Source organism: Ranitomeya variabilis, chromosome 3, assembly GCF_051348905.1.
Source record: "Ranitomeya variabilis isolate aRanVar5 chromosome 3, aRanVar5.hap1, whole genome shotgun sequence".
Lineage (NCBI taxonomy): Eukaryota > Metazoa > Chordata > Amphibia > Anura > Dendrobatidae > Ranitomeya > Ranitomeya variabilis.
The window spans coordinates 6,818,794-6,962,972 of record NC_135234.1 but is presented as its reverse complement, the minus strand read 5'-3'; the positions used below and the strand labels follow the sequence as shown (position 1 = coordinate 6,962,972).

The window sequence follows — 144,179 nt, the reverse complement described above, 5'->3', positions numbered from 1 at the left end:
ACGCTGAGGAGCCGGGGCGCGGCGCCGGGGGGGTAGGAATGACGGTTGTGCTGCGTCATATTACGAAGGAAAGTCCCACCTCCGGGACGGTTTCACGGTTTCAGGGGACACATTTTATAAGTGTTTAGTTCTGCGTGTGCAAGGAGCATGATGAAAAGAGCCACCTTTTCCTTTTGCATCTTTTGTGCTGCACAAGCTGGCTCTTTCAGCTACAAACGCCTTGGGGGGGGTTAAAGGTTCCCTTTCGACTTTCTCAGGCTTCGGCCTACATTGTGTTCCTCTGCTTTTCCACCTGTCCCTGGGCTCCAACACCGCCAGTTGCCGTCCAGAAGTGCTGTACGCACAGTCAACAGTCCCTCCTCTGTTATTGGGGTTCAGTAACGTCAGCTGTTCCCCTGCTGTGTGTGTGGCAATCCCTCCTACCTCCTCCAACCTCCTCCTCCTCCTCCACCTGTCCCTGGGCTCCAACACCGCCAGTTGCCGTCCAGAAGTGCTGTACACACAGTCAACAGTCCCTCCTCTGTTATTGGGGTTCAGTAACGTCAGCTGTTCCCCTGCTGTGTGTGTGGCAATCCCTCCTACCTCCTCCAACCTCCTCCTCCTCCACCTGCCCCTGGGCTCCAACACCGCCAGTTGCCGTCCAGAAGTGCTGTACGCACAGTCAACAGTCCCTCCTCTGTTATTGGGGTTCAGTAACGTCAGCTGTTCCCCTGCTGTGTGTGTGGCAATCCCTCCTACCTCCTCCAACCTCCTCCTCCTCCACCTGCCCCTGGGCTTCAACACCGCCAGTTGCCGTCCAGAAGTGCTGTACGCACAGTCAACAGTCCCTCCTCTGTTATTGGGGTTCAGTAACGTCAGCTGTTCCCCTGCTGTGTGTGTGGCAATCCCTCCTACCTCCTCCAACCTCCTCCTCCTCCTCCACCTGTCCCTGGGCTCCAACACCGCCAGTTGCCGTCCAGAAGTGCTGTACGCACAGTCAACAGTCCCTCCTCTGTTATTGGGGTTCAGTAACGTCAGCTGTTCCCCTGCTGTGTGTGTGGCAATCCCTCCTACCTCCTCCAACCTCCTCCTCCTCCACCTGTCCCTGGGCTCCAACAACGCCAGTTGCCGTCCAGAAGTGCTGTACGCACAGTCAACAGTCCCTCCCCTGTTATTGGGGTTCAGTAACGTCAGCTGTTCCCCTGCTGTGTGTGTGGCAATCCCTCCTACCTCCTCCAACCTCCTCCTCCTCCACCTGCCCCTGGGCTCCAACACCGCCAGTTGCCGTCCAGAAGTGCTGTACGCACAGTCAACAGTCCCTCCTCTGTTATTGGGGTTCAGTAACGTCAGCTGTTCCCCTGCTGTGTGTGTGGCAATCCCTCCTACCTCCTCCAACCTCCTCCTCCTCCTCCACCTGTCCCTGGGCTCCAACACCGCCAGTTGCCGTCCAGAAGTGCTGTACGCACAGTCAACAGTCCCTCCTCTGTTATTGGGGTTCAGTAACGTCAGCTGTTCCCCTGCTGTGTGTGTGGCAATCCCTCCTACCTCCTCCAACCTCCTCCTCCTCCTCCACCTGTCCCTGGGCTCCAACACCGCCAGTTGCCGTCCAGAAGTGCTGTACGCACAGTCAACAGTCCCTCCTCTGTTATTGGGGTTCAGTAACGTCAGCTGTTCCCCTGCTGTGTGTGTGGCAATCCCTCCTACCTCCTCCAACCTCCTCCTCCTCCTCCACCTGTCCCTGGGCTCCAACACCGCCAGTTGCCGTCCAAAAGTGCTGTACGCACAGTAAACAGTCCCTCCTCTGTTATTGGGGTTCAGTAACGTCAGCTGTTCCCCTGCTGTGTGTGTGGCAATCCCTCCTACCTCCTCCAACCTCCTCCTCCTCCTCCACCTGTCCCTGGGCTCCAACACCGCCAGTTGCCGTCCAGAAGTGCTGTACGCACAGTCAACAGTCCCTCCTCTGTTATTGGGGTTCAGTAACGTCAGCTGTTCCCCTGCTGTGTGTGTGGCAATCCCTCCTACCTCCTCCAACCTCCTCCTCCTCCACCTGCCCCTGGGCTCCAACACCGCCAGTTGCCGTCCAGAAGTGCTGTACGCACAGTCAACAGTCCCTCCTCTGTTATTGGGGTTCAGTAACGTCAGCTGTTCCCCTGCTGTGTGTGTGGCAATCCCTCCTACCTCCTCCAACCTCCTCCTCCTCCACCTGCCCCTGGGCTTCAACACCGCCAGTTGCCGTCCAGAAGTGCTGTACGCACAGTCAACAGTCCCTCCTCTGTTATTGGGGTTCAGTAACGTCAGCTGTTCCCCTGCTGTGTGTGTGGCAATCCCTCCTACCTCCTCCAACCTCCTCCTCCTCCTCCACCTGTCCCTGGGCTCCAACACCGCCAGTTGCCGTCCAGAAGTGCTGTACGCACAGTCAACAGTCCCTCCTCTGTTATTGGGGTTCAGTAACGTCAGCTGTTCCCCTGCTGTGTGTGTGGCAATCCCTCCTACCTCCTCCAACCTCCTCCTCCTCCACCTGTCCCTGGGCTCCAACAACGCCAGTTGCCGTCCAGAAGTGCTGTACGCACAGTCAACAGTCCCTCCCCTGTTATTGGGGTTCAGTAACGTCAGCTGTTCCCCTGCTGTGTGTGTGGCAATCCCTCCTACCTCCTCCAACCTCCTCCTCCTCCACCTGCCCCTGGGCTCCAACACCGCCAGTTGCCGTCCAGAAGTGCTGTACGCACAGTCAACAGTCCCTCCTCTGTTATTGGGGTTCAGTAACGTCAGCTGTTCCCCTGCTGTGTGTGTGGCAATCCCTCCTACCTCCTCCAACCTCCTCCTCCTCCTCCACCTGTCCCTGGGCTCCAACACCGCCAGTTGCCGTCCAGAAGTGCTGTACGCACAGTCAACAGTCCCTCCTCTGTTATTGGGGTTCAGTAACGTCAGCTGTTCCCCTGCTGTGTGTGTGGCAATCCCTCCTACCTCCTCCAACCTCCTCCTCCTCCTCCACCTGTCCCTGGGCTCCAACACCGCCAGTTGCCGTCCAGAAGTGCTGTACGCACAGTCAACAGTCCCTCCTCTGTTATTGGGGTTCAGTAACGTCAGCTGTTCCCCTGCTGTGTGTGTGGCAATCCCTCCTACCTCCTCCAACCTCCTCCTCCTCCTCCACCTGTCCCTGGGCTCCAACACCGCCAGTTGCCGTCCAGAAGTGCTGTACGCACAGTCAACAGTCCCTCCTCTGTTATTGGGGTTCAGTAACGTCAGCTGTTCCCCTGCTGTGTGTGTGGCAATCCCTCCTACCTCCTCCAACCTCCTCCTCCTCCTCCACCTGTCCCTGGGCTCCAACACCGCCAGTTGCCGTCCAGAAGTGCTGTACGCACAGTCAACAGTCCCTCCTCTGTTATTGGGGTTCAGTAACGTCAGCTGTTCCCCTGCTGTGTGTGTGGCAATCCCTCCTACCTCCTCCAACCTCCTCCAACCTCCTCCTCCTCCACCTGTCCCTGGGCTCCAACACCGCCAGTTGCCGTCCAGAAGTGCTGTACGCACAGAGCCAAACACCTCGCCAATGTGTTAGTGGGGTTCAGCACCGCCAGCTGTTCCCCTGCTGTGTATACGGCAACGTGTACTGCGACCGCCACGCAGTCACAACAAGTTTACTTTAAGGGAACCTGTCCCCCCCCCCCCCAGGCGTTTGTTACTGAAGGAGCCACCTTGTGCAGCAGTAATGATGCAAAGGGAAAAAGTGCCTCTTTTCGTGGTGCTCCTTGCACATGCGGAACCTAACAGTTATGAAATGTGTCCCATCACAGCGTTAAACCGTCCGGTAGGTGGAACTTTCCTTTGTCGTGTGACGCAGCACAGCCATCATTTTTACCCCCTTGGCGCCGTGCGCCGCCTCCTCAGCGTTGTTTGAATCAGTCCCGGAGCCTGCGCTGTTAGGTTAGCCCTTGGCCATGCACACATTTTGCGCTGCCCGTCTTCTGACATCATTTGGTGTCAGGCTGGCTGCGCCTGTGCGGGTGCGCTGGCCGAGATCCCGCCTCGCAGTGTCGTCTAATGTAATCCCACCGCGGGCCTGTGATCCGTGCCCGTGCGCAGTGCATATCCTCGCCTCTCACTCCCCTCCCTACGGCTTCTTCAGACTGTGCGATGTCAGCTGGTCCCTAATAGCATGCCACGGCCGTGACACCGCACAGTCTGAAAAAGCCGTAGGGAGGGGAGTGAGAGGCGAGGATATGCACTGCGCACGGGCACGGATCACAGGCCCGCGGTGGGATTACATTAGACGACACTGCGAGGCGGGATCTGGCCAGCGCACCCGCACAGGCGCAGCCAGCCTGACACCAAATGATGTCAGAAGACGGGCAGCGCAAAATGTGTGCATGGCCAAGGGCTAACCTAACAGCGCAGGCTCCGGGACAGATTCAAACAACGCTGAGGAGGCGGCGCACGGCGCCAAGGGGGTAAAAATGATGGCTGTGCTGCGTCACACGACAAAGGAAAGTTCCACCTACCGGACGGTTTAACGCTGTGAGGGGACACATTTCATAACTGTTAGGTTCCGCATGTGCAAGGACCATAATTAAAAGAGCTAAGTTTACCTTTTCCAGCATTAGTGCTGTACACAATGGCTCTTTCAGCTACAAACGCCTGGGGGGGGGGGGGTTAAAGGTTTCCTTTCAACTTGCTCCGGTGCAGGCTTCGGCCTACACTCCGCTCCCCCTGCTCCTCCTGCTGACCCTGGGCTCTAACACCGCCAGTTGGGGCCCGGTACTGCTAGCTGCACAGAGAAAAACACCAGCCAATGTGTCAGTGGGGTTCAGCACCGGCAGCTGTTCCCCTGCTGTGCAGCCGGCATCGTGTCCTGCGACCGCCACGCAGACACAACAGACCCAAAGCTGCCGCCAGTGCAGGCTTCGGCCTACACTCCCCTCCCCCTGCTCCTGCTCCTCCTCCTCCTGCTGACCCTGGGCTCTAACAAACCGCCAGTTGGGGCCCAGATGTGCTAGCTGCACAGAGAAAAACACCAGCCAATGTGTCAGTGGGGTCCAGCACCGCCAGCTGTTCCCCTGCTGTGCAGCCGGCAACGTGTCCTGCAAAAGCCACGCAGACACAAGAACTGAAATTGAAGGGAACCTGTCCCCCCTCCCCCAGGCGTTTTTACGTTATCCAGCCACCTTGTACAGCGGTAATGCTGCATGTGTGCAAGGTGGCTCAGAAACGTATTCTCCTCGCACATGTGGAACTGAAAACACGTCTGCAATGTGTCCTCTGTGTGACCATTTAACCGTCCCGGTGGTGTGACTTTCCTTTGTAATGACACGCTGCAACCCCCTTGGTAGCGCTGCCCGTCTTCTGGCATCATTGTTTGGCTGGCTGCGCCTCTGCGGCCGCCCTGACCCACACAACGCCCCTCGGTGTCTTATTTATTGGGACTGCGAGGGTGTGATTGATGGGCAGGATCAGTGCATCAGTTCGCCTGTCCCTCCTCTCCTTCCGCCTTCTTCGGACTGTGCGGCTTCATGGCCGTGGCATGCGATAAGGGATCAGATGACGCCGCACAGTCTGAAGCGGGTGTAAGGACCCGAGTGTGAGAGGCCAACATATGTGCTGCGCCAGGCCCTGAATCCCAGCCCCGCAGTGTTTTGACAATGTTAAGACACTGCGGGGCTGGGATTCATGGTCATCGCGAAACGCACCGGCCGACATTAAATGATGTCAGAAGATGGGCAGCGCTAACAGTGCTAGGCCAGGGGATAACACGACAGCGCAGACTCCTGTACAGCAAATAACAACGCTCAGGAGGCTGCACCCAGCACCAAGGTGGGATTCTTGACATCTGTGCTGCGTCTCATTACAAAGGGAACTCGCACCTCCAACACAGTTTGACTGTATAAAGGGCTAAATGTTATACGTGTTTCATTCAGCGTGTGCAAGGAGCGAAATTAAAAGAGCAACCTTTGACTTGTGCAGCACTACTGCTGCATAAGCTGTGGCTCTTCTACTTTGTAACCCCTGAGGGGGGGTTAAAGGTTACCTTTGAAATTGGTTCAAGTAGGCTTCGGCCTACACTCTGCTCCCCCTGCAGAGCCCGGGCTCCAACACCGCTAGTTGCTGTCCGGAAGTGCTGGCTGCACAGAGCCAAACACCTCGCCAATGTGTCAGTGGGGTCCAGCACCGCCAGCTGTTCCCCTGCTGTGCAGCCGGCAACGTGTCCTGCAAAAGCCACGCAGACACTTGCTCTTGGACCTTCTGCTCCCCATCCTGGTTCCAGTACCGTCAGCTGGTTCCGGGCAGAGCCTTTGGCTTAGGTGCCTCCCTTTGGTATCCGAGTTCCACCAACGTCAGGTGGTCCTTGGTAGTGCTTTCAGGCACGGGTACCTCCTGCTTAGTAACCGGGTTCCAGTAACGTCAGCTGGTCCTCGGTCGTTCCATTGGCTCTTGGACCTTCGGGTAGCCATCCGAGTTCCAGTTCCATCAGCTGGTTCTCGGCATTTTCTCAGCCTTCTTGTACCTTCTGCTACATTTCCAAGTTCAAGAGACTAAACACGATGACCCGGAAGACCACCCCTAAGATGACGACGACACCAGAGACGACAACCACCGTGATGACGACGACCCTGGAGACGATGACCCTGAAGACCACCCCGATGACGACGACCCCGGAGACCACCCCGATGACGACGACCCCGGAGACGACGACCCTGGAGACGACGACGACCTGGAAGACCGAGAAGCAGAAGAACAAGAGGCTGCAGAACAAAGAGCAGAAGGACATTAAGCATAACACAAAATATCAGAGCAAAAAATATTATGTAAATTATAAGCAGAAGAAGACTAAGCAGTGTATGGGGGTGAGTCCGTTCCTCCTCGTGGTGCCCCTGGATAAAGCCTGATGCTGCAGGCCAAACTGAACGCGGACAAATGTAACTGTTTTGTGACAGGCAGAACGGAAGGTGTAATCTTCAAACTTTTATAGATAACAACTACGGGAATGCCTGTCACAAATAAGAATATGATGAAGAAGTAGAATATGATGAAGATAATAGTAAACTAAAAACAATATGAACAATGTAACCAAAAAATAATAGGTAGAAGATGAAGAAGAAGATGAATAAGGTGAAGAAGTTGATGTCAAAGAAGCTGATGATGAGGATAATTAAGAAGAAAGCGTGGGAGAAGTAAAAAAAAAGGTGAAGGGCGTGGAAGTAGTGAAACATCAATATCTGACATAAAAAAAAAAATTAACATAGTCAAATTCTTTCTAACGCCGAACGTCATAAAAAAAAACGCAAAATCCTGCTATTCTATTACATTGGGCTAAACCTCTGTGCCTTTAATATCTCCGCCACGTCCCCCAATACATCCTACATTATTCTTAGTTGTTTTCCTTCATGTAGAATGAACCTACAAGTGTATAAAGGGTTTATTTTAATTCCGATATTTTCGTCCCATTGACTTGCATTGGGATCGGGTATCGGTATCGGATTAGATCCGATACTTTGACGGTATCGGCCGATACTTTCCGATACCGATACTTTCCGATATCGGAAGGTATCGCTCAACACTATTCATAATATAAATAATAAAGATATTGTTATACGTACTCAATAATATAATGATATGTAAATTCATGTTATGGTAAGCCGTGATTAATATTCATATAATATAATATATAACTATACTTTCCTATATCTACTTGAAGCATCTCAAGTCTGATGTCATCTGATGTCATCTGGTCTTCATCTTGATGTCTTCTTCTTGGTTCTTTTTAAACAATCTTTATTATAATTCTTATGAAATAGATGATAGCATGTAGATATTGTAGAGACTGTGTGTCATGTGTCAATCAAAGTCCATAAATTCAAATGTTGATAAGAAAACAAAGTTCATAGATGAGATGTAGCTGTAATATCTGTGCAGTGTCACCTTTAGAGACCTGGACTTACATTGGCTCGCCTTGGAAATCATCTGGAATCTTCCCATATCATCCGCATTGGTCTTGGAACAGGTGTGACATCTTTGGTCGGCACAGCAAGGGTTACATTGACTCTTCCCTGCTAAACATAGCAGCATAACCAGTCTTTAGTGCACAGGACACATGTCAGGGTTGTAGCGTCCTGACAATTACCTGATTGTTCACCAGCTTTCATGGAAGTCTTACAGGTGATAGGAAACCACTAGAACATGATAAAACGTAATAACACAGTTCATCTTAGCATCATAGGATCATCGTCCCAATTGTGATTGTCAGTTTAGATACTGTACTCATACTTGTCAGTGATGGATGCTGCAGTTGTGAGTGGTGACATGAATTGTATTTGACACAGTCTATTATTTCTCAGAAATCATAGCATTGTTAACTTGTGGAACTTCTGGATAGCGACTTTTTCTTCTTGCAACTTTTAAGAATGAATTGAATTTAGAAATATGAAAAGTCTTTACTAACGTAATTTCAATATCTTGATTGAAGTCTTCATTCCCTATTCTATACCAAATCTGGTAATTTTCCTAACCTATAATATCAAAGCTTACCATAGCAATTAATAATATCCATATAATTATTAAATTATATTAATATGGAATTCATATTTGGAAAAAATAAAATAATAATAATAAATGATAATATATTATTAACCATATTCTTCATGTGATAGGACATTTTTATGTCATGGGTGTAATTTCTTTTTGAACCCATAGATGTCAGTGTCTTAATATTCCCATCTTTATTACTAAAACTTTATTAATAAATTATATGTAAGAATGTGTAGCCATGAACCAAAATAAGAATATATATATATGAATAAATGAATGAATGAATGAGTGAAAGAATTGTTGTATTTAACTCAGAATTGAAACATTTCTTATATAATGAAACCATATGATCACTATATTTGATAAAGCAATATTCTTGTTTTAGACATTACTTTATTAAATATTGATTTTTTTCTTGGAGTAAAAAAATTAAAATTAAGAATAAAAATTGAAGAAAAAATGAAAAAAATAAAAAATAAAAATGAGAATAAAAATAAAAATAAATGAAAAATGGAAAATAAAAATGAGAATAAAAATAAAAATAAGAATAAAAACAAGAATAAAAATAAGGCCTTATATGTTGATGATAAATAGAGAGGTTATGTCTAGTGTTGAGCATTCCGATACCGCAAGTATCGGGTATCGGCCGATACTTGCGGTATCGGAATTCCGATACCGGGATTCCGATACTTGCCGCGTATCGGATACCGGAATCGGAAGTTCCCAGATTCAAAATTCCGAAATTCAGCCAATGAGAATGATTCCAAGTGTGGGCACATCCTGTTTAGCATGGAGGGCATGAAACTACTGGCAAGGCTGTGATTGGCTGCTGAAATGATGTCATGATGCAGTTTAAAAGTCGCTGGCGCCATTTTGCGATCACTCTGCTGTGAATTCAGTTAGTGACAGGACGCTGTTTGCTGACTGAGGGACAGTTTAGAGATAGCGATTTGCTTCTTTGTGCTTTCCAAAGGCTAATTTAGCAACCGCTGTGTTCACCTACTATTCACCTTGCTTTTGCCTTGTAGCGCTGTTTTCACAGCGATCTGCAAGGTCTGTGTGTGTGTGTGTGTGAGTGCAGCCCACTCTCTAGTCTGAGTGCAGCCACATAGGCCATCCATAGCTGGTTGTATTCAGTTCAGGGAGGGTGGTTCATTGCCTCATACTGTTCTTTTTTTTTTTTTTTTTTCAAGTAGTGTAGTCTGCTGCTAATTTATTCAAAAAAATCCTATTAGTGTCTTTCCACCCGTCTCCAGCTAATTTGTGGAAAAACACTACATAGGATAACGTAGAGGAGGGTTTTTGGGCCTTGCAGCGCCGTTTACGGCTGTCTGCATGGTCTCCGTGTGACTGCAGCTCGCCCTGTAGTCTGTGAGCAGCCGTAGCCTGGTTGTCTCCAGCTCAGGGTTGTTCACTGCGTCATACCGCCAAATCAATTTTAATTTTTTTTCAAGTAGTGTAGTCTGCTGCTAATTAATTTTAAAAAATCCTATTAGTGTCTTTCCACCCGTCTCCAGCTAATTTGTGGAAAAACACTACATAGGATAAAGTAGAGGAGGGTTTTTGGGCCTTGCAGCGCCGTTTACGGCTGTCTGCACGGTCTCCGTGTGACTGCAGCTCTATCTGTTGTCAGTTCAGCCCCCAAAAAAGAAATAAATAATAAAGTTCACCAAACACACCAGTTACACCACTTTACATTTCTGTAGGCCACATTAGCTCATATTAAAGTCTAGTCCACACTTTAGAAAATTAGTGTTTCTTATACCTGTTAGGAGGAGTTGCTCAGGAATAAGCACACAAATCCGTTAGTACTTTTCTGCTTATCTTTATCAGTCAACCAAGATGAAGAAGGCAGTGAGTAAGGCACGTGGGCGTGGGCGTGGGCGCGGAGCAGGGAGGGGACGTGGGGATTCTGTGCCTGCTGCGGGCACCGGTGAGTCATCAGCACCCACTTTCACCAGGGAACAGTCATTCATGCGCAGCTTTGTGTCAGAGCGCCGTACACCGCTGCTGCGTGAAGACCAAATTGAAGCTGTTGTCGGATGGATGGCAGCTAATGCATCAACTTCCATTAGTGCCACATCCTCTCAGACACAGAGCACTGGAGAGCAGCCATCTGTCTCTTCACCACCTGCCAAATTGCCCAGGCAGACAGAGAGCCCAGGACAGGAGCCGTCTCTACTTCTGTTCTCTGAATCTCTTGGCTTGGAAACAGGGGGCCAGCCAAGCAGCATTGGAGAAATGGAAGAAGAGGCAGGGTGCAGTGATGCCCAACAGCTTTTTCTGTCTTCCTCTGAAGAGGCGGGTGGGCCAGTGGCTCCGGTCACCACATCGCAGGCCGCATCAGCTGATGATGACACTCAGGTGCCACTTACTGGTGCGTGCTCTGCTGCTGAGACTACCCAGGAGGAGCAGTTGGGGGCAGAGGGTAGTGTAGATGATGAGGTCCTCGACCCATCTTGGCGTGAGGGACAGGAAGGTGGTGGGAGCAGCTCTGAGGAAGAGATTCCCCGTACGGCCCAAAGAGGGAGAGGGAGGGGGAAGACTGCGGATCCTGCAGCCTCCGCTTTGGCACCCGTTAGGAGCATGTCTCTTCCAAAAGCCAAAAAGGGCGCTCCCAAGACTTGCAGTGCCTGGTCCTTTTTTGACACAGTTGCAGATGACATTTGCTATGTCAGATGCAACGTGTGTCATCAAAAAGTCAAAAGAGGTCGAAATGTCAGCAACCTCAATACCTCCAACATGTGGAAACATGTGCGCAACAGGCACCCGGCGGAGTTAGAAAAACACACTGAAGAGGTAGGCCAACCAACAGCGGCAGCTACCACCTCTTCAGCTCGTGTTGCCTCTTCCTCTAGCTCACACGCAGCTGGTTCGGCTTCCTCCCAGGATCGCCGTGGAAGAACCTCTGGCCCTGTTGTCCAGAGACCCGCTGTAATTCCACCCGCAGCGCCACTTTCCCAGTCATCCACACACTCCCAGCCCAGTCTACAGCCATCGGTAGTACAGGCATGGGAGAAAAGGCGGCCTTTCTCGTCAAACCACCCACGAGCACAGGCTCTGACTGCAGGCATTGCCAAACTTCTGTCACTGGAAATGCTGTCATTCAGGCTGGTGGAGACTGACAGCTTCCGTGACTTGATGTCATTGGCAGTCCCACAGTACAATGTGCCCAGCCGCTTTTACTTCAGCAGGCAAGCCGTCCCTGCCCTGCACAAGCATGTGGAGGGACACATAAAACACGCGCTACTGAACGCCGTCAGTAGCAAGGTCCACCTCACCACCGATGCGTGGACCAGTCAACATGGACAGGGGCGATACCTTTCCCTCACTGCCCATTGGGTTAATGTTGTTGAGCCAGGTACAGACCGTGCGAGTGGCGCAGGACGTGTCCTGCCCACTCCAAGGATTGCAGGAATCCATTCTGTACGCATTGACTCCTCCTCTTACACCAGTTCCTCAGAATCATCGCTGCAGGAGCCGTCACAGTCCACCTCCACATGGACCCGTGATGAACGTGTACCTGTTACGACCGACATGAGCACAGCCGTGGCCAAACGTCAACAGGCCGTCTTGAAATTAATTTTTTTGGGGAATCGTAGCCACACAGCGCAGGAGCTCTGGAATGCCATCAAGCAGGAGAGCGATGTGTGGTTTGTGCCAGCGAATCTCCAGCCAGGCATGGTAGTGTGTGATAATGGCCGAAATCTGGTGGCAGCTCTGGGCCTCGGCAACCTCACTCACATCCCATGTCTGGCACATGTGCTCAATTTGGTCGTGCAGAGCTTTTTGAGGGACTATCCGGATCTTGATGCACTGCTGCACAAGGTCCGCCTAGAGTGTGCTCACTTGCGGCGTTCCAGCACGGCAAAAGCGCGCATTGCGGCTCTGCAGCGCCGACACCGCCTGCCGGAACATCGCATCATATGTGACCTACCTACCAGGTGGAATTCCACGTTACATATGTTGGAGCGGTTGTGTGAGCAGCAGCAAGCTGTAATGGAGTACCAGCTGCTTCAGGCGCAAAAAAGTCGCAGTCAGCGCCGTACAGACTTCACAACCGCAGAGTGGGCCACTATGAATGACGTCTGCCAGGTTTTGCGTCCCTTTGATTATTCCACGCGGATGGCGAGTGCAGATGATGCACTAGTCAGCATGACTGTCCCCCTTATCTGCCTGCTTGAAAAATCACTGCAAGCGCTAAGGGATGATGTTGTGGAAGAGGTGGAGGATGAGGATTCACCATTTCCATCATCTTCTGGACAGTCAGCGCCACGTGGTTCCTCACAAACGCGTAGGCAGGGGACAGTTTGTGAGGAGGATGAGGAGGAGTCAATGGAGGAGGAAGACATCCGTCCAGAGGAGGGAGTTACACAATTGTCCAGTACTCAGTGTGTACAGCGAGGGTGGGGTGATGACGAGCGGGCAGAGATCACGCCTCCAGCTGGGGACAGCGTTTCTTGGGCAGTTGGCAGTCTGCAGCACATGGTGGATTACATGCTGCAGTGCCTGAGAAACGACCGCCGCATCGCCCACATTCTCAACATGTCTGATTATTGGGTGTTCACCCTCCTCGATCCTCGCTACCGGGACAACGTAGAAAGCCTCATCACACCGTTGAACCGGGAGCGAAAAATGCGGGAGTACCAAGACACACTGGTCAATTCCATCATCTTCTCCATTCCAACTGAGAGAAGTGCTGCTAGTGCATTCCAAAGCAGCTCAGTGCGTCCAGGCAGTGGTGGAGGCTCTGCACAAAGAGGGAGCAGAAGCAGTGCCTCTGCCCAAGGCAAGACCAGTATGGCCCAACTGTGGCACAGTTTTCTGTGCCCCCCACAAAAGTCTACACCATCACAGACGGCTCCAGTCAGCAGGAGGCAACGGTTCCGTCAGATGGTGACAGACTACATGTCTTGCCCTCTTGCTGTACTCCCAGACGGCTCTTCCCCTTTCAAGTTTTGGGTCTCAAAGCTGGATACATGGCCAGAGCTAAGCCAGTATGCATTGGAGGTGCTGTCTTGCCCTGCGGCCAGTGTATTATCGGAACGTGTCTTTAGTGCTGCAGGTGGTGTACTAACTGACCGTCGCATGCGACTATCCTCCGATAACGTTGACCGGCTTACTTTCCTGAAAATGAACAAGGCCTGGATCTCGCAGGAATTTGCCACTCCTCCTCCTGATTAAATAATTAGGTCACTGTATACGTTATCCAGGTCTCCTGTTGTGTTCATCTTTCTACCACCTGAACTTAAATTCCTGGGCTCCAACACCGCCAGTTGAGGCTCAGAAGTGCCGTCTGCACAGTCAAAACATACGACCCAGTGTTATTGGGTTTCAGTAACGTCAGCTGATCCCCAGCTGTGTAGCCGGCAATGTGTCATGCGACCGCCACGCTGACACAACAACTGAAATGTAAGGGAATCTGTCCCCCCCCCCCCAAGGCGTTTGTTACTGAAAGAGCCACCTTGTGCAGCAGTAATGCTGCACAAGGAAAAGGTAGCTATTTTTGTTTAGCTCCTTGCACACGCAGAACTTAACACTTATAAAATGTGTCCACTGATACCGTAAAACCGTCCCGGAGGTGGGACTTTCCTTCGTAATGTGACGCAGCACAGCCGTCATTCCTACCCCCCCGGCGCCGCGCACCGGCTCCTCAGCGTTGTTTTATTCCGTCCCGGAGCCTGCGCTGTTATGTTATCCCGTGGCCAGGCACACTTAGGGCTGCCCGTCTTCTGGCATCATTTGGTGTCAGGATGGCTGCGCCTGTGCGGCCGTGCTGGCAGAGAGCCCGCCTCGCAGTGTCTTCTGATTTAATCCCACTGGGGGCCTGGGATCCATGGACATGCGCAGTGCATATCTGAACCTCCACCTCTCACTCATTTCCCTATGGCTTCTTCAGACTGTTCGGTGTCAGCTGGTCCCTAATAGCATGCCACGGCCGTGACACCGCACAGTCTTAAGAAGCCGTAGGGAGGGGAGTGAGAGGCGAGGATATGCACTGCGCATGTCCATGGATCCCAGGCCCCCAGTGGGATTAAATCAGAAGACACTGCGAGGCGGGCTCTCTGCCAGCGCGGCCGCACAGGCGCAGCCATCCTGACACCAAATGATGCCAGAAGACGGGCAGCGCTAAGTGTGCCTGGCCACGGGATAACATAACAGCGCAGGCTCCGGGACGGAATAAAACAACGCTGAGGAGCCGGTGCGCGGCGCCGGGGGGGTAGGAATGACGGCTGTGCTGCGTCACATTACGAAGGAAAGTCCCACCTCCGGGACGGTTTTACGGTTGCAGGGGACACATTTTATAAGTGTTTAGTTCTGTGTTTGCAAGGAGCATGATGAAAAGAGCCACCTTTTCCTTTTGCATCTTTTGTGCTGCACAAGCTGGCTCTTTCAGCTACAAACGCCTTGGGGGGGGGTTAAAAGTTCCCTTTCGACTTTCTCAGGCTTCGGCCTACATTGTGTTCCTCTGCTTTTCCACCTGTCCCTGGGCTCCAACACCGCCAGTTGCCGTCCAGAAGTGCTGTACGCACAGTCAACAGTCCCTCCTCTGTTATTGGGGTTCAGTAACGTCAGCTGTTCCCCTGCTGTGTGTGTGGCAATCCCTCCTACCTCCTCCAACCTCCTCCACCTCCACCTGCCCCTGGGCTCCAACACCGCCAGTTGCCGTCCAGAAGTGCTGTACGCACAGTCAACAGTCCCTCCTCTGTTATTGGGGTTCAGTAACGTCAGCTGTTCCCCTGCTGTGTGTGTGGCAATCCCTCCTACCTCCTCCAACCTCCTCCACCTCCACCTGCCCCTGGGCTCCAACACCGCCAGTTGCCGTCCAGAAGTGCTGTACGCACAGTCAACAGTCCCTCCTCTGTTATTGGGGTTCAGTAACGTCAGCTGTTCCCCTGCTGTGTGTGTGGCAATCCCTCCTACCTCCTCCAACCTCCTCCACCTCCACCTGCCCCTGGGCTCCAACACCGCCAGTTGCCGTCCAGAAGTGCTGTACGCACAGTCAACAGTCCCTCCTCTGTTATTGGGGTTCAGTAACGTCAGCTGTTCCCCTGCTGTGTGTGTGGCAATCCCTCCTACCTCCTCCAACCTCCTCCACCTCCACCTGCCCCTGGGCTCCAACACCGCCAGTTGCCGTCCAGAAGTGCTGTACGCACAGTCAACAGTCCCTCCTCTGTTATTGGGGTTCAGTAACGTCAGCTGTTCCCCTGCTGTGTGTGTGGCAATCCCTCCTACCTCCTCCACCTCCTCCTCCTCCACCTGTCCCTGGGCTCCAACACCGCTAGTTGTTGCCTGGTAGTGCTGTACGCACAGTCAACAGTCCCTCCTCTGTTATTGGGGTTCAGTAACGTCAGCTGTTCCCCTGCTGTGTGTGTGGCAATCCCTCCTACCTCCTCCAACCTCCTCCACCTCCACCTGCCCCTGGGCTCCAACACCGCCAGTTGCCGTCCAGAAGTGCTGTACGCACAGTCAACAGTCCCTCCTCTGTTATTGGGGTTCAGTAACGTCAGCTGTTCCCCTGCTGTGTGTGTGGCAATCCCTCCTACCTCCTCCAACCTCCTCCACCTCCACCTGCCCCTGGGCTCCAACACCGCCAGTTGCCGTCCAGAAGTGCTGCACGCACAGTCAACAGTCCCTCCTCTGTTATTGGGGTTCAGTAACGTCAGCTGTTCCCCTGCTGTGTGTGTGGCAATCCCTCCTACCTCCTCCAACCTCCTCCACCTCCACCTGCCCCTGGGCTCCAACACCGCCAGTTGCCGTCCAGAAGTGCTGTACGCACAGTCAACAGTCCCTCCTCTGTTATTGGGGTTCAGTAACGTCAGCTGTTCCCCTGCTGTGTGTGTGGCAATCCCTCCTACCTCCTCCTCCTCCACCTGCCCCTGGGCTCCAACACCGCCAGTTGCCGTCCAGAAGTGCTGTACGCACAGTCAACAGTCCCTCCTCTGTTATTGGGGTTCAGTAACGTCAGCTGTTCCCCTGCTGTGTGTGTGGCAATCCCTCCTACCTCCTCCAACCTCCTCCTCCTCCACCTGTCCCTGGGCTCCAACACCGCTAGTTGTTGCCTGGTAGTGCTGTACGCACAGTCAACAGTCCCTCCTCTGTTATTGGGGTTCAGTAACGTCAGCTGTTCCCCTGCTGTGTGTGTGGCAATCCCTCCTACCTCCTCCACCTCCTCCTCCTCCACCTGTCCCTGGGCTCCAACACCGCTAGTTGTTGCCTGGTAGTGCTGTACGCACAGTCAACAGTCCCTCCTCTGTTATTGGGGTTCAGTAACGTCAGCTGTTCCCCTGCTGTGTGTGTGGCAATCCCTCCTACCTCCTCCAACCTCCTCCACCTCCACCTGCCCCTGGGCTCCAACACCGCCAGTTGCCGTCCAGAAGTGCTGTACGCACAGTCAACAGTCCCTCCTCTGTTATTGGGGTTCAGTAACGTCAGCTGTTCCCCTGCTGTGTGTGTGGCAATCCCTCCTACCTCCTCCTACCTCCTCCTCCACCTGTCCCTGGGCTCCAACACCGCCAGTTGCCGTCCAGAAGTGCTGTACGCACAGTCAACAGTCCCTCCTCTGTTATTGGGGTTCAGTAACGTCAGCTGTTCCCCTGCTGTGTGTGTGGCAATCCCTCCTACCTCCTCCAACCTCCTCCTCCTCCACCTGTCCCTGGGCTCCAACACCGCCAGTTGCCGTCCAGAAGTGCTGTACGCACAGTCAACAGTCCCTCCTCTGTTATTGGGGTTCAGTAACGTCAGCTGTTCCCCTGCTGTGTGTGTGGCAATCCCTCCTACCTCCTCCTACCTCCTCCTCCTCCACCTGTCCCTGGGCTCCAACACCGCCAGTTGCCGTCCAGAAGTGCTGTACGCACAGTCAACAGTCGCTCCTCTGTTATTGGGGTTCAGTAACGTCAGCTGTTCCCCTGCTGTGTGTGTGGCAATCCCTCCTACCTCCTCCAACCTCCTCCTCCTCCACCTGTCCCTGGGCTCCAACACCGCTAGTTGTTGCCTGGTAGTGCTGTACGCACAGTCAACAGTCCCTCCTCTGTTATTGGGGTTCAGTAACGTCAGCTGTTCCCCTGCTGTGTGTGTGGCAATCCCTCCTACCTCCTCCACCTCCTCCTCCTCCACCTGTCCCTGGGCTCCAACACCGCTAGTTGTTGCCTGGTAGTGCTGTACGCACAGTCAACAGTCCCTCCTCTGTTATTGGGGTTCAGTAACGTCAGCTGTTCCCCTGCTGTGTGTGTGGCAATCCCTCCTACCTCCTCCAACCTCCTCCACCTCCACCTGCCCCTGGGCTCCAACACCGCCAGTTGCCGTCCAGAAGTGCTGTACGCACAGTCAACAGTCCCTCCTCTGTTATTGGGGTTCAGTAACGTCAGCTGTTCCCCTGCTGTGTGTGTGGCAATCCCTCCTACCTCCTCCAACCTCCTCCTCCTCCACCTGTCCCTGGGCTCCAACACCACTAGTTGCCGTCCAGAAGTGCTGTACTCACAGAGCCAAACACCTCGCCAATGTGTTAGTGGGGTTCAGCACCGCCAGCTGTTCCCCTGCTGTGTATACGGCAACGTGTACTGCGACCGCCACGCAGGCACAACAAGTTAAATTTAAGGGAACCTGTCCCCCCCCCCCCCAGGCGTTTGTTACTGAAGGAGCCACCTTGTGCAGCAGTAATGATGCAAAGGGAAAAAGTGCCTCTTTTCGTGGTGCTCCTTGCAGATGCTGAACCTAACACTTATGAAATGTGTCCCCTCACAGCGTTCAACCGTCCGGTAGGTGGAACTTTCCTTTGTCATGTGACGCAGCACAGCCGTCATTTTTACCCCCTTGTCGCCGTGCGCCGCCTCCTCAGCGTTGTTTGAATCTGTCCCGGAGCCTGCGCTGTTAGGTTACCCCTTGGCCATGCACACATTTTGCGCTGCCCGTCTTCTGACATCATTTGCTGTCAGGCTGGCTGCGCCTGTGCGGGTGCGCTGTCCGAGATTCAGCCTCGCGGTGTCGTCTAATGTAATCCCACCGCGGGCCTGGGATCCGTGTCCATGCGCAGTGCATATCCTCGCCTCTCACTCCCCTCCCTACGGCTTCTAAAGACTGTTCGGTGTCAGCTGATCCCTAATAGCATGCCACGGCCGTGACACCGCACAGTCTTAAGAAGCCGTAGGGAGGGGAGTGAGAGGCGAGGATATGCACTGCGCATGGACACGGATCCCAGGCCCGCGGTGGGATTACATTAGACGACACCGCGAGGCTGAATCTCGGACAGCGCACCCGCACAGGCGCAGCCAGCCTGACAGCAAATGATGTCAGAAGACGGGCAGCGCAAAATGTGTGCATGGCCAAGGGGTAACCTAACAGCGCAGGCTCCGGGACAGATTCAAACAACGCTGAGGAGGCGGCGCACGGCGACAAGGGGGTAAAAATGACGGCTGTGCTGCGTCACATGACAAAGGAAAGTTCCACCTACCGGACGGTTGAACGCTGTGAGGGGACACATTTCATAAGTGTTAGGTTCAGCATCTGCAAGGACCATAATTAAAAGAGCTAAGTTTACCTTTTCCAGCATTAGTGCTGTACACGATGGCTCTTCCAGCTACAAACGCCTGGGGGGGGGGGTTAAAGGTTTCCTTTCAACTTGCTCCAGTGCAGGCTTCGGCCTACACTCCGCTCCCCCTGCTCCTCCTGCTGACCCTGGGCTCTAACACCGCCAGTTGGGGCCCAGATGTGCTAGCTGCACAGAGAAAAACACCTCGCCAATGTGTCAGTGGGGTTCAGCACCGCCAGCTGTTCCCCTGCTGTGCAGCCGGCAACGTGTCCTGCAACAGCCACGCAGGCACAACAGACCCAAAGCTGCCGCCAGTGCAGGCTTCGGCCTACACTCTGCTCCCTCTCCTCCTCCTGCTGACCCCGGGCTCCAACACCGCCAGTTGGGGCCCGGTACTGCTAGCTGCACAGAGAAAAACACCAGCCAATGTGTCAGTGGGGTTCAGCACCGCCAGCTGTTCCCCTGCTGTGCAGCCGGCATCGTGTCCTGCAAAAGCCACGCAGACACCAGAACTGAAATTGAAGGGAACCTGTCCCCCCTCCCCCAGGCGTTTGTACGTTTTTAAGGCCACCTTGTACAGCGGTAATGCTGCATGTGTGCAAGGTGGCTCATAAACGTATTCTCCTCGCACATGTGGAACGGAAAACACGTCTAAAATGTGTCCTCTGTGTGACCATTTAACCGTCCCGGGGGTGTGACTTTCCTTTGTAATGACACGCTGCAACCCCCTTGGTAGCGCTGCCCGTCTTCTGGCATCATTGTTTGGCTGCCTGCGCCTCTGCGGCCGCCCTGACCCACACAACGCCCCTCGGTGTCTTATTTCTTGGGAGTGCGAGGGTGTGTTTGATGGGCATGAGCAGTGCATCAGTTCGCCTGTCCCTCATCTCCTTCCGCCTTCTTCAGACTGTGCGGCTTCATGGCCGTGGCATGCGATAAGGGATCAGCTGACGCCACATAGTCTGAAGCAGGTGTAAGAACCCAAGCGAGAGGCGAACATATGTACTGCGCCAGGCCATGAATCCCAGCCCCGCAGTGTTTTAACTATGTCAATACACTGCGGGGCTGTGATTCATTGGCATCGCGAACCGCACCGGCCGACATTAAATGATGCCAGAACATGGGCAGCGCTAACAGCGCTAGGCCAGGGGATAACACGACAGCGCAGACTCCTGTACAGCAAATAACAACGCTCAGGAGGCTGCACCCAGCACCAAGGTGGGATTCTTGACATCTGTGCTGCGTCTCATTACAAAGGGAACTCGCGCCTCCAACACAGTTTGACTGTATAAAGGGCTAAATGTTATACGTGTTTCACTCAGCGTGTGCAAGGAGCGAAATTAAAAGAGCAACCTTTGACTTGTGCAGCACTACTGCTGCATAAGCTGTGGCTCTTCTACTTTGTAACCCCTGAGGGGGGGTTAAAGGTTACCTTTGAAATTGGTTCGATTAGGCTTCGGCCTACACTCTGCTCCCCCTGCAGAGCCCTGGGCTCCAACACCGCCAGTTGGGGCCCGGTACTGCTAGCTGCACAGAGAAAAACACCAGCCAATGTGTCAGTGGGGTTCAGCACCGCCAGCTGTTCCCCTGCTGTGCAGCCGGCAACGTGTCCTGCAACTGCCACGCAGGCACAACAGACCCAAAAGCTGCCGCCAGTGCAGGCTTCGGCCTACACTCTGCTCCCTCTCCTCCTCCTGCTGACCCCGGGCTCCAACACCGCCAGTTGGGGCCTGGTACTGCTAGCTGCACAGAGAAAAACACCAGCCAATGTGTCAGTGGGGTTCAGCACCGCCAGCTGTTCCCCTGCTGTGCAGCCGGCATCGTGTCCTGCAAAAGCCACGCAGACACAAGAACTGAAATTGAAGGGAACCTGTCCCCCCTCCCCCAGGCGTTTGTACGTTTTAAAGGCCACCTTGTACAGCGGTAATGCTGCATGTGTGCAAGGTGGCTCATAAACGTATTCTCCTCGCACATGTGGAACTGAAAACACGTCTAAAATGTGTCCTCTGTGTGACCATTTAACCGTCCCGGTGGTGTGACTTTCCTTTGTAATGACACGCTGCAACCCCCTTGGTAGCGCTGCCCGTCTTCTGGCATCATGGTTTGGCTGCCTGCGCCTCTGCGGCCGCCCTGACCCACACAACGCCCCTCGTTGTCTTAGTTATTGGGACTGCGAGGGTGTGATTGATGGGCATGATCAGTGCATCAGTTCGCCTGTCCCTCATCTCCTTCCGCCTTCTGCGGACTGTGCGGCTTCATGGCCGTGGCATGCGATAAGGGATCAGATGACGCCGCACAGTCTGAAGCGGGTGTAAGGACCCGAGTGTGAGAGGCGAACATATGTACTGCGCCAGGCCCTGAATCCCAGCCCCGCAGTGTTTTAACAATGTTAAGACACTGCGGGGCTGGGATTCATGGTCATCGCGAAACGCACCGGCCGACATTAAATGATGCCAGAACATGGGCAGCGCTAACAGCGCTAGGCCAGGGGATAACACGACAGCGCAGACTCCTGTACAGCAAATAACAACGCTCAGGAGGCTGCACCCAGCACCAAGGTGGGATTCTTGACATCTGTGCTGCGTCTCATTACAAAGGGCACTCGCGCCTCCAACACAGTTTGACTGTATAAAGGGCTAAATGTTATACGTGTTTCACTCAGCGTGTGCAAGGAGCGAAATTAAAAGAGCAACCTTTGACTTGTGCAGCACTACTGCTGCATAAGCTGTGGCTCTTCTACTTTGTAACCCCTGAGGGGGGGTTAAAGGTTACCTTTGAAATTGGTTCGATTAGGCTTCGGCCTACACTCTGCTCCCCCTGCAGAGCCCTGGGCTCCAACACCGCCAGTTGGGGCCCAGTACTGCTAGCTGCACAGAGAAAAACACCAGCCAATGTGTCAGTGGGGTTCAGCACCGCCAGCTGTTCCCCTGCTGTGCAGCCGGCAACGTGTCCTGCAACTGCCACGCAGGCACAACAGACCCAAAAGCTGCCGCCAGTGCAGGCTTCGGCCTACACTCTGCTCCCTCTCCTCCTCCTGCTGACCCCGGGCTCCAACACCGCCAGTTGGGGCCCGGTACTGCTAGCTGCACAGAGAAAAACACCAGCCAATGTGTCAGTGGGGTTCAGCACCGCCAGCTGTTCCCCTGCTGTGCAGCCGGCATCGTGTCCTGCAAAAGCCACGCAGACACAAGAACTGAAATTGAAGGGAACCTGTCCCCCCTCCCCCAGGCGTTTGTACGTTTTAAAGGCCACCTTGTACAGCGGTAATGCTGCATGTGTGCAAGGTGGCTCATAAACGTATTCTCCTCGCACATGTGGAACTGAAAACACGTCTAAAATGTGTCCTCTGTGTGACCATTTAACCGTCCCGGTGGTGTGACTTTCCTTTGTAATGACACGCTGCAACCCCCTTGGTAGCGCTGCCCGTCTTCTGGCATCATGGTTTGGCTGCCTGCGCCTCTGCGGCCGCCCTGACCCACACAACGCCCCTCGTTGTCTTAGTTATTGGGACTGCGAGGGTGTGATTGATGGGCATGATCAGTGCATCAGTTCGCCTGTCCCTCATCTCCTTCCGCCTTCTGCGGACTGTGCGGCTTCATGGCCGTGGCATGCGATAAGGGATCAGATGACGCCGCACAGTCTGAAGCGGGTGTAAGGACCCGAGTGTGAGAGGCGAACATATGTGCTGCGCCAGGCCCTGAATCCCAGCCCCGCAGTGTTTTAACAATGTTAAGACACTGCGGGGCTGGGATTCATGGTCATCGCGAAACGCACCGGCCGACATTAAATGATGCCAGAACATGGGCAGCGCTAACAGCGCTAGGCCAGGGGATAACACGACAGCGCAGACTCCTGTACAGCAAATAACAACGCTCAGGAGGCTGCACCCAGCACCAAGGTGGGATTCTTGACATCTGTGCTGCGTCTCATTACAAAGGGAACTCGCGCCTCCAACACAGTTTGACTGTATAAAGGGCTAAATGTTATACGTGTTTCACTCAGCGTGTGCAAGGAGCGAAATTAAAAGAGCAACCTTTGACTTGTGCAGCACTACTGCTGCATAAGCTGTGGCTCTTCTACTTTGTAACCCCTGAGGGGGGGTTAAAGGTTACCTTTGAAATTGGTTCGATTAGGCTTCGGCCTACACTCTGCTCCCCCTGCAGAGCCCTGGGCTCCAACACCACCAGTTGGGGCCCGGTACTGCTAGCTGCACAGAGAAAAACACCAGCCAATGTGTCAGTGGGGTTCAGCACCGCCAGCTGTTCCCCTGCTGTGCAGCCGGCAACGTGTCCTGCAACTGCCACGCAGGCACAACAGACCCAAAAGCTGCCGCCAGTGCAGGCTTCAGCCTACACTCTGCTCCCTCTCCTCCTCCTGCTGACCCCGGGCTCCAACACCGCCAGTTGGGGCCCGGTACTGCTAGCTGCACAGAGAAAAACACCAGCCAATGTGTCAGTGGGGTTCAGCACCGCCAGCTGTTCCCCTGCTGTGCAGCCGGCATCGTGTCCTGCAAAAGCCACGCAGACACTTGCTCTTGTACCTTCTGCTCCCCATCCTGGTTCCAGTACCGTCAGCTGGTTCCGGGCAGAGCCTTTGGCTTAGGTGCCTCCCTCTGGGTATCCGAGTTCCACCAACGTCAGGTGGTCCTTGGTAGTGCTTTCAGGCACGGGTACCTCCTGCTTAGTAACCGGGTTCCAGTAACGTCAGCTGGTCCTCGGTAGTTCCATTGGCTCTTGGACCTTCGGCTACCCATCCGGGTTCCAGCACCGTCAGCTGGTTCTCGGCACTGTCTTTTGCTCTTGTACCTTCTGCTCCCCATCCTGGTTCCAGTACCGTCAGCTGGTTCCGGGCAGAGCCTTTGGCTTAGGTGCCTCCCTCTGGGTATCCGAGTTCCACCAACGTCAGGTGGTCCTTGGTAGTGCTTTCAGGCATGGGTACCTCCTGCTTAGTAACCGGGTTCCAGTAACGTCAGCTGGTCCTCGGTAGTTCCATTGGCTCTTGGACCTTCGGGTAGCCATCCGAGTTCCAGTTCCATCAGCTGGTTCTCGGCATTTTCTCAGCCTTCTTGTACCTTCTGCTACATTTCCAAGTTCAAGAGACTAAACACGATGACCCGGAAGAACACCCCTAAGATGACGACGACACCAGAGACGACAACCACCGTGATGACGACGACCCTGGAGACGATGACCCTGAAGACCACCGTGATGACGACGACCCCGGAGACGACGACCCTGAAGACCACCCCGATGACGACGACCCTGGAGACGATGACGACCTGGAAGACCGAGAAGCAGAAGAACAAGAGGCTGCAGAACAAAGAGCAGAAGAACATTAAGCATAACACTAAATATCAGAGCAAAAAATATTATCTAAATTATAAGCAGAAGAAGACTAAGCAGTGTATGGGGGTGAGTCCGTTCCTCCTCGTGGTGCCCCTGGATAAAGCCTGATGCTGCAGGCCAAACTGAACGCGGACAAATGTAACTGTTTTGTGACAGGCAGAACGGAAGGTGTAATCTTCAAACTTTTATAGATAACAACTACAGGAATGTCTGTCACAAATAAGAATATGATGAAGAAGTAGAATATGATGAAGATAATAGTAAAATAAAAAGAATATGAACAATGTAACCCAAAAAATAATAGGTAGAAGATGAAGAAGAAGATGAATAAGGTGAAGAAGTTGATGTCAAAGAAGCTGATGATGAGGATAATGAAGAAGAAAGCGTGGGAGAAGAAAAAAAGAAGGTGAAGGGCGTTGAAGTAGTGAAACATCAATATGTGGCATAAAAAAAAAAAAAAAATTAACATAGTCAAATTCTTTCTAACGCCGAACGTCATCCAAAAAAAAAAAAATCCTGCTATTCTATTACATTGGGCTAAACCTCTGTCCCTTTAATGTCTCCGCCACGTCCCCCAATACATCCTACATTATTCTTAGTTGTTTTCCTTCATGTAGAATGAACCTACAAGTGTATAAAGGGTTTATTTTAATTCCGATATTTTCGTCCCATTGACTTGCATTGGGATCGGGTATCGGTATCAGATTGGATCCGATATTTTGACGGTATCGGACGATACTTTCCGATACCGATACTTTCCGATATCGGAAAGTATCGCTCAACACTAGTTATGTCTCAATAACACATTCCTTAATATATCCATCATTTAAATGTTGTCATAATCTTGGATTACCAAAATATTGAAATTATGCAACTTTGCATATAATATCCTTCATTAGAGAAAAAAATGACTTTTATAACACTTAATGTTATTATACCCAATAATACCTTATTAATATTTCTTCTTTATTAAAATGTGTGAAAAAGAGATATTGATGAAATGTGATGATGTAATTTGTATCAAAAACACATTTCCCCCTTAATACCAAAAAATAATATTTTATGAAAAAAAATAATTTGTAAAAATCTAAATTAAAAATAATTAATTTATAATTGTCATATCAACTTGTGCCATATATTTGTTTGAAGATGTGTGCCCATAAATGTAACCATTAAAAAAACACTGACTATCATAAAATTATCATTTGGAAAAATTATTCTAAATGTAGATTTTCAAGATAAACCATATTGATGTGTGATTGCACTTATTCATTATTAACTAAATCATGTAATAATAATTTCTAAAGAAATATAGAAATATATGTTGAGTAAATAATATTTAAATATATCTTAATATTGAAATAATTTAACTGAATCTTATTTGCCATAAACACAAGGTTTGTTTTTTTTCAACATACCATAAATCATGAGGCTGAAAGAGGCCTGTCTCATACCGTACATTCCACACTATAGTCACTTACATTAACTCTTAGCAGCTGCTCATACGCTCATCTGTCATCTGTCACTCAGACTGTGACACACATAGAAGTTCACAATACATATTTCACATACAAAGAATAAGAATACATGTATATTAACCCAAAATATTGTATCCTAATTATCAATGCGCATTGTATACTATTACATTTAATATTCTAATATTTTTTTGAATATTCCCCAAATACATATTATCTACAGTAACGCTAGGTTCTAACCTATAGATAAGACTCATCCACTTGAATGTAAAGGCTTTCTAAATTCTTCTTACACTAAAACAAGGGTATATGATATTTTTATTTTATTTTATTTTTTTTTAACTCACAGCTGTCACGTCATGCACCATGCAATGGAGGAAAATAACAAGTTTTAGGTTATGTTAGAGAACAAAAATTACAATACACAAATTTTAGATTGTTAGTTATATATTATTTATTTTTAAATATTAAATATATACAATCATGCAGTTATAACTTGCTGTGTGAATAAAGACATAAATTCATGTCAAAGTTTATTTTTTTTTTCAATTCCTGCTTTGAAATGAAAAGCTCTAAGGAAAAATAAAAGATAAGGTTACTTTCATATTTATTTAAAAACAAAATTATTTAAATATCTTATATATGTGTATATTTTTAATAAATATAATTAATGTAATTCTAAGTATTATTACTGGAGTAAATTTTAATTATTTCACTATATATATATATAAATACAGTTAATATAGTCTCTACTTATACAAATATGCTACAGTATTTACAGTATACTATATTAATATATATATAACTGCAGAAATATATTGTATAACATAATTACATATTAATAAATAATACATTGTATAACTCATCTACACATCATATAATATGATTACATTTTTAGCCAATTCCTAAACCAAAATTTACCTCTCTGTCGATAATCTGTTGAAAAGCTCTATTTAATAAGGTCATTTTAACCCTATGGACTCTTTGAAGAGCTGTGATAATGGAGTGTTCAGCTGAGCACCCCCTATACTCACCTGTTTCCGTCTATCAATTTCCGCCATCTTTACAGAGAGATCTGAACCTTCAGCTTTTAACCCTTTCAGAGGAACTTCTTTAATGGACTCATAGGGTTTGTAGCAAATATGTAATTTTCTTCGTACTTCATAGATTTGATTTTGGGTCAATTTTGGAGATTTTGATTTTGGCTTCTGATAAGATATAATTCTGCCTGGTTTAAAAAACTTAGTATGATTTGTTTTCCTTTCAAGATTCTCATGTTTTCTAGAAAAATCAAGGGATTGCGCACATTCAAATAAAGAATCTTTTTGTGACGCAATAACACGAGACACAGGATTTAAGAATCTAAATTTGTTTACAAAACAATTTATCATTGATTTTTTATTGGAATTAGTACTGACCAATTTGTACACCCTTTCAAAAATGGACATGAATGTAAAAGTACATTCTTTCCGGCCAATCCTCAATTTTAGAAGAATATCAAGATCTGGATAATTTTCTTTTAATCCACAAAATATCAAAATTTTTAATCTTTCTACATCAGTCATTTCTTCACAGAACTCATCATTCTGCATTTTTAATGATAACTGCCTGGAAAAATTTACTGGAAGCCAAATTTTAAACAATTGATTTTTCTCCTCATTAGTCAAATCAAACTTATCAGCAAAACTCTCAAATATCTCTGAATTTCTGCACACATGGATTTTGTCATCATATGCAGGAATGATTTTGCATAATTTTTAGATTTTCCTAGATTTAGTTTGGGGTTGGGCCTCCAAGTCGTCTTCTATTTTTAGTGACCCTTCTACATCATCTTTGTCAGTTGTCATGTCTCCTACGTGTCCTCCATCTTGTTTTTCATCATGAGACACAAAGTCACCTTGGGTGGTCACTACAGACACGTGCTTCACTTCTTGTTCACTCTCCACATCACAGTCAATCTTGGGAACATCATTAATTTCCATTTCCTTAGAAATTCTTTCCACACAATCTTTTTTGGACTTATCTGTAACAAACTCATGAAATACATAAACCATATGTAATATATTTTTCAGTTGCTCTTTTTCTTTTTTCCTAGACATTAGCTTAGAATCTAACTTTAGATTTGCTATCTTGCATTCTGCAAATAAACTAAGCCGAAATATTTCTAAGCTACATTTATACAAACTTACAAATTCTATCTGACTTGATTTAGCATATGAATTAATTAAATCCATTTCTTACCTTGAGTTCCTTTGAAATATCTCAGCTTGTCTTTACAACGCTGAACTCTGGACTTCAGCACGGCTATTTTCAGCACATCCAATGCTAGTGCTTGTCAATCCATCTGACACCTGTTAGAGTCTCCGTAATTCGTAGGTTCTTGTATGAGATCTTTGTGACTTGAAGTTTTGAAGTGGAATTCCTGAAAACTTGCACAACATCTAGCGAACTCTTCCGTCTTCCCCCGTGTGCAAGAATGAAGGAAATTCACACAAAAATAGCACAAAAAAATCAAAAATGGCTGGCTTGGCCAATGTTAAATATGCTTATTTTTCGCACATTTCTTTAATCAAGACTATTCACCAGGTGCATTACTCTTAAAGAAAAATGTCATGATATTCTCATGAAAAAGGTAGTGGTTTATTGAATTGTCCACAGAAAAAACCACATTGCAATAAAACATAAAAATAGATGAAATAGTTACGAACAGATTGTCCATATGTAGATATCAGCACTTGATACTCATCTTTCCCAAAGTTTGGATGGTAAAAGCTGTCTGTCTGTGTGTCTGAAGGTCATCATGGCTACCAGCTATCAGCTGTTACTTTCTTCTTGTCTGATGTCCATGGAGAGTGATGGTGTAGGCAGGAGGTGGCAGTCCCACGTGACCAAAAAGCCCCCACCCTCCTAAGAGCTGTGTTTATATATGTGTCCTCAGATCACGTGTTCCCCTTTATATGGAGTTGACTTATACTCTGAGATACATACACAGAAATAGCTCTTTGTAATGTCAGCAAGAAGCATTGTGCTCAATGTGTACAAGATTGAGAATAAGAATAATTCAATTAATTCATATTTAACAGAAGTACAAGAGGCCAGGAAGCGTATATATATGGGGAGGGGTCAGGTTGCATATATATATATATATGGGGGAGCCAGTACAAGGGACCAGGAAGGATATATGGGGGTCCAGAAGAGATATTTGGTGAGGCAGAGCAAGGGACATATGAGGGCCAGTATGTATAGCTGGGGAAATGGTATGGCTATCTGGGGACCAGGCTGGACAAGGGACATAGGGGGCCAGGCTGGGGCATATTATAAAATAAAGGGGGCCAGGCTGGGTGAGATTATTAAATAAAGGGGGCCAAGATGAGGGACTTAATTACTGTTTGTTTATGGTAACAAATAGGGAACATAATTTCTTTAGGGTCCCATTAGGGACATTATTACTACTGTCATATAATTTACTTTTTAGGAAACGGTTTTCCAAGGAGAGAACAATAGAGAGGTCCTGTTACTGTGCAGGGCGGTGCTATGTTGCTTTTCTTCTTCATCTGACGTAGTGTAGAAGTCAGGGAAAAAGTGGAGAAAGTGCTCTGGAAGCGATCAGCTATTGATGACTGTGTTTTTTTTTGCAGAGATGAGTCCTGGCTCGAAGAAGTGATGGCGGTCTGTGCTGGTTGAAGAAGAAAAGCGAAGATGAAGGACTTCAATTACGGACGTCACTGGTGAGTTAGTGCATTACATATAGAAGCACACTATATACTGTGCACAGAGCTTGCATGTATAATGTCACTTGTGATCACTGTATTACCTGCACACTGACACTATATACAGAACTCTAGTGTATAAGATCACTAGTGATCACTTTTTTTTTCTGTACACTGACAATATAAACAGAGCTGTGCATAATGTCACTGGTGATCACTGTATTACCTGTACACTATATACAGAGCTGTGTATAATGTCACTAGTGATCACTGTATTACATGTACACTGACAATATATACAGAGCTCCTGTGTATAATGTCACTAGTGATTACTGTATTACCTGTACACTGACACTATATACAGAGCTCCTGTGTATAATGTCAACGATGATCACTGTATTACCTATACACTATATACAGATCTCTTGTGTATAAGGTCACTGGGGATCACTGTATTACCTGTACACTGACACTGCATACAGAGCTCCTGTGTATAATGTCACCGGTGATCACTGTATTACCTGTACACTATACACTATATACAGATCTCTTGTGTATAAAGTCACTGGGGATCATTGTATTACCTGTACACTATATACAGAGTTGCGTATAATGTCACTGGTGATCCCTGTATTACCTGTACACTGACAATATATACAGAGCTCCTGTGTATAATGTCACTAGTGATCACTGTATTACCTGTACACTGACACTATATACAGAGCTCCTGTGTATAATGTCAACGGTGATCACTGTATTACCTATACACTGACACTATATACAGATCTCCTGTGTATAAAATCACTGGTGATTCCTGTGTTACCTGTACACTGACACTATATACAGAGCTCCTGTGTATAATGTCACTAGTGATCACTGTATTACCTGTACACTGATACTATATAAAGAGCTCCTGTGTGTAATGTCACAGGTGGTAATAACAGTGTTGTTAGTATTGTGGTTTGTATTCATAATTAGTATTGTAGTATTCGGTGACTATGTGGTGGTAATATTTGGTCTGGTCACAGTGTGGCAGTATTTCTCCTTGCATGTGGTACTATTTCATCCCTTTATGCTGGTAATATGTTATATTATTCGGTCACTATGTAGTGGTAATATGTGGTCTGGTCATGGTGTGGTGGTATTTGTCCCTTGTATGTATTATTTGGTCACTATGTGGTTTGGTCATGGTGTGGTGGTATTTCTTCCTGTATGTGGTGGTATTGGTCTTGTTATAGGGGATTGTGTTGTGCATGGTGATCATTTGTTCTCTCTGATATTAATCAGGAGAATATTATTTATTTCCATTAGAGATTAGATACTTGGCACACTGAGGCAGAGATGCACTTACAGGGGGTTTCCTGTGGAAAAAAGTAATCACCTCTCCACAGGATAAGTGATAACGTATTGATTGGTGGGGGCTGACTGGACCCATTCAGCAAAATGTGGAACTTTTTATCCCCATTAGACTGGAGTGGTATGTCCGACTTGACCACTGATCCATTCATCCCCTCAGTGTCTCCACTTGTTTTTTTCTAGAAGCCCCAAAGAGAATGAATGGAGCTGCAGTCAGACATCCTATGGTGCAGTTTCTAATGGTCGGATCTTAGTGATCACCAATCCTGTGGAGCCCATGGATCGGTGATCACTTGTTTTAACCAAAGAACCCCATTAGTGTAAACTACCGTAATTATACATCCCAGTTATGGGGGCGCACAGTAGATGTGCAGGAGCCGCCGGTGTTTTACAGCCGATGCTCCACTATAATGGGGATAACGACTGACAGATATTTGCATACAGCTGTAGGGTGGGCCCCAGAGTCCATTCCCCTGGTGGGCAGCAGACACCCCAGTCCGACCCTGTGCACAATCTATGCGGCTTGTCAATCATGCCAAGTGGGTGAAGCCAGAGATTATATCACTTGGCAGTCCACAGCCGGACTCCTAAAGTACTCAGAAGGCATTCTGGTCTAGACTTGCAAAGTAAGTACCCCAGGCTCATCCGGGCCAGGGCCAGGCTCTCCATTCCGTGATGTATACAGCTTGCAGTGTTGGATCTGGTGACAGATAATTAATATCAGCCTCCTATCATGGTGGTGGGGCCCCTTCAGGCTCCGGGCCCCGGGCGCCGCCTCGGTATGTGCAGCACAGATCTGAGGATAAATAGTATAACGGATGTTTAATAGTACAATATTGCGCACGGTATAATATACAGCGGGAATATACAGAGCCCCCGTAATAACTGTAGCACACACGTTACTGCAGCCCATCAGTGCCACCAGTATGAAGCAGAGTTGTGCGGTAAGATCCAAAGCCGAGATGTAGATCCCACTAGATGGAGATGAAGGCAGTATGGGAAATGTGGGGTCTGACCCCGAGAGAGCTCTCGTGGCAGCCATGGTGGACATCCTCCTACTTTCTGACACACCTGACATGGAGCAGATGCAATGTTTTAGATGGATGGGGGCAGCGTCCTAGGGTGGGGGCCGACGTGCTGGTCTCAGTGAGGTGGGCATCCTCTCTTCTGGAATCCCTAAAGGCGGCTCTTGCGGCTTTGCCGCGGTGGCTTGGACTTGGTGCGAGGCTGCAGTCTGGGGGCTTGCTCCCTGGGATGATTTCCCGGTAGGGCGGGTCTGCTCTGTGCAGGGGCTGGTGTGTCGCATGTTGTCGCAGTCTTTCCTGGGGCTGGTGGTGGTGGCAGCCGATGGCTCCTGGTCCGCTTCCCTTTCCTGCCCCCAGGGGTCGGCTCCCCCGGTCTGTGCGGGGTCGGTGGCTTCTGAACGAGGCCATGGTCTGTGCCGTCACCCTGGATGCACAACGGTCCGGTCTGGCCCGCAGGGGGCAGTAGTTGGCGCTGCACCGCGTTGGCTTGGCGTCTATTTGTTTCCACGTCTTCCTCTGTAAAGAATAAAACTGCAGTCACGAGATCGGAAGAGCAGAAAGACCCCCCGTTATTACATCCCGCACACAGGCGCAGCGGCCACCAGAGGGCGCACTGCCTGCATGTCAGCAGCATTACTTTGTGACTGCTGTAAAATAATCGCTGTACATGTAAAAGGGAAGAGTGGAACATATATAGTGAGATATGATGTGTGCAAAAGTCTCAGGCAGGGGGGGAATAAAGACCGCAGTCAGAAGCTTAGAAATACACCAGATACTGATGATGGAGGGGACGGGCTGTCACCAGATACTGAGGACGGAGGGGACGGGCTGTCACCAGATACTGAGGACGGAGGGGACGGGCCGTCACAGATACTGAGGACGGAGGGGACGGGCGGTCACCAGATACTGATGATGGAGGTGACGGGCGGTCAGCAGATACTGATGATGGAGAAGACGGGCGGTCACCAGATACTGATGATGGAGGTGACGGGCGGTCACCAGATACTGATGATGGAGGGGACGGGCAGTCACCAGTTACTGATGATGGAGGTGACGGGCGGTCACCAGATACTGATGATGGAGGTGACGGGCGGTCACCAGATACTGATGATGGAGGTGGCGGGCGGTCACCAGATACTAATGATGGAGGTGACGGGCGGTCACCAGATACTGATGATGGAGGGGACGGGCAGTCACCAGTTACTGATGATGGAGGTGATGGGCGGTCACCAGATACTGATGATGGAGGTGACGGGCGGTCACCAGATACTGATGATGGAGGTGACGGGCGGTCAGCAGATACTGATGATGGAGGTGACGGGCGGTCACCAGATACTGATGATGGAGTTGAAGGGCGGTCACCAGATACTGATGATGGAGGTGACGGGCGGTCACCAGATACTGATGATGGAGGTGACGGGCGGTCACCAGATACTGATGATGGAGGTGACGGGCGGTCACCAGATACTGATGGGATTTACAGTTCTCTTTTTTTTTTTTCACTTTGTATCTTGTTAATTGATACAAAAAAAATAATTAACCCTTCTACGTTGTACACTTGTGACTGCAGCATTTATTCCTCGCCTGTCTAAGACTTTTAGACCGTGCTGTATATGATGTGACGTGTGTATTGTGTGCTGTATACAGCTCTGGCATAAATGAAGAGACCGCTGCACAATGTTCAGTTTCTCTGATTTTTCTCTTTATATTTTTGAGTAAAATGTAAATTGTTCTTTTATTCTATAAACTACTGACAACATGTCTCCAAAGTTCCAAGCAATACATTTTGTACTTTTTTTCTGAAAAGGAGAAAAGGTCACAATTTATAAAAAACCCCAGTGCTTTCAGACCTCAAATAATGCAAAGAAAACAAGCTCATAATCATTTAGAAACAACAATACTAATGTTTTACCCCAGGAAGAGTTCAGAAATCAATATGTTGTGGAATAACCATGATTACTAATCCCAGCTTTCCTGCTTCTTGGCAGCTTTCCTCCAGTCTCTCACTCTGCTCCTGGGTGACCTTATACCGCTCCTGGTACAATAATGTCAGCAGTTCTTCTTTGTTTGATGGCTTGTGACTATCTATCTTCCTCTTGATTATATTCCAGAGGTTTTCAGTGGGGTTCAGGTCTGGAGATTGGGCGGCCATGACAGGGATTTGATGTGGTTCTCCATCCACACCTTGATTGACCTAGCTGTGTGGCATGGCACATTGTCCTGCTGGAAAAGCCAGTCCTCAGAGTTGGGGAACATTGCCTGAGCAGAAGGAATCAGCTGTTTTTCCAGGATAACCTTGTATTCGGCTGATTCATACGTCCTTCGCAAAGATGAACCTGCCCAATTCCAGCCTTGCTGACGCATCCCCAGATCATCCCTGATCCTCCACCAGATTTCACAGTGGGTGCAGATACTGTGACTTGTATACCTCTCCAGATCTCCGTCTAACCATTAGACGACCAGATGTTGGGCAAAGCTGAAAATTAGACTCATCAGAGAAGATTACCTTACTCCAGTCCTCTATGGTTCAATCCTTGTGGTCTTTGGCAATCTTCAGCCTGGTTCTCCTTTGCTTCTCATTGATGAAAGGCTTTTTTCAAGCTTTACATGACTTGAGTCCTGACTCTAGGAGCCTGTTACAAACTGTTCTTGCGGTGCACTTCACCCCAGCTGCCATTTGTCATTCCTTTTGTAGGTCACTTGATGTCATCTTGCATTTGCTGAGTGACTTTCGAATAAGATGACGGTCATCCCGGCCAGTGGAGAGTCGTTTTCCCCCTCTGCCTGTCTGAAGCTTTGTTGTCCACAATGTCTGCTGCTTGACCTTGTTGTAATGGACTGCCGTCTTACAAATTTTAAGGATGGAGGCAACATGATGCTCACTGTGCCCCTCTACTAGTAAAGCCAGAATGGAGCCCTTCTTTTCCTCACTTAAGACTTTTCTCTTCTACTCCTTTGGCATGGTTAAAAGTTATTTTTTCATTCCTATTACTCTTGGGATATTCCTAGCACTTGTTTTGCCATCCAGCTTGTCCTATTGCAGGAGGATTGTGAACACCACAGCATGGATTTTATACTTTCCTTCATTAGGACAGCACGGTGGCTCAGTGGTTAGCACAGCAGCCTTGCAGCCCTTGGGTCCTAGGTTCAAATTCCACCTTGGACAACATCTGCAAGGAGTTTGCATGTTCTCCCCGTGTTTGCGTGGGTTTCCTCCGGGTTCTCCTGTTTCCTCCCACATTCCAAAGACATACTGATAGGGAATGTAGAGTGTGAGCCCCATCGGGGACAGCGATGATAATGTGTGCAACCTGTAAAGCGCTGCAGAATATGTTAGTGCTATGTAAAGATTATTTATTATTAACTAAGATTTGGTTCAGGTGATCACCTAATCACAAGCACATTAGTAGAATGAGGTGTCCTCTGGTTGGAATTCACCTGACACTGGAATGGAATGGCTCAGACATGGCGAGAAGTGGATTTTTATACAACTGTGCAGTGGGCTCTTCATTTTTGCCAGAGCTGTATATGATGTGATGTGTATACGATGTGATGTTGCTCTCACCGGTTTGGCTGCGACTTCTCCAAGGCTTATACTTTACAGAGTAAACAACCAGAGCGATGAAGATGATGAGAGCTGCACCTCCGCCTGCGACACTCACAATCAGATAAAGGTCCCACACTGGAGAGAGAAGGATCAGGCAGAGCAGATCAGGCAGAGCGGCTGAGATGGGACTAGGTGCAGGGCTCAGATCTCAGCCGGGCCATACACATTACATATACAAACTGCTCCAGCTGCGACCAGTGTACAAGGAGGGCAGTCAGGGGTCCTCAGACACATCAGATGGTTGACTCTTCCCTCAAAGTTCAGGAGGTCCTTAAAGGGGGTTTCCACTACTTGGACAATTCCCTTTATTAAATGAAATGGATCAAGTGAAAATAAAATCAGCTAATGCTCACCTCCTGGACATTAATGCCTCCATGGGTGGACCAGTTCACAGCGCTGGGTGGAGCAAGGCACCATTTTACTGTAGCCCAGGGCTGTACTCTGAGCTGCAATTTCCCTCTGAAGAGGCTAATTACAGGAGTGACAAGATTCCCGACTCTCAGGGCATCAGCAGTGACAACATGTCTCACACTGTACTATTAATGATGGCACATCGACCAGCTGTCACCAATGATAGAGCAGAGGGTGGTGGCTGTATAAATCTGTATGTAGTGAGCTCCCCCTAGTGGTGGCTGTATAAATCTGTATGTAGTGAGCTCCCCCCTAGTGGTGTCTGTATAAATCTATATGTAGTGAGCTCCCTCTAGTGGTGACTGTATAAATCTGTATGTAGTGAGCTCCCCCTAGTGGTGGCTGTATAAATCTGTATGTAGTGAGCTCCCCCTAGTGGTGACTGTATAAATCTGTATGTAGTGAGCTCCCTCTAGTGGTGACAGTATAAATCTGTATGTAGTGAGCTTCCTCTAGTGGTGACTGTATAAATCTGTATGTAGTGAGCTCCCTCTAGTGGTGACTGTATAAATCTGTATGTAGTGACCTCCCTCTAGTGGTGACAGTATAAATCTGTATGTAGTGACCTCCCTCTAGTGGTGACTGTATAAATCTGTATGTAGTGAGCTCCCCCCTAGTGGTGGCTGTATAAATCTGTATGTAGTGAGCTCCCCCTAGTGGTGACTGTATAAATCTGTATGTAGTGAGCTCCCTCTAGTGGTGACAGTATAAATCTGTATGTAGTGAGCTTCCTCTAGTGGTGACTGTATAAATCTGTATGTAGTGAGCTCCCTCTAGTGGTGACAGTATAAATCTGTATGTAGTGACCTCCCTCTAGTGGTGACAGTATAAATCTGTATGTAGTGAGCTCCCTCTAGTGGTGACTGTATAAATCTGTATGTAGTGACCTCCCTTTAGTGGTGACTGTATAAATCTGTATGTAGTGAGCTCCCCCTAGTGGTGGCTGTATAAATCTGTATGTAGTGAGCTCCCCCTAGTGGTGACTGTATAAATCTGTATGTAGTGAGCTCCCTCTAGTGGTGACTGTATAAATCTGTATGTAGTGAGCTCCCTCTAGTGGTGACTGTATAAATCTGTATGTAGTGAGCTCCCTCTAGTGGTGACTGTATAAATCTGTATGTAGTGAGCTCCCTCTAGTGGTGACTGTATAAATCTGTATGTAGTGAGCTCCCTCTAGTGGTGACTGTATAAATCTGTATGTAGTGAGCTCCCTCTAGTGGTGACTGTATAAATCTGTATGTAGTGAGCTCCCTCTAGTGGTGACTGTATAAATCTGTATGTAGTGACCTCCCTCTAGTGGTGACTGTATAAATCTGTATGTAGTGACATCCCTCTAGTGGTGACAGTATAAATCTGTATGTAGTGAGCTCCCTCTAGTGATGACTGTATAAATCTGTATGTAGTGAGCTCCCCCTAGTGGTGACTGTATAAATCTGTATGTAGTGAGCTCCCTCTAGTGGTGACTGTATAAATCTGTATGTAGTGAGCTCCCTCTAGTGATGACTGTATAAATCTGTAGTGAGCTCCCTCTAGTGGTAGCTGTATAAATCTGTATGTAGTGAGCTCTCTCTAGTGGTGTCTGTATAAATCTGTATGTAGTGAGCTCCCCCTAGTGGTGACTGTATATATCTGTATACAGTGAGCTCCCTCTAGTGGTGACTGTATAAATCTGTATTTAGTGAGCTCCCCCTAGTGGTGACTGTATAAATCTGTATGTAGTGAGCTCCCTCTAGTGGTGACTGTATAAATCTATATGTAGTGAGCTCCTCTGAGTGGTGACTGTATAAATCTGTCACGATCCCTTAGCCGCTGCCACCAATTGATCACGAGATCCACAGGGATTCCTGACCACTGTCACCAATATGTCACGGATTGGGGTGACTTTAGACCAACAGACGGCTATCACATGTGCAGGGGGGCTTATCTTAGTTATCCCTCCACTGCCACAATGTGATGAAAAAAAGAAACACACACAAGGCTAGGGACCTCTTAGTTTACAGCAGGGGCTTATTTTAGGTATCCCACTGCTCTTCAATATACCACGAACTGCAGGGATTTTTGTGTATCCCGCTTACAGTTCCACTTAAACCTTGCAGCTCTCTGGTGCCCCCCTTTCTGTCAGGTCAGATTAGGTAATGCACCTAGGGTAATTAGTCGCCAGAAAGGCTGCCTGCTATGTACTGGCTATTGGGCACGCTGCAGCGACGCGATAAACTACTCCCACTCAGGCAGAAACAATTATCAATGCCGCAGTCGCTGCAATGTCACCCAAAGGCCTGCACACGGTAGTGCCGCCACCAGCTTCGATTAAACGGGTCCGAAGCTATCCCAAAACAGTAGCGTAAATTCCCTTCAGAAGGCTTAGGGTACGTTTTAGAACAGGAAGAATGAACTAGTATTAAATATTATACTCATAAAGTTTATGCAGTGTTTATACAAAGTTCTATAAAGATGTTACAACATGAGACAATTGCAAATATGTACAAAGTAATTATATAAAAAAAACAAGGATTACATGAGAAATAACACTTACATGTGTTCAAAGCATTGCAGGCAACCAGGCTAGTGGAGTTCCCATACGTCAAAATGCATCAGTAGGTCTGGATAGACAGCAGACAGACAGCTCAGGTAAAAACTGAAAAAAACTCCCTCTCTTGGATGCCTGCCAGCACTTAAAACCTACAGCCGGTGACCTCACAGAAAGGGCTGGCTTTCCCAAACCCTCCTACCTCTTTAGTTCTCCTAACTGTGCATTAAATATATCTGATGCCCGTAACTTCGCTACAGAACATGTCATAATCCTACCACATCCAGCATTCATCTCGAATTAATGTGGGCATTCTAATGAGATCAAATATGTCCTATCTGTCATGCATATTGACAGAGAAATCCCTACTTCTTTACCGGATGGAGTTAGAAGCTCATGTTTAGAGTGCTGGATAGATGCTCCGATGGAGATTAAGAATATATATTTTCGTGTTCCTATCTTAAATGGTTGGCCTAATATCTTACAAAAACAGAACAAAGGACTTCATGATTCTGGAAGTTTCTAATCCAGTTAAAGCTGGTCACTTTCCACTACAGGAAATGCCGGTTGTAAATACCTTGGCGAGGGGGATGAGGGCTTGTGAGCTGAAAGTCAGGAATTTGCAGCTACAAACTGTTGCAGAATCACTCCAAGAAGGGGGGCTTAGCCCACAGCATGCTAGCAAGAGAACTAAACTTATATGATATTTCATACCATATCGTGATACCTCCCCCTTTTGGCGTGCGCTACGGAGGTAGAATCCCACGGTATCCCTCCATGCGCACCTCAGTAGGTTCACCCTGGCGGGACAGTCCATCTGCATTCCCATGCTCCCTGCCCGCTTTGTGTTCAATGGTGAAGTCAAATTGCTGAAGGGCAAGGCTCCAGCGTAGCAACCTGCCGTTGGTTCCACACATTGCGTTTAGCCAGCGCAGAGGGTCGTGGTCGGTCACCACAGTGAAGGTGCGACCGTACAAGTAGGGCAGCAAGCACTGCAGGGCCCAGACTATGGCCAGGCACTCCTTCTCAATGGTGGAGTAGGCCACTTCCCTCGGCAAAAGTTTCTGGCTCAGGTACAACACCGGGTGCTCTTGGTCCTCCGAGTCAACCTGGCTGAGCACAGCACCGAGGCCAAACTCACTGGCGTCAGTACCAAGAACGGTCGACTGCTGTCGACTGCTTTCAACACAGGGGCGTTGCACAGTGCAGTTTTCAACGCCTGGAAGGCCCCCTCACAGCCATCTGTCCAGTTGACGATGTGGGGTAGCTTCTTCCTGGTGAGGTCCATCAAAGGTTTTGCCAGGCTACTATAGTGCTGTACGATGCACCTATAGTACCCTGCAGTGCCCAGGAAGGACATCACCTGTTTCTTGGTCCCAGGAGTGGGCCAGTTCACGATCGCACCCACTTTCTCAGGCTCTGGCTTTAGGGTGCCTCCGCCTACCCAGTGCCCCAGGTAGTGGACCTCCCTCATGCCCATCTGGCACTTCCCCGGCTTGATAGTCAGTCCTGCTCGGTGAATTTGCCTGAGCACCTCCTCGAGATGCTGCAGTTGTTCTTCCCAGGAGGGACTGAAGATGGCAATGTCATCCAAGTACGCCACTGCGTACTTCTCCAGTCCCTGAAGCAGGAGATTGACCATCCGCTGGAAAGTGGCAGGGGCATTCTTCATGCCGAAGGGCCTGACCGTGGACTCGTACACTCCAAAGGGTGTGATAAAGGCGGATTTCTCCTGCGCCTCGGGGCTCAGGGGAATCTGCCAGTATCCTCGACTCAGATCCATTATTGTCAGGTACTTTGCGCCAGCTGTTGTGAACTCTGTTTTTGGGCTCCCTCTTGTGGTCACAAGTGGTACTGTGTGAGTGCTGTCTTTGGGCTCCCTCTGGTGGCTCTTTGTGTCATTCTGCAGGTCTGAGGCAGGATCAGCTGTCTCGTTATCTGTTAGCTGGTTTCCTATTTAGCTCACCTGGACTTTCAGTGTTTGCCTGCTGTCGATGTATTCAGTGCTATTTTGATCTCTCCTGAATTCCTTCGCTATCAGTCTCTTCAAGAGAAGCTAAGTTTTCTGTTTGGTTATTTTTTGCTCATCAGTGTTCAATATGTTTCTTGGTTATTTACTTGTCCTTGTCCAGCTTGCTAATATGTGATTTCCTTGCTTGCTGGTAGCTCTGGGGGGCTGAGTTTCTCCCCTCACACCGTTAGTTGGTGTGGGGGTTCTTGAATTCTCGGCGTGGATATTTTGTATAGGGTTTTTTACTGACCGCACAGTTCCCTGCCTGTCTTCTGCTATCTAGTATTAGTGGGCCTCATTTGCTGAATCTGTTTTCATTTCTACGTTTTGTATTTTCCCCTTACCTCACCGTTAATATTTGTTGGGGGCTTCCTATATCTTTGGGGTCATTTCTCTGAGGCAAGTGAGGTCTTACTTTCTCTATAGGGGTAGCAAGTTTCTCAGGCTGCATCGAGACGTCGAGGAATTTAGGCACGTTCACCGGCTACCTTCAGTGTGTTTGGTTAGGATCGGGTTTTGCGGTCAGTCCAGTTACCACCTCCTTAGAGCTCGTTCTATGTTCAGTTACTTAGCTAGTTCATTCTGTGATACTCAGCCACTAAGGATCATAACAGTACAGCAGGCCAAAAAGTGTTTAATGCATCGCAGAAGTGGGATAAGAGAAGTCCTGAGTACAATTTTTTTTTTTTCTCCTCTCCCTTTGCTGCAGTCTGTCCAGCTTCTCTCATCCCCTTAATCTCTGGGTGGCTTTGAGTTCAGCTGCAGACATGGATATTCAGAGTCTGACTTCTAGTGTGGATCATCTTGCTGCAAGGGTGCAAAGCATTCAGGATTTTGTTGTTCACAGTCCTATGTCTGAGCCAAAAGTACCTATTCCTGAGTTGTTTTCTGGAGATAGATCTAGGTTTCTGAATTTTAAGAATAATTGTAAATTATTTCTTTCTTTGAGACCTCGTTCCTCTGGTGATTCCGCTCAGCAAGTTAGAATTGTTATCTCCCTGTTACGTGGCGACCCTCAAGATTGGGCCTTCTCCCTGGCGCCAGGAGATCCTGCATTGCTGAATGTGGATGCGTTTTTTCTGGCGCTTGGACTGCTTTATGAGGAACCTAATCTTGAGAACCAGGCAGAAAAGGCCTTGCTGGCTCTCTCTCAGGGCCAGGATGAAGCTGAGGTGTATTGTCAAAAATTTCGGAAATGGTCGGTGCTTACTCAATGGAATGAGTGTGCTCTGGCTGCAAATTTCAGAGAATGTCTTTCTGAAGCCATTAAGAATGTTATGGTGGGGTTCCCCACGCCTGCAAGTCTGAATGACTCAATGGCTTTGGCCATTCAGATTGATCGGCGTTTGCGGGAGCGCAAATCTGCGCACCATCTGGCGGTGTTTTCTGAACAGAGACCTGAGTCTATGCAATGTGACCGAATTCTGACCAGAATTGAGCGGCAAAATCATAGACGTCAAAATGGGTTGTGCTTTTACTGTGGTGATTCAACTCATGTTATCTCAGCATGCTCTAAGTGAGTAAAAAAAATCGCTAAATCTGTCACCGTTGGTACTATACAGCCTAAATTCATTTTGTCTGTTACTTTAATTTGTTCTTTGTCATCCTACTCGGTTATGGCTTTTGTGGATTCAGGTGCTGCCCTGAACCTGATGGATTTGTCGTTTGCCAGGCGCTGTGGTTTTGTTCTGGAGCCTTTAGAATTCCCTATTCCACTGAGGGGAATTGATGCTACACCATTGGCTGAGAATAAGCCTCAGTATTGGACTCAAGTGACCATGTGCATGACTCCTGTACATCAGGAGGTGATTCGCTTTCTTGTGTTGCATAATTTGCATGATGTTGTCGTTTTGGGTCTGCCATGGCTGCAGGCCCATAATCCAGTTCTGGATTGGAAAGCTATGTCTGTTTCAAGTTGGGGTTGCCAGGGGATTCATGGCGATGCTCCTTTGGTGTCAATTGCTTCTTCCACTCCTTCTGAGGTCCCTGAGTTTTTGTCGGACTACCAGGATGTATTTGATGAGCCCAGATCCGGTGCCCTGCCTCCTCACAGGGATTGTGATTGTGCTATAAATTTGATTCCTGGTAGTAAGTTCCCTAAGGGACGACTTTTTAATTTGTCTGTACCAGAACATGCCACGATGCGGAGTTATATAAAGGAGTCTTTAGAGAAGGGACATATTCGCCCGTCCTCCTCCCCTCTTGGTGCAGGATTCTTTTTTGTGGCCAAAAAGGATGTTTCTCTGAGACCTTGTATAGATTATCGTCTTCTAAATAAAATCACGGTCAAATTTCAGTATCCTTTGCCATTATTATCTGATCTGTTTGCTCAGATTAAGGGGTCCAGTTGGTTCACCAAGATAGATCTTCGTGGTGCGTATAACCTTGTGCGTATTAAGCAGGGGGATGAATGGAAAACAGCATTTAATACGCCCGAAGGCCATTTTGAGTACTTGGTGATGCCTTTTGGACTCTCTAATGCTCCTTCTGTGTTCCAGTCCTTCATGCATGAGATCTTCTGAGAATATCTGGATAAATTTATGATTGTGTATCTGGATGACATTTTGGTCTTTTCTGAGGACTGGGAGTCCCATGTGAAGCAGGTCAGGATGGTATTTCAGGTCCTGCGTGCTAATGCCTTATTTGTGAAGGGCTCAAAATGTCTCTTCGGAGTACAGAAGGTTTCCTTTTTGGGTTTTATTTTATCTCCTTCTACTATTGAGATGGACCCAGTCAAGGTCCAGGCTATTCATGACTGGACTCAGCCTACATCTGTTAAGAGTCTTCAGAAGTTCTTGGGCTTTGCTAATTTTTAACGTCGCTTCATTGCTAATTTTTCTGGCGTGGTTAAACCCTTGACGGATTTGACCAAGAAGGGTTCTGATGTGACTAATTGTTCTCCTGCGGCCGTGGAAGCCTTTCGGGAGCTGAAGCGCCGGTTTTCTTCGGCTCCAGTTTTGTGTCAGCCTGATGTCTCTCTTCCTTTTCAGGTCGAGGTTGATGCTTCTGAGATTGGAGCAGGGGCTGTTTTGTCGCAGAGAAGCTCTGATTGCTCGGTGATGAAACCTTGTGCTTTCTTTTCAAGAAAGTTTTCGCCTGCCGAGCGGAATTATGATGTTGGTAATCGGGAGTTGTTGGCTATGAAATGGGCATTTGAGGAGTGGCGACATTGGCTCGAGGGAGCTAAGCATCATGTGGTGGTCTTGACTGATCACAAAAATCTGATTTATCTCGAGTCTGCCAAGCGGCTGAATCCTAGACAGGCTCATTGGTCGTTGTTTTTCTCCCGTTTCGATTTCGTGGTCTCGTACCTGCCTGGTTCGAAGAACGTGAAGGCTGATGCTCTTTCTAGGAGTTTTGTGCCTGACTCTCCGGGAGTTTCAGAGCCGGCTGGTATCCTCAGAGAGGGAGTGATTTTGTCTGCCATTTCCCCAGATTTGCGACGAATGCTGCAGAAATTTCAGGCGGATAGACCTGACCGTTGCCCACCAGAGAGACTGTTTGTCCCAGATAGATGGACCAGCAGAGTTATTTCCGAGGTTCATTCTTCGGTGTTGGCAGGCCATCCTGGGATTTTTGGTACCAGAGATTTGGTGGCTAGGTCCTTTTGGTGGCCTTCCTTGTTGCGGGATGTGCGTTCCTTTGTGCAGTCCTGTGGGATTTGTGCTCGGGCTAAGCCTTGCTGTTCTCGTGCCAGCGGTTTGCTTTTGCCTTTGCCTGTCCCGAAGAGGCCTTGGACGCACATTTCCATGGATTTTATTTAGGATCTTCCAGTCTCTCAGAGAATGTCTGTCATCTGGGTGGTGTGTGATCGTTTTTCCAAAATGGTCCATTTGGTGCCCTTGCCTAAGTTGCCTTCCTCCTCCGATTTGGTTCCTCTATTTTTTCAGAATGTGGTTCACTTGCACGGCATCCCTGAAAATATTGTGTCTGACAGAGGATCCCAGTTTGTGTCCAGATTTTGGCGGATCTTTTGTGCTAAGATGGGCATTGATTTGTCTTTTTGGTCGGCCTTCCATCCTCAGACGAATGGCCAAACCGAGCGAACTAATCAGACCTTGGAAATTTATTTAAGATGTTTTGTTTCTGCTGATCAGGATGATTGGGTGACTTTTTTGCCATTGGCCGAGTTTGCCCTTAATAATCGGGCTAGTTCTGCTACTTTGGTTTCGCCTTTTTTCTGCAATTCTGGTTTTCATCCTCGTTTTTCCTCTGGTCAGGTTGAGCCTTCTGACTGTCCTGGGGTGGATTCTGTGGTGGATAGGTTGCAGCAGATTTGGAACCATGTGGTGGACAATTTGAAGTTGTCACAGGAGAAGGCTCAGCACTTTGCCAACCGCCGTCGCGGTGTGGGTCCCCGACTTCGTGTTGGGGATTTGGTATGGCTGTCTTCTCGGTATGTTCCTATGAAGGTCTCCTCTCCTAAATTCAAGCCTCACTTCATCGGTCCTTATAAGATTTTGGAAATCCTTAACCCGGTGTCATTTCGTTTGGACCTCCCAGCGTCGTTTGCCATTCATAACGTGTTCCATAGGTCTTTGTTGCGGAGGTATGTGGTGCCTGTGGTTCCTTCTGTTGAGCCCCCTGCCCCGGTGCTGGTTGAGGGCGAATTGGAGTACGTGGTGGAGAAGATCTTGGATTCTCGTATTTCTAGACGGAGGCTTCAGTATTTGGTGAAGTGGAAGGGCTATGGTCAGGAGGATAATTCCTGGGTTGTCGCCTCTGATGTTCATGCGGCCGATTTGGTTCATGCCTTCCATGTGGCTCATCCTGATCGCCCTGGGGGTTTTGATGAGGGTTCGGTGACCCCTCCTCAAGGGGGGGTACTGTTGTGAACTCTGTTTTTGGGCTCCCTCTTGTGGTCACAAGTGGTACTGTGTGAGTGCTGTCTTTGGGCTCCCTCTGGTGGCTCTTTGTGTCATTCTGCAGGTCTGAGGCAGGATCAGCTGTCTCGTTATCTGTTAGCTGGTTTCCTATTTAGCTCACCTGGACTTTCAGTGTTTGCATGCTGTCGATGTATTCAGTGCTATTTTGATCTCTCCTGAATTCCTTCGCTATCAGTCTCTTCAAGAGAAGCTAAGTTTTCTGTTTGGTTATTTTTTGCTCATCAGTGTTCAATATGTTTCTTGGTTATTTACTTGTCCTTGTCCAGCTTGCTAATATGTGATTTCCTTGCTTGCTGGTAGCTCTAGGGGGCTGAGTTTCTCCCCTCACACCGTTAGTTGGTGTGGGGGTTCTTGAATTCTCGGCGTGGATATTTTGTATAGGGTTTTTTACTGACCGCACAGTTCCCTGCCTGTCTTCTGCTATCTAGTATTAGTGGGCCTCATTTGCTGAATCTGTTTTCATTTCTACGTTTTGTATTTTCCCCTTACCTCACCGTTAATGTTTGTTGGGGGCTTCCTATATCTTTGGGGTCATTTCTCTGAGGCAAGTGAGGTCTTACTTTCTCTATAGGGGTAGCAAGTTTCTCAGGCTGCGTCGAGACGTCCAGGAATTTAGGCACGTTCACCGGCTACCTTCAGTGTGTTTGGTTAGGATCGGGTTTTGCGGTCAGTACAGTTACCACCTCCCTAGAGCTCGTTCTATGTTCAGTTACTTAGCTAGTTCATTCTGTGATCCTCAGCCACTAAGGATCATAACAGCCAGCTAACTTCTCAAGCAGCTCCTCTATGCGCGGCATTGGGTGCACGTCAGAGGCTGTAATGGCGTTGAGCCCCCTGTAGTCCACGCAGAACCGGGTGGTCCGGTCCTTTGGCACGAGCACTACAGGTGAGGCCCACGCGCTCTTTGACCGTCGAATCACCCTCAGCTGTAACATCTCATCGATCTCCTGGCGCATAATCTGCTGCACCTGGTCAGAGATTCGATAGGGTGTTTGCCGTAGTGGGGCGTGATTCCCGGTGTCCACCTCGTGGACGGCTAACTCAGTCCTTCCAGGCCGGTTAGAGAACACGACCCGGAAGGGTTCCAATGCGGTTTGCAACTGCAACCGCTGTGGTTCATCTAGCGAGGCGCTTACCTCCACGTCCTCGATGGACCCACCGGCCTTGGCTTGGGCCAGCATGTCCAGGAGGACGTCTTCCTCCCCGTCTTCGTGTGCGCTGCAGACCGGTAGGACAAAAGGTTCACGTTCGTGATGAGCCTTCATCATGTTGACGTGAAAGGCCTTTCGCCTACCCCGAGCGTGGTCAAGCGTGACCACGTAGGTGACCGGATTGAGCTGTTGGTGGACGACGTACGGGCCCTCCCAGGCTGCCTGAAGCTTATCCGTTGGTACGGGGACCAGCACCCACACCTTTTGACCCACGTGGTAGGTCCGCTCCCGGGCATTCTGGCCGTACCAGTGCTTCTGATCAGCCTGAGCCTGCATCATGTTGTCATGCACCAACTGCGTCAAGGTCTGCATCTTGTAACGGAAGCGCATGACATACTCCACTATGGACACTTCAGAAGGGTTCGGCTCCTCTTCCCAGGATTCTCTTACCAACCCAAGGGGTCCCCGGACTCGCCTGCCATACAGGAGCTCGAAGGGAGAGAACCCCGTCGAGGCCTGCGGAACCTCTCGGTAAGCGAACAGCAGGTGTGGGAGATACCTGTTGTGAATTCTGTTCTCGAACTCCCCAATGTCAATGTCCTAGTACTGGTTCAATTCTCTTGGATCTTTCAGATGACCTGTCTACTTCAGCAAAAGCTAAGTCCCTGCTAGCTTATTTGTTACCACTGTTTTTTTGTCCAGCTTGCTATCATGATTTTGTCCTGTTAGCTGGAAGCTCTGGGATGCAGAGTGGCACCACCGCGCCGTGAGTCGGTGCGGTGGTTTCTTTTGCACACTCTGCGTGGTTTTTTGTTAGTTTTTATGCTGACCGCAAAGATACCTTTTCTATCCTCAGTCTGTTTAGTTAAGCCTGGCCTCCTTTGCTGAAACCTGTTTAATTCCTGTGTTTGTGACTTCCATCTTAACTCACAGTCAATATGTGTGGGGGGCTGCCTATTTCTTTGGGGAATTTCTCTGAGGCAAGTTAGGCTGTATTTTCTATCTTTAGGGGTAGTTAGCTCTTAGGCTGTGAAGAGGCGTCTAGGCAGAGTCAGGAACGCTCCACGGCTATTTCTAGTTGTTGTGATAGGTTTAGGGGTTGCGGTCAGCAGAGCTTCCACTTCCCAGAGCTCGTCCTGTTGTGAATTTTGATTCTGGGCTCCCCCGGTGGCTACTGGTGGAATTGAACTGGTGTCTTCATCTTCTCTGTTCACCTGTTCCCATCAAGATGTGGGAGTCGCTATATAACCTTGCTGCTCTGTTAGTTGCTTGCCGGTCAACAATGTTATCAGAAGCCTCTCTGTGCTTGTTCCTGCTCCTAGACAACTACTAGATAAGTTGGACTCTTGTCCATGTTTGTTTTTGCATTTTGGTTCCAGTTCACAGCTGTAGTTTCGTTACTGTGTCTGGAAAGCTCTTGTGAACAGGAATTGCCACTCTGGTGTTATGAGTTAATGCCAGAGTTTTAAAGTAATTTCTGGATGGTGTTTTTGATTAGGGTTTTCAGCTGACCATGAAAGTGTCCTTTCTGTCTTCTGCTATGTAGTAAGTGGACCTCAAATTTGCTAAACCTATTTTCATACTACGTTTGTTATTTCATCTTAATTCACCGCCAATACATGTGGGGGGCCTCTGTCTCCTTTTGGGGTATTTCTCTAGAGGTGAGCTAGGACTAATATTTTCCTCTGCTAGCATTATTTAGTCCTCCGGCTGGTGCTGGGCATCTAGAATCAACGTAGGCATGCTACCCGGCCACTGCTAGTTGTGTGTTAGGTTTAGTTCATGGTCAGCTCAGTTCCCATCTTCCAAGAGCTAGTTCCTATATATGCTTATGCTATGATCTCTTGCCATTGAGATCATGACAGTTTGACCGGCCCACTAAAGGGTTAAAATCCTTGGCTGAGAAAGGAGAGAAATAAGTAGTTTGCTGAAATTTTTTTTTTTTTTTCTCTCTCCTTTGAATGGCTCTGTGTCCACCTGTTTGTAATGGATCTTCAGAGTGTAACTGCAGGTTTGAATAATCTCGCCACGAAGGTACAAAATTTGCAAGATTTTGTTTGTCATGCACCTGTATCTGAGCCGAGAATTCCTTTGCCGGAATTTTTCTCGGGGAATAGATCTGGGTTTCAGAATTTTCGAAATAATTGCAAATTATTTTTGTCCCTGAAATCTCGCTCTGCCGGAGACCCTGCACAGCAGGTCAGGATTGTGATTTCCTTGCTCCGGGGCGACCCTCAAGACTGGGCTTTTTCATTGACACCAGGGGATCCTGCGTTGCTCAATGTGGATGCGTTTTTTCTGGCCTTGGGGTTGCTTTATGACGAACCTCATTTGGAGCTTCAGGCAGAAAAAACTTTGATGTCCCTATCTCAGGGGCAAGATGAAGCGGAAATTTACTGCCAAAGATTCCGTAAATGGTCTGTGCTTACTCAGTGGAATGAGTGCGCCCTGGCGGCGACTTTCAGAGAGGGTCTCTCTGATGCCATTAAGGATGTTATGGTGGGGTTCCCTGTGCCTGCGGGTCTGAATGAGTCCATGACAATGGCTATTCAGATCGATAGGCGTTTGCGGGAGCGCAAACCAGTGCACCATCTGGCGGTGTCCACTGAGAAGTCGCCAGAGAGTATGCAGTGTGATAGAATTCTGTCCCGAAGCGAGCGGCAGAATTTTAGACGGAAAAATGGGTTGTGTTTCTATTGTGGTGATTCTACTCATGTTATATCAGCATGCTCTAAGCGCACTAAAAAGCTTGATAAATCTGTTTCCATTTGCACCTTACCGTCTAAGTTTATTCTATCTGTGACCCTGATTTGCTCTTTGTCATCTATTACCACGGACGCCTATGTCGACTCTGGCGCCGCTTTGAGTCTTATGGATTGGTCCTTTGCCAAACGCTGTGGGTATGATTTAGAGCCTTTGGAGACTCCTATTCCTCTGAAGGGGATTGACTCCACCCCATTGGCTAATAATAAACCACAATACTGGACACAAGTAACTATGCGTATTAATCCGGATCACCAGGAGACTATTCGTTTTCTAGTGCTGTATAATCTACATGAGGATTTGGTGCTGGGATTGCCATGGCTGCAATCTCACAACCCAGTCCTCGACTGGAGAGCTATGTCTGTGTTGAGCTGGGGATGTAAGGGGGCTCATGGGGATGTACCTGTGGTTTCCATTTCATCATCTATTCCCTCTGAAATTCCTGAGTTCCTGTCTGACTATCGTGACGTCTTTGAAGAATCCAAGCTTGGTTCGTTACCTCCGCACCGAGAGTGCGATTGTGCCATAGATTTAATCCCGGGTAGTAAATACCCAAAGGGTCGTTTATTTAATCTGTCTGTGCCTGAACATGCTGCTATGCGTGAATATATAAAGGAGTCCTTGGAAAAGGGACATATTCGTCCATCGTCATCTCCCTTAGGAGCCGGTTTTTTCTTTGTGTCAAAAAAAGACGGCTCTTTGAGACCATGTATTGATTATCGGCTTTTGAATAAAATCACTGTTAAATATCAATACCCATTGCCGTTGCTGACTGATTTGTTTGCTCGCATAAAGGGGGCCAAGTGGTTCTCTAAGATTGACCTTCGTGGGGCGTATAATTTGGTGCGAATCAGGCAGGGGGATGAGTGGAAAACCGCATTTAATACGCCCGAGGGCCACTTTGAGTATTTAGTGATGCCTTTTGGTCTTTCTAATGCTCCGTCAGTTTTCCAGTCCTTTATGCATGATATTTTTCGCGATTATTTGGATAAATTTATGATTGTGTATCTGGATGATATTCTGATTTTTTCGGATGACTGGGACTCTCATGTCCAGCAAGTCAGGAGGGTTTTTCAGGTTTTGCGGTCTAATTCTTTGTGTGTGAAGGGTTCTAAGTGTGTTTTTGGGGTACAGAGGATTTCCTTTTTGGGATATATTTTTTCCCCCTCTTCCATTGAAATGGATCCTGTCAAGGTTCAAGCTATTTGTGATTGGACGCAGCCCTCTTCTCTTAAGAGTCTTCAGAAATTTTTGGGCTTTGCTAACTTTTATCGTCGATTTATTGCTGGTTTTTCGGATATTGCTAAGCCATTGACCGATTTGACTAAGAAGGGTGCTGATGTTGCTGATTGGTCCCCTGATGCTGTGGAGGCCTTTCGGGAGCTTAAGCGCCGTTTTTCCTCTGCCCCTGTGTTGCGTCAGCCTGATGTTGCTCTACCTTTTCAGGTTGAGGTCGACGCTTCTGAGATCGGAGCTGGGGCAGTGTTGTCGCAGAAAAGTTCTGACTGCTCCGTGATGAGGCCTTGTGCCTTCTTTTCCCGTAAATTTTCGCCCGCTGAGCGGAATTATGATGTTGGGAATCGGGAGCTTTTGGCCATGAAGTGGGCTTTTGAGGAGTGGCGCCATTGGCTTGAGGGGGCCAGACATCAGGTGGTGGTATTGACTGACCACAAAAATTTGATTTATCTTGAGACCGCCAGGCGCCTGAATCCTAGACAGGCGCGCTGGTCATTATTTTTCTCTCGGTTTAATTTTGTGGTGTCATACCTACCGGGTTCTAAGAATGTTAAGGCGGATGCCCTTTCTAGGAGTTTTGAGCCTGACTCACCTGGTAACTCTGAGCCCACAGGTATCCTTAAGGATGGAGTGGTATTGTCAGCCGTTTCTCCAGACCTGCGGCGGGCCTTGCGGGAGTTTCAGGCGGATAGACCTGATCGTTGCCCACCTGATAAACTGTTTGTTCCTGATGATTGGACCAGTAGAGTCATCTCTGAGGTTCATTCTTCTGCGTTGGCAGGTCATCCTGGCATTTTTGGTACCAGGGATTTGGTGGCAAGGTCCTTCTGGTGGCCTTCCCTGTCACGAGATGTGCGAGGCTTTGTGCAGTCTTGTGACGTTTGTGCTCGGGCCAAGCCTTGTTGTTCTCGGGCTAGTGGATTGTTGTTGCCCTTGCCTATTCCTAAGAGGCCTTGGACGCACATCTCGATGGATTTTATTTCAGATCTGCCTGTTTCTCAGAAGATGTCTGTCATCTGGGTGGTGTGTGACCGTTTCTCTAAGATGGTCCATTTGGTTCCTCTGCCCAAGTTGCCTTCTTCTTCCGAGTTGGTTCCTCTGTTTTTTCAAAATGTTGTTCGTTTGCATGGTATTCCTGAGAATATCGTTTCTGACAGAGGGACCCAATTCGTGTCTAGATTTTGGCGGGCATTCTGTGCTAGGATGGGCATAGATTTATCTTTTTCGTCCGCTTTCCATCCTCAGACGAATGGCCAGACCGAGCGGATTAATCAGACCCTGGAGACATATCTGAGGTGTTTTGTGTCTGCTGACCAGGATGATTGGGTTGCTTTTTTGCCATTGGCGGAGTTCGCTCTCAATAATCGGGCCAGCTCTGCCACTTTGGTGTCCCCGTTTTTCTGTAATTCGGGGTTTCATCCTCGATTTTCCTCTGGTCAGGTGGAATCTTCGGATTGTCCTGGAGTGGATGCTGTGGTGGAGAGATTGCATCAGATCTGGGGGCAGGTGGTGGACAATTTGAGGTTGTCCCAGGAGAAGACTCAGCTTTTTGCCAACCGCCACCGTCGTGTTGGTCCTCGGCTTTGTGTTGGGGATTTGGTGTGGTTGTCTTCTCGTTTTGTCCCTATGAGGGTCTCTTCTCCTAAGTTTAAGCCTCGGTTCATTGGCCCGTATAAGATATTGGAGATTCTTAACCCTGTTTCCTTCCGTTTGGACCTCCCTGCATCCTTTTCTATTCATAACGTTTTTCATCGGTCATTATTGCGCAGGTATGAGGTACCGGTTGTGCCTTCCGTTGAGCCTCCTGCTCCGGTGTTGGTTGAGGGTGAGTTGGAGTACGTTGTGGAGAAAATCTTAGACTCTCGTGTTTCCAGACGGAGACTCCAGTATCTGGTCAAGTGGAAGGGATACGGCCAGGAGGATAATTCTTGGGTGAATGCATCTGATGTTCATGCCTCTGATCTGGTTCGTGCCTTTCATAGGGCCCATCCTGATCGCCCTGGTGGTTCTGGTGAGGGTTCGGTGCCCCCTCCTTGAGGGGGGGGTACTGTTGTGAATTTTGATTCTGGGCTCCCCCGGTGGCTACTGGTGGAATTGAACTGGTGTCTTCATCTTCTCTGTTCACCTGTTCCCATCAAGATGTGGGAGTCGCTATATAACCTTGCTGCTCTGTTAGTTGCTTGCCGGTCAACAATGTTATCAGAAGCCTCTCTGTGCTTGTTCCTGCTCCTAGACAACTACTAGATAAGTTGGACTCTTGTCCATGTTTGTTTTTGCATTTTGGTTCCAGTTCACAGCTGTAGTTTCGTTACTGTGTCTGGAAAGCTCTTGTGAACAGGAATTGCCACTCTGGTGTTATGAGTTAATGCCAGAGTTTTAAAGTAATTTCTGGATGGTGTTTTTGATTAGGGTTTTCAGCTGACCATGAAAGTGTCCTTTCTGTCTTCTGCTATGTAGTAAGTGGACCTCAAATTTGCTAAACCTATTTTCATACTACGTTTGTTATTTCATCTTAATTCACCGCCAATACATGTGGGGGGCCTCTGTCTCCTTTTGGGGTATTTCTCTAGAGGTGAGCTAGGACTAATATTTTCCTCTGCTAGCATTATTTAGTCCTCCGGCTGGTGCTGGGCATCTAGAATCAACGTAGGCATGCTACCCGGCCACTGCTAGTTGTGTGTTAGGTTTAGTTCATGGTCAGCTCAGTTCCCATCTTCCAAGAGCTAGTTCCTATATATGCTTATGCTATGATCTCTTGCCATTGAGATCATGACATCGTCCTGTATTACTAGTTTGCTCATCTGGTCATTTCTAGTGCTCCTAACCACCAGATCATCATAACAGTACAGCTGGTCAGTAAAGTGTTAGTGCACCATTTGGCAGTGTTTTCTGAGCAGAGGCCTGAGCCTATGCAATGTGACAGGACCTTGACCAGAGCTGAACGGCAAGAGTACAGACGTCAGAATGGGCTGTGTTTTTACTGTGGTGACTCCAATCATGCTATCTCTGATTGTCCTAAACGCACTAAACGGTTCACTAGGTCTGTCACCATTGGTACGGTACAGCCAAAATTTCTTTTGTCCGTTACTCTGATTTGCTCTTTGTCGTCCTATTCTGTTTTGGCATTTGTGGATTCAGGCGCTGCCCTGAATTTGATGGACTTGGAGTTTGCCAGGCGCTGTGGTTTTTTCTTGGAGCCGTTACAGTATCCTATTCCATTGAGAGGAATTGATGCTACACCTTTGGCCAAGAATAAGCCTCAGTACTGGACTCAATTGACCATGTGCATGGCTCCTGCACATCAGGAGGATATTCGCTTTTTGGTGTTGCATAATCTGCATGATGTGGTCATTTTGGGTTTGCCATGGCTACAGGTCCATAATCCAGTATTGGATTGGAAATCAACGTCTGTATCCAGTTGGGGTTGTCAAGGGGTACATGGGGATGTCCCATTGTTGTCTATTTCGTCTTCCCATCCTTCTGAAGTCCCTGAGTTCTTGTCAGATTACCGGGATGTATTTGATGAGCCCAAATCCAGTGCCCTACCTCCTCATAGGGATTGCGATTGTGCTATTAATTTGATTCCTGGTAGTAAGTTTCCGAAGGGCCGACTGTTCAATTTATCTGTGCCAGAACACGCTGCAATGCGGAGTTATATAAAGGAGTCCTTGGAGAAAGGGCATATTCACCCGTCGTCGTCACCGTTGGGAGCAGGGTTCTTTTTTGTGGCCAAGAAGGATGGTTCTCTGAGACCTTGTATAGATTACCGCCTTCTCAATAAAATCACCGTCAAATTTCAGTACCCTTTGCCGCTACTGTCTGATTTGTTTGCTCGGATTAAGGGGGCTTGCTGGTTCACCAAGATAGATCTTCGAGGGGCGTATAATCTTGTGCGTATTAAACGGGGCGACGAATGGAAAACAGCATTTAATACGCCCGAGGGCCATTTTGAGTACTTGGTGATGCCATTCGGGCTTTCTAATGCTCCATCTGTGTTTCAGTCCTTTATGCATGACATCTTCCGAAAGTACTTGGATAGATTCATGATTGTATATTTGGATGATATTTTGGTCTTTTCGGACGATTGGGAGTCTCATGTGAAGCAGGTCAGAATGGTGTTCCAGGTCCTTCGTGCTAATTCCTTGTTTGTGAAGGGGTCTAAATGTCTCTCTGGAGTTCAGAAGGTTTCATTTTTGGGCTTCATTTTTTCCCCTTCTGCTATTGAGATGGACCCTGTTAAAGTTCAGGCCATTTATGATTGGACTCAGCCTACTTCTGTGAAGAGCCTTCAGAAATTCCTGGGTTTTGCTAATTTTTACCGTTGCTTCATCGCTAATTTTTCTAGTGTTGTTAAACCATTGACTGATTTAACCAAGAAAGGTGCGGATGTGGTCAATTGGTCCTCTGCGGCCATTGAGGCTTTTCAGGAGCTGAAGCGTCGTTTTTCTTCTGCCCCTGTGTTGTGTCAGCCAGATGTTTCGCTCCCGTTTCAGGTCGAGGTGGATGCTTCTGAGATTGGAGCAGGGGCTGTTTTGTCTCAAAGAGGTTCTGATGGCTCTGTGATGAAACCATGTGCTTTCTTCTCTAGAAAGTTTTCGCCTGCTGAGCGCAATTATGATGTGGGCAATCGAGAGTTGTTGGCTATGAAGTGGGCGTTTGAGGAGTGGCGACATTGGCTTGAAGGAGCCAAGCATCACGTGGTGGTCTTGACTGATCACAAGAATCTGACTTATCTCGAATCGGCTAAGCGGTTGAATCCTAGACAGGCTCGATGGTCGCTGTTTTTCTCCCGCTTCAATTTTGTGGTTTCGTACCTTCCGGGTTCTAAGAATGTGAAGGCTGATGCCCTTTCAAGGAGTTTTGTGCCTGATTCTCCGGGAGTTCCTGAGCCGGCTGGTATTCTCAAAGAGGGGGTAATTTTGTCTGCCATCTCCCCTGATTTGCGGCGGGTGCTGCAGGAGTTTCAGGCTGATAGACCTGACCGTTGCCCAGCGGAGAAGCTGTTTGTCCCTGATAGATGGACTAGTAGAGTTATCTCTGAGGTTCATTGTTCGGTGTTGGCTGGTCATCCTGGAATCTTTGGTCCCAGAGATTTGGTGGCTAGATCCTTTTGGTGGCCTTCCTTGTCACGAGATGTGCGTTCTTTTGTGCAGTCCTGTGGGACTTGTGCTCGGGCTAAGCCTTGCTGTTCTCGTGCCAGTGGGTTGCTTTTGCCCTTGCCGGTCCCGAAAAGGCCCTGGACGCATATTTCCATGGATTTTATTTCAGATCTCCCTGTCTCTCAGAGGATGTCAGTTATCTGGGTGGTTTGTGATCGCTTCTCTAAGATGGTCCATTTGGTACCTTTGCCTAAATTGCCTTCCTCCTCTGATTTGGTTCCATTGTTTTTCCAGCATGTGGTTCGTTTACATGGCATTCCAGAGAACATCGTGTCGAACAGAGGTTCCCAGTTTGTTTCAAGATTTTGGCGGTCCTTTTGTGCTAAGATGGGCATTGATTTGTCTTCTTCTTCAGCTTTCCATCCTCAGACAAATGGCCAAACCGAGCGAACCAATCAGACTTTGGAAACATATCTGAGATGCTTTGTTTCTGCTGATCAGGATGATTGGGTGTCCTTCTTGCCTTTGGCTGAGTTCGCCCTTAATAATCGGGCCAGCTCGGCCACTTTGGTTTCGCCTTTTTTCTGTAATTCTGGTTTCCACCCTCGTTTTTCTTCAGGGCAGGTTGAGCCTTCGGACTGTCCTGGTGTGGATTCTGTGGTGGACAGGTTGCAGCAAATTTGGACTCACGTAGTGGACAATTTGACATTGTCCCAGGAGAAGGCTCAACATTTCGCTAACCGCCGTCGCTGTGTTGGTCCCCGACTTCGTGTTGGGGATTTGGTTTGGTTGTCGTCTCGTTATGTTCCTATGAAGGTTTCGTCTCCTAAGTTTAAGCCTCGTTTCATTGGTCCTTATAAGATTTCTGAAATTCTTAATCCTGTGTCATTTCGTTTGGACCTTCCAGCTTCTTTCGCCATCCATAATGTGTTCCATAGGTCGTTGTTGCGGAGATATGTGGCTCCTATGGTTCCCTCCGTTGATCCTCCTGCCCCGGTGTTGGTTGAGGGGGAGTTGGAGTATGTGGTGGAGATTTTGGATTCTCGTATTTCGAGACGGAAACTTCAGTACCTAGTCAAGTGGAAAGGTTATGGTCAGGAGGATAATTCCTGGGTGGTTGCCTCTGATGTTCATGCTGCCGATCTTGTTCGTGCCTTTCATTTGGCTCGTCCGGATCGACCTGGAGGCTCTGGTGAGGGTTCGGTGACCTCTCCTCAAGGGGGGAGTACTGTTGTGAATTCTGTTCTCGAACTCCCCCCTGTGGTTGTGAATGGTACTTCGGCGAGTTCTGTCCATGGACTCCCTCTGGTGGCTGTGAGTGGAGCTGCTGGTTCTGAGGTTCCTTCCTCAGCTGACATCGTTTAGGCCTTGGCTGGCTGCTCTATTTAACTCCACTCAGATTGTTACCTGATGCCAGCTGTCAATGTCCTAGTACTGGTTCAGTTCTCTTGGATCTTTCAGATGACCTGTCTACTTCAGCAAAAGCTAAGTCCCTGCTAGCTTATTTGTTACCACTGTTTTTTTGTCCAGCTTGCTATCATGATTTTGTCCTGTTAGCTGGAAGCTCTGGAATGCAGAGTGGCACCACCGCGCCGTGAGTCGGTGCGGTGGTTTCTTTTGCACACTCTGCGTGGTTTTGTGTTAGTTTTTATGCTGACCGCAAAGATACCTTTTCTATCCTCAGTCTGTTTAGTTAAGCCTGGCTTCCTTTGCTGAAACCTGTTTCATTCCTGTGTTTGTGACTTCCATCTTAACTCACAGTCAATATGTGTGGCGGGCTGCCTATTTCTTTGGGGAATTTCTCTGAGGCAAGTTAGGCTGTATTTTCTATCTTTAGGGGTAGTTAGCTCTTAGGCTGTGAAGAGGCGTCTAGGCAGAGTCAGGAACGCTCCACGGCTATTTCTAGTTGTTGTGATAGGTTTAGGGGTTGCGGTCAGCAGAGCTCCCACTTCCCAGAGCTCGTCCTGTATTACTAGTTTGCTCATCTGGTCATTTCTAGTGCTCCTAACCACCAGATCATCATAACAGATACCGCTCCCAGTCGCGTCCTTGAGTCTCAACCAGCATGCGTAGCATCTGTTTGAGGGTACCATTGAAGCGTTCACACAAGCCATTGGTCTGTGGGTGATACACACTCGATACCAGGTGCTTCACCTGCATTTTCTTACAGAGAGCCTCCATTAGGCGAGACATAAATTGGGTCCCTTGATCAGTAAACATTTCTCTGGGAAATCCTACACGTGAAAAGATGGCCAACAGGGCATCCGCCACCTTATCTGCCCTAGTTGAAGACAGAGCTACTGCCTCTGGGTACCGGGTAGCATAGTCTACCACAGTAAGAATATATCGCTTTCCAGAGCTGCTGGGGATGGCCAGCAGGCCCACAATGTCCACCGCGATCCTCTGGAAAGGCTCCTCTATCACTGGCAAAGGGATCAGGGGAGCCTTAAGAGCAGGCCCTGCCTTCCCCACTCTTTGACAGGTGACACAGGAGCGGCAGTAGTTTGACACATCTGTCCCCATCTTAGGCCAATAGAAGTGTTGAGACAGCCGGGCCTTAGTTTTGCTGATCCCCAAGTGTCCAGCTAGCGGGATCTCATGGGCAATCTGTAACAACTCACCCCGGAATTGCTGCGGGACGACCAGCTGTCTTTCCCTCAACCACTCCTTTTGTGATTCTCCGGGTACTGTCTCCCGGTACAACCTTCCTTGTTCCCAGAACACCCTCTCCTTATCAGTCACGGAGGCGGGCGTCCCGGCGAGTTGTCTCAAACTCTCTAGGCTCGCATCTATTTGCAGAGCAGCCTGAAACTCCTGGCTAGGGGAAGCCAGAAGCGATGTCAGTGTCCCTTCCCCACGGGAGCCCTCTGGGACCTGCACTGGGTTCACCTCTGGTTCAGTCATACTGATGACTGAGGAGGGTCCGGGAGGCAGACAGGTATCTGCGTTCCGGGCACTCTGACTGCGGGTGACAGCAGCTACGTAGGCTGTCTCCCCGGGGATTTCTACAGACCCATCAGCCGACGCTGCTATGGGCTCTACCTCCCCATCCACCCCATCACCTCAGGAGCATTGCTACTTATGGGCCAGTTACCTTCCTCGGTGGCACTGGTCAATTGCATGGCATCACCTTCCTCACGGTTCCCATGTATCTCCCCATTTCCTGTAGCACCGACACTTGCCCCTGACAGGGGTTCCTCAGCCGTAATTACCAGTACACAATTGTCTCACAACTAATAAACACTCAGTTCGTTCTCCAAACTTATTTGCGCAGAGTCCTCGCAAGAACTTTCTGCAAGTTTTTAGTGAGAGGAATGATTGCTCAAACCAAATCACTAATGCTCTAATATCCCACCGCTGCCACCAATTGTCACGATCCCTTAGCCCCTGCCACCAATTGGTCACGAGATCCACAGGGATTCCTGACCACTGCCACCAATATGTCACGGATTGGGGTGACTTTAGACCAACAGACGGCGATCACATGTGCAGGGGGGGCTTATCTTAGTTATCCCTCCCCTGCCACAATGTGATGAAAAAAAGAAACACACACAAGGCTAGGGACCTTTTAGTTTACAGCAGGGGCTTATTTTATATATTCCTATTAGGTATATACTCACCCTCGGACGCGCCCTGCTTCTTTCCGGCATCCTTCCTTCCTTCCTAAGAATGAGCGCGTGAAGGACCTTAGATGATGTCGCGGCTTGTCCATGTGACCGCTCGCGACTAATCACAAGCCGCGACGTCACCGCAGGTCATTCACGTGCTCATCCTTAGGAAGGAAGGCTGCCGTTTAGTACCAGGACGCGTCCGAGGGTGAGTATATCAATATTTTTTATTTTGATTCTTTATTTTACACTTAAATATGGATTCCGATACCGATTCCCGATATCGCAAACATATCGGAACTCGGTATCGGAATTCCGATACCAGATTCAGAAGATCGCCGACCTCATGGCCAACCCCACACAGGGGTCGGGTTGGGTTTCATGAAACCCGACTTTGCCAAAAGTCGGCGACTTCTGAAAATGGCCGACCCGTTTCGCTCAACCCTAGTGGTGACTGTATAAAGATGTATCTAGTGAGCTCCCTCTAGTGGTGACTGTATAAATCTGTATGTAGTGAGCTCCCCCTAGTGGTGACTGTATAAATCTGTATGTAGTGAGCTCCCCCTAGTGGTGACTGTATAAATCTGTATGTAGTGAGCTCCCTCTAGTGGTGACTGTATAACTCTGTATGTAGTGAGCTCCCTCTAGTGGTGACTGTATAAATCTGTATGTAGTGAGCTCCCTCTAGTGGTGACTGTATAAATCTGTATGTAGTGAGCTCCCTCTAGTGGTGACTGTATAAATCTGTGTATAGTGAGCTCCCCCTAGTGGTGACTGTATAAATCTGTATGTAGTGAGCTCCCTCTAGTGGTGACTGTATAAATCTGTATGTAGTGAGCTCCCCCTAGTGGTGACTGTATAAATCTGTATGTAGTGAGCTCCCCCTAGTGGTGGCTGTATAAATCTGTGTATAGTGAGCTCCTCCTAGTGGTGACTGTATAAATCTGTATGTAGTGAGCTCCCTCTAGTGGTGACTGTATAAATCTGTATGTAGTGAGCTCCCCCTAGTGGTGACTGTATAAATATGTATGTACTGGGCTCCCCCCTAGTGATGACTGTATAAATCTGTATGTAGTGAGCTCCCTCTAGTGGTGACTGTATAAAGATGTATCTAGTGAGCTCCCTCTAGTGGTGGCTGTATAAATCTGTATGTAGTGAGCTCCCCCTAGTGGTGACTGTATAAATCTGTATGTAGTGAGCTCCCTCTAGTGGTGACTGTATAACTCTGTATGTAGTGAGCTCCCTCTAGTGGTGACTGTATAAAGATGTATGTAGTGAGCTCCCCCTAGTGGTGGCTGTATAAATCTGTATGTAGTGAGCTCCCTCTAGTGGTGAGTGTATAAATCTGTATCTAGTGAGCTCCCTCTAGTGGTGACTGTATAAATCTGTATGTAGTGAGCTCCCCCTAGTGGTGACTGTATAAATCTGTATGTAGTGAGCTCCCTCTAGTGGTGAGTGTATAAATCTGTATCTAGTGAGCTCCCTCTAGTGGGGGCTGTATAAATCTGTATGTAGTGAGCTCCCTCTAGTGGTGACTGTATAAATCTGTATTAATCCCATAATCCTAAGTTTAGCTGGCAATTAGCACTTCAGTCATAGATGCTTACATGAGTTAACTAATAAGGTATGAAGTGACACAAAGTAGTGAATAAAAATTATTTTTCTTTATTGAAACAATATATTTAAAAGATAAAACAACATTAAAAGACAGGAAGATGGAGAAATTGGGACCTCCAGAGAAGTCAGAATGTGGCACAAAAAATGATGATAGAATTTTTTAAAGATTTTTTCTAAAGATTTTCTTCTTCTCATACAATATGTCTGCAGACAGGGAGTATTTCCATAGGAGAGTTATGTGGGCTTCCTAGTATGGGTGGACACAGAAACATGTCTCTTTAATACCCTTTGCAGTCCTATATCCAAAAGGCGAAAATGTAATCTACAGAATGTAATAATCCCCTCCCACCAGGAAATATATATTATAGAAAACGGCTCCTGTCATAATCCTAATTAAATCAACAGTGACCTGATATAAAGATGGTAAATGTTCACATAAAGCAGAAAAAAGTCAATGCTGTGAAATTCTAAAAGCAGTCACTAGGTGGCGATGAAGTACAAGACATAAGAAAATAGTGACCGCTGTGAGGGCCAACTACATATATGCCCCCTTTTGTTGAAGAAGCGGTAAAGCGAAACGGCGCTGGTCAGGCGCAGGATGTGACACTCTCTTTTCATATGCTGCACCATCTTCCACCTTTAAAACCTCAGGTAATATCCAACAGCTTAATGATCGCACCTTTCACACCTATATGTAGTTGGCCCTCACAGCGGTCACTATTTTCTCATGTCTTGTACTTCATCGCCACCTAGTGACTGCTTTTAGAATTTCATAGCATTGACTTTTTTCTGCTTTATGTGAACATTTACCATCTTTATATCAGGTCACTGTTGATTTAATTAGGATTATGACAGAAGCCGTTTTCTATAATATATATTTCCTGGTGGGAGGGGATTATTACATTCTGTAGATTACATTTTCCCCTTTAGGATATAGGACTGCAAAGGGTATTAAAGAGACATGTTTCTGTGTCCACCCGTACTAGGAAGCCCACATAACTCTCCTATGGAAATACTCCCTGTCTGCAGACATATTGTATGAGAAGAAGAAAATCTTTAGAAAAAATCTTTAAAAAATTCTATCATCATTTTTTGTGCCACATTCTGACTTCTCTGGAGGTCCCATTTTCTCCATCTTCCTGTCTTTCAATGTTGTTTTATCTTTTAAATATATTGTTTCAATAAAGAAAAATAATTTTTATTCACTACTTTATGTGTCACTTCATACCTTATTGCATAAATCTGTATGTAGTAAGTTCCCCATGGGGCTCATTATACTGTATGGAGCATTATATGGGGCTCATTATTCTGTATGGAGCATTATATGGGGCTCATTATTCTGTATGGAGCATTATATGGGGCCCATTATTCTGTATGGAGCATTATATGGGGCTCATTATACTGTATGGAGCAATATATGAGGCTCATTGTTCTCTATGGAGCAATATATGGGGTCCATTATCTGTATGGAGCAATATATGGGGCTCATTATTCTGTATGGAGCATTATATGGGGCCCATTATTCTGTATGGAGCATTATATGGGGCTCATTATTCTGTATGGAGCATTATATGGGGCCCATTATTCTGTATGGAGCATTATATGGGGCTCATTATTCTGTATGGAGCATTATATGAGGCTCATTATTCTGTATGGAGCATTATATGGGGCCCATTATTCTGTATGGAGCATTATATGGGGCTCATTATTCTGTATGGAGCAATATATGAGGCTCATTATTCTCTATGGAGCAATATATGGGGTCCATTATCTGTATGGAGCAATATATGGGGCTCATTATTCTGTATGGAGCATTATATGGGGCCCATTATTCTGTATGGAGCATTATATGGGGCTCATTATTCTGTATGGAGCATTATATGGGGCCCATTATTCTGTATGGAGCATTATATGGGGCTCATTATTCTGTATGGAGCATTATATGGGGCTCATTATTCTGTATGGAGCATTATATGGGGCCCATTATTCTGTATGGAGCATTATATGGGGCTCATTATTCTGTATGGAGCATTATATGAGGCTCATTATTCTGTATGGAGCATTATATGGGGCCCAATATTCTGTATGGACCATTATATGGGGCCCATTATTCTGTATGGAGCATTATATGGGGCTCATTATTCTGTATGGAGCATTATATGAGGCTCATTATTCTGTATGGAGCATTATATGGGGCCCATTTTTCTGTATGGAGCATTATATGGGGCCCATTATTCTGTATGGAGCATTATATGGGGCTCATTTATTCTGTATGGAGCATTATATGGGGCCCATTATTCTGTATGGAGCATTATATGGGGCTCATTATTCTGTATGGAGCATTATATGAGGCTCATTATTCTGTATGGAGCATTATATGGGGCCCATTATTCTGTATGGAGCATTATATGGGGCTCATTATTCTGTATGGAGCATTATATGGGGCTCATTATTCTGTATGGAGCAATATATGGGGCCCATTATTCTGTATGGAGCATTATATGGGGCTCATTATTCTGTATGGAGCATTATATGGGGCCCATTATTCTGTATGGAGCATTATATGGGGCTCATTATTCTGTATGGAGCATTATATGGGGCTCATTATTCTGTATGGAGCATTATATGAGGCTCATTATTCTGTATGGAGCATTATATGGGGCTCATTATTCTCTATGGAGCATTATATGAGGCTCATTATTCTGTATGGAGCATTATATGGGGCTCATTATTCTCTATGGAGCATTATATGAGGCTCATTATTCTGTATGGAGCATTATATGGGGCCCATTATTCTGTATGGAGCATTATATGGGGCTCATTATTCTGTATGGAGCATTATATGAGGCTCATTATTCTGTATGGAGCATTATATGGGGCTCATTATTCTGTATGGAGCATTATATGGGGCTCATTATTCTGTATGGAGCAATATATGGGGTCCATTATGGAGGATTATGTGGTGCCCATACCACTGTATGGATTCACCAGTTTCTGGCCTATTGTAGAACTTACAATAGCTATCACTCATGTAATGTAAGAAGTGAAATCTTCGGCGTTGTACTATACCGATATTTCTCTGCCGTATCTGTGCATCATGAATCGTGGTATGTGTTAAGGGGCCCACTGAGACTTATTTGCCCGGAGCCCACGAGAACCTGGAGCCGGCCCTGGCTGCTGTAATGCTTCGTACATGGGGTAAGCCACACAGCGAATCTGAAGAACTATACTACATTTCTAATTTTACACATTTGCTAAGATTATAATTATTACACCTAGTACATATTGAGGTGGGATCTTGGCGATGGGAATACCCCTTTAAGTCCCGTCACATTTAAAGCTGTAGTCAGGATTTTCTGTCTTTCTGCAGTTGCTTTTGTATAGAGAGAAACATTGCAGAGAAGAGCTGAAGGAATTGTGGTAGGAAGAAGTAACTGAAGAGGTGTGACTGCAGCTCTGGTGGTGACTGGAGGATAACATGTAATGTAACAGCAGAATAGTGAGTGCAGCTCTGGTGGTGACTGGAGGATAACATGTAATAGCAGAATAGTGAGTGCAGCTCTGGAGGTGACAGGAGTGTCAAGGATCCGAATCTTTGTCAGGACTTTCTTAATCCCCCAAATCCCTGATATCACAGGCCGGGAAGGTCACGAGTATCACCCGCTGTGATGTGTGGAGCGAACAGCTCTCTGCTGCCCCCTATTGCCCGGACAATTCCACGATTGGCCGACGATCAATGGAGAAGGCCGCAGCCTGTTCACCCCACTAGGCCGGCTGTCAAACAATTACCCGTGAGCAATAAATTACTTGGCACTCAGGAGATCTTTTTGCAAAATAAAGAGATTCGTTTATTCAGTGCATCCAGTTCAAAATTAAACGTTTTCGGTCTAATCATAAGACCTTCATCAGAAAGGTTTGTTTGAATGCTGAAACATATACGTAACAATACAAAAGGATTTTTTAGACAACAATCATGATGCACAATGCAAATGCACATACAATACATTCTGTTTTGAATAAAATAAAAGAAAAGTTCATCACTAGTTGTGTGGTTAACAGCAATTGTGGCGGTCTAGGTGAATCCGACCTGGTGTTCCGTTTTAAACATAGTATAAAACGTGCACTACCTTTAGCATCTCTTGAACGAAGCTCACGACTCACGGAACACCAGGTCGGATTCACCTAGACCGCCACAATTGCTGTTAACCACACAACTAGTGATGAACTTTTCTTTTCTTTTATTCAAAACAGAATGTATTGTATGTGCATTTGCATTGTGCATCATGATTGTTGTCTAAAAAATCCTTTTGTATTGTTACGTATATGTTTCAGCATTCAAACAAACCTTTCTGATGAAGGTCTTATGATTAGACCGAAAACGTTTAATTTTGAACTGGATGCACTGAATAAACGAATCTCTTTATTTTGCAAAAAGATCTCCTGAGTGCCAAGTAATTTATTGCTGATGTTTGACGGGCTGGATACCCAACTTGTGCACCTCCAATAAGCCTTGAGTGCCGTGTCCTCTACTATCACAATTACCCGTGAGCGTACGGCGTCTACACCTCCGGATTCCTACACATGGAATATGTACACACCCGGTACGGTCACAGCCAACTCTCCGATAACCCCAGACTACTCGCTGTCACCACTAAGCTGTTTTGGTCGAATGGACACCGCTTACGGTAGCTTATGGCTTTGAGGCGTGGTTCACAGAACAGAAGGAACAGAACTATAAGGGTATGTGCACACGTTGCAGATTCTGCTGCGGATTTTTCCGCAGCGGATTTGGAAAATCCGCAGTGCAAAACCACTGCGGATTCCACTGCGGTTTTACATCTGCAGTTTCCTATTGGTGCAGGTGTAAAACCACTGCGGAATCCGCACAAAGAATTGACATGCTGCGGAAAATAATCCGCTGCGTTTCCGCACGTTTTTTTCCGTAGCATGTGCACAGCGGGTTTTTTTTCCCATAGGTTTACATGGTACTGTAAACTTAGGGAAAACTGCTGCGGATCTGCAGCAAAATCCGCAACGTGTGAACATAGCCTTACATTTTATATTCCAAAGGAAGGCAGTGTTTGTGAAAAATATACAAAAGATTTTACAAGGGGGAGAAAACAATGCAGCATAAACAGTTACATAAAATAAAAGGGATTATCAGGAGAACTTACTACACCGATCGCTGAGAAGATTCAGTTTAGCCGAAGGAGAGCTCTTCGATTTGGCCGGCAATAACAGGGCCCCTACATACAGGAAATGTAACTTTCTGTACGAACACTGATGATAACTGGGATTGATCTTTTATCAGACCCTGAGTCCCACCACTCACCCCTCTACTATGACCTCACAAGGGCCCGGTTATAGGCCGGACTCAGCCCTTCATAATTTTAGGAAATCACAATTTATGTAAAATCGGATGGATGGAAATTCCGATATTCCATATTTTCTGTCTGCTGTCTCCTTGTACGGCAGAGACCACAGCTGTGTGTTCAGGGGTCCGATCTTCCTTGATCCACTTCACACCCTAATATGACTTTTCCTGTCTCTCTGTGTGGACAATAGACGTCCTCTGCAGTCACCTGGACATAAAGGGGAGTCCTCACATTTTAATCAATCTGCGTCACACAGCTGTCACCGCCATTTTACATAAAGACAGGGGTGACTGCTGGATCACTGCTCCTCAGGACAACTGGTTGATGAAAGAAACAAAGGGGGATATGAGGGACCTCAAGGATTTTTAATATTTTCTATGACATGGAGGATAAGCTCTGCAGGTGACTTGAAGATAAGACATTATTTAACAGCAGAATAGAGACTGCAGCTCTGGAGGTGACTGGAGGATAAAACATAATGTAACAGCAGAATAGTGAGTGCAGCTCTGGAGGTGACTGGAGGATAAAACATAATGTAACAGCAGAATAGTGAGTGCAGCTCTGGAGGTGACTGGAGGATAAGACATGATGTAACAGCAGAATAGTGAGTGCAGCTCTGGAGGTGACTGGAGGATAAGACATGATGTAACAGCAGAATAGTGAGTGCAGCTCTGGAGGTGACTGGAGGATAAAACATAATGTAACAGCAGAATAGTGAGTGCAGCTCTGGAGGTAACTGGAGGATAAGACATGATGTAACAGCAGAATAGTGAGTGCAGCTCTGGAGGTGACTAATGAGCGGAGGGTTCTTGGCTGTGCCACATCAGTACCTGTGCAGTGGACGGTCACGGTCTCCGCAGTGTGGCAGGCGAGGTTACTGACAACGCACCGTACGGGGTCATTCAGCTCCTTGATGTTTCTTGCTATAGACTTTTCTCCTGTGGTTTGTGATATTTTGCCCCAGGAAAGGGTCAGATTCGTTGTGTTCCTCGCGGTTGTGGCGCAGTAGACGCTGGCACCTGCACTGGTGCAGTTATAGGTCAGGACCGGCGTCTGCAGCATCTCTACAAGAGAAGAGCGCGATGTCAAGTGTGACTGCTGAATTATCCCCGCCTATAATACCCCACAATAACCCCACCCTCAGCACACCCACCGCGCTGCACCCCACAATAACCCCACCCTCAGCACACCCACCGCGCTGCACCCCAGAATAACCATGCCCACAACACACTCACCGCGCTGCACCCCAGAATAACCATGCCCACAACACACCCACCGCGCTGCACCCCAGAATAACCACACTCACAACACACCCACCGCGCTGCACCCCAGAATAACCACACTCACAACACACCCGCCGCGCTGCACCCCAGAATAACCACTCTCACAACACACCCACCGCACTGCACCCCAGAATAACCACACTCACAACACACCCACCGCACTGCACCCCAGAATAACCACACTCACAACACACCCACCACGCTGCATCCCAGAATAACCACACTCACAACACACCCACCGCTCTGTACCCCAGAATAACCACACTCACAACACACCCACCACGCTGCACCCCAGAATAACCACACTCACAACACACCCACAGCGCTGCATCCCAGAATAACCCCATCCACCATGCTGTATCCCCAAAACAACTCTGTCCACATCACACCCACTGCGCAACATTCCAGAATACCTCCTTCCACAACACCCACAGCGCAGCACCCCAAGATAACTCCACCCACACTACACCCACCACACAGCACACGTCATCCATTATATTGTGTCTCACCTTCCACAATTCTGGTCAAGCTCTCGTTGCACTTAAGGCGCCCCTCGCTGTCATAGACTTTCACTCTGTAGTTTTTGGCGGTGTCCTTTGGTTTCTGGAGGGTCAGGCTCCCATTCGGGTGCATCGTGCACAGGGTGGCGTTACAATAGAGGGAGTACGATGGCGTTTTTTTCCATTTTCCCAGGCGGCCAACTTCATCCTCCCATTCTATGGAGTCGGAGTCTGACATCTGAGGACACTTTGGAACATCGAGTCTCAGGGGGAGACCGGGGATCGTATAGATCTCTGCTCCTCTTATCTCCAGTATCCCTGAGGGAATCATGGGCACAATGAGATGGGGGGGCGATCACAATCAGGAGGTCACCAAAACCAATCCCACTTATTAATCAGGAGGCCACCCTAGGACAAACCCCACTCACTAATCAGGAGGCCACCCCAGGACAACCCCCCCACTCACTAATTAGAGGGCAGCCTCAAATCAACCCCCAACTCCCTAATCTGAAGGATACTCCAGATCAACCCCCGACTCACTAATCAGGAGGCAACCAAAATCAATCTCAGTCACTAATCAGGGGGCCTACCCAGATCAACCCCAACTCATTTATCAGGCGACCACCCCAAGACAACCTCTCACTCATAAATCAGGAGGAGCTCCAGATCAACCTCCAACTCACTAATCAGGAGGCCACCCCAGGACATTCCTCCACTCACTAATCATGAGGCCATGCAGCGCCCCAGGGTCCTGGTCGTTGCAGTAATATCATTCTCCTCTAGGGGGAGGGATGTTACGTTTGAAGGCAATAAAGGAGATCTTTTTAACAGGTAACACCAACACACTTCATACTCCAGTCCACCAGGGGGAGCTATGCTCCTATTTATTAGGGCACTCTTCACAATTAGGTAAGACTGGTGGTCTGGATAGGAAGTGAGTTCAGTTGCTGGCTGAGCTTCGCTCAGGCAGTTGGTCTCTGACAGGGGTGGGATCCTGTCAGAGGCCTAGACAGAAGGCCACTGAGCTGCGCCTGCCCGACGTGCGGCAGCTTCTAGAAAGAGACACGAACAGAGAACTGTGTTGTACAGCGTGAAGGAAGTTATAGCAAAAGGAGAGGAAACCAGAAGGAGTTCTGCCCTGCACAGGCTGCATCCTTCTGAGGCGCAAGATCCCGGTAGCCGGAACACCGAGGAAGCAACAGTCCTTTATGCCTTGCTCCAGAGACCGGCAGGACAGCTAATTTCAAGTTACTGATCCGCCCCATACCCAGGAGGCACGGTGGCAACTTGTGGAGGCTGGGGCATGCTAGAGTCCCTGTAAAAAGCCTCAGGCCACCAGTCATATGGGTTTGTCCTATCCATCTGGGGGACAGAGAGAGACACAACATCTAGAACATCCACCACAGTTGTGAGGACCTTATGGGAAGCTCAGCAGGGAGGTACTACAACACACAGGCGCTAGAGGAAGGCTACTGATTTCCACCTGTATAAGAGGACTCTGGGACCGGCCGGACTCTGCCTGCCCTGTGATCTGGTACCCTGGACTGAGGACACTGAAGACTTCAGTAAAAAGTTAAAGGGACTGCAACTTTGTGTCCTTGTTCTTCACTGCACCTTTCACCATCCATCATCTACACACTGGGAAGCCCTGGGGATACACTTCACCTGTGGGAAGGTATACCATCTAGCTGCCATACATCACCCCAGCGGACACCCCTTAAAGCAGCGTCGGTCACTCTGACCGAATACCACAGGTGGCGTCATGAACACTTTCCCTTTAAAGACCTTTCCCCCATTTTACACGGGCGTCCCTAGGGCCACGGACCGGCTCAGCCACCGTGACATCCCCCTGAGAACCGAAGGACCCGGTACCGAGTACCCCATAGTCCTACTGGGGGCGCTCCAGCCATATCAGGACAACATCCCCACTCACTAATCAGGAGGAGCCCCGGATCAACCCCCAACTCACTAATCAAGAGGCCATCCCAGGACAACACCCCTCACTCACTAATCGGCCACCAAAACCAATTCCACTCACTAATCAGGGGGCCGCCTCAGATCAACCCCAACTCACTAATCAGGACGCCACCCAAGACAACATCCACAAATTTATCAGGGGGCCACCAATTAAATCCCACTCATTAATCATGAGGTACCCCAGAACACAGAACAGCCTCCATTAACTAATCAGGGGGGTCACCCCAGAAAAACCCTTCACTTACTGGGAACCATCCCAGTAGAACCCCCCACTCACTAATCAGGGGGCTACACCAGAATAGCCTGCACTCACTAATCAAAAGGCCACCCAAGGACAACCCCCCACTCATTAATCAGGAGGCCACCAAAGCAAATGTCATTTACTAATTAGGTTACGACCTCACTCATTAATGAGGGGGCCACCAAAATAAATCCTGCTCACTAAGCAGAGACAACCCCCACTCACTAATCAAAGGGCCACCCAAGGACAACCCCCCACTCACTAATCAGGAGGCCACCAAAACCAATTCCACTCACTAATCATGGGGCTACCCTAGATCAACCCCAACTCACTAATCAGGAGGCCACCCAGGACAACCCCCACACATTTATCAGGGGGCCACCAAAATAAATCCCACTCACTAATCATGAGCCAACCCAGAACACAGAACAGCCCCATTAACTAATGAGGGGGTAACCGCAGAACAACCCTCCACTTATTAATCAGGGAACCATCCCAGTAGAGCCCCCCACTCACTAATCAATGGACCACCCAAGGACAACCCCCCACTCACTAATCAGGAGACCACCAAAACAAATGTCACTCACTAATTAGGTTATGACCCCACTCATTATAAGGGGGCCACCAAAATAAATCTTGCTGACTAATCAGAGACAACCCCCCACTCATTAATCAAGGGGCCACCAATATGAATCCCACTCACTAATCAGCGGGCCAGCCAAAGACAACCCCTCACTTTCTAATCAAGGCGCCACCCCAGAAAAAACCCCACTCACTAATCGGGCTCACCACAAAACAACCCATGCTTACAAATCAAGGTGCCACCCCAGTACAACCCCCCAATGCACTAATCAAGAGGCCACTCCAAAGCACCCCCACTATTCACTAATCAGAGGGGGCACCCATAAATAACACCTGCCCTTCACACATAGAGCTGCTTACCCAGTGTGCACCGGACCCCTTATCCTGTCAATATTCCATAATGGCATGGGTGGGTTCATGGCTATGTTAAAACTCACAAATACTCAAAACTTGGAGATTGGAGATTACGAAAAGGATTTGGCAAGTTGTTTCTCCAAAGCAATCAATGTGAACACACACTACGTTAAACTGAGTTTTTGGAGCAGGAACTTGCCAAATCTACCTCATAATCTCAAATAGCTACATTTTGAGGATTTTTAAGATCATCATCAGTACATGAATGCAGTGCCACAACCATCATCAGTACATGAATGCAGCGCCAGAACCACCATCAGGACACGAATGCAGCGCCAGAACCATCATCAGGACACGAATGCAGTGCCAGAACCACCATCAGGACATGAATGCAGTGCCACAACCATCATCAGTACATGAATGCAGCGCCAGAACCACCATCAGGACACGAATGCAGCGCCAGAACCACCATCAGGACATGAATGCAGTGCCACAACCATCATCAGTACATGAATGCAGCGCCAGAACCACCATCAGGACATGAATGCAGCGCCAGAACCACCATCAGGACACGAATGCAGCGCCAGAACCATCATCAGGACACGAATGCAGCGCCAGAACCATCATCAGGACATGAATGCAGAACCAGAACCACCATCAGGACATGAATGCAGTGCCAGAACCACCATCAGGACTCTAATGCAGCACCAGAACATCATCAGTGCATGAATGCAGCGCCAGAACCACCATCAGTGCATGAATACAGAACCAGAACCACTATTGGCACACATATGCAGTATGAAGCTAAGTACAGCGATCAATTGTAATGCCAGGTCAGCCCCATATTCCGAAAAAAACAAAGACAGAAACATAATGATTAAATACCCTGCTGTAAATAAATAAAGAGCATAGTACATGAAAATAATATACGGTACTTAGTTAACATGTTTTTTTTTTATTAAAAAAAAAATGCGAAAGCCATCCTGCCTCATCATGGCCACCATAATTGGGACAGTCCTAGCACTAATAGTAAAAACCTTACTGTTTGCCAAGTGACATTCATATGGATAAGGGATGAGACGGACTGAGCCCAACTAGTGGACACACAGCAGAGGGAGACCACGTCAATGATGCCAAGCTCAAGAGAAAGGTGTGCATGCAGCATGTATGTGCACGCGCACACTGGCCACTAAACAAAAAAAAAGCAAAGACAGAAACATAATGATCAAATACCCTGCAGTAAATAATCAGCATATAGTGCATATACGATTGTACTGCACGAACCTACACCTCAGTGCGTCCTTAACAATGGTAAGGCGATAGTGGGAGTTGTAGTTACCAGCCATCATCAGACTGCGGAGCACACAGGAACCACAGTACTGATAACACGCAGTCAGCGTCACAACTAAATGGTTACAGCTAGGTACCGTATATACGATATATCTGATTGGCGTCATTCTCATCCCTTTTGTCATCACGGCGCAATAATGAGATTTCACGTCCTGTGCTCGTCTCTCCAGACTTCCCTGTTTTCCATCTTCACCAGCACTTCCCGACATGGTGCCCTCAAAAATAAGTGTGACTATACTGCCCCATAAATAAAAATATTACTGATGGTAAGCCCCTGAATAATTGCCCCTCATTGTGCTTCTTACACAAAATATCCCCCACACTGCCCCTCTCCAAAATATCCCCACCCACACTGCCCCTCTTCATATTATCCTCCTACACACTGCCCCACTCTATGGTATCTCCTTACACTGACCCCCTCCATAATGTCCCTGCACACTGCCCCTCTTCATATTATCCTCCTACACACTGCCCCTCTCTATAGTATCTCCTTACACTGACCCCCTCCATAATGTCCCTGCACACTGCCCCTCTTCATATTATCCTCCTACACACTGCCCCTCTCTATAGTATCTCCTTACACTGACCCCCTCCATAATGTCCCTGCACACTGCCCCTCTTCATATTATCCTCCTACACACTGCCCCTCTCTATAGTATCTCCTTACACTGACCCCCTCCATAATGTCCCCCACACTGCCCCTCTTCATATTATCCTCCTACACACTGCCCCTCTCTATAGTATCTCCTTACACTGACCCCCTCCATAATGTCCCTGCACACTGCCCCTCTTCATATTATCCTCCTACACACTGCCCCTCTCTATAGTATCTCCTTACACTGACCCCCTCCATAATGTCCCTGCACACTGCCCCTCTTCATATTATCCTCCTACACACTGCCCCACTCTATGGTATCTCCTTACACTGACCCCCTCCATAATGTCCCTGCACACTGCCCCTCTTCATATTATCCTCCTACACACTGCCCCACTCTATGGTATCTCCTTACACTGACCCCCTCCATAATGTCCCTGCACACTGCCCCTCTTCATATTATCCTCCTACACACTGCCCCTCTCTATAGTATCTCCTTACACTGACCCCCTCCATAATGTCCCTGCACACTGCCCCTCTTCATATTATCCTCCTACACACTGCCCCACTCTATGGTATCTCCTTACACTGACCCCCTCCATAATGTCCCCCCACACTGCCCCTCTTCATATTATCCTCCTACACACTGCCCCTCTCTATAGTATCTCCTTACACTGACCCCCTCCATAATGTCCCTGCACACTGCCCCTCTTCATATTATCCTCCTACACACTGCCCCACTCTATGGTATCTCCTTACACTGACCCCCTCCATAATGTCCCTGCACACTGCCCCTCTTCATATTATCCTCCTACACACTGCCCCTCTCTATAGTATCTCCTTACACTGACCCCCTCCATAATGTCCCCCCACACTGCCCCTCACTATAGTATCCCCTTACACTGCCCCTCTCCATATCATCCTCCTACATGCTGCCCCTCTCCATATCCCCCCCACACTGCCCCTCACTATAGTATCCCCTTACACTGTCCCTCTCCATATCATCCTCCTACATGCTGCCCCTCTCCATATCCCTCCACACTGCATTTCTTCATAAAGTCCCCTGCACTCCACTGCCCCTCGCTATACTACAGTTGAGAAAGTAAGTATTTGATTCACTGACGATTTTGCAAGTTTTCCCACCTACACAGAATGGAGGGTCTGCAATGTTTATTGTAGGTACACTGCACCAGTGAGAGACAGAGTCTAAACATAAAATCCAGAAAATCACATTGTATGAATTTTACATAATTAAATTGCATTTTATTTAGTGAAATATGTATTTACTCACTGACCAGCCAGCAAGAATCCTGGCTCTCACAGACCTATTGGTTTTTCTTCAAGAAGACCTGGTGACTACACAGCAGGGGCCGGGGACAAGAGCACCTGCTGACCCCCTGTATCTCCACAGCCCTCCTACTCTGCCCTCATCACCTGTCTTAATTGCTCCTGTTTGAATTCATTCCTTGTATAAAAGGCACCTGTCCACACCCTCAATCAATCACACTCCAACCTCTCCACCATGGCCAAGAACAAACAGCTGTCTCAGAACACCAGGGACAAAATGGTAGACCTGCAGAAGGCTGGGATGGGCTACAGGACAATAGACAAGCGGTTTGGTGAGCCGGCAACAACTGTTGGCACAATTATTAGAAAATGGAAGAAACACAAGATGAATCATAGAATCAGAATCTAGAATGGTAGAGTTGGAAGGGACCCCCAGGTTACATAGTTACATAGTTAGTAAGGCCGAAAAAAGCCATGTGTCCATCCAGTTCAGCCTATATTCCATCATAATGAATCCCCAGATCTACGTCCTTCTACAGAACCTAATAATTGTATGATACAATATTGTTCTGCTCCAGGAAGACATCCAGGCCTCTCTTGAACCCCTCGACTGAGTTCGCCATCACCACCTCCTCAGGCAAGCAATTCCAGATTCTCACTGCCCTAACAGTAAAGAATCCTCTTCTATGTTGGTGGAAAAACCTTCTCTCCTCCAGACGCAAAGAATGCCCCCTTGTGCCCGTCACCTTCCTTGGTATAAACAGATCCTCAGCGAGATATTTGTATTGTCCCCTTATATACTTATACATGGTTATTAGATCGCCCCTCAGTCGCCTTTTTTCTAGACTAAATAATCCTAATTTCGCTAATCTATCTGGGTATTGTAGTTCTCCCATACCCTTTATTAACTTTGTTGCCCTCCTTTGTACTCTCTCTAGTTCCATTATATCCTTCCTGAGCACCGGTGCCCAAAACTGGACACAGTACTCCATGTGCGGTCTAACTAGGGATTTGTACAGAGGCAGTATAATGCTCTCATCATGTGTATCCAGACCTCTTTTAATGCACCCCATGATCCTGTTTGCCTTGGCAGCTGCTGCCTGGCACTGGCTGCTCCAGGTAAGTTTATCATTAACTAGGATCCCCAAGTCCTTCTTCCCTGTCAGATTTACCCAGTGGTTTCCCGTTCAGTGTGTAATGGTGATATTGATTCCTTCTTCCCATGTGTATAACCTTACATTTATCATTGTTAAACCTCATCTGCCACCTCTCGGCCCAAGTTTCCAACTTATCCAGATCCATCTGTAGCAGAATACTATCTTCTCTTGTATTAACTGCTTTACATAGTTTTGTATCATCTGCAAATATCAATATTTTACTGTGTAAACCTTCTACCAGATCATTAATGAATATGTTGAAGAGAACAGGTCCCAATACCGACCCCTGCGGTACCCACTGGTCACAGCGACCCAGTTAGAGACTATACCATTTATAACCACCCTCTGCTTTCTATCACTAAGCCAGTTACTAACCCATTTACACACATTTTCCCCCAGACCCAGCATTCTCATTTTGTGTACCAACCTCTTGTGCGGCACGGTATCAAACGCTTTGGAAAAATCGAGATATACCACGTCCAATGACTCACCGTGGTCGAGCCTATAGCTTACCTCTTCATAATAACTGATTAGATTGGTGACAGGAGCGATTTCTCATAAACCCATGCTGATATGGAGTTACACAGTTATTATCATTGAGATAATCCAGAATAACATCCTTCAGAAACCCTTCAAATATTTTACCAACAGTAGAGGTTAGACTTACTGGCCTATAATTTCCAGGGTCACTTTTAGAGCCCTTTTTGAATATTGGCACCACATTTGCTATGCGCCAGTCCTGCGGAACAGACCCCGTCGCTATAGAGTCCCTAAAAATAAGAAATAATGGTTTATCTATTACATTACTTAGTTCTCTTAGTACTCGTGGGTGTATGCCATCCGGACCCGGAGATTTATCTGTTTTAATCTTATTTAGCCGGTTTCGCACATCTTCTTGGGTTAGATTGGTGACCCTTAATATAGGGTTTTCATTGTTTCTTGGGATTTCACCTAGCATTTCATTTTCCACCGTGAATACCGTGGAGAAGAAGGTGTTTAATATGTTAGCCTTTTCCTCGTCATCTACAAACATTCTTTCCTCACTATTTTTTAAGGGGCCTACATTTTCAGTTTTTATTCTTTTACTATTGATATAGTTGAAGAACAGTTTGGGATTAGTTTTACTCTCCTTAGCAATGTGCTTCTCTGTTTCCTTTTTGGCAGCTTTAATTAGTTTTTTAGATAAAGTATTTTTCTCCCTATAGTTTTTTAGAGCTTCAATGGTGCCATCCTGCTTTAGTAGTGCAAATGCTTTCTTTTTACTGTTAATTGCCTGTCTTACTTCTTTGTTTAGCCACATTGGGTTTTTCCTATTTCTAGTCCTTTTATTCCCACAAGGTATAAACCGCTTACAGTGCCTATTTAGGATGTTCTTAAACATTTTCCATTTATTATCTGTATTCTTATTTCTGAGGATATTGTCCCAGTCTACCAGATTAAGGGCATCTCTAAGCTGGTTCATCTTGTCCAACCCCCTGCTCAATGCAGGATTCACTAAATCATCCCAGACAGATGTCTGTCCGGCCTCTGTGTGAAGACTTCCATTGAAGGAGAACTCACCACCTCTCGTGGCCGCCTGTTCCACTCATTGATCACCCTCACTGTCAAAAATGTTTTTCTAATATCTAATCTGTATCCTCCCATTCAGTTTCCTCACATTGCTTCTTGTGCAAATGAGAATAAAGATGATCCTTCTACAATGTGACAGCCCTTCAGATATTTGTAGACGGCTATTAAGTCTCCTCTCAGTCTTCTTTTTTGCAGCTAAACATTCCAAAATCCTGTAACCGTTCCTCATAGGACATGGTTTGCAGACCGGTCACCATTCTGGTCACTCTTCTCTGAACTCACTCCAGTTTGTTGATGTCTTTTTTTAAATGTGGTGCCCGAAACTGGACCCAGTATTCCAGGTGAAGTCTGACCGAGGAGGAGTAGAGGGCAATAATGACTTCACGTGATCTAGACTGTATGCTTCTGTTAATATATCCCAGAATTGTATTTGCCTTTTTTGCTGCAGCATCACACTGTTGACTCCTGTTCTGTCTGTGATCTATTAGTATACCCAAGTCTTTTTCACACGCGCTGTTGCTTAGCCCTATGCCTCCCATTCTGTAAATGCTTTTTTCATTTTTATTGCCCAGATGTAGTACTTTGCATTTTTCATTGTTAAAAACCATTGTGTTAGTTGCTGCCCACTGCTCCAGTTTATTTATATCTTTTTGAATCCTCTCTCTTCTCTAGTATTAGCTATCCCTCCTAGCTTTGTGTCATCAGCAAATTTAATCAGTGTACCCTCAATTCCTTCATCTAAATCATTGATAAAGATGTTGAACAATACAGGGCCCTCTTCCTCTGTCTGGGGCTCCATGCAAGATCTCGCCTTGTGGGGTAAGAATAATTCTGAGAGAGGTCTGGAATAAGCTCAAAACTACACAGGAGAACATGGTCAATGATCTGTAGAGAGCTAGGATCACTGTCTCAAATATTACCATTAGTGTGACGACACAGCATTTCTCCTTAAAGGGAATCTGTCACCCCAAAAATGGCCTATAAGCTAAGCCCACCGTCATCAGGGGCTTATCTCCAGCATTCTGTAATGATTCTGTAATGCTGTAGATAAGCCCCTGATGTATCCTGAAAGATGAGAAAAAGAGGTTAGATTATACTCACCCAGGGGCGGTCCCGCTGCTTGTCCGGTCCGATGGGTGTCTCAGGTCCGCTTCGGCGCCTCCTATCTTCATTCCATGACGTCCTCTTCTGGTCTTCATACCGCGGCTCCAGCGCAGGTGTACTGATTTGTCCTGTTGAGGACAGAGCAAAGTACTGCAGTGTGCAGGCACCGGGCCTCTCTGACCTTTCCCAGCGCCTGCGCACTGCAGTACTTTGTTCTGCCCTCAACAGGGCAGACAAAGTACGCCTGTGCCGGAGCCGCAGCGTGAAGACCAGGAGAGGACGTCATGGAATGAAGATAGGAGGCGCCAAAACGGACCTGCGATGCCCATCGGAGCGGGACCGTCCCTGGGTGAGTATAATCTAACGTCTTTTTCTCCTCTTTCAGGATACATCGGGGGCTTATCTATAGCATTACAGAATGCTGTAGATAAGCCCCTGAAGATGGTGGGCTTACTTCACCATCGATTTTGGGGGTGACAGGTTCCCTTTAACCCCTTCCTGACATCCGACGTACTATCCCGTCGAGGTGGGGTGGGCCCGTATGACCGCCGATGGGATAGTACGTCCAGCGCGATCGGCGGCGCTCACGGGGGGAGCGCGGCCGATCGCGGCCGGGTGTCAGCTGCCTATCGCAGCTGACATCCGGCACTATGTGCCAGGAGCGGTCACGGACCACTCCCGGCACATTAACCCCCGGCACACCGCGATCAAACATGATCGCGATGTGCCGGCGGTGCAGGGAAGCATCGCGCAGGGAGGGGGCTCCCTGCGGGCTTCCCTGAGCCCCCCGCAGCAACGCAATGTGATCGCGTTGCTGCGAGGGTCTTACCTCCCTCCCTGCCTGCTCCAGACCCGGATCCAAGATGGCCACGGATCCGGGTCCTGCAGGGAGGGAGGTGGCTTCACAGAAGCCTGCTCAGAGCAGGCACTGTGAAGCAGCCTGTACTTCTCGCAGATCGGTGATCTGTCAGAGTGCTATGCAAACTGGCAGATCACCGATCTGTATTGTCCCCCCCTGGAGCAAAGTAAAAAAGTAAAAAAAAAAATTTCCAAATGTGTAAAAAAAAATAAAAAAAATAAAAAATTCCAAAATAATGAAAAAAAAAAAAAAAATATTCCCATAAATACATTTCTTTATCTAAATTAAAAAAAACAAACAATAAAAGTACACATATTTAGTATCGCCGCGTCCGTAACGACCCGACCTATAAAACTGGCCCACTAGTTAACCCCTTCAGTAAACACCGTAAGAAAAAAAAAAAAAAAACGAGGCAAAAAACAACGCTTTATTATCATACCGCCGAACAAAAAGTGGAATAACACGCGATCAAAAAGACAGATATAAATAACCATGGTACCGCTGAAAGCGTCATCTTGTCCCGCAAATAACGAGCCGCCATACAGCATGATCAGCAAAAAAATAAAAAAGTTATAGTCCTGAGAATAAAGCGATGCAAAAATAATTATTTTTTCCATAAAATAGTTTTTATCGTATAAAAGCGCCAAAACATAAAAAAATAATATAAATGAGGTATCGCTGTAATCGTACTGACCCGAAGAATAAAACTGCTTTATCAATTTTACCAAACGTGGAACGGTATAAACGCCTCTCCCAAAAGAAATTCATGAATAGCTGGTTTTTGGTCATTCTGCCTCACAAAAATCGGAATAAAAAGCGATCAAAAAATGTGACGTGCCCAAAAAGTTACCAATAAAAACGTCAACTCGTCCCACAAAAAACAAGACCTCACATGACTCTGTGGACCAAAATATGGAAAATTTATAGCTCTCAAAATGTGGTAACGCAAAAAATATTTTTTGCAATAAAAAGCGTCTTTCAGTGTGTGACGGCTGCCAATCATAAAAATCCACTAAAAAACTCGCTATAAAAGTAAATCAAACCCCCCTTCATCACCCCCTTAGTTAGGGAAAAATAAAAAAAATGTATTTATTTCCATTTTCCCATTAGGGTTAGGGTTAGGGCTAGGGTTGGGGCTAGGGTTAAGGCTACAGTTAGGGTTGGGGCTAAAGTTAGGGTTAGGGTTGGGGCTAAAGTTACGGTTAGGGTTTAGATTACATTTACGGTTGGGAATAGGGTTGGGATTAGGGTTAGGGGTGTGTCAGGGTTAGAGGTGTGGTTAGGGTTACTGTTGGGATTAGGGTAAGGGGTGTGTTTGGATTAGGGTTTCAGTTATAATTGGGGGGTTTCCACTGTTTCGGCACATCAGGGGCTCTCCAAACGCGACATGGCGTCCGATCTCAATTCCAGCCAATTCTGCATTGAAAAAGTAAAACAGTGCTCCTTCCCTTCCAAGCTCTCCCGTGTGCCCAAACAGGGGTTTACCCCAACATATGGGGTATCAGCGTACTCAGGACAAATAGGACAACAACCTTTGGGGTCCAATTTCTCCTCTTACCCCTGGGAAAATACAAAACTGGGGGCTAAAAAATAATTTTTGTGGGAAAAAAAAATATTTTTTATTTGCACGGCTCTGCGTTATAAACTGTAGTGAAACACTTGGGGGTTCAAAGTTCTTACAACACATCTAGATAAGTTCCTTGGGGGGTCTAGTTTCCAAAATGGGGTCACTTGTGCGGGGCTTCTACTGTTTAGGTACATTAGGGGCTCTGCAAACGCAATGTGACGCCTGCAGACCATTCCATCTAAGTCTGCATTCCAAATGGCGCTCCTTCCCTTCCGAGCCCTCCCATGCATCCAAACGGTGGTTCCCCCCACATATGGGGTATCAGCGCACTCAGGACAAATTGGACAACAACTTTTGGGGTCCAATTTCTCCTGTTACCCTCGGGAAAATACAAAACTGGGGGTTGAAAAATAATTTTTGTGGGAAAAAAGTTTTGTTTTATTTTTACGGCTCTGCATTATAAACTTCTGTGAAGCCCTTGGTGGGTCAAAGCACTCACCACACATCTAGATAAGTTCCTTAGGGGGTCTACTTTCCAACATGGTGTCACTTGTGGGGGGTTTCTACTGTTTAGGTACATTAGGGGCTCTGCAAACGCAATGTGACGCCTGCAGACCATTCCATCTAAGTCTGCATTCCAAATGGCGCTCCTTCACTTCCGAGCCCTTCCATGCGTCCAAACGGTGGTTCCCCCCCACATATGGGGTTTCAGCGCACTCAGGACAAATTGGACAACAACTATTGGGGTCCAATATCTCCTGTTACCCTCGGGAAAATACAAAACTGGGGGTTGAAAAATAATTTTTGTGGGAAAAAATTTTTGTTTTATTTTTACGGCTCTGCATTATTAACTTCTGTGAAGCCCTTAGTGGGTCAAAGCACTCACCACACATCTAGATAAGTTCCTTAGGGGGTCTACTTTCCAACATGGTGTCACTTGTGGGGGGTTTCTACTGTTTAGGTACATTAGGGGCTCTGCAAACGCAATGTGACGCCTGCAGACCATTCCATCTAAGTCTGCATTCCAAATGGCGCTCCTTCACTTCCGAGCCCTCCCATGCATCCAAACGGTGGTTCCCCCCACATATGGGGTATCAGCGCACTCAGGACAAATTGGACAACAAATTTTGGGGTCCAATTTCTCCTGTTACCCTCGGGAAAATACAAAACTGGGGGCTGAAAAATAATTTTTGTGGGAAAAAATTTTTGTTTTATTTTTACGGCTCTGCATTATTAACTTCTGTGAAGCCCTTGGTGGGTCAAAGCGCTCAAAACACATCTAGATAAGTTCCTTAGGTGGTCTACTTTCCAAAATGGTGTCACTTGTGGGGGGTTTCAATGTTTAGGCGCATCAGTGGCTCTCCAAACGCAACATGGCGTCCCATCTCAATTCCTGTCAATTTTGCATTGAAAAGTCAAACGGTGCTACTTCCCTTCCGAGCTCTCCCATGCGCCCAAACAGTGGTTTACCCCCACATATGGGGTATCAGCGTACTCAGGACAAATTGTACAACAACTTTTGGGGTCCAATATCTTCTCTTACCCTTGGGAAAATATAAAATTGGGGGTGAAAAGATAATTTTTGTGAAAAAATATGATTTTTTATTTTTACGGTTCTGCATTATAAACTTCTGTGAAGCACTTGGTGGGTCAAAGTGCTCACCACACCTCTAGATAAGTTCCTTAGGGGGTCTACTTTCCAAAATGGTGTCACTTGTGGGGGGTTTCAATGTTTACGCACATCAGTGGCTCTACAAACGCAACATGACGTCCCATCTCAATTCCTGTAAATTTTGCATTGAAAAGTCAAACGGCGCTCCTTTCCTTCCGAGGTCTCCCATGCGCCCAAACAGTGGTTTATCCCCACATATGGGGTATCAGCGTACTCAGGACAAATTGTACAACAACTTTTGGGGTCCAATTTCTTCTCTTACCCTTGGAAAATTAAAAAATTGGGGGCGAAAAATAATTTTTGTGAAAAAATATGATTTTTTATTTTTACGGTTCTGCATTATAAACTTCTGTGAAGCACTTGGTGGGTCAAAGTGCTCACCACACCTCTAGATAAGTTCCTTAGGGGGTCTACTTTCCAAAATGGTGTCACTTGTGGGGGGTTTCAATGTTTAGGCACATCAGGGGCTCCCCAAATGCAACATGGCGTCCCATCTCAATTCCAGTCAATTTTGCATTGAAAAGTCAAATGGCGCTCCTTCGCTTCCGAGCTCTGTCATGCGCCCAAACAGTGGTTTACCCCCACATATGGGGTATCGGCGTACTCAGGACAAATTGTACAACAACTTTTGGGGTCCATTTTCTCCTGTTACCCTTGGTAAAATAAAACAAATTGGAGCTGAAGTAAATTTTTTGTGAAAAAAAGTTAAATGTTCATTTTTATTTAAACATTCCAAAAATTCCTGTGAAGCACCAGAAGGGTTAATAAACTTCTTGAATGTGGTTTTGAGCACCTTGAGGGGTGCAGTTTTTAGAATGGTGTCACACTTGGGTATTTTCTATCATATAGACCCCTCAAAATGACTTCAAATGAGATGTGGTCCCTAAAAAAAAAATGGTGTTGTAAAAATGAGAAATTGCTGGTCAACTTTTAACCCTTATAACTCCCTAACAAAACAAAATTTTGTTTCCAAAATTGTGCTGATGTAAAGTAGACATGTGGGAAATGTTACTTATTAAGTATTTTGTGTGACATATCTCTGTGATTTAAGGGCATAAAAATTCAAAGTTGGAAAATTGCAAAATTTTCAAAATTTTCGCCAAATTTCCATTTTTTTTGCAAATAAACGCAGGTAATATCAAAGAAAGTTTACCACTATCATGAAGTACAATATGTCACGAGAAAACATTGTCAGAATCGCCAAGATCCGTTGAAGCGTTCCAGAGTTATAACCTCATAAAGGGACAGTGGTCAGAATTGTAAAAATTGGCCCGGTCATTAACGTGCAAACCACCCTTGGGGGTGAAGGGGTTAATTGTGCCAGATGTATCATTTCAGTAGGTCCAGGAACATAAGCTATTGTTCATATGAGTCTCAACGTAGATTGAATTGATGTTTGTAAATTGTTGAATGTTTGCTGTTTACCTATTGAATCAGTCCTTGCAGCTGATTGTACTACTATCCTTCGGGGACAGGAACGCAGGGTCATTGAACAATCAATGTCTGCTGATATGTTGATTACCCATTATAACAGTCCACGCAGCTTGTTGACCTGCAAACATTGAAGAATAAACTATACGGATTGAACATTGAGAGTTAACCTTATCCCACCTTCTCCCTGACCTGTGGATGATGTCCTGAAAAACAAATGTGGGTATAACAAAGGGACCTATTATCCATTTGCAGGGAAATTTTACAGAAAGTACATAATTAAGATCAGTGATGAGCAGTGGATCAAATCTGTATTCCTCTGGCTGGAGACATTTGGAGCACCCAGGTTGGGACAATCAGGTCACATGGTTATACACTCCAATGAACTCTGAGCTTCCTAAGCTTGTCACTGGTGGAAGTAGTTAGCCCTGGAAGCCCCAAAGTTTCAGCTTCTCTAATCCCAGCGAGCCAGCGGAAGGGTGAGACTTGGTGCAGATTACAATCTTGTGTATTTGCTGGAACTGTACTATGTTATTGTCTGTTAGTGGTTCAATAAATTATTGCCACACTCTATTTTCCTCACCTTGTGTTGTGTGAGTGGTATTCTGCCTATGGGAAAGGAGAGCGTGTGTTTAGGGAGATGAGTTCTGATCCATGTGGTCTTTTTAAAGACAGCTAGGCTATCTGACAAGGGCACCAACTATATGGCAGATTGACCACCCTACACCACCTAGCCTCCATCACCCCATCCAACCGGACAAGTTCAGTGATATCCAGGCCCAAGGACCTCAGAACACTGGGTCTTCCATCACCCTAGCCAGCCCAGATATTGTCCCACTAGAACACCATTAACGCCAAGATCAGTGCTCGAGGAATGGATGCATTTATGTGGACAATTTACAAGATGATGTATGGGAAAAGGAACTGGAAGAGTTGTTCAATCGGTACAAGGTGATCAGTATCATCGAGCTGAAGAATCACAGGGGGAGGCGATGCCACGCCGTCCACCTTCATCATCTTCCAGGCTCCATGAGATGCAGAGGACGCCGTGTTTGGACGCAATGGATACAAGTTTGATTCTCGTCAATTACGTGTGGAGTTTCACAGGTCTAATGAGACATCACGGAGAGGTCCCCACCGGAGAAACAGACCCTTGTCCTGGCGAACTGAGTACAGAGTTCTCATCTCAGAGATTCCACAATCGGGAAGTTGGCAGGATTTGAAAGATCATATGAGAGAAGCTTGAGATTTTTGCTATGCTGATGTGCACAAGGATGGAATAGGGATTGTGAAGTTTATTCGCAAGGAAGACATGGAATATGCTTGGAGGAAACTGGATGATACAAAGTTTTGTCCTTATGAAGGTGAGATCTCTTACATTCGTGTATGTGCTCAAAGAAATGCTGATGGACTGTCCCCTGAAAAGTGGAGAAGGATGATGGAAATCCTATTACATCTGGCTGAAGAAGAAGGAGTAGGAATGTGACGACACAGCATTTATTCTTAATTTGACAGATGTATCTTTTCAGTAGGCCCAGGGACATGAGCTATTGTTCATGTGAGTCTGAACATTGACTCTTGTTGTAGATTGAATTGATGTTTGCTAATTGTTGAATGGCTGCTGTTTATCTGTTAAATCAGTCCTTGCAGCTTTATGTCCCACTATCCTTGGGGGACAGGGATGCAGGGTTAGCTGATATGTTGATTACTCATTGTACCAGTCCAAGCCGCTTGTTGACCTACAAATATTGAAGAATAATCTGTGGAGATTGATTGAATACTCGAACAATGAAAGTTAACCTCCTCTCACCTTCCCCCTGACCTGTGGATGACAGTCTGAAGGACAAATGTGGGTATTAAAAAGGGACCTATATCCTTCTACAGGGAAACTTTACTGAAAAGCAGCCAGGCATCATGGATACATCCTGAGGAATACAGAATTGATCCACTGCCCATCACTGAGCCCATGGAGACATTTGGAGCACCCAGGTTTGGACAATCAGGTCATCTGGCCACATACCTCGATGAACTGTCAGCTTCCTAAGCTTGTCGTTGCCTTCTCTGTGTGGGTGCCCGCCAAAAGTGGGGTGTCACTGGTGGGGGTAGTCGGCCCTGGAAGCCCCAAAGTTACAGCTGCTCTAATCCTGGCGAGACAGCGGAAGTGTGAGACTGTAATTTACACCATTTTGTGTATTTGCTTGGACTGTTCTATATGTCATTGTCTGTTGGTGGTTCAATAAAGTATTGTTGCACTGTTTTACCTTCACCCTGTGTTTGTCTGAGTAGTATTCTGCCCATGGGAAAGGAACGTGGGTGTTTAGTGGGATGAGCCCTGGTCCATGCAGTATTTCTAAAGACAGTTGGGTCAGTGGACGAAAGCACCCACTGACTCTCCACAGTTAGTAACACACTACGCAGTCATGGATTAACTCCTTCATGACCGGAGATATTTTTGTTTTTGCGTCTTCGTTTCTTGCTCCCCTTCTTCCCAAAGCCATAACTTTTTTATTTTTCTGCCAATATGGCCATGTGAGGGCTTGTTTTTTGTACTTTTGAGCAACACCATTGGTTTTACAATGTCGTGTACGGGAAAACCCGAAAAATTCCAAGTGTGGTGAAATTGCAAAACAAGTGCAATTCCACAATAGTTTTTTATTTTGCTTTTTTACTGTGTTCACTAAACGCTAATACTGACTTGCCATTATGATTCTCCAGGTCATTACGAGTTCATAGACATCAAACATGTCTAGGTTATTTATTATCGAAGTGGTGAAAAAAATTTCCAAAGTTTGTAAAGAAAAAAAATTGCGCCATATTCCGATACCCGTAGCGTCTCCATTTTTCGTGATCTTGGGTTGGGCGAGGGCTTATTTTTTGAGCCCCGAGCTGATATCATTTTGGTGCAGATATAATCTTTTGATTGCCCGTTATTGCATTTTAAGGCAATGTTGCAGCTACCAAAAAAAGTAATTCTGGCACTTTCACTTTTTTTCTCATTACGCCGTTTAGCGATTGAGTTAATTTTTTTTAAATTGATCGGGTGATTCTGTACGCAGCGATACCAAATATGTGTATGTTTGATTTTTTTTATTTTATTTTGAATGGGGCGAAAGGGGGGTGATTTGAACTTTACTATTTATTTATTTAATATTTTTAAAAACATTTTTTTTACTTTTAGCATGCTTCAATAGTCTCTATGGGAGACTAGAAGCTGCCATAACCCGATCGCCTCTGCTACATACAAGAGATGATCAGATCACCTGTATGTAGCAGAATTGCTGACTTTACGAGTGTCGACCACCGGGCGGCGCTCATAGCAATTCAGCAGTGACAACCATAGAGGTCTTCTGGAGACTCATCGGTGACCCGAGATCACGTGACAGGGGTAACTGATGGGCAGGATTTCCATCGCTTTCCGGAAGTTTGACAGCGGCATTTAACGGGTTAACAGCCGCGGGTGGATTGCGATTACAGCCGCGGGTGGATCGTGATTGCACCCGTGGCTGTTCGAGGCACATGTTGGCTGTTCAAAACAGCTGATTTGTGCTGGAAAAGATGTGAGCTCACCATCGGAGCCCACATCAAAGTGGGCCGACATCGGCATATTATTACACCCAATGTCGGAAAGGGGTTAATATAATAAAATATAAAAGCCCATTTGGAGTTCACCGATGACCATCTGGATGATCCAGAGGAAGCATGGGAGATGGTCATGTGGTCAGAGGACGCCATAATGAGTGTTACTATACCACTTCTATGCTTGTTGGAAAAAACAATTCAGGCCACGATGGATGAGGTGGTGGTACAGCAGGAAGAGGAGCAGGAGGAACATGGACTATTCACATCGTTATCAAGCCTGTCGTCTACACATGGCTTGATGGGTGGGTTCCTGTACCAACAGCAGCCAGGTACACAACTGTCCAGTCATGGGACACTTTTCGAAGACAATGATGAGGAGTAATCGTGTTCACAGCACGATGGCACTCAAATCAGCTCCCAGGCATCAGTGGAGAATTGCTGGGGTGATACAGAGGACCCAGACCAGACACCTCCCACAGAGGACGGTTTGTCATTGTCACTGGGCAGCCTTGCTCACATGAGCCAATACATGCTACTGTGCCGACAATACGACCGCCAGTGCTGATTACTGGGTGGTCACCCTGCTGGATCCCCGCTACAAGGACAATGTACTATCGTTACTTCCATCACTGGAGTGGGATCGCAAAATGTGTGAATACAAGCACACGCTGGTAGAGGCACTACTGACGACGTTCCTATTTAACAACAGGGGCTCATTGAAAGATCAATTCAGAGGAAGAAGTTGTCAACACTGCTGGGACACCGCCACCACCTTGGAAAGCAGGGTTAGCATGGACAAAATGTGGAAAAACTTCCTCAGCAGGCCACAACATCCAGCACCACTATCTGATACGGTCCGTATTAGCCGGAGGCAGCGTTACATCATCATGGAGGAAGAGTACCTGTCCACACGTCTCCACATAATGAGTATGAAACATTTAATCTCTGCATCTCCAGATTTGACACATGCCTTGAGGTGCTGGCCTGACGTGAGGCACGTGTACTGTCGGAATGTATATTTAGCATGGCAGGGGGATGTCATCACAGACCGGTGCATCCGTCTGTCCACAGCCAATGTGGGGAAGCTAACATTTCTTAGAATGAAGAAGGCGTGGATCCCACAGGACATGTCCGTACCTTTGGCTGACTAGACAACTATACCAGCCGCACGCAGCTGGAGAGCCCCCACAGTCGCAGGGCCGAGGGGTACCCGGTACCGGGCCTCTCTGTCTCGGTTCTGGACGGTGGCTAGACCCGATCTGTGACCCTGCTGAGGGGCGTCCAGTGAAAGTTGAGAGTGATGATGTGTAGTGCAGGGTGCGATGAATAACAAGGACACAGGGTTGCAGTCTCTTTACCTTTTTACTGAAGGTTTCGAGATACTCAATCCAGAGCACTGTTAACAGGGCTGGCTGAGACCGGCCGGTCCAAAGGCACATCCGGAGTTCCCTTAGCAGGTGGGAATCAGTGTCTACCTTCTAGCGCTTGTGTGTTGTAGTCCTTCCCTGCTGAGCACCCCGGGACAGTCCTCACAACTGATTCTGTCTGTCTCTGATGTTCGTTCTCTACGTCCCCCAGATGATATGGTTAGGACGCACCCGTATGACGGGGTAGGCCTGGAGTTCTTCCGGGACCCTAGGGTCGCCCCTCTCCCACAGCTGCCTCCGTTGTCTGCTTAGGTGTTTAAGTGAGACAGCCAACCTATAATTGGCTGTCCTGCCGTGGTTTGAAGTAATGCTTAAAGTCTCTTAGTTTCTCGACTTTCCGGCCACCGACTTTGCGCTTCAGAAGGATGTTGCCTCGTTCTTACAGCACGACTCCTTCTGGTCCTATCACCTCTGCGCTGTATTCCTGTTTCTCACTCCTTCACAATACCCCTCGCTTCTTGTCCTTTCCTAGGAGACTGCCGCTGAAAGCACAGGCATGGCTCCGTAACGTTCTTTCTTGTTCACTAGGGCTCTGCCAGGATCCCACCTCTGACAGGTCCACTCTCGAGCTCTTCCCAGCTCCTTTCTCTCTGACTTCCTGTCCAACCCCCAGTTTTACCCAAGTGTGAGGAGTGGTCTAATAGATAGAACCACCCCCCCTGGTGGCCGGAGTGTGAAGTGTATTGTGGGTGTGTGTTACCTGGTCAGGTGAACTCCTTTAGTGCAATCAGATGTACCATCACTCCCCTAGTGGCAGAGCAACAGTACTGCAACGACCAGGACTCTGGGGCGCTGCACTCCCCCCCGGTTAAATCCAGTACTCCCGGACTGGGAAAAGAAAAACAACATTACATGTTAGCAGGAAACACACAAAACTTTGAAACACTATAAACAAGTAAATGCTATGAACCAGTAACTATATAACAATGCTTCCCTTTATGGGAGGTGAGGACACTTGAACGTTATGCAAATCTTGGGTCATGCACAGTTTATGACTCCCAGTCCAGTGGTTGAAACAGCGGGGACCCCGGGTAAACAAAGGGGTCCCCTTTTAGAAGTTTTTGGAGCAATTCACTGTCCATTACTCCGTTGTCCATTTTTTAAACCTGTAACAAAAGATATGCACACAAACATTTTCAACTAAATAGCAGCCCTCATTAATACCTCCAAGTTTTGTAGCGGAGTGGAGTTTGATTCTTGGTACTGCGTGTCGATCTCCGCAGTGCAGGGTGTTATGATCCCAGTGGTAGAGGATCTCTGGAATTCCGGCAAGGTCAATAAAAACAAAAGAACTGCTCTAGGGAGGTGGAAACTGGGCTAACCGCATAACTGATCCTAACACAACAACTAGAAGTAGCCGGTGAACGTGCCTACGTTGATTCTAGACGTCTCGAGCCAGCCGGAGAACTGACTACCCCTAGAGGGAAAATAAGACCTCACTTGCCTCCAGAGAAATTGAACCCCAAAGATATAGACAGCCCCCAACAAATAATAACGGTGAGGCAAGAGGAAAACACAAACGTAGAGATGAACTAGATTCAGCAAAGTGAGGCCCACTAGTCTAGATAGGCAGAAAATAGATAGTGAACTATGCGGTCAGCAGAAAACCCTGCAAAAACATCCACGCTGAATATTTCAAGAACCCCCACACCGACTGACGGTGCGGAGGGAGAATATCAGCACCCTAGAGCTTCCAGCGAGCTAGAAAATCACATATTAAGCAAGCTGGACAAAAACACTGAAAAATGCAAATGATCCAAAGTATTCAAAACGGACTTAGCTTTTCTTGCATGAGACAGACGAAAAGGAATCAGGAGGAGACCTTATAGGACTGGATACAACGATGCCAGGCAAGAGACTGAGTCCAGAGGAGACCTAAATAGGGAACACCCGCTGCTTAATGACACAGCTGGAGCCTAGGCCTGCAACAAGACATGCCTCACACAATACCGTTAGTGACCACCAGAGGGAGCCCAGAAACACAGTTCACAACAGTACCTCCCCCTTGAGGAGGGGTCACCGAACCCTCACTAAGACCCCCAGGGCGATCAGGATGAGCAGCGTGAAAGGCATGAACCAAATCAGCCGCATGAACATCAGAGGCGACAACCCAGGAATTATCCTCCTGACTATAGCCTTTCCACTTAACTAAATACTGAAGTCTCCGTCTAGAAATACGAGAATCCAAAATCTTCTCCACCACGTACTCCAACTCGCCCTCAACCAAAACCGGGGCAGGAGGCTCAACAGCAGGAACCATAGGCACCACGTACCGCCGCAACAAGGACCTATGGAACACATTATGAATAGCAAATGACGCTGGAAGGTCCAAGCGAAAAGACACCGGGTTAAGGATTTCCAAAATCTTATAAGGACCGATAAAGCGAGGCTTGAACTTAGGAGAGGAGACCTTCAAAGGAACATGCCGAGAAGACAACCAAACCAAATCCCCAACACGAAGTCGGGGACCCACACCGCGGCGGCGGTTGGCAAAACGCTGGGCCTTCTCTTGTGACAATTTCAAATTGTCCACCACATGGTTCCAAATCCGCTGCAACCTATCCACCACAGAATCAACCCCAGGACAGTCAGAAGGTTCAACCTGGCCCGAGGAGAAACGAGGATGAAAACCAGAGTTGCAGAAAAAGGGTGAAACCAAAGTGGCAGAACTAGCCCGATTATTAAGGGCAAACTCGGCCAGTGGCAAAAAGGTAACCCAGTCGTCCTGATCAGCAGAAACAAAACATCTTAAATAAGTCTCCAACGTCTGATTAGTTCGCTCGGTCTGGCCATTAGTCTGAGGATGAAAAGCCGACGAAAAAGACAAATCAATACCCATCTTAGCACAAAAGGATCGCCAGAATCTGGACACAAACTGGGATCCTCTGTCAGACACAATATTCTCAGGGATGCCGTGCAAACGAACCACATTCTGAAAGAACAAAGGAACCAAATCAGAGGAGGAAGGCAACTTAGGCAAAGGTACCAAATGGACCATCTTAGAGAAGCGATCACACACCACCCAGATGACCGACATCCTTTGAGAAACAGGGAGATCTGAAATAAAATCCATGGAAATATGCGCCCAGGGCCTTTTCGGGACCGGCAAGGGCAAAAGCAACCCACTGGCACGAGAACAGCAGGGCTTAGCCCGAGCACAAGTCCCAGAGGACTGCACAAAGGAACGCACATCCCGTGACAAGGAAGGCCACCAAAAGGATCTAGCCACCAAATCTCTGGTACCAAAGATTCCAGGATGACCAGCCAACACTGAACAATGAACCTCAGAGATAACTCTACTAGTCCATCTATCAGGGGCAAACAGTTTCTCCGCTGGACAACGGTCAGGTCTATCAGCCTGAAACTCCTGCAGCACCCGCCGCAAATCAGGGGAGATGGCAGACAAAATTACCCCCTCTTTGAGAATACCAGCCGGCTCAGGAACTCCCGGAGAATCAGGCACAAAACTCCTTGAAAGGGCATCAGCCTTCACATTCTTAGAACCCGGAAGGTACGAAACCACAAAATCGAAGCGGGAGAAAAACAGCGACCATTGAGCCTGTCTAGGATTCAACCGCTTGGCAGACTCGAGATAAGTCAGATTCTTGTGATTCGTCAAGACCACCACGCGATGCTTGGCTCCTTCAAGCCAATGACGCCACTCCTCGAACGCTCACTTCATAGCCAACAGCTCTCGATTGCCCACATCATAATTGCGCTCAGCAGGCGAAAACTTTCTAGAAAAGAAAGCACATGGTTTCATCATCGAGCCCTCAGAACTTCTTTGAGATAAAACAGCCCCTGCTCCAATCTCAGAAGCATCCACCTCGACCTGAAACGGGAGCGAAACATCTGGCTGACAACACAGGGGCAGAAGAAAAACGACGCTTCAACTCCTGAAACGCCTCAACGGCCGCAGAGGACCAATTGACCACATCCGCACCCTTCTTGGTGAAATCAGTCAATGGTTTAACAACACTAGAAAAATTAGCGATGAAGCGACGGTAAAAATTAGCAAAGCCCAGGAATTTCTGAAGGCTCTTCACAGAAGTAGGCTGAGTCCAATCATAAATGGCCTGAACTTTAACAGGGTCCATCTCGATAGTAGAAGGGGAAAAAATGAAGCCCAAAAATGAAACCTTCTGAACTCCAAAGAGACATTTAGACCCCTTCACAAACAAGGAATTAGCACGAAGGACCTGGAACACCATTCTGACCTGCTTCACATGAGACTCCCAATCGTCCGAAAAGACCAAAATATCATCCAAATATACAATCATGAATCTATCCAGGTACTTTCGGAAGATGTCATGCATAAAGGACTGAAACACAGATGGAGCATTAGAAAGCCCGAATGGCATCACCAGGTACTCAAAATGGCCCTCGGGCATATTAAATGCTGTTTTCCATTCATCGCCCTGTTTAATACGCACAAGATTATACGCCCCTCGAAGATCTATCTTGGTGAACCAACTAGCCCCCTTAATCCGAGCAAACAAATCAGACAGTAGTGGCAAAGGGTACTGAAATTTGATGGTGATTTTATTGAGAAGGCGGTAATCTATACAAGGTCTCAGAGAACCATCCTTCTTGGCCACAAAAAAGAACCCTGCCCCCAACGGTGATGACGACGGGCGAATATGCCCTTTCTCCAAGGACTCTTTTATATAACTCCGCATAGCGGCGTGTTCTGGCACAGACAAATTGAACAGTCGGCCCTTCGGAAACTTACTACCAGGAATCAAATTAATAGCACAATGGCAATCCCTATGAGGAGGTAGGGTACTGGATTTGGGCTCATCAAACACATCCCGGTAATCCGACAAGAACTCAGGGACTTCAGAAGGATGGGAAGACGAAATTGACAACAATGGAACATCACCAGGTACCCCTTGACACCCCCAACTGGATACAGACATTGATTTCCAATCTAATACTGGATTATGGACCTGTAGCCATGGCAAACCCAAAACGACCACAACATGCAGATTATGCAACACCAAAAAGCGAATATCCTCCTGATGTGCAGGAGCCATGCACATGGTCAATTGAGTCCAGTACTGAGGCTTATTCTTGGCCAAAGGCGTAGCATCAATTCCTCTCAATGGAATAGGATACTGCAAGGGCTCCAAGAAAAAACCACAGCGCCTGGCAAACTCCAAGTCCATCAAATTCAGGGCAGCGCCTGAATCCACAAATGCCATAACAGAATAGGACGACAAAGAGCAAATCAGAGTAACGGACAAAAGAAATTTAGGCTGTACAGTACCAATGGTGACAGACTTAGTGGACCGCTTAGTGCGCTTAGGAAAATCTGAGATAGCATGAATGGAGTCACCACAGTAAAAACACAGCCCATTCTGACGTCTGTATTCTTGCCGTTCAGCTCTGGTCAAGATCCTATCACATTGCATAGACTCAGGCCTCTGCTCAGAAGATACCGCCAAATGGTGCACAGTTTTGCGCTCACGTAAGCGTCGATCGATCTGAATGGCCAAGGACATAGACTCATTCAGACCATAACATCCTTAAGGGCTTCAGAAAGACCCTTTCTGAAAATTGCTGCCAAGGCACACTCATTCCACTGAGTAAGCACAGACCACTCTAAACTTCTGACAATATACCTCCGCTTCATCCTGACCCTGACACAAAGCCAGCAAGATTTTCTCAGCCTGATCCACTGAATTTGGTTCATCATAAAGCAATCCAAGCGCCAGAAAAAATGCATCTACATTATGCAATGCAGAATCTCCTGGCGCAAGGGAAAATGCCCAGTCTTGAGGGTCGCCACGTAGCAAAGAAATAATGATTTTTACTTGCTGACTGGGGTCAACAGAGGAGCGGGGTTTCAAAGCAAGAAACAGTCTACAATTATTTTTGAAATTCAGGAACTTAGATCTATCCCCAGAAAACAAATCAGGAATTGGAATTCTGGGTTCTAACATCGGATTCTGAACTACATAATCTTGAATGCCTTGCACCCTTGCAGTGAGTTGATCCACACAAGAGGACAGACCCTGAATGTCCATATCTACACCTGTGTCCTGAACCACCCAGAGATTTAGGGGAAAAGAAAAACAAAACACGCTGCAGAGAAAAAAAAAATGGTCTCAGAACTTCTCTTATCCCTCTATTGAGATGCTTTAACACTTTATGGGCCAGCTGTACTGTTATGATGACCTGGTGGTAAGGAGCACCCGGAATGACCTGATGAGCAAACTAGTAATACAGGACAAGCTCTGGGAAGTGGGAGCTCTGCTGACCGCAACCCCTAATCCTATCACAACACACTAGAAATAGCCGTGGAGCGTACCTGACTCTGCCTAGACGCCTCTTCACAGCCTAAGAGCTAGCTACCCCTAAAGATAGAAAATAAAGCCTAGCTTGCCTCAGAGAAATTCCCCAAAGAAATAGGCAGCCCCCCACATATATTAACTGTGAGTTAAGATGGAAGTCACAAACACAGGGATGAAACAGGTTTCAGCAAAGGAGGCCAGACTTCACTAAACAGACTGAGGATAGAAAAGGTGTCTTTGCGGTCAGCACAAAAAACTATAAAAATACCACGCAGAGTGCGCAAAAGAGACCCCCGCACCGACTCACGGCGCGGAGGTGCCACTCTGCATCCCAGAGCTTCCAGCTAGCAAAGCAATATCATGATAGCAAGCTGGACAAGTAAACAATGATTAACAAATAAACTCGCAGGGACTTAGCTTCTGATGGAGTAGACAGGTCATCTGAAAGATCCAAGAGAGATCTGAACCAGTACTAGGACATTGACAGCTGGCATCAAGTAACGATCTGAGTGGAGTTAAATACAGCAGCCAGCCTAGGATTAAACGAGGTCAGCTGAGGAAGAAACCTCAGAACCAGCAGCTCCTCTCACAGCCACCAGAGGGAGTCCATGGACAGAACTCGCTGAAGTACCATTCATGACCACAGGACGGAGTTCGAGAACAGAATTCACAACAGGTGAGGCTGTATGAAGTACAGAAGGGGAGGTGTTATGGAGGGAGATGCGTGAAACATGGAGGGAGAGGTGTGATGATCATTACCATCATCATCACCAACATCACAATCATCATCATCACCAAAACTACTGTTATCATCAACACCATCATCATCAACACTATACTCATCATCCTCGTCATCATCACCATCAGCACAGGAAGAGCTCTCATGAAGCCGACTGTTTCCAACCTCAGAAGCTGCAGTGTCGCCCACATCAGGCTTCAAACCACAAGAGTTGAACACACAGGATTTGACAACGGCAAAGCCAATCGATATCATACACAATGCTCTGCACACACAGTATCCAGCGCGGAGCCTCCTTCATACACAGTGTACATCGCAGAACCTCCTCTATGCACAGTATAAGGCGCAGAGCCTCATCTATACACAGTGCATAACACTGAGCCTTTCCCACACACAGTGTATGGCACAGAGTCTCCCCAATACAGTATGTACAGTGCAGAGCCTCATCTATAAACAGTATATGACACAGAGACTCCTCTATACACCTATAGAAAGTGTTTGGAAACTTAACAGTTATATCTCCCACCTGGGACCTCCAGGGTCAAAGATATTGTGAAAGTTGGGGATCCCATAATTTTCTATAACACCTAGCCACATCCCATGACCAACCCTGTTATGAGTCACCAAAGACGAGGTATGTGAGTGTGGCACCCCAGGAGTTCAGGTACCACCAGGGGCGTAACTACCACGGTCACAGGGGTAGCAATTGCGACGGGGCCCGCAGTGCTTAGGGGCCCCTAAGAACTCTGAGCTACAAAATGGGCCGCCGGCCCTTTAAATAAATCTTAAGGGTGCGTGTCCACGTTCAGGATGGCCGGCGGTATCGTCGGAGCGGCTAACCCGCTCGGCGCTAAGCCCCGCCCCCTTCTGGGACGCGATGATGCCGGATGTGTTAACTGTACACATCCGGGACCATCGCACCCCACACATAGGGCCCTGTGATATTCCTTGCAGCGACGCTGCATCGCCGCAAGGAACATGGACATGCTGCGATCTGAAAAGACGCGCAGCATGTCCGGAGTCGCAGCGCCGCCGGGTGCGTGTTTCCACGCATAGTGGACACGGGATTTAAAAAAATCCCCTCCACTATGCTGTAACATCTGGACGCTGCGTGTTTGACGCTGCGGCCCCACGCAGCATCAAACACGCAGCGTTAACTGACAGTGGACATGTACCCTTAGGGTATGTGTCCACGTTCAGGATTGCTTCAGGCTTTGGTCAGGATTTTATGCAGGTAAAATCCTGACCAAAAAGGCACCTGAGGTCACTGGCAGGTCACCTGCGGTGTTCCTGCGTGTTTTGCTCATTGTAGCAACATGCTGCGTTCTGAAAAAACACACCGCATGTCCGTTTCCGCAGCAAAAACGCATGCGTTTTTTCCTGCACAGTGGAGACGGGATTTCATTAAATCCCCTCCACTATGCTGTAACATCTGGACGCTGCGTGTTTGACGCTGCAGCTCAGCGCTGAGTCAAAAACGCAGCGTTTCCTGAATGTGGACACATACCCTAAGGGTATGTTTCCACGTTCAGGATTGCATTAGGATTTGGTCAGGATTTTTCATCAGTATTTGTAGCCAAAACCAGGAGTGGAACAATTAGAGGAAAAGTATAATAGAAACATCTGCTCCACTTCTGCATTTATCACCCACTCCTGGTTTTGGCTACAAATCCTGATGCAATCCTGAACGTGCACACATACCCTTACAGGCCCTGGTGCGCGTGTACTCTCAGTGCATGCGCGATCACGGGTGGGACTGCACTTGTCCCGCAGCAGAGCCCCGCCACCGCAGAGAGCCGCACACCACAACTATGGCTGCAGCTGCTCTGTGCGCACAGGACCAAGGATGAGGTCAACGGAGGGGAGGAGTCACATGATCAAGAGCTTCCGTGTAGTGCAGGACAGTAGTGCAGTGCTGGTCGTCATCGTGCTGGAGGAGGGTAAGCTTTTGTGTGAGGTCAGGAGGGGTTTGTGTGGATGTAGCAGTGCAGTGTGTGTATGAGGTGTACAGAGCGGAGCCGTGCGTGTACGAGGTGTACGGAGCGGAGCCGTGTGTGTACGAGGTGTACGGAGCGGAGCCGGGTGTGTACGAGGTGTACGGAGTGGAGCTGGGTGTGTACGAGGTGTACAGAGCGGAGCCGTGTGTGTACGAGGTGTACGGAGCGGAGCTGGGTGTGTACGAGGTGTACAGAGCGGAGCCGTGTGTGTACGAGGTGTACGGAGCAGAGCCGTGTGTGTACGAGGTGTACGGAGCGGAGCCGTGTGTGTACGAGGTGTACGGAGCGGAGCCGTGTGTGTACGAGGTGTACGGAGCGGAGCCGTGTGTGTACGAGGTGTACGGAGCGGAGCCGTGTGTGTACGAGGTGTACGGAGCGGAGCCGTGTGTGTACGAGGTGTACGGAGCGGAGCCGTGTGTGTACGAGGTGTACGGAGCAGAGCCGGGTGTGTACGAGGTGTACGGAGCGGAGCCGTGTGTACGAGGTGTACGGAGCGGAGCCGTGTGTGTACGAGGTGTACGGAGCGGAGCCGTGTGTGTACGAGGTGTACGGAGCAGAGCCGGGTGTGTACGAGGTGTACGGAGCGGAGCCGTGTGTACGAGGTGTACGGAGCGGAGCCGTGTGTGTACGAGGTGTACGGAGCGGAGCCGTGTGTGTACGAGGTGTACGGAGCAGAGCCGTGTGTGTACGAGGTGTACGGAGCGGAGCCGTGTGTGTACGAGGTGTACGGAGCGGAGCCGTGTGTGTACGAGGTGTACGGAGCGGAGCCGTGTGTGTACGAGGTGTACGGAGCGGAGCCGTGTGTACGAGGTGTACGGAGCGGAGCCGTGTGTGTACGAGGTGTACGGAGCGGAGCCGTGTGTGTACGAGGTGTACGGAGCAGAGCCGTGTGTGTACGAGGTGTACGGAGCAGAGCCGTGTGTGTACGAGGTGTACGGAGCAGAGCCGTGTGTGTATGAGGTGTACGGAGCGGAGCCGTGTGTGTACGAGGTGTACGGAGCAGAGCCGTGTGTGTACGAGGTGTACGGAGCGGAGCCGTGTGTGTACGAGGTGTACGGAGCAGAGCCGTGTGTGTACGAGGTGTACGGAGCAGAGCCGTGTGTGTACGAGGTGTACGGAGCAGAGCCGTGTGTGTATGAGGTGTACGGAGCGGAGCCGTGTGTGTACGAGGTGTACGGAGCAGAGCCGTGTGTGTACGAGGTGTACGGAGCGGAGTCGTGTGTGTATGAGGTGTACGGAGCGGAGCCACATGTGCAATGTGTACAGAGCTCAGCCGCGTGTGTAGGAGTAACTATGTGTGGCCATTATACTGTAGGCAATATCATGTGTGGCCATTGTACAGTATGGAGCACTATGTGTGGCCATTGTACAGTATGGACAGGGGCGTAACTACCGTGGTTGCAGCGGTCACCATTGCGACTGGGCCCGGCAGGTCAAGGGCCCGGGGCTGGCAGGTCAGAGCAGGGCTGGACTGGCCATCGGGCACTTCTGGCAAATGCCAGAAGAGCCGGTGCCAGTCATGGGCCGCTTGATCCGCCTCCCCCCGCCACCGCCAACTCACCCCCCCGTCGTCGCATTCAACTATACCGGCGTCTATGACGCCGGTAAAGTTGAATGCAATGACGGAGGAGAGAGCGTCTACAGACGCTCCATCTCCCATCATTCCCCTGTTGTGAAATTGGATTCTGGGCTCCCCCGGTGGCCACTTGTGGAATTGAACTTGTGTGCATCATCCCCTCTGTTCACCTGCTCCTATCAGGATGTGGGAGTCGCTATATAACCTTGCTCCTCTGTCAGTTTCTTGCCGGTCAACAATGTAATCAGAAGCCTTCTGTGCTTGTTCCTGCTACTAGACTACTCCCAGCTAAGTTGGACTTTTGTCCTTGTGTGTTTTTGCATTTTGTTCCTGTTCACAGCTGCTGTTTCGTTACTGTGTCTGGAAAGCTCTTGTGATCGGAAATTGCCACTCTGGTGTTATGAGTTAATGCTTGAGTCTTAAAGGAATTTCTGGATGGTGTTTTGATAGGGTTTTCTGCTGACCATGAAAGTGTCCTTTCTGTCTTCCTGCTATCTAGAAAGCGGACCTCGATTTTGCTAAACCTATTTTCATACTACGTTTGTCATTTCGTCTAAAATCACCGCCAATATATGTGGGGGCCTCTGTCTGCCTTTTGGGAAAATTTCTCTAGAGGTGAGCCAGGACTGTCTTTTCCTCTGCTAGGATTAGGTAGTTCTCCGGCTGGCGCTGGGCATCTAGGGTTAAAAAACGTAGGCATGCTACCCGGCCACTTCTAGTTGTGCGGCAGGTTTAGTTCATGGTCAGTATAGTTTCCATCTTCCAAGAGCTAGTTCTCATATATGCTGGGCTATGTTCTCTCGCCATTGAGAATCATGACAGTTTGACCGGCCACAAAAAAAGGGTTAAATTACTGGCTGAGAAAGGAGAGAAAAAAGAAGTCTGCTACAATTTTTTTTTTTTTTTCCTCTAGTTCTGAGTGTGCTCTTAATTGAATCACTTGCTAGTCTGCCTATACTGCAGCCTTCCTCTCTTTCTCTCCTTCTAATCCTTGAATGGCTCTGTGTTCACCTGTTTCAAATGGATCTTCAGAGTGTAGCTACAGGTTTGAATAATCTCGCCACAAAGGTACAAAATTTGCAAGATTTTGTTGTTCATGCACCTATGTCTGAGCCTAGAATTCCTTTGCCTGAATTCTTCTCGGGGAATAGATCTCACTTTCAAAATTTTAAAAATACCGTATTTTCCGGCGTACAAGACGACTTTTTAACCCCTGAAAATCTTCTTAAAAGTCGGGGGTCGTCTTGTACGCCGGGAATCGCCTTGTACGCCGGGTGTATATGGTGGGTGGGGGGGGGAGTGATCCTGATGAGGACGAGGGGGCGTCTCACAGGAAAGTGAGTATCCCCCATTACCTTATCATAGCGCTGCAGCGTGGGGTCTCTGTGCTGGGAGCGGCGGCTGCTGTGCTGTGCTGTGGCGGCTCCTCTTCTGCAGTGTGGGGCCTCTGGTGCTGTGGGGCGGTGGCGGCGGTGGCGTATCTTCATGCAGTCGGGGCTCCTCCGGCATCTCAAAGCCTAGAAGCCCCGCCGGCAACTCCATCGGTGTAATGCGCTGGCCTCCGGGAAAATGGCCGCTGCTTAGATTCAGATCTCGTGTCCCGAGATTTCGGGACGAGATCTGAATCTGAGCATGCACAGCCCCCAGCGGCCGGGCCACCGCATCGCACCTATTGAGCTGCCTCCGGGAAAATGGCCGCTGCTCAGATTCAGATCTCGTCTCCCGAGATCTCGGGACGAGATCTGAATCTGAGCAGCGGCCATTTTCCCGGAGGCCACCTGACCGCATTGTACCGATGGAGTTGCCGGCGGGGCTTCCAGGCTGAGATGCCGGAGGAGCCCCGACTGCATGAAGATACGCCGCCGCCACTGCCCCACAGCACCAGAGGCCCCACACTGCAGAAGAGGAGCCGCCACAGCACAGCAGCCGCCGCTCCCAGCACAGAGACCCCACGCTGCAGCGCTATGATAAGGTAATGGGGGATACTCACTTTCCTGTGAGACGCCCCCTCGTCCTCATCAGGATCACTCCCCCCCCCCCAAAAGGCACATATTCACCGGCCCTATAAGACGACATACGGTGTATAAGAAGACCCCCAACTTTTAAGAAGATTTTATTTTTTAACTGGTAAAGTTGGGGGGTCGTCTTATACGCCCAGTCGTCTTATACGCCGGAAAATACGGTAATTGCAAATTGTTTTTGTCCCTGAAGTCTCGCTCTGCCGGAGACCCTGCACAGCAGGTCAGGATTGTAATTTCCTTGCTCCGGGGCGACCCTCAAGACTGGGCTTTTGCATTGGCACCAGGGATCCTGCGTTGCTCAATGTGGATGCGTTTTTTCTGGCCTTGGGGTTGCTTTATGAGGAACCTCAGTTAGAGCTTCAGGCGGAAAAGGCCTTGATGTCCTTGTCTCAGGGGCAAGATGAAGCTGAAATATACTGCCAAAAATTCCGCAAATGGTCTGTGCTTACTCAGTGGAATGAGTGCGCCCTGGCGGCGATTTTCAGAGAAGGTCTCTCTGATGCCATTAAGGATGTTATGGTGGGGTTCCCTGTGCCTGCGAGTCTGAATGAGTCCATGACGATGGCTATTCAGATCGATAGGCGTCTGCGGGAGCGCAAACCTGTGCACCATTTGGCGGTGTCTACTGAGAAAACGCCAGAAAATATGCAATGTGATAGAATTCTGTCCAGAAGCGAGCGGCAGAATTTTAGACGAAAAAATGGGTTGTGCTTCTATTGTGGTGATTCAACTCATGTTATATCAGCATGCTTTAAGCGTACTAAGAAGCCTGACAAGTCTGTTTCAATTAGCACTTTACAGTCTAAGTTTATTCTATCTGTGACCCTGATTTGTTCTTTGTCATCTATTACCGCGGACGCCTATGTCGACTCTGGCGCTGCTTTGAGTCTTATGGATTGGTCCTTTGCCAAACGCTGTGGGTATGATTTGGAGCCACTGGAGGCTCCGATACCTCTGAAAGGGATTGACTCCACCCCATTGGCTAGTAATAAACCACAATACTGGACACAAGTGACTATGCGTGTTAATCCGGATCACCAGGAGGTTATTCGCTTTCTGGTGCTGTATAATCTACATGATGTTTTGGTGCTGGGATTGCCATGGCTGCAATCTCATAACCCAGTCCTCGACTGGAGAGCTATGTCTGTGTTAAGCTGGGGATGTAAAGGAACTCATGGGGACGTACCTTTGGTTTCCATTTCATCATCTATTCCCTCTGAGATTCCTGAATTCTTGTCTGACTTTCGTGACGTTTTTGAAGAACCCAAGGTTGGTTCACTACCTCCGCACCGGGAGTGCGATTGTGCCATAGACTTGATTCCGGGTAGTAAATACCCTAAGGGTCGTTTATTTAATCTGTCTGTGCCTGAACACGCTGCTATGCGAGAATATATAAGGGAGTCCTTGGAAAAGGGACATATTCGTCCTTCGTCATCTCCCTTAGGAGCCGGTTTTTTCTTTGTGTCTAAGAAAGACGGCTCTTTGAGGCCGTGTATTGATTATCGACTTTTGAATAAAATCACGGTTAAATATCAATATCCGTTACCACTGCTTACTGATTTGTTTGCTCATATAAAGGGGGCCAAGTGGTTCTCTAAGATTGATCTCCGTGGGGCGTATAATTTGGTGCGAATCAAGCAGGGGGATGAGTGGAAAACCGCATTTAATACGCCCGAGGGCCATTTTGAGTATTTGGTGATGCCTTTTGGTCTTTCAAATGCCCCTTCAGTCTTCCAGTCCTTTATGCATGACATTTTCCGCGATTATTTGGATAAATTTATGATTGTGTATCTGGATGATATTCTGGTTTTTTCGGATGACTGGGACTCTCATGTCCAGCAGGTCAGGAGGGTTTTTCAGGTTTTGCGGTCTAATTCCTTGTGTGTGAAGGGTTCTAAGTGTGTTTTTGGGGTTCAAAAGATTTCTTTCTTGGGATACATTTTTTCCCCCTCTTCCATCGAGATGGATCCTGTCAAGGTTCAGGCTATTTGTGATTGGACGCAGCCCACAGGTATCCTTAAAGATGGAGTGATATTGTCTGCCGTTTCTCCAGACCTGCGGCGGGCCTTGCAGGAGTTTCAGGCGGATAGACCTGATCGTTGCCCACCTGGTAGACTGTTTGTTCCTGATGATTGGACCAGTAGAGTCATCTCTGAGGTTCATTCTTCTGCGTTGGCAGGTCATCCTGGAATCTTTGGTACCAGGGATTTGGTGGCAAGGTCCTTCTGGTGGCCTTCCCTGTCACGAGATGTGCGAGGCTTTGTGCAGTCTTGTGACGTTTGTGCTCGGGCCAAGCCTTGTTGTTCTCGGGCTAGTGGATTGTTGTTGCCCTTGCCTATCCCGAAGAGGCCTTGGACGCACATCTCGATGGATTTTATTTCGGATCTGCCTGTTTCTCAGAAGATGTCTGTCATCTGGGTGGTGTGTGACCGTTTCTCTAAGATGGTCCATCTGGTTCCCTTGCCTAAGTTGCCTTCTTCTTCCGAGTTGGTTCCTCTGTTTTTTCAAAATGTTGTTCGTTTGCATGGTATTCCTGAGAATATCGTTTCTGACAGAGGGACCCAATTCGTGTCTAGATTTTGGCGGGCATTCTGTGCTAGGATGGGCATAGATTTGTCTTTTTCGTCTGCTTTCCATCCTCAGACTAATGGCCAGACCGAGCGGACTAATCAGACCTTGGAGACATATTTGAGATGTTTTGTGTCTGCGGATCAGGATGATTGGGTTGCTTTTTTGCCTTTGGCGGAGTTCGCCCTCAATAATCGGGCCAGCTCTGCCACCTTGGTGTCCCCGTTTTTCTGTAATTTGGGGTTTCATCCTCGATTTTCCTCCGGTCAAGTGGAATCTTCGGATTGTCCTGGAGTGGATGCTGTGGTGGAGAGGTTGCATCAGATTTGGGGGCAGGTGGTGGACAATTTGAAGTTGTCCCAGGAGAAGACTCAGCTTTTTGCCAACCGCCGTCGTCGTGTTGGTCCTCGGCTTTGTGTTGGGGACTTGGTGTGGTTGTCTTCTCGTTTTGTCCCTATGAGGGTTTCTTCTCCTAAGTTTAAGCCTCGGTTCATCGGCCCGTACAAGATATTGGAGATTCTTAACCCTGTGTCCTTCCGTTTGGACCTCCCTGCATCCTTTTCGATTCATAATGTTTTTCATCGGTCATTGTTGCGCAGGTATGAGGTACCGGTTGTGCCTTCCGTTGAGCCTCCTGCTCCGGTGTTGGTTGAGGGTGAGTTGGAGTACGTTGTGGAAAAGATCTTAGACTCTCGTGTTTCCAGACGGAGACTCCAGTATCTGGTCAAATGGAAGGGATACGGTCAGGAGGATAATTCTTGGGTCACTGCCTCTGATGTTCATGCCTCCGATCTTGTCCGTGCCTTTCATAGGGCTCATCCTGATCGCCCTGGTGGTTCTGGTGAGGGTTCGGTGCCCCCTCCTTGAGGGGGGGGTACTGTTGTGAAATTGGATTCTGGGCTCCCCCGGTGGCCACTTGTGGAATTGAACTTGTGTGCATCATCCCCTCTGTTCACCTGCTCCTATCAGGATGTGGGAGTCGCTATATAACCTTGCTCCTCTGTCAGTTTCTTGCCGGTCAACAATGTAATCAGAAGCCTTCTGTGCTTGTTCCTGCTACTAGACTACTCCCAGCTAAGTTGGACTTTTGTCCTTGTGTGTTTTTGCATTTTGTTCCTGTTCACAGCTGCTGTTTCGTTACTGTGTCTGGAAAGCTCTTGTGATCGGAAATTGCCACTCTGGTGTTATGAGTTAATGCTTGAGTCTTAAAGGAATTTCTGGATGGTGTTTTGATAGGGTTTTCTGCTGACCATGAAAGTGTCCTTTCTGTCTTCCTGCTATCTAGAAAGCAGACCTCGATTTTGCTAAACCTATTTTCATACTACGTTTGTCATTTCGTCTAAAATCACCGCCAATATATGTGGGGGCCTCTGTCTGCCTTTTGGGAAAATTTCTCTAGAGGTGAGCCAGGACTGTCTTTTCCTCTGCTAGGATTAGGTAGTTCTCCGGCTGGCGCTGGGCATCTAGGGTTAAAAAACGTAGGCATGCTACCCGGCCACTTCTAGTTGTGCGGCAGGTTTAGTTCATGGTCAGTATAGTTTCCATCTTCCAAGAGCTAGTTCTCATATATGCTGGGCTATGTTCTCTCGCCATTGAGAATCATGACATTCCCCGCTCTGCCTCTGACACTGCAGGTGTGCGATGACATCATATCATCGCGCACCTGCTGTGTCCTGGGCAGACTGCAGCCGAGCCTGAGACCGGAGCAGGAAGCAACGCTGGCAAGAGGAAAGGTGAGGAGAGTGTTTTTTTTTTTTTTTTTACTGGACTGTGGGGGCATTCTCGGTGGGGGCGAGAGATGCGGGCTGTGCTGTATATACCACTGTGCGGGCTGTGCTGGATAGACCACTGTGCGGGCTGTGCTGGATAGACCACTGTGCGGGCTGTGCTGGATAGACCACTGTGCGGGCTGTGCTGGATAGACCACTGTGCAGGCTGTGCTGGATAGACCACTGTGCGGGCTGTGCTGGATAGACCACTGTGCGGGCTGTGCTGGATAGGCCACTGTGCGGGCTGTGCTGGATAGACCACTGTGTGGGCTGTGCTGGATGTACCACTGTGTGGGCTGTGCTGGATAGACCACTGTGCGGGCTGTGCTGAATAGACCACTGTGCGGGCTGTGCTGGATAGACCACTGTGCGGGCTGTGCTGGATAGACCACTGTGCGGGCTGTGCTGGATAGACCACTGTGCGGGCTGTGCTGGATAGGCCACTGTGCGGGCTGTGCTGGATAGACCACTGTGCGGGCTGTGCTGGATAGACCACTGTGCGGGCTGTGCTGGATAGGCCACTGTGCGGGCTGTGCTGGATAGACCACTGTGTGGGCTGTGCTGGATGTACCACTGTGTGGGCTGTGCTGGATAGACCACTGTGCGGGCTGTGCTGGATAGACCACTATGCGGGCTGTGCTGGATAGACCACTGTGCGGGCTGTGCTGGATAGACCACTGTGCGGGCTGTGCTGGATAGACCACTGTGTGGGCTGTGCTGGATAGGCCACTGTGCGGGCTGTGCTGGATAGACCACTGTGTGGGCTGTGCTGGATAGACCACTGTGCGGGCTGTGCTGGATAGGCCACTGTGCGGGCTGTGCTGGATAGACCACTGTGCGGGCTGTGCTGGATAGACCACTGTGCGGGCTGTGCTGGATAGACCACTGTGCGGGCTGTGCTGGATAGACCACTGTGCGGGCTGTGCTGGATAGGCCACTGTGCGGGCTGTGCTGGATAGGCCACTGTGCGGGCTGTGCTGGATAGACCACTGTGCGGGCTGTGCTGGATAGACCACTGTGCGGGCTGTGCTGGATAGGCCACTGTGCGGGCTGTGCTGGATAGGCCACTGTGCGGGCTGTGCTGGATAGACCACTGTGCGGGCTGTGCTAGCACCCAACACCATGTTGCAGTGCAGGAGATTCCTCCTGCACGGCAACAGTCCGAGGCGTATCTAGGGGAAGGGGGCAGCCGGGGCACGTGAGAGACAGAAAGCCGCTCCAGTGATAACGATGAGACAGCTTCTCAGTCTGTATTTCTCTGTCCCCCATGACGGCACCACGGAGAGAGGGGATCCGCCCACCAAGGACAGGAAACCTACAGATAAAAAGGCGGTACCTCTCTCCCGCATCAGTTTGGTTTCCTGTCCTTGACGGGACCTGCAGCAGATCTTACCTTAGATCATCGTTGGATTCCGGGGCCAGTCAGACCGGTTCAGGCAGCGGGGGTTCCCTGCCTCGGCTAGGCTGGGCCACCCGAAGCGCCACCGCTGGGATCAGTAGGTCTCTAGGGTGAGCGGGGGACCGCAGCAGCAGCGCTGCGGCTCCTAGAGGAATCCTCACTATGTGGGGGTTCCAGATGGCACACACCCGCGCGAAAACCACTGTGAGGGGTCCCTCCATAGGTGGAGCACGGCGCAACAATGCGCGCTTGAACGGCGCATCAGGAAGATCAAACGGCGTGGTGCCGGACTTCCTGGTTAGTAACGCGCATGCGCGGGTGCCGCAATGCCTGCTGGTTGGAGCAGGGCATTCTGGGCGGCGCGGGGCTTGCTGGGACGACGCGGAGCATGCTGGGATTCGCGCATGCGCAGAGCAAAGCGTCGGAAAGCGCGCGAATATCGGCGTGCGGAATATTTAAAAATGGAGCTTGACTCCCTGGCTGGTTGCTCTAATGGAGTCCAGCCAGTGTTGCCCAGCAGCTATGAGTGACCCCGAATTACAGGGCTCACCAGCGCAGCAACCGCAGGCACCGCAGCAGCAGCAGAAACGCCGGCAGCAGGGGAAAGGGTCCTCTCATGACCAGCGGCATGGAGCTGGAGCGCGGTCTGGATCTCAGCACAGCAAGAATTCTAGTGCTGCATCCGGATCAAAGGAGCACCATACTGTCGATACGGACCATCCACAGTCGGTACTGAGGGTACACCAGGTGGTGAGTGATCTCCGTGAATGCTCCGGCTAATAGAGCCTACCTTTCTCTTGCTTGTTTTAGGGAAGGAAGAGTGCAGGGAAGTCCAAACACAGGATCTGCGCACTTTGCAAAGAAGATTTACCTGCCTCCTGGGAAAAAAGATTATGTAAATCCTGTATGGAGGAAACTCTCTGTGAAGGGCTTCCGGGGTTCGCCACAGAACTCAAAACTCTTATTAAAACTCAGGTGGAAGATATTTTTAAGTCTCTCCAGGAGAATAAAAAACGTAAAAAAATTAAGCAAAAAACCCCTATATCTGACTCTAGTGACTCGGATAGCGGGGAGATTAGTTCAAATTCCTCTGATTCTTCATCATCCTCTTCATCGTCCTCTTCTCAGGGAGGCCGTAGTTGCTTCCCATTAGAAGAAACAGACTCCCTAATTAAAGCGGTCAGAAGCACCATGGGTCTAGCAGATTCCCACACTAAAAAATCAGTCCAAGACATCATGTTTGGCGGACTGGAGCAGAAAAAAAGGGTGTTTCCTCTTAATGATAAAATACAAGCCCTAATCAATAAAGAGTGGAAAAAACCTTTGAGAAAGGCCCTGCTTACGCCCAAAAGGAAATACCCTTTTGAAGACCCCACATGCTCCTTTTGGGAAAAAGCACCCAAATTAGACGTAGCAATCGCTAAAGCATCAAAAAAGTTTGCCCTACCTTTTGAGGACATGGGGGTCTTAAAGGACCCCATGGATAAAAAAGCAGATGCTTTCCTAAAAAGTTCCTGGGACGCAGCAGGAGGGGGCCTAAAACCAGCGGTGGCCGCAGCTTGCACTTCCTGCTCCCTTATGGTGTGGCTTGACCAGCTGGAATCTCAGCTCAAGGATAAAGCATCCAGAGACAGTATACTAAGTACCCTACCAGTAATGAAAGGGGCAGCCGCTTTTCTGGCCGATGCGTCAGCAGACTCCATCAGGCTTTCGGCCAGATCGGCGGTGTTCTCCAATGCAGCCAGAAGAGCCCTCTGGCTCAAATGTTGGCCCGGAGACCTCCAAACAAAGGCAAAACTTTGTAATATTCCTTGTGAGGGAGAATTTCTTTTCGGCTCCACTCTGGATGACATTTTGGAGAAAGCAGGGGACAAAAAGAAGTCCTTTCCCGTCCTGCAATACCCATCTTACAAACGTCCTTTTCGGAGTAAAAATTTTTTCCGTAGGAAGCCCCCTAGGGCACAGGACAGGTGGGAAGACAAAAAGAATAAGAATAAAGGGTTTATTTTCAACAAGAGCCCCACCGATACAAAAAAACCCTCACAATGAACTTTTGCCCCAGGTGGGAGGAAGATTGTCCCTCTTCCTCTCAGCCTGGGAGAAGATAACCAGCAGTGCCTGGATTCTGGACTTGATACGGTCGGGACTGAAATTCAAATTTCTCACGTTCCCTCAGCCGTCCTTCCTGGTGACATCTCAGAGAGCTTCTCCGCAGGAGCGGATAGCTCTGGAACAGGAAGTCACAACATTATTGAACAAAGGGGTCCTTCGAGAGGTCCCCCTCCAGGAAAAAGGGAGAGGGTTCTACTCTCCGATTTTTCTCAGGAAAAAGCCAGATGGGTCTTTCAGGACAATTATCAATTTAAAAAACTTAAACAAACACCTGATTGTGGAACCTTTCAAAATGGAAACAATAAAGACAGCAGTCAAAATATTGTTTCCGCATTGTTTCATGGTAGTACTCGACTTAAAGGACGCATACTACCACGTCCCCATTCACAAAGACTTCCAAAAATTCCTCAGGGTGGCAATCGAGATAGAAGGGATGATAAAGCATTATCAGTTTACAGCCCTCCCGTTCGGTCTCGCAATAGCCCCACGGGTATTCACCAAATTGATAGCGGAAGTTATGGCAGACCTGAGAAAACAAAATACCCTAATCGTCCCATATCTGGACGACTTCCTGATAATAGGCAACTCTCCCCAACATTGCAAAAACCAACTGGAGAGGGTTATGGACTCTTTGGAAAGCTTGGGGTGGCTCCTGAATCTGAAGAAGTCCAGACTAATACCGAATCAGATTCAGGAGTACCTGGGAATCACGCTGGATTCCATCTCCCAGGAATGTCGCCTACCCCAAGAAAAAATCCAAAAGATGGTAGGGTTAGTATCCCGGGCAAGGGATCTCCCCTCCATATCGCTTCGAGAGGCAATGTCTCTCCTCGGGTCCATGATAGCCTGCATTTCTGCCATCCAATGGGCCCAGTCACATACAAGGGAACTGCAATGGCAAATATTAGCAGAAGAAATTTTCCTGAAGGGAAATTTAAAAAGTCAGTTCACCTTCTCGTCAAATACAATTCTCTCACTAGATTGGTGGACAAAAGACAGCAATCTGGGCCGCGGTCTACCATGGGTAATCCCAGTGTCAAAGGTAGTAACCACAGACGCAAGTCCCATCGGCTGGGGGGCTCACCTACACGATCTAGTGGTTCAGGGGACATGGTCAGACGACTTAAAAGAAGCATCCTCCAACATGAAGGAATTGCTGGCAGTAAAGTTCGCACTTACAGAATTCCAAAAACCCCTTCGCTCACATCATGTAAGATTGTTTTCAGACAACAGGGTGGTAGTGGCCTACATAAACCATCAGGGGGGAACCCACTCTCAACCACTGATGGAAGTAACACATTCAATCTTACAGATGGCCGAGAACAATTTAGCATCCTTGACGGCACTTCACATAAAAGGGGTGGACAATTTCAAGGCAGACTACCTAAGTCGGGTCTGCCTAAAACAGGGGGAATGGGAACTGAACCAGTCCATATTCAATCAGATAACGGAGATGTGGGGATCTCCGACAATAGATCTCTTCGCAAACAACCTAAATCGGAAGGTGACCACCTTTTGTTCCATAAACCCAGCAGGCAACCTGGTGGCGCTGGATGCTTTCCTGATTCCTTGGAAGCACAAACTGGCTTATGCGTTTCCCCCTATCACACTGATACCAGCGGTTCTGAGGAAGATAAGGGAGGACAGCGCCCGGGTGATATTGATTGCCCCTTTCTGGCCGAAGAGAACTTGGTTTTCCTGGGCCAGAAGGATGTCTATAACAGATCCTTGGATACTCCCAGACCTACCCAACCTCCTATTCCAGGGACCAGTATCACACCCGCAGGTAGCGAGGTTACACATGACAGCTTGGAATTTGAGAGGGGGTTACTAATAGAGAAAGGCTTTTCTCAAGGTTTAGTATCAACCCTCTTAAAAAGTAGAAAATTAACAACTACTAAACAGTATGGCAAAATCTGAAAAAAATTCCTCTCTTCCTCAGGTGTTAAAATCTCAGAGGGAATCCCTCTCAAATCAGTGTTAAAATTTCTGCAAAATGGGCTGGAAAAAGGCCTAGCCACTAATACACTGAAGGTCCATATTGCCGCACTTGGGGCACTGTTTAATTACAATCTAGCAAAGAATCGTTGGGTTTCCAGATTCGTTAAGGCGGCAGAAAGGTCTAGACCTCTACCCTTACGTAGAGCCCCTCAGTGGGATTTAAATCTAGTTCTCACAGCCCTTACAAAAACCCCCTTTGAGCCCTTAAAAGAACTTCCCTTAAAGATTCTATCCTTTAAAACCTCCCTTTTGGTAGCCCTCACTTCAGCCCGAAGAATTAGCGACATACAAGCCTTGTCAGCCGGGCCACCCTTCACGCTAATATTGGAGGACAGGGTGGTATTAAAAACTGATCCGGCATACTTACCAAAAGTGGCCTCCCGGTTCCATAGGTCCCAAGAGATCTCTCTTCCCTCCTTTTGTCCTAACCCTAAAAACGAGGGGGAAAAATCACTACACACATTGGATGTTAGAAGGTGTCTCATCCATTACCTGGAGGCTACTAGGGAGTGTAGAGAGGAAGGATCTCTCTTTGTGTGTTTTCAGGGCCCTCGGAAAGGCAAAAAGGCCTCCAAGGGTACATTGGCAAGATGGATCAGGGATGCCATCAACCTCGCGTATACCTCAAGCGGGATGCCAGCTCCAGGGGAAGTTAAAGCTCATTCAACTAGGGCGATGGCGGCTTCCTGGGCAGAGAGAGCCGGAGCAACAATAGACCAGATATGTAGAGCTGCTACTTGGTCTTCACCCTCAACTTTCTTTAGGCACTATCGGTTGGACTTAAATTCTTCTTCAGACCTTACCTTTGGTAGAAGGGTTCTGGAAGCGGTAGTCCCTCCCTAATGTACAGTCTCTGCAATTCTCTCTGTGGTGCCGTCATGGGGGACAGAGAAAATAGTAGTTACTCACCGATAACGGTGTTTCTCTGAGCCCATGACGGCACCCGTACATTCCCTCCCTCACGCGTGGGTGTGCATATTCTTATAATGTTTAGTTATGTATATAATCTTTAAGCACGCGGTATTTTTATTAAGGTTTAGTAATGTTGAAACATTTGTAATCATTAACCTGATATTCCCTTCATGCTCTGTAAACAACTGATGCGGGAGAGAGGTACCACCTTTTTATCTGTAGGTTTCCTGTCCTTGGTGGGCGGATCCCCTCTCTCCGTGGTGCCGTCATGGGCTCAGAGAAACACCGTTATCGGTGAGTAACTACTATTTTTTCCCCCCTCATATATCTCATGTACGTCTGAATGAGATCGTATTTAAGAGAAAGCCAAAATAACCCCGGGACAGAAGGTGAGAGCAGGGGGGAGGTGTGGGACAGAGCCGCTTTAGTCAGGAGAAGCTGAGGAGCTGCAGCCGGTTTACATCAGCCACCCCTGTACCAGAGAGGAGATTGTGAGTTGTGTATATGAGCTGGTATCTCTGGTGTGTGTGTGTGTGTGTGTGTGTGTGTGTGTGTGTGTGTGTGCGTGATATCTGTAGTATGTGTGTGTGTGTGTGTGTGTGTGTGTGTGTGTGTGTGTGATATCTGTAGTGTGTGTGTGATAACTGTAGTATGTGTGTGTGTGATATCTGTATTATGATGTGTGTGTGTGTGTGTGATATCTGTAGTGTGTGTGTGATATCTGTAGTGTGTCTGTGTGTGTGTGTGTGATATCTGTAGTGTGTGTGTGATAACTAGTATGTGTGTGATATCTGTAATATGATGTGTGTGTGTGATATCTGCAGTGTGTGTGTGTGATATCTGTAGTGTGTGTGTGATATCTGTAGTATGTGTGTGTGTGAGGCAGCAGCGTAACTACCACGGTCGCAGCTGCAAGCGGCTCTGGCAGGTCAGGGGGCCGTGTGTCCCCTTGAGCCTGTCCCCCTTATGCTTGTGTCCCCATGTGCCAGTCTCCCTTGCCCATTAGTCCCTGTGTGTCCCCATGTGCCTGTCTCCTATGTCCCCTTGTGCTTGTGTCAGTCTCCTTTGTCCCCTTGTGCTTGTGTCAGTCTCCTTTGCCCACTAGTCCCTGTGTGTCAGTCTCCCTTTCCCACTTGTCCCTGTGTGTCCCTTTGTGCTTGTATCCCTTGTCCCCTTGTCAGTCTCTTGCCCACTAGTCCCTGTGTGTCCCCTTGTGCCTGTCTCCCTTGTCCCCTTGTGCTTGTCCCTTGTCCCCTTGTGTCAGTCTCCATTGCCCACTAGTCCCCTTGTATCAGTCTCCCTTGCCCACTATTCCCCGTGTGCCAGTCTCCCTTGCCCACTTGTCCCCGTGTGCCCCTTGTGTCAGTCTCCATTGTCCCCTTGTGTCAGTCTCCCTTGCCCACTAGTCCCCTTGTAACCTTCTCCCCTGCCTCCTAGCCCCCATGTGTCCCCTTGTGCCTGTCTTCCTTGCCCCCTTGTGCCCTCTCCTCTGCCCCCTCGTCACCATTTGCTTGTGTCTTTCTCACTGTCCCTGTATGGAGGGGCTGCATTATACTATGAGGGGGGCTGCATTATATTCTATGGGGGTTACATTGAATTTTATGGCGGGGGGGCCCATTTGGAAGTTCGCACCGGGGCCCATAACTTTGTAGTTATGCCACTGGGTACCACAGTAGTGCTGCCTTTCTTTCGGGGAGGGTAGTGCTATGCCTGGAAATAAGAGGAATTCCTTTGGAAGGTCAATCCCACACACACCTTCTGAGTCCAGACCAGGAGGTGGAGCTCAAAACCCTGTTTTAGGGCAGCTTCCCTATGTCCATCCTGGTCTGGAGGAGGAGTCAGCCAGTCTGAGAGACAGTGGGCAGAGAGTTGGTCCCAGGAGACTAGTGATAGCAGACCTCTGGATCAGACAGGAAAGGAGCAGAGGAGAGATTTAGGGCTCAAAGAGGCTGCTATTGGGCCTCTGAGGAGCCGGAGCGAGGAAACCGGGTACTGGGAGCCCGAGGCTAAGGGGGACTACAAACCCCACAGCAGAACCAGAGGGCATAGAACTATACGTATACTGCCCGCATTAAGCCTGTGGTACAGCAGCATTCTGGAGCCTGGAGTCACCGTGCAGAGACCCCAGAAGGAACGGCTCAAGCTGCCTATCATACAGGCACTGTCCCAGGACGGAAAGAGGACCAGGACCTTGTTAGGATACCTCAGGCAGCAAGGGACCCAACCTGACTTGCCAAAGGGATTTCACTTGTTTCTGGGCTGCCTGAACTCCTTATGTACCTGTTGCTGGTACCCTGGACTGAGGCCTGCTACATCTTCAGTAAACCAGGTAAAGACTTTATACCTTGTGTCCTCTATTCATTCCTCAGCATATGGAGCGGCCCCCAAACGCAGGGCAGCGGGGTACTCGGTACCGGGTCTCTCTCGGTTCTGGGGATGTCACGGTGGCCTGTCCCAGTCCGTGGCCCTGCTAAGGGGCGCCCAATTTAAGATGTAGGTGACGGTGTAGGTCGCAGTAAATGACGAGGACACAGGGTTGCAGTCTCTTTACCTCTTTACTGAAGGCTTCGGCATCCGCAATCCAGAGCACTGCTAACTGGGCTGGCTGAGACCGGCCGGTCCGAAGGCACATCCAGAGTTCCCTTTGCAGGTGGAGATCAGTAGCCTTCCTACTAGCGCCTGTGTGTTGTAGTACTTCCCTGCTGAGCACCACAGGATAGTCCTCACAACTGTCATGTATGTTTCTGTTCTTTCTCTCCGTCCCCCAGATGATATGGATAGGACGCACCCGTATGACGGGGTAGGCCTGGAGTTATTTTATAGGGACCCTAGAGACGCCCCTCTCCCACAATTGCCTTCGTTGTCTTCATTAGGTGATTTAGGTGAGACCGCCAACCTAAAGTTAACTGCCCTGCCGTTGGTTTAAAGTAATGCGTAGAGTCTGTTACTTCCTCGGCGTTCCGGCCACCGGCTACGCGCCTCAGTAGGATGTTGCTGATCTTGGGGCACGACTCCTACTGGTTCTATTGCCTTTGTGCTGTGATCTCGTTTCTCATTTCTCCACAATAAACCTCGCTTCTTGTCCTTTCTTAAGATGCCGCCGCAATGAGGTGCAGGCGCAGTTCCGTAACGATCTGTCCTGTTCGCTAGGCCACTGTCAGGATCCCACCCCTGACAGGGACCCCCCTGAATCTTCCCAAGTAACACTCTTCTCTCACTAGATGTTACCTGGGCAAAACCCAGACAGCTTGTCCATAACTTCCTATCCAGCCCCCAGTTTTACCAGAGTGTGAGGAGTGGCCTAATACATAGAACCCTTTGCTCCCCCTGGTGGTTGGAGTGTGAAGTGTAATGTGTGACTGTGATACCTGGTCAGGTGAACTCCTTTAGTGCCATCAGACGTAACATCGCCCCCCTTAGTGGCAGAGCGACGTTACTGCAACGACCAGGACTCTGGGGCGCTGCACATACAACATCTCTGCCGCACACCTTGGGAACCCTGGAGACCCACTTCACCTATGGGAAGCGTCACCATCACTGCGGCATCAACATCCCCCAGAGGACCCCTTTAAAGCAGCGTCGGTCCCCCTATTGACCGAACACCATAGGTGGCGTCACAACAATAGACTTTCACCATATCCCTTAAAAGACCTTTCCTCTTTAATTAATTGAGTCCCAGGGCCACAGACCTGTTCGCAGCCATCGTGACATCCTCTTTAAGAGCGTCCGGACCCGGTACCGAGTACCCCACTGCCCTGCCAGGGCGACTCATGAGCGTGACTTGTGTTAATAAAAGCAAAGGCTGATTTTTAAGTCTCGGCTGGACAGATACAACACCCTCCATATCCCTGAGGAATAATGACAAATTATACTCAGCCAAACCTTTAAGTTCTGTCAGTTAGTTGATAAGTTTGTTAGAGGAGGACACTTATGGTAAATCTACAGGATGTGACAAAAGAGTCCGATCCCGTTTCAAACCATTTTGGCATGGGAGTATTGTCTGGAGCCAATGCTTGAGATCTACAGATCTCCTCAATATGATCCAGGGAAATTGGAGGACACAACAAAACCCTTAGCTTAAATAGGGAGCTGTTCAGAGTCCATGGACTTAGATGGACAGAGGCTTCAGGAAGGAGCATCGGCATTACCAACCTTAGTCCCAGATCTAAAAGTTACCACAGAATCAAACCTAGAAAAGAACAGAGCCCATCTCACTTGTCTAGAATTCAGTCTTTTGGCAGATTCATGATAAGTCAGATTTTGTTGGTCCTTGATAATTGGGTCTTTATGTTTGGCTCCTTCTAGTAGGTGGTGCCTGTCCTGGAAGAATCACTCAACTGTCAACAATTCACAATTACTGACGACATAATTATTCTCCGTTGAAGAAAATGTTTGTGACAAGAAGACGCATTGGACAAAGTTGAGCGAGTGTCAGAGTACCTCGCTCCAACATCTACCTCAGAGGGGTCGCCCTCCACTATAAAGGACACTCTAGGTCAGGCTGAATCAGCATCAGGTCAGATGAGAACCGTTAACTCAGTTCCCAGTGTGGACGGCCTGGGCTGCCAGTTATCACATCTGCTACTTTTTGGTTGGTCAGTGATTTGGCGATTTTGGAATTTTTGTCTATGTGGATTTTGCGTAATCAAAGTTTAATATTTTCTTATAATCATAGTTTCATGCAGGTTTGGACTGTGGGATGGACTGTGCGGTGAGTCTTTGGCTCTGACACGACCCCCTCCGATGCTCCTGTTGTCTTGATCAACCTCCTGGTTTAAATTTTACACCAAGGCGAGATCTCAATCTGCGCTACCAAGAACGCTCAATTTGCGCATGCGCAGCCACCGGTGGCATTTTCCTGAAGATCACCAGCGGCTAGAGTGGCGCCAGTGCAACGTTTAAACCCGCAGGACGATAAAGCTAGCGGGAGCAGTGGAGGGGAAGAGCTGTAGACTCGCCCCACAGTCCTGCTCTGATGTACGAAGCAGCCATGATTAAGAGAAAACTTCAAACCCTGATTACACAAAATCCTACAAAACAGATTTCTTCACCACAGGCATCATTGTAATTAGTATTACAGCACCAATATGGCCATGTGTGTGCTTTACCTAGCAAAATCCTGCTGACGGGTTTCCCAACGTGGACATTTGAGGGATCAATGCGAAAACCTTTAGTGGACAGTTTACTTCTTCAAGCAGAAAAAAACATTTTTCCGAGTTTAGTGAATAGAGAATTGTCTCTCTCTGGAATATAGAACGTACATGTCTGATGTGTGACAAAATATCGTGTGAAGAGACCGAGACGCCATCCACAGATGACCACATATTCACCACTGATATCTCTGAATATGTCACTAACAAAACCCTAAAAAACAGCTGACGCATTACAGAAAGGCGTCACAAGACCCTCACAGTGACCCTCAGGGGTGATACATGCCATCACCCTCATCTCCTATTATACGGGTCATCCACTCCCCAGGGATCGACGTCGGCTCCCAACAGCTGAAATAGAGGTCCAGGATGACCGGCCGAGGACACTGATTCTCTACGGTAATTTTCTTACGCTCCAGATACTCATTACAAGGTCTGAGACCACCGTTTTTTTACTAACAAATAAGACCCCTGCTCCCTGTGGTGATGTGGACGTCTGATGAAACTCCTGCAGACTGTCTGCTATAGAATCTTTCATGGTCGGACATTCTGGACCAGTTACTGTAGATTATATATTTTATCCTTCGGAAGGCGGGAGTTTGGTACCAGATCTATGTGACAATAATAATCTGTGTGGAGGAAATGTATCAGATTCAGACACAGAAAATACTTCTGTACAATTCTGAATATTTCGGGTAATCACTGGGTTTATAGAGGTCCAGGCTCCAGTGAACAATATCACCCTGGTGCCAGTAAATGGCCGGGTTATGTCTACGTAACCAAGGCCCAAGACCACGGCCACCGACAAGGGATCAGGGACAAAGAACAACACACATTCATGATGTAGAGCTCCAACAAGCAGAGACCCTTCCTTAATGATAACGTGACCGCACCCCGGAGGAGAAGGGCATCATCAATAGCGGTGACTTCACGGGAGAACATCATGTTAATAAGAGTAAGCCCAGATTTTTTTGTCACTTTGGCACAAAATTTGCTGCAGGACCGCAATCAATAACGGCCTGAAGCTGCGCTGATTTCTACAGATGAAATAAACAGGTAATAATAACTTTGCGGACTCATAGGGAAATACCTGTGCTCTTATGTGGTCATCCGCGGCCCCTCCTAAGTGCTGGCGAGTTTCTGGCAGTGTTTGTCTTGGGCAGGCAGCATCCATGGTCCAGGCTTTACACAGTTGCTGCCAAGATTCAGTGTTTGGTGCTTGGCCCCTTGTTGTTGATAGGAGTTGGTCATCACAACCTGCATTGGTTCCTCAGTAACGGCAACAGGTATACAAGCCTGTGGTGGAGGTGCGGGGTCAGCAATGCGCTCATGTCTGTGGTCACTCAACCACCTGTCAAGACAGATTGCCAGGAACATGGCGGAGTCAAGGGAGTCAGAGAGTCTGGAGCAAAACCGATGGTGAAGGGCCGGGTCATTCCACTGTGAGTCAGAGGCCCAGTGCCGACATTCAGTGCTGTAATCCTCAGCAGGACGTCGCTCCTGGCGGAGGGCTGGTAATGTACTTTTTACACTTTAACTCCTGTACGACGTCCACTAAAATACTTCTATGGAAGGTTGCCATCCATAGCGGCGAACCAGAGCGAACAAAATCAGAAGGCAAGCGGACGCCCAAAATACAAGATGAGGTCAGACATCAGGCTACAGAAGATAGCACAAACCCCACTGAACTAACTAATCAGTGACAGCCACAGACTGTCTGCTGGCGTTTATATAGAAGGAGCAGCCGATGGCTCCCAGTAGAGAGCAAATTACCTACCAGCTCACTGCAGCAAAACACAGCTGGACAGAAAGTGGACAATAATCTCAGCAATATACAAGCTAAAGTCCCACCTGGTGCCGTGATCTGGCAGTAACCATGGTATTTGTGCCGCGCTGCCTAGCGACCAGGGCAGGGGTTGCAGCACTATGTGCAGACAGAGTACCACTATACACCTCAGCAGCGCAAAAATACCAAACTGCAGCAAAAATCACCTTCAGGAGCTTAGAATAGATGTGAAAAAGGTATAAGACACTAGCACCTGAAAACATTTTTTGGGAAATAGGATAAACCGGATGCCGCTGACAGGGAATCGGGTCTTTTGTGACAGCTGTAGGGTGATAGATGACTAGATGAATAAATACCGCGCTAAGCAGCTGAGAAAAAGAAGAAAGAACAAAGACTTATGTCCCTCGTGAAATAAAATAGAAATGCGTGATAGAATATATATAATAAAATATAAAGAAATGAATGAGGACGGGGTGATTGTAACCTAGAAATTACGGCATAAAGGGCACTTGTCCCCGTGAGAGGGCGGTAGATGGGGTCAGTGCAGACATTTTTTGTGTGTTTTTTGCTGCGGTTTTGGCATCCTAGACCTGTCTCTTGTACATGCTGATAATGTTTAATGTTGAAAAAATTCCTATTCTATAGAATCAGGTTTTGGCAAAAATATTCAGCAAAACCTGATACCTGCGTTTTTGGTGGGGTTTTCTCAGCATTTTTCCACTACGGATTCAGGTCAATGGGTGAAAAACGCTGAAAAAACGCTGAAAGAAGTGACCTGCTCTACTGTGCAAAAACACAAGCAAAGCACAAAAAAACAGTGTGTGTGCATGAGATTTCTGAAGTCTCATAGGCTTTGCTGGTAATGGAAAATGCAGCTGAAAAGTAGCATAAAACAATGTATAAAAAAATATGCTGCAAAAATGCCCAGTGTGAACTTAGTCTTATTCGTCCAGAATTTAGCAACCTTGCTTCAATTCACTAAGAACAACATAATAAAAATGATAAAAGAGTCATTCTATGTGCAGGGGTCCGATCCTCATCATTCCAGGGAGGGTAAGAGTCTGTCAGCGTCTCCAGCGCTACTGCACTCGCTAAATAGGTAGGGCATTAGGATTCCCACCTTGGCCCAGTCAGAGGAAAATAGCTGTCTGAAAACCTCCAAGTGGTACTACGTGCACTGCTCCAGGACTCCGCGGCACTGCTCCAGGACCCCGCGGCACTGCTCCAGGACCAAGCGGCACTGCTCCAGGACCCCGCGGCACTGCTCCAGGACCCCGCGGCACTGCTCCAGGACCCCGCGGCACTGCTCCAGGACTCCGCGGCACTGCTCCAGGACCCCGCGGCACTGCTCCAGGACCAAGCGGCACTGCTCCAGGACCCCGCGGCACTGCTCCAGGACCCCACGGCACTGCTCCAGGACCCCGTGGCACTGCTCCAGGACCCCGCGGCACTGCTCCAGGACCAAGCGGCACTGCTCCAGGACCAAGTGGCACTGCTCCAGGACCAAGCGGCACTGCTCCAGGACCAAGCGGCACTGCTCCAGGACCAAGCGGCACTGCTCCAGGACCAAGCGGCACTGCTCCAGGACCCAGCGGCACTGCTCCAGGACCACGCGGCACTGCTCCGGATCCTCCTAGGACTGAGGCGGATTAGACAGGACGAGTTCCATTACCGGAGCACAAGTCTCGGATTGTCCTGGCGTCAGGGCTTCCAGTCAGGCATTCTGTGTCATCAGATGGTACAACATTCTTTACTGGCACTCCCACTGGTAGCTCAGCTGCCGACACAGCTCTGAGCGCAGGGAGGACTGGGGATCAGCACGGCCGATTGCCAAGCACACTGTTACGCCCAACTGTGGCGCATGTGGATTTGTGGACCCACTGTGCCACAGGGCTGTGGTGTTCACTGGAGCTCCTGATGGTGGAGACAGCCTGGCCTGCAGGTAGCCGCCAGCTACCACTCATGGGCAGAGCCCAGTACTGCAACTGTTGACACTGATTTAGGGCATAGTTCAGACGTGCCGGTCTAGGATACTGGATCAGGGTTTGGCCACTCATGAACCAGTGAATAATGTACATATACTGACCACACTGGGACCAGGCGACTTTGGAAACATGACTGGCCGCACCAGGACCAGGGGACCTTGGGTACAGAACTAGCTGGTCACAGACCAGGGGACAAAGTTCAGGTCCTGGCCACTCCAGGACCAGGGGACTGCGGATACAGGACTGGCCACACAGGGACCAGAGGATGAGGTTCAGGCCTTGGCAACTCCGGGACCAGGGGACGAGATTCAGGCACTAGCTGCTCTGGGACCAGAGGACTATGGATACAGGCCCTGGCCACTCCAGGACCAGGGGACTGCGGATACAGGACTGGCCACACAGGGAACAGAGGATAAGGTTCAGGCCTTGGCAACTCCGGCACCAGGGGACGAGATTCAGGCACTAGCTGCTCTGGGACCAGAGGACTATGGATACAGGCCCTGGCCACTCCAGGACCAGGAGACCTTGGGTGCAGAACTAGCTGCTCACAGACCAGGGGACAAAGTTCAGGTCCTGGCCACTCCAGGACCAGGGGACTTCAGATACAGGACTGGCCACACAGAGACCAGAGGATGAGGTTCAGGCCTTGGCAACTCCGGGACCAGGGGACGAGGTTCAGGCACTAGCTGCTCTGGGACCAGAGGACTATGGATACAGGCCCTGGCCACTCCAGGACCAGGGGACTTCGGATACAGGACTGGCCACACAGGGATCAGGGACACCGGTTCAGGACACTGGTCTCATTGGGACCAAGGGACCTCACAACTCACTAGTAGTACACCTAACTGACTAATGATTCTACTTGTTGCTTGGCCACTCACTACGAGAGAGGGGGTCTTTCTACGAGATGATGGTAGGAATTGGCCAGTGATCATATCTTCCTTTAAGATGTTCCAGTATTTGGATGCAATGCCCTTTAACCCCTTCCCGACCTCCGCCGAAATATTACTGCGGAGCTCGGGTCCCCTGCTTTGATGCGGGCTCCGGCGGTGAGCCCGCATTAAAGCCGGGACATGTCAGCTGTTTCTAACAGCTGACATGTGCCCGCAATAGCGGCGGGTGAAATCGCGATTCACCTGCCACTATTAACTAGTTAAATGCCGCTGTCAAATGCTGACAGCGGCATTTAACCGGCACTTCCGCCCGCACGGCCAGAAATGAGCGCATCGCCGACCCCGTCACATGATCGGAGGTCAGCGATGCTTCTGAATAGTAACTATAGAGGTCCTTGAGACCTCTATGGTTACTGATCCCCGGCAGCTGTGAGCGCCACCCTGTGGTCGGCTCTTATAGCACACCTGCATTTCTGCTGTATAGCAGCGATCTGATGATCACTGCTATGTAGCAGAGCTAATTGAGTGATGCCAGCTTCTAGCCTCCCATGGAAGCTATTGAAGCATGGCAAAAGTTTAAAAAAATATGAAAAAAATAAAAAAATATAAAAGTTTAAATCGCCCCCCTTTCGCCTCAATGAAAATAAAACAATATAAATCAAATCAAACCTACACATATTTGGTATCGCCGCATTCAGAATCGCCCGATCTATCAATAAAAAAAAATTAACCTGATCGCTAAACGGCGTAGTGAGAAAAAAATTAGAAACGCCAGAATTACGTTTTTTTGGTTGCCGTGACATTGCATTAAAATGGAATAACGGGTGATCAAAAAAATGTATCTGTACCGAAATGGTATCATCACAAACGCCAGCTCGGCACGCAAAAAATAAGCCCTCAACCGTCCCCAGATCATGAAAAATGGAGACGCTTCGGGTATCGGAAAATGGTGCAATTTTTTTTTTTTTTTTTAACGAAGTTTGAAAATTTTTTTGCTGCTTAGATAAAACGTAACCTAAACATGTTTGGTGTCTATGAACTCGTAATGACCTGGAGAATCATAATGGCAGGTCAGTTTTAGCATTTAGTGAACCTAGCAAAAAAGCCAAACAAAAAACAAGTGTGGGATTGCACTTTTTTTTGCAATTTCACCGCAGTTGGAATTTTTTTCCCGTTTTCTAGTACACGACATGGTAAAACCAATGATGTCGTTCAAAAGTGCAACTTGTCCTGCAAAAAATAAGCCCTCACATGGCCAAATTGACGGAAAAATAAAAAAGTTATGGCTCTGGGAAGGAGGGGAGCGAAAAACGAGAACGCAAAAAACGGAAAAGGGCCGCGGCGGGAAGGGGTTAATTTGCCACAGTCGTTGTGGTAGTCAGTAATGATAGGAATTAGAGCAATTTGGTGATGAAGATCCAGAGGTGATAGTGGGTTCTTATGTGCCAGATTAGTCCTAGGCAGATCCTGCACCTCGCTGAGTGTGGCCTCCACTGAATCTGTGCTGTATCCTTTGGATATGAACGGATCCTCGATGTAATCGGTTTGTGCAGTTCCTCCGGAGACGGGTAAATTGGCCTTTAGGGATATTAAGTAACCATGATGGAAAGTGGCAGCTTGTTATGTGATTAGATTGATGTGATTCACACCCACTGCTAAATCCATGAAGTGCAGGCCGATTATATCGGTTTAAAGATCATTTTAGGAACCTTCCCATATAAAAAGACGTCATCAATGAAGCCGCGGCACAAACCAGGCCAGCCACCTGATGTATAGGTGATTCTTCCCACTTCCCCACATATAAGTTAGCCTAGCGGGGAGCGATTCGAGTGCCCATGGCCGTCCCTCATGTTTGAAGATAGAAGGGGCCATTATACACAAAACTTGTGGGCTCAGATGGACTGGATGTGTCAGTGACTAATCTGGGTATTTGTGTGCCGCATTGCACCTTTCTCATGGTCAATAACCGTCTCCCAGGATGTAGTGGGCAACAAGGGTTGGTAGTAAGTCTTGTTTGCCAGGGGATCAAATACTTATTTCTCACTGCAAAATGCAAATGTATAGAATTTATACAATGTGATTTTCTGGATTTTCTTTTTGATATTCTATCTCTCAATGTTAAATTTAACCGACCCTTAAAATTATAGACTGTTCATGTCTTTGTCGGTGGGCAAACTTACACAATCAGCAAGGGATCAAATACTTATTTCCCCCACTGTATACAAGAAATATGCAAATATTACCAGACAAAGCAGAGACATTTACAGACAAAAGAGCTTCATCTCCAGAGAAGACAAATACATCAACTTTAGCTTGAGAAAAGCCCAAATAAAGAACTGAAAACCCCCATCTCCTAACCATGCAGATTAATCCAGCTCTGACAGTGAGTGCTAGCCTGGACCCAGATCATAAAGGAGATGGGAGGGGCTAACAGTGCACAGCTGAGAGCCTTAATGCAGGAAAGCTCCCAGCAGCTCTCAACTGAGTGATTAACCCCTGCACTGCTAAAAGAAACCTGCAACAGTGTAAACTAGAGAGCCTCACTCCCGAACCCAAACTAAGGCTCAAGGGCCAATGTCTACGTGAACTACACAGGGAGAAGAAGAGCCAATGACACCATGCAACGTATACAGAGATAACGCATATGAAAAATGTAATGACAGCTGACAATGCACATACACCAAATAACACAATGTCACAAAAATCTGCAGAAAGCAAAACAGGGACGATATATTGATTGTGCACATGGCTCCCAAAATCATCACGTGGGCATGAGTGGCCCCGGGCGGTTCGTCTCCAATGGTGGCCCCCGCTGGAGCTATAATACGATTTTTATTACAACCATCCCTCTATCATATCACTATGATGAGTGGTATATCACATACAGCACCGTGCAAAAGTCTTAGATCAGTGTGGGAAAAGCGCTGCAGAGTCAGAAGCTCCCGCTAATACGAGAATGATTAGATTATTTGTATCCATTATCAAAATGCGGTCACCAGATACTGATGATGGAGGGGACGGGCATTCACCAGATACTGATGATGGAGGGGACGGGCGGTCACCAGATACTGATGATGGAGGGGACGGGCGGTCACCAGATACTGATGATGGAGGTGATAAGCGGTCACCAGATACTGATGATGGAGGAGACGGGAGGTCAACAGATACTGATGATGGAGGAGACGGGCGGTCACCAGATACTGATGATGAAGGGGACGGGCAGTCACCAGATACTGATGATGGAGGTGACGGGCGGTCACCAGATACTGATGATGGAGGGGACGGGCGGTCACCAGATACTGATGATGGAGGGGACAGGCGATCACCAGATACTGATGATGGAGGGGACGGGCATTCACCAGATACTGATGATGGAGGTGACGGGCGGTCACCAGATACTGATGATGGAGGGGACGGGCGGTCACCAGATACTGATGATGGAGGGGACAGGCGATCACCAGATACTGATGATGGAGGAGACGGGCGATCACCAGATACTGATGATGGAGGTGACGGGCGGTCACCAGATACTGATGATGGAGATGGGCGGTCACCAGATAGTGATGATGGAGGTGACGGGCGGTCACCAGATACTGATGATGGAGGGGACGGGCGGTCACCAGATACTGATGATGGAGGAGACGGGCGGTCACCAGATACTGATGATGGAGGAGACGGGCGATCACCAGATACTGATGATGGAGGAGACGGGCGATCACCAGATACTGATGATGGAGGAGACGGGGGGTCACCAGATACTGATGATGGAGGGGACGGGCAGTTACCAGATACTGATGATGGAGGGGACAGGCGATCACCAGATACTGATGATGGAGGAGACGGGTGATCACCAGATACTGATGATGGAGGTGACGGGCGGTCACCAGATACTGATGATGGAGATGGGCGGTCACCAGATACTGATGATGGAGGGGACGGGCGGTCACCAGATACTGATGATGGAGGTGACGGGCGGTCACCAGATACTGATGATGGAGGGGACGGGCGGTCACCAGATACTGATGATGGAGGAGACGGGCGGTCACCAGATACTGATGATGGAGGAGACGGGCGATCACCAGATACTGATGATGGAGGAGACGGGCGATCACCAGATACTGATGATGGAGGAGACGGGGGGTCACCAGATACTGATGATGGAGGGGACGGGCAGTTACCAGATACTGATGATGGAGGGGACAGGCGATCACCAGATACTGATGATGGAGGAGACGGGCGATCACCAGATACTGATGATGGAGGTGACGGGCGGTCACCAGATACTGATGATGGAGATGGGCGGTCACCAGATAGTGATGACGGAGGTGACGGGCGGTCACCAGATACTGATGATGGAGGGGACGGGCGGTCACCAGATACTGATGATGGAGGAGACGGGCGGTCACCAGATACTGATGATGGAGGAGACGGGGGGTCACCAGATACTGATGATGGAGGGGACGGGCAGTTACCAGATACTGATGATGAAGGGGACGGGCAGTCACCAGATACTGATGATGGAGAAGACGGGAGGTCACCAGATACTGATGATGGAGGAGACGGGCGATCACCAGATACTGATGATGGAGGAGACGGGGGGTCACCAGATACTGATGATGGAGGGGACGGGCAGTTACCAGATACTGATGATGAAGGGGACGGGCAGTCACCAGATACTGATGATGGAGAAGACGGGCAGTCACCAGATACTGATGATGGAGGGGACGGGCAGTCACCAGATACTGATGATGGAGGTGACGGGCAGTCACCAGATACTGATGATGGAGGGGACGGGCAGTCAAAAGATACTGATGATGGAGGGGACGGGCGGTCACCAGATACTGATGATGGAGGTGATGGGCGATCACCAGATACTGATGATGGAGGAGACGGGCGGTCACCAGATACTGATGATGGAGGAGACGGGCGGTCACCAGATACTGATGATGGAGGGGACGGGCGGTCACCAGATACTGAGGACGGAGGGGACAGGCGATCACCAGATACTGATGATGGAGGGGACGGGCGATCACCAGATACTGATGATGGAGGTGACGGGCGGTCACCAGATACTCATGATGGAGGGGAAGGGAGGTCACCAGATACTGATGATGGAGGGGACGGGTGGTCACCAGATACTGATGATGGAGGTGACGGGCGGTCACCAGATACTGATGATGGAGGTGACGGGAGGTCACCAGATACTGATGATGGAGGTGACGGGCGGTCACCAGATACTGATGATGGAGGGGACGGGAGGTCACCAGATACTGATGATGGAGGTGACGGGAGGTCACCAGATACTGATGATGGAGGGGACTGGCGGTCACCAGATACTGATGATGGAGGGGACGGGAGGTCACCAGATACTGATGATGGAGGGGACGGGCGGTCACCACATACTGATGATGGAGGTGACGGGAGGTCACCAGATACTGATGATGGAGGTGACGGGCGGTCACCAGATACTGATGATGGAGGGGATGGGAGGTCACCAGATACTGATGATGGAGGGGACGGGAGGTCACCAGATACTGATGATGGAGGTGACGGGCGGTCACCAGATACTGATGATGGAGGTGACGGGCGGTCACCAGATACTGATGATGGAGGTGATGGGTGGTCACCAGTTACTGATGATGGAGGTGACGGGCGATCACCAGATACTGATGATGGAGGAGACGGGCGGTCACCAGATACTGATGATGGAGGTGATGGGCGATCACCAGATACTGATGATGGAGGAGACGGGCGGTCACCAGATACTGATGATGGAGGAGACGGGCGGTCACCAGATACTGATGATGGAGGGGACGGGCGGTCACCAGATACTGAGGACGGAGGGGACAGGCGATCACCAGATACTGATGATGGAGGGGACGGGCGATCACCAGATACTGATGATGGAGGTGACGGGCGGTCACCAGATACTCATGATGGAGGGGAAGGGAGGTCACCAGATACTGATGATGGAGGGGACGGGTGGTCACCAGATACTGATGATGGAGGTGACGGGCGGTCACCAGATACTGATGATGGAGGTGACGGGAGGTCACCAGATACTGATGATGGAGGTGACGGGCGGTCACCAGATACTGATGATGGAGGGGACGGGAGGTCACCAGATACTGATGATGGAGGTGACGGGAGGTCACCAGATACTGATGATGGAGGGGACTGGCGGTCACCAGATACTGATGATGGAGGGGACGGGAGGTCACCAGATACTGATGATGGAGGGGACGGGCGGTCACCACATACTGATGATGGAGGTGACGGGAGGTCACCAGATACTGATGATGGAGGTGACGGGCGGTCACCAGATACTGATGATGGAGGGGATGGGAGGTCACCAGATACTGATGATGGAGGGGACGGGAGGTCACCAGATACTGATGATGGAGGTGACGGGCGGTCACCAGATACTGATGATGGAGGTGACGGGCGGTCACCAGATACTGATGATGGAGGTGATGGGTGGTCACCAGTTACTGATGATGGAGGTGACGGGCGGTCACCAGATACTGATGATGGAGGTGATGGGCGGTCACCAGATACTGATGATGGAGGTGACGGGAGGTCACCAGATACTGATGATGGAGGGGACGGGAGGTCACCAGATACTGATGATGGAGGCGACGGGCGGTCACCAGATACTGATGATGGAGGTGATGGGCGGTCACCAGATACTGATGATGGAGGTGACGGGAGGTCACCAGATACTGATGATGGAGGGGACGGGAGGTCACCAGATACTGATGATGGAGGGGACGGGAGGTCACCAGATACTGATGATGGAGGTGATGGGCGGTCACCAGATACTGATGATGGAGGTGACGGGCGGTCACCAGATACTGATAATGGAGGTGACGGGCGGTCACCAGATACTGATGATGGAGGTGACGGGCGGTCACCAGATACTGATGATGGAGGTGATGGGCGGTCACCAGATACTGATGATGGAGGTGACGGGAGGTCACCAGATACTGATGATGGAGGGGACGGGCGGTCACCAGATACTGATGATGGAGGTGACGGGCGGTCACCAGATACTGATGATGGAGGTGATGGGTGGTCACCAGATACTGATGATGGAGGTGACGGGCGGTCACCAGATACTGATGATGGAGGTGATGGGCGGTCACCAGATACTGATGATGGAGGTGACGGGAGGTCACCAGATACTGATGATGGAGGGGACGGGAGGTCACCAGATACTGATGATGGAGGGGACGGGAGGTCACCAGATACTGATGATGGAGGTGACGGACAGTCACCAGATACTGATAATGGAGGTGATGGGCGGTCACCAGATACTGATGATGGAGGGGACGGGCGGTCACCAGATGCTGATGGGATTTATATTTCTCTCTTCTTCAGTGACTTTGCATTTTGGTAACTGTGAGCCTTTTATAATGAATAACCCTTCTGCGTCTGAAACTTTTGACTCTGCAGAATTTTCCACATCTGCCTAAGACGTTTGCACAGCACTGTATCTCTGATAATCCTCCTGTATTATATCAGTATTTATCGCTGATGACCCCTCCTTATTATATCACAATGATGGGGTCATGTCACCCTGTATCCCACATGACCCCTATCTGCCCCATTACTAGGGGTCCTCTACTCCTTTCTTATCTTGGTTCTTCTAGACATCACCGGACCTCAGTATTCCTCTTACTCACAGACTATTCTCGCTTCCTCGTCCTAAACCTGTTCCTTATTTTATCAGCACCGATTAGTTTCTCTCGTTGCTTATATGTTTCTCACAATGTAAAGATCCTGGCAGTCCCCGGCCCGTGAAGAGTCTGCGGACACATGAGTCTTGATGGAAGATGGGAAAAATTACCTGATAGAAGCAGGATGAAGCCAGACCACGGGAAGCGTCGCCGTGCACCTTGTGCCTCCATGACCTTCTGCTAGTGACAGACCTAAAATGAGTGAACTACGACTATGGCTGGAAAGGAAGAGGAGGAGAATTCTGCGCTGAATTTGAGGTTGTCACTGCATGTTCTGTGAATGTTATACAAGGCAGGAAGACAATCGTGTCAGGTCTCGTCTTCACTGCCCACACATACCTGAAATCTCAAGTCTGGTCCTCAGAGCCTCCCCGTGGTGGCATACACAGGTTGTCAGGTCAAGGCATCAAAGCCTGGGATCTTAGGACCAGAAAGCCGTGTCCTCATTGATGACATGCACCCAGGGTCTCAGGTCCAGTAATCAGTGTCCTCAGTGATTGCATGCACCCAGGGTCTCAGGACCAGTAATCAGTGTCCTCAGTGATTACATGCACCCAGGGTCTCAGGTCCAGTAATCAGTGTCCTTAGTGATGACATGCACCCAGGGTCTCAGGTCCAGTAATCAGTGTCCTCAGTGACTACATGCACCCAGGGTCTCAGGTCCAGTAATCAGTGTCCTCAGTGACTACATGCACCCAGGGTCTCAGGTCCAGTAATCAGTGTCCTCAGTGATTACATGCACCCAGGGTCTCAGGTCCAGTAATCAGTGTCCTCAGTGACTACATGCACCCAGGGTCTCAGGTCCAGTAATCAGTGTCCTTAGTGATTACATGCACCCAGGGTCTCAGGTCCAGTAATGAGTGTCCTCAGTGATTACATGCACCCAGGATCTCAGGTCCAGCAATCAGTGTCCTCAGTGATTACATGCACCCAGGGTCTCAGGTCCAGTAATCAGTGCCCTCAGTGATTACATGCACCCAGGGTCTCAGGTCCAGTAATCAGTGTCCTCAGTGATTACATGCACCCAGGATCTCAGGTCCAGTAACCAGTGTCCTCAGTGATTACATGCACCCAGGGTCTGAGGTCCAGTAATCAGTGTCCTCAGTGATTACACGCACCCAGGGTCTCAGGTCCAGTAATCAGTGCCCTCAGTGATTACATGCACTCAGGATCTCAGGTCCAGTAATCAGTGTCCTCAGTGATTACATGCACCCAGGGTCTCAGGTCCAGTAATCAGTGTCCTCAGTGATTACATGCACCCAGGATCTCAGGTCCAGTAATCAGTGTCCTCAGTGATTACATGCACCCAGGATCTCAGGTCCAGTAATCAGTGTCCTCAGTGATTGCATGCACCCAGGGTCTCAGGTCCAGTAATCAGTGTCCTCAGTGATTACATGCACCCAGGATCTCAGGTCCAGTAATCAGTGTCCTCATTGATGACATGCACCCAGGGTCTCAGGTCCAGTAATCAGTGTCCTCAGTGATTACATGCACCCAGGATCTCAGGTCCAGTAATCAGTGTCCTCAGTGATTACATGCACCCAGGGTCTCAGGTCCAGTAATCAGTGTCCTCAGTGATTACATGCACCCAGGATCTCAGGTCCAGTAATCAGTGTCCTCATTGATGACATGCACCCAGGGCCTCAGGTCCAGTTATCAGTGTCCTCAGTGATTACATGCACCCAGGATCTCAGGTCCAGTAATCAGTGTCCTCAGTGATTACATGCACCCAGGGTCTCAGGTCCAGTAATCAGTGTCCTCAGTCATTACATGCACCCAGTGTCTCAGGTCCAGTAATCAGTGTCCTCAGTGATTACATGCACCCAGGATCTCAGGTCCAGTAATCAGTGTCCTCAGTTATTACATGCACCCAGGGTCTGAGGTCCAGTAATCAGTGTCCTCAGTGATTACACGCACCCAGGGTCTCAGGTTTAGTAATCAGTGCCCTCAGTGATTACATGCACTCAGGGTCTCAGGTCCAGTAATCAGTGCCCTCAGTGATTACACGCACCCAGGGTCTCAGGTCCAGTAATCAGTGTCCTCATTGATGACACACACCCGGGATCTCAGGTCCAGTAATCAGTGTCCTCAGTGATTACATGCACCCAGGGTCTGAGGTCCAGTAATCAGTGTCCTCAGTGATTACATGCACCCAGGGTCTCAGGTCCAGTAATCAGTGTCCTCATTGATGACACGCACCCAGGATCTCAGGTCCAGTAATCAGTGTCCTCAGTGATTGCATGCACCCAGGGTCTCAGGTCCAGTAATCAGTGTCCTCAGTGATTACATGTACCCATTGTCTCAGGTCCAGTAATCAGTGCCCTCAGTGATTACATGCACCCAGGGTCTCAGGTCCAGTAATCAGTGTCCTCAGTGATTACATGTACCCAGGGTCTCAGGTCCAGTAATCAGTGCCCTCAGTGATTACATGCACCCAGGGTCTCAGATCCAGTAATCAGTGTCCTCAGTGATTACATGTACCCAGGGTCTCAGGTCCAGTAATCAGTGCCCTCAGTGATTACATGCACCCAGGGTCTCAGGTCCAGTAATCAGTGTCCTCAGTGATTACATGCACCCAGGGTCTGAGGTCCAGTAATCAGTGTCCTCAGTGATTACACGCACCCAGGGTCTCAGGTCCAGTAATCAGTGCCCTCAGTGATTACATGCACTCAGGGTCTCAGGTCCAGTAATCAGTGCCCTCAGTGATTACATGCACCCAGGGTCTGAGGTCCAGTAATCAGTGTCCTCAGTGATTACACGCACCCAGGGTCTCAGGTCCAGTAATCATTGCCCTCAGTGATTACATGCACTCAGGGTCTCAGGTCCAGTAATCAGTGCCCTCAGTGATGACACGCACCCAGGATCTCAGGTCCAGTAATCAGTGTCCTCAGTGATTACATGCACCCAGGGTCTGAGGTCCAGTAATCAGTGTCCTCAGTGATTACATGCACCCAGGGTCTCAGGTCCAGTAATCAGTGTCCTCATTGATGACACGCACCCAGGATCTCAGGTCCAGTAATCAGTGTCCTCAGTGATTGCATGCACCCAGGGTCTCAGGTCCAGTAATCAGTGTCCTCAGTGATTACATGTACCCACGGTCTCAGGTCCAGTAATCAGTGCCCTCAGTGATTACATGCACCCAGGGTCTCAGGTCCAGTAATCAGTGTCCTCAGTGATTATGCAGCGCCCCAGAGTCCTGGTCGTTGCAGTACTGTGGCTCCGCCACTATGGGGAGCTACGGTGCGTCCGATGGCACTGAAGGAGTTCATCTGATCAGGTATCACAGACACGAATACATTTCACAGCCCGGCCTCCGGGGGGAGCTAAGGGTGCTATTCATTAGGCCACTCCCCACCATAGTGGGTAAACTGGGGGTCAGGCAGGAAGTTAGATCAGAAAGCTGACTGGATTGGACGAAGCAACACCTAGTGGCAGAGGGTGTTGTGGAGGAAGAGACAGTAGGGCCTCTGTCAGGGGTGGGATCCTGACAGAGGCTTGGCATTGGAAAGAACGTAACGGGTCCGCGCCAGCTCCGGGAAGCGGCGGGGCCCAAGAAAGGACTAGAAGCGAGATAGATTGTGCTGAGTGAGAAACGAGATCAAGCGATAGGAGAATTCCAGTAGGGGTCGTGCTGTAAGACTGGAGCAACACCCTACTGAGGCGCACTACCGGTGGCCGGAACGCCGAGGGAGTATTATAACATTCAGCTTCAAGCAATACTCTAAACAGCGGCAGGACAGTCAGTTTAAGGCGGGCTGTCTAACACATATCACCTATGAAGTCTTGGGAGGCAATTGCGGGAGAGGGGCGTCTCTAGGGTCCCGGAAGAACTCCAGGCCTGCCCGACAAACGGGTGCCGTTCTAACTGTAACATCAGGAAGGGACGGACGATTAGAAGAACATCATTTAATCGAGTTGTGAGGGAACTTAAGAAACAGACACAACGGTTGTGGGGTACTTTCCGTAAGCACAGCAGGGAAGGACTACAACACATAGCGCTAAGAAGGAAGGCACCGATTTCCACCTGTGAAGAGAACTCTGGAGGTGCCATTGGACCGGCCGGACTTGCGCAGCCTGGTGAACCGTATTCTGGACTGAGGACTCAGAGATCTCCAGTAAAGAGGTAAAGAGACTGCAACCTGGTGTCCTCGTTATTTACCGCGACCTGCACCCCACAACTGCACCACCAACATCCACACCTAGCATTGACTGTGCGCCCCACGGCAGGGTCACGGACCGGGGCCTAGCCGCCGTGACAACCCCAGGAGCAGAGACTCAGAGGCCCGGTACCGGGTACCCCCCTCGGCCCTGCGGCGGTGGGGGCGCTACAACTTGGCGTCACGAACAGGATCTACTAAAGCCTGAAGAATCAGGTCATGTGTGCCTTAGAACTGTGATTTGTTGTGCTTGGACTGTACTTTATTGCAAAGACTGTGCTGCGCCATTTGCCGCCAAAATCTGCCGCCATTGCAGCGCTGAGGAGAGCGCAGGAAAAGAAGAGGGGCGTGAAGTGGGCGTAGACGAGCTGGAGAGCGCGAACAGCGATGGCCGCCCAGTCTAAGTATTTCTGTGTCCTGAGGACGTGCCCGTCAACAGCCGAGGTCCGCCTCCTGATCTTGGTTGGAGGGTGGAGACCATGGGGACGGGGCCGCCCACGAAAGAGACCGCGGGAAGAGGACATTGGAAGAAAGGCAAAGATGGCGACACCAGGAGCACCACGTGGGGCCGACCCAGCCCGGCCTGAGGCTGTGCAACCTGACATAGCCCCAGAAGCGCCAACGCTGCGGGGTCTGACCCTCACAGGGCCGCCAATGGGCCGACCCCCTTTGCCGCTGTCGGAGGAATGTGTGGCTGCAGCCGAGGCCCGACAGCTAGCCCGCCGGCTGAAGGGCCGATGCCCGCGTGCTCACTCGGCTAGGCCAGCCCACGGAGATCCGGTTATCCCCAGTGTCCCCTGCTCCTTCCCACCTGGCCGCGGCTGAAGGTACGCTACAGACGCCGGGCCTGAAGATCATGCCGGACGCCGAACATCTACGGCGTCTGATGGCAGCATGGCGGAGCCGGCCCCAGCCTGCAGAGCAGGTTGATTTAATTAGCACCCCGGAGATCCCGCCATCACACTGGGGTGTAGTGGTGGCCTTTAACCCTCAGTATGGAAGAGGAGTGATCCAGGAGATCGGGGAGCCGCTGCAGGTCCGCGTAGACCGGGAGGAGGTGGAGCCCTGCAGCGGGAGGTTCGCTCGTGATCTGGAGCCCGGTGATGCCGTAACCTACACGAGGTGGAGGAGGGACGCTGGCGAGACGGGTTGGGTCGCCCGAGGCGTCCAGCGGTGCATCGCCCTCCAGGCTGCTGCCGAAGCACCGGCAGAAGGTGGTCCCATGGGGAAAGCAGCAGAGCCCGGCCCCGCGGAACCTCGAGAAGCCCGACCTCGCCGTGCCCCGGAGGAACGTGTACGCCTGCCAACGAGAAGGGCCTCCCGGCGAGGGATTTTATCGCTGCTGGGACCGGAACCGCTTCCTGGCTCACCAGTGCGATCTGTTGGCCTGGTGAGGCCAGATAGGAGACCACCATCCGCTTCACCACAGTAAGATTTTACTGTTTCTCTTAACTGTAAATAGTTACCGTACTGCTGCTACAACCCGTTCAGGGTTAACCCCTTTTATGGATCCCTTTGTTTACCCGGGATCCCTATTGTTTTTGGTTATTTTTCTATTTTTCTATGTTATTCAAAAACTGCTGAAATCATGAACAATGCATGATCAGAACTTCTTTGTACATAGTTTGCACCTTATTAAAGGCGCTCCCTACTGGTTTTACTTAAAGAAGGACTCTTTGCGAAGATACCGCACGGGAACCTTTGCTGAGTATGGACCGGTAGCTTGAGAAGATACGCTACCTCATAGAGACTTGGTCCTCTCTTAAAGGGGATGTTCATTTGTCACGCTTCGATAGTAATATTGCTTAAGATGAGTAGCAATAATGTCTTGACCAAAGGAAATGATGATAATGTTTATATGAGAAAAGTTATATGTGTTTAACTGGTTAAATGTGAAGAAATATTGATAATGTGCTCTGAGAAGTAAAAGGTGAAAGATAGAAGAAGGATGCAGTGGACCCGTAGAGATAGACGTGGTGTCCAGCATGCATGATAGAAAGAAAGATAATGAGAAGGCTAATGTTCGATAGAAAATGTTTTTGATAATGCTGATGGATAGTTAATGGGGATAGAAGGTAAACCCTGAGTTCTTATAGGAGTCAAGAAGAGATGGCTCAGTGCTCTAAAACTGAAAGTAATGTTATGTTCTATACTGTGTATAGTAGTTGAAAAGGCAGAACGCCCTGGCTGAACGGGGCGGTCCTGTAACTGAAAGGAGAGGCAGAAGGTCTGGTGCCGATAGGACAGGCGGTCCTGCAGATTTAAAGAAGGAGAATGAGAAAGTTAAAATGCCTTAAAATGTGATTATAGGAAGGTCTTTAGTGGATTAAGAGTGTATGTCCTTAAAGGCAAAGTTAAATTATTGTTCAACAATCTTGCACTTAGTAGAATACCCGGTTGGGTAACAGGAGTTATTTATAACCTGTAATTTATAATGTTAACTATGTTTGTAACGTTCAAGTGTCCTCACCTCCCATAAAGGGAAGCTCTGTTCAAATATGCTTATTGTTATTGCACTCAACAAAATTGTATGTCTTTTTGCTAACTTGTATTGTTGTTTTCTTCCCAGTCCCGGAGTACTGTGTTTAACCGGGGGGGAGTGCAGCGCCCCAGAGTCCTGGTCGTTGCAGTACTGTGGCTCCGCCACTATGGGGAGCCATGGTGCGTCCGATGGCACTGAAGGAGTTCATCTGATCAGGTATCACAGACACCAATATGTTTCACAGCTGGGCCTCCGGGGGGAGCTAAGGGTGCTATTCATTAGGCCACTCCCCACCATAGTGGGTAAACTGGGGGTCAGGCAGGAAGTTAGATCAGAAAGCTGACTGGATTGGACGAAGCAACACCTAGTGGCAGAGGGTGTTGTGGAGGAAGAGACAGTAGGGCCTCTGTCAGGGGTGGGATCCTGACAGAGGCTTGGCATTGGAAAGAACGTAACGGGTCCGCGCCAGCTCCGGGAAGCGGCGGGGCCCAAGAAAGGACTAGAAGCGAGATAGATTGTGCTGAGTGAGAAACGAGATCAAGCGATAGGAGAATTCCAGTAGGGGTCGTGCTGTAAGACCGGAGCAACACCCTACTGAGGCGCACTACCGGTGGCCGGAACGCCGAGGGAGTATTATAACATTCAGCTTCAAGCAATACTCTAAACAGCGGCAGGGCAGTCAGTTTAAGGCGGGCTGTCTAACACATATCACCTATGCAGTCTTGGGAGGCAATTGCGGGAGAGGGGCGTCTCTAGGGTCCCGGAAGAACTCCAGGCCTACCCGACAAACGGGTGCCGTTCCAACCAGAATATCAGGGAGGGACGGAAGATTAGAAGAACATCATTTAATCGAGTTGTGAGGGAACTTAAGAAACAGACACAACAGTTGTGGGGTACTTTCCGTAAGCACAGCAGGGAAGGACTACAACACATAGCGCTAAGAAGGAAGGCACCGATTTCCACCTGTGAAGAGAACTCTGGAGGTGCCATTGGACCGGCCGGACTTGCGCAGCCTGGTGAACCGTATTCTGGACTGAGGACTCAGAGATCTCCAGTAAAGAGGTAAAGAGACTGCAACCTGGTGTCCTCGTTATTTACCGCGACCTGCACCCCACAACTGCACCACCAACATCCACACCTAGCATTGACTGTGCGCCCCACGGCAGGGTCACGGACCGGGGCCTAGCCGCCGTGACAACCCCGGGAGCGGAGACTCAGAGGCCCGGTACCGGGTACCCCCCTCGGCCCTGCGGCGGTGGGGGCGCTACAATTACATGCACCCAGGGTCTCAGGTCCAGTAATCAGTGTCCTCAGTGATTACATGCACCCAGGGTCTCAGGTCCAGTAATCAGTGTCCTCAGTGATTACATGCACCCAGGGTCTCAGGTCCAGTAATCAGTGTCCTCAGTGATTACATGTACCCAGGGTCTCAGGTCCAGTAATCAGTGCCCTCAGTGATTACATGCACCCAGGGTCTCAGGTCCAGTAATCAGTGTCCTCAGTGATTACATGTACCCAGGGTCTCAGGTCCAGTAATCAGTGCCCTCAGTGATTACATGCACCCAGGGTCTCAGGTCCAGTAATCAGTGTCCTCAGTGATTACATGCACCCAGGGTCTCAGGTCCAGTAATCTGTGTCCTCAGTGACTACATGTACCCAGGGTCTGAGGTCCAGAAATTGGTGTCCTCAGTGATTACATGCACCCAGGGTCTCAGGTCCAGTAATCAGTGTCCTCAGTGATTACATGCACCCAGGGTCTGAGGTCCAGTAATCAGGGTGCTCAGTGATTACATGCACCCAGGGTCTCAGGTCCAGTAATCAGTGTCCTCAGTGATTACATGCACCCAGGATCTCAGGTCCAGTAATCATTGTCCTCAGTGATTACATGCACCCAGGGTCTCAGGTCCAGTAATCAGTGTCCTCAGTGATTACATGCACCCAGGGTCTCAGGTCCAGTAATCAGTGTCCTCAGTGATTACATGCACCCAGGGTCTCAGGTCCAGTAATCAGTGTCCTCAGTGGTTACATGCACCCAGTGTCTCAGGTCCAGTAATCAGTGTCCTCAGTGATTACATGCATCCAGGGTCTCAGGTCCAGTAATCAGTGTCCTCAGTGATTACATGCATCCAGGGTCTCAGGTCCAGTAATCAGTGTCCTCAGTGATTACATGCACCCAGGGTCTCAGGTCCAGTATTCAGTGTCCTCGGTGATTGCACGCACCCAGGGTCTCAGGTCCAGTAATCAGTGTCCTCATTGATGACATGCACCCAGGGTCTCAGGTCCAGTAATCAGTGTCCTCAGTGATTACATGCACCCAGGGTCTCAGGTCCAGTAATCAGTGTCCTCAGTGATTGCATGCACCCAGGGTCTCAGGTCCAGTAATCAGTGTACTCAGTGATTACATGCACCCAGGGTCTCAGGACCAGTAATCAGGGTGTTCAGTGATTACATGCACCCAGGGTCTCAGGTCCAGTAATCAGTGTCCTCAGTGATTACACGCACCCAGGGTCTCAGGTCCAGTAATCAGGGTGTTCAGTGATTACATGCACCCAGGTCTTAGGTCCAGTAATCAGTGTCCTCAGTGATGACATGCACCCAGGGTCTCAGGTCCAGTAATCAGTGTCCTCAGTGATTGCATGCACCCAGGCTCTCAGGTCCAGTAATAAGGGTGTTCAGTGATTACATGCACCCAGGGTCTCAGGTCCAGAAATCAGTGTCCTCAGTGATTACATGCACCCAGGGTCTCAGGTCCAGTAATCAGTGTCCTCAGTGATTACATGCACCCAGGGTCTCAGGTCCAGTAATCAGTGTCCTCAGTGATTGCATGCACCCAGGGTCTCAGGTTCAGTAATTAGTGTCCTCAGTGATTACATGCGCCCAGGGTCTCAGGTCCAGTAATCGGGGTGTTCAGTGATTACATGCACCCAGGGTCTCAGGTCCAGTAATCAGTGTCCTCAGTGAATACATGCACCCAGGGTCTCAGGTCCAGTAATCAGTGTCCTCAGTGATTACACGTGCCCAGGGTCTCAGGTCCAGTAATCAGTGTCCTCAGTGATTACATGCACCCAGGGTCTCAGGTCCAGTAATCAGTGTCCTCAGTGATTACACGCACCCAGGGTCTCAGGTCCAGTAATCAGTGTCCTCAGTGGTTACATGCACCCAGTGTCTCAGGTCCAGTAATCAGTGTCCTCAGTGATTATGGAGCGCCCCCACACCACCGCAGGGCCGAGGGGATACCCGGAGCCGGGCCTCTGAGTTTCAGTCCTGGGGTTGTCACGGTGGCTAGACCCGGTCCGTGGCCCTGTCTGTCAGTGGGGGACGTCCGGTGCAATAAGCGGTGTTGTAACGGTGCAGGTCGCGGTAAATAATGAAGACACCAGGTTGCAGTCTCTTTACCTCTTTACTGAAGATGTTGGAGACCTCAGTCCAGAGCGCTGTTAACTGGGTTTTCAGAGACCGGCCGGTCCAACGACACATCAGGAGTTCCTCCTTACAGGTGGGAATCAGTATCTACCTTCTAGCGCTGTGTGTTGTAGTTCTTCCCTGCTGAGCTCCCGGGATAGTCCTCACAACTGTTTCTTTCTGTCTCTACTGTTCTTTCTCCGTCCTCCAGATGATATGGTAGGACGCACCCGTATGACGGGGTAGGCCTGGAGTTCTTCCGGGACCCTAGAGTCGCCCCTCTCCCACAGCTGCCTCCGTTGTCTGCTTAGGTGTTAAGTGAGACAGCCAACCTGTAATTAGCTGTCCGGCCGTGGTTTGCAATGTACTTAAAGTCTCTTACTTGCTCGGCGTTCTGGCCACCGACTGTTTGCGCCTCAGAAGGATGTTGCCTCGGTCTAACAGCAGGACCCCTTCTGGTATTTCTCCTTTACTGTATTCCCGTTGTTTACTGGTTAGTTCTGCTCTGAGGAGTCTGCCAGGATCCCATCCCTGACAGGTCCTCTCACTAGCTCTTCCCAGCTACTTCTCCCTGTCTTCCTGTCCAACCCCCAGTTTTACCAGAGTTGTGAGGAGTGGCCTACTAGATAGGACCACCCCCCCTGGTGGCCGGAGTGTGAAGTGTGGTGTGAGTGTACCTGGTCAGAGAAACTCCTTTAGTGCAATCAGACGTACCACAGCTCCCCATAGTGGCGGAGCCACAGTACTGCAACAACCAGGACTCTGGGGTGCTGCACTCCCCCCCGGTTAAATCCAGTACTCCGGGACTGGGAAAACAAGAACAATAATACATGTTAACAGGAAACACACAAACTTTTGAAATAGCATAACAATTGAACATAACAAGGCTTCCCTTTACGGGAGGTGAGGATTCTTGAACGTTGCAAAAGTTAGGTCATGCACAGTTTATGACTCTCAGTTCAGTGATTGAAACAGCGGGGACCCCGGGTAAACAAAGGGGCCCCCCTTTTTGAAAGTTTTTGAGCAATTCACCGTCCATTACTCTATTGTCCATTTAAAAACCTGTAACAAAAAGATATATATACAACATTTTCAATTAAACAGCAGCCCTTATTAATACCTCCAAAGTTTGTAGCGGAGGGGAGTTTGATTTTGAGTGCTGCGTGTGGACCTTCGCAGCGCAGGGGTTGCTAATGGCCTAACAGGGCCCGCTATGCTTGCTACCGCTGGTGTAGTGCGCTGTCTTCTAACTACACTTCTAGTGAGTCTGGGTAGCACTGGCAGGTTGGGGCTCTCAGAGCTGCTGCTATCAACAGTGGGTACGGCAGGCTCACTGATAGCAGAGGGAGGATTTGCCGGTTCAACGGTTGGCATGGCTTCTTCAGGCAAGGCTTGTTGAGGTTGCGGGGCCGGATGATCTGGTACCACCATTGTTTCTGGTGGGTCCGGCTGTGGAAACGTTAGAACAGGTACCGCGATGGCCTGATTTATCTGAGTCCAGGACTGGGGAAAGTCACCAAGGACAGTATGGAACATCTTCTCCTTTTCCACCGGCGGGGAGATTTCTGGGGCCGTGCCCCTCTCTTTCAACTTATCGGGGCAGACCTTAAGGTGATCCCTGGATACCGCTGTCGAGGTCTCCCCTCTGTCCTTGCTGATGAGACAGACCTTAGTGTTGTCGAAGTCGGATGGCAAGATGGTATACGGTTCTGCTTCCCATTGGTCATCGAGCTTGTGTAACCTCCTCTTTCGTTTAAGCACTTGCTCACCAGGTGACAGGGGAATCGCAGGAGCGTGTTGGTTGTAGTCCCTTTCTTGCTTCTGCCTAGCCTGGGCGAGACTTCTCTCTACACACTCCTGTACTTCGCGGTACCTTCGCTGCCTTTCTGCATCCCAATCTGCATCCGGCGAGGTATCTTCGGGTACTAGGACCCCCATGTCCAGATCAACGGGTAACCGACTAGACCTTCCTCGCATCAGGTACGCTGGAGTACAGTTGGTGGAACTTACTGGGATGTGGTTGTACATATCCACTAAGTCAGGCAACTTTGTCGGCCACAGATTCCGTTCCTCCACAGGCAAGGTCTTCAACAAATCGATTACTACCTGGTTCATCTTCTCGCACATCCCGTTAGTTTGAGGGTGGTACGGTGTAGTTCTGATCTTCTTACACCCGTACAACTGGCAGAATTCTTGGAACACTTCCGCTTCGAATGCAGGCCCCTGATCGGTCAGTACTTTCTCTGGGTAGCCATGGGGTCTACAAAAGTGCTGCTGGAAGGCCCTGGCGGCAGTCCTAGCTGTTAGATCCTTGACAGGCACAACCACCAAAAACCTGGAGTAGTGGTCCACGATGGTAAGGGCGTAGATATAGCCCGACCGGCTAGGCGTCAGCTTCACATGATCCAGCGTGACCAGTTCGAGCGGCCGTTTGGTGATGATAGGCCGCAGGGGAGCCCGTTGACTGTCACGGTCCTTCCTTCGCAGACTACACGGACCACACTCTCGACACCACTTCTCAATGGTTCTCTTCATGCCAATCCAATAGAACCTCCCTCGGAGCAGCTTCTCCAGCTTCCTCCATCCGAAGTGTCCGGCTCCATCATGGTAGGCTCCCAGAACCATGGGCGCATCTCGCCTTGGCACCACTATCTGCCACACCAATTCATGAGTACGTGGGTCGATGCTCCTCCTGCACAACTTGCCATCATGGATAAACAGTTTGCTTCTCCCCTTCCACAGCTGTTGAGTTTCTTGTGGATCATCTGGGCCAGGGTGCAACCCAGCCTGCGTCAAGAGTTCCTTCACCTGACGGACCGCGGGGTCACTATCCTGGGTTTCTGCCCATCCGTGGTGGGGCAGGGGATTCAGCGTGGCATCCGGTTGGTTCTTGTGCCTGTTCTTCACATGGTGAGAGTTCTGAGTGGCTTTGGGGCGATGGAAGGCAGGCAGCTCCACCTCTTCAAGTGCCTCCGGGTCTTCTCCCACTTCTGGTAGATTGGGCATTCGGGACAGAGCATCGGCATTGGCATTCTGGTGTCCTGCCCGATATTTGATGGTGAAATCATAGTTGGACAGCCGGGCCATCCACCGCTGTTCCAAAGCCCCGAGTTTGGCAGTATCCAGATGCGTTAGTGGATTGTTGTCCGTGAAGACGGTGAATTTCGCAGAGGCCAGGTAGTGCTTAAACCTCTCTGTCACTGCCCAGACAAGGGCAAGGAATTCCAGTTTGAAGGAACTGTAGTTGTCAGGGTTCCTTTCCGTGGGACGGAGTTTCCTGCTGGCGTAAGCGATCACCCTTTCTTTGCCGTTCTGAACCTGGGACAGCACGGCTCCTAATCCCACATTACTGGCATCTGTGTACAGCACAAACGGTTGATCGTATTCGGGGTAAGCCAGTATCTCTTCTCCCGTCAGTGCCGACTTCAAACAGGTGAAGGATTCCTCCAGCTCTTCGTTCCAATCAAAGGGGGTTTTCCTCCCCTTGGCCTTCTTTGGTTGGCCCACCAGCAGATTTTGCAAGGGTGCGGCCTTCTTGGTGAAATCCTTAATGAATCTCCGATAGTAACCTACCAACCCGAGGAACTGCCGGACTTCGTGGAGGTCACTGGGCTTTGGCCAGTCCTTGATCACTGTGACCTTGTCGGAGTCTGGGGCCACTCCTTCAGCGCTCACCACATGGCCCAGGTACTGCACTTTAGGTTTCAGCAGATGACACTTGGACGGTTTCACCTTTAGGCCGAAGTTGGACAAGGCTTCGAACACCTCGGCCAGGTGCTTCAGATGGTCTTCGTAGGTTTTAGAGAAGACTATGACGTCATCCAGATATAGCAGCACGGTTTCAAAGTTCAGGTGTCCCAGGCAGCTCTCCATCATCCTCTGGAACGTTCCGGGAGCATTGCACAATCCGAAGGGCATGTAGTTGAACTCACAGAGGCCCATTGGCGTCGTGAAGGCCGTCTTCTCTTTGTCCGCCTCCGCCACAGGAACCTGCCAGTACCCACTGGTGAGATCTAAGGTAGAGAAATAGTTAGCAGATTTTAAGGCAGCCAGGGACTCCTCTATCCTGGGCAGTGGGTATGCGTCCTTATGTGTAATGCGATTCAACTGTCTGTAATCAACACACATCCTCATTGTACCATCTTTCTTTTTAACGAGGACTAACGGAGCTGCCCAGGGGCTACAGCTGTCTCTCACCACCCCAGCCTCCTTCATTTCCCGCAACATGTCCTTGGCACACTGGTAATGAGCTGGGGGTACAGGGTGATATCTCTCTTTTATGGGTCGGTGATCTCCCGTGGGGATGTGATGTTGGATCCCTTTCACCTGCCCAAAATCTGAGGGGTGTTTGCTGAATACCTGCTCGTACTCGTGTACTACCCTGTAAGCCCCCTGTATTTGATGAGATGGGGTAGAGTCAGTGCCCACATGCAATTCC

At 48.8% G+C, this 144,179-nt stretch overlaps 1 protein-coding gene and 1 pseudogene across 3 annotated transcripts; one reads left to right on the top strand and one right to left on the bottom strand.

Annotated features, from left to right (window-relative positions):
• Positions 1 to 31,566: 31,566 nt before the first annotated feature.
• CD2 (CD2 molecule) lies at positions 31,567 to 129,919 on the bottom strand. 3 transcript variants are annotated; one of them, XM_077299342.1, is made up of 6 exons: positions 129,811 to 129,851; positions 85,772 to 85,895; positions 68,016 to 68,324; positions 67,054 to 67,287; positions 35,498 to 35,614; positions 31,567 to 32,448 (listed from the first exon to the last, which is right to left on the bottom strand). In XM_077299342.1, the coding sequence occupies exons 3-6, from the start codon at positions 68,242 to 68,244 to the stop codon at positions 32,084 to 32,086; spliced, it is 945 nt and encodes a 314-aa protein (XP_077155457.1). In that variant the 5' UTR covers positions 68,245 to 68,324; positions 85,772 to 85,895; positions 129,811 to 129,851; the 3' UTR covers positions 31,567 to 32,083. The 3 variants fall into 3 exon arrangements, with proteins under 3 accessions (XP_077155457.1, XP_077155455.1, XP_077155456.1); XM_077299340.1 differs by lacking the exon at positions 85,772 to 85,895 and having other exon boundaries at positions 129,811 to 129,919; XM_077299341.1 differs by lacking the exons at positions 35,498 to 35,614; positions 85,772 to 85,895 and having other exon boundaries at positions 129,811 to 129,919.
• LOC143816855 (serine/arginine-rich splicing factor 9 pseudogene) lies at positions 74,628 to 85,237 on the top strand (annotated as a pseudogene).
• Positions 129,920 to 144,179: the final 14,260 nt, after the last annotated feature.

Bases quoted from the DNA above. Each gene is read 5' to 3' on its own strand.
- CD2 (XM_077299340.1), bottom strand. From the start codon at position 129,871: ATGGAGGCACAAGGTGCACGGCGACGCTTCCCGTGGTCTGGCTTCATC. The intron at 35,615-67,053 runs GTACTGATGTGG...TTCTCTCTCCAG, and splicing joins CGTGACCGTCCACTGCACAG to TGTGGGACCTTTATCTGATT. The intron at 32,449-35,497 runs GTGAGAGCAACA...TATTCTTTACAG, and splicing joins GAGAAGTCGCAGCCAAACCG to AGGAAGACGTGGAAACAAAT.